General features: G+C 40.4%; 3 protein-coding genes across 3 annotated transcripts; 1 reads left to right on the forward strand and 2 right to left on the reverse strand.

The window, feature by feature from the left end:
- The first annotated feature begins 1,540 nt into the window (after positions 1-1,540).
- adam22 (ADAM metallopeptidase domain 22) lies at positions 1,541-108,424 on the forward strand. Its single transcript, XM_049582812.1, has 31 exons — positions 1,541-1,939; positions 2,230-2,390; positions 7,081-7,157; positions 31,649-31,715; positions 40,808-40,890; positions 49,890-49,953; positions 71,101-71,167; positions 71,265-71,341; positions 71,949-72,023; positions 72,279-72,350; positions 75,501-75,667; positions 75,748-75,832; positions 78,340-78,430; positions 78,523-78,574; positions 85,530-85,629; positions 86,943-87,014; positions 87,342-87,434; positions 89,236-89,316; positions 89,444-89,494; positions 89,579-89,642; positions 89,764-89,869; positions 89,965-90,084; positions 90,568-90,736; positions 91,632-91,743; positions 92,509-92,599; positions 94,223-94,276; positions 94,773-94,880; positions 97,604-97,704; positions 97,988-98,054; positions 104,465-104,588; positions 105,754-108,424. Exons 1-31 carry the CDS (start codon positions 1,843-1,845, stop codon positions 105,772-105,774), a joined length of 2,769 nt encoding a protein of 922 aa, XP_049438769.1. The 5' UTR covers positions 1,541-1,842; the 3' UTR covers positions 105,775-108,424.
- Positions 63,364-68,802, reverse strand: cldn12 (claudin 12). Its single transcript, XM_049582814.1, has 3 exons — positions 68,636-68,802; positions 66,411-66,667; positions 63,364-66,317 (listed from the first exon to the last, which is right to left on the reverse strand). The coding sequence occupies exons 2-3, from the start codon at positions 66,627-66,629 to the stop codon at positions 65,511-65,513; spliced, it is 1,026 nt and encodes a 341-aa protein (XP_049438771.1). The 5' UTR covers positions 66,630-66,667; positions 68,636-68,802; the 3' UTR covers positions 63,364-65,510.
- A 1,560-nt stretch (positions 108,425-109,984) lies between the features above and the next one.
- On the reverse strand, positions 109,985-118,859 carry gtpbp10 (GTP-binding protein 10 (putative)). Its single transcript, XM_049582813.1, has 10 exons — positions 118,748-118,859; positions 117,135-117,328; positions 116,848-116,939; positions 116,399-116,543; positions 115,700-115,773; positions 115,529-115,581; positions 115,317-115,424; positions 115,140-115,217; positions 114,897-115,020; positions 109,985-111,684 (listed from the first exon to the last, which is right to left on the reverse strand). Exons 1-10 carry the CDS (start codon positions 118,778-118,780, stop codon positions 111,473-111,475), a joined length of 1,113 nt encoding a protein of 370 aa, XP_049438770.1. The 5' UTR covers positions 118,781-118,859; the 3' UTR covers positions 109,985-111,472.
- Positions 118,860-123,898: the final 5,039 nt, after the last annotated feature.

Genomic DNA, 123,898 nt, shown 5'->3' on the forward strand with positions numbered 1-123,898 from the left:
ACGGATAGGCTCTTTCAAAATAAACACAGTATGTCAGTACAACAACGCCAATGGATGTTTTTTTTTTCCTCCAACAATTTATGCATATGGTTTGGTTTAGGAAAAAAGAACAAAGTTTGGCTTCAGAATCTTACGGACGTGAACACCACTCTACGGGGTGGAAGTCTGTGTTTGTTCATTCTTGGAACCCATCGGCTGTATTCAGTATCTGACTTCCGGCAGACGGCGATACAGCCTCTGGGGGCAGACTCCCGATTTTTTGGCATTCCGGTTTGATATGAGTGGAGGAGGCGAATTTCCGTTTCCGACTTCCGTTTATATATAAGTAATTATGCTGAACCATTACGATGAATTCAGAGTTTGCAGTGACGGCAATTATGTTCCGCCTCCTTAGTTCACTGTATGGACCGTTTAACCTGACAACAACTGCAGCCGGCTCAAACGTGATTGGTCAATATCACACGGACTACAAACAGCCTACAACTGGAAACCAGGGCTCTTCCGCTCTTCTTCCGGAGGCAAGATCTCCGGGGTTTGCCTACAGACTCTACATTCACTGATTGTAAAGTCTGTATATAGAGACTAGTGTTTGTTGGACTCCTCCACTATCACGCCCACCCGCTGCAGTCAGACTTTGGCCACCTTAACTTCCATTCTTCTCCTGTCACTTTTCCCCCTGATGCAGCTGAGCGTCGTGAAACTATAACGCCAACTGGCTGCATATCATGCCAACATTAAAGAACGGCTTTTTTTTGTCAGTGTCTGACGCTGCAAGTCACTAGCCAAGTGCTGGATTTTGTTGACTTCGGATTAAGACCGGTTGTTTTGACTGTTTAAGCACCACAAGCCGAGCGCCATCTTCTTCCATTATATTGGAGAGAAAGCAGACATCTCTTCAGCCAGTATCTCCAACACTCTGCAACTCACACCAAAATAATCTAGATTGATAAACAGCACTGCAGATTAGAGAAAAATGTGTGTTTTTAATTTTAGGGCGAACTGTCCCTTTAAGCATCTTACATAAACACTGGTGAAGGTCCAGTGTTAAAGATACATAAGAGATTTTGTTGATGCTGCCACGTGTCCACAGTTTAAAGCGTTTGTGGACCCTTGAAAAAATATAAAATAACCCAGATATTTGACGTGTTGTAATTTTTTTTTAAAACGTTGAAAATATATCAGGAATTGAAAGATAAATATTTTGTTATTGCAGTCCTAATAAGGGATAATTAATAATAAAACATGCACAAAAACAACATCACTGCACACACACACGCACACACACAGAGGCATTTATTGATATTCCCGTTCTTGTAACTTGGCTTTGGGAGCACTGGCAGATGATGGAGTGACTCATGATGATAATAACAGGCAGATTTGGGCAGGAATGGCGCTCCTGCAGCAATTGAACATGGAGGAAGGTGGAGGAGGCGGGCGTTGATATGATCCCAGCCGGTGAAGGCCGGGCCCGCAGCTTTTCTCCATCCTGTCTCCACTGCTCGCTCATATTTATGCATTAGACGTTTCTGCAGTGAGCCGCTGGATATTGATGTGTTTTAAGGAGGTGTCCCCAGTCCTCCCCTCCCCTACATCCCTCCCTCCCCTCCCTTCCTCTCTCTCTCCTCCTCGCCTCCTCCGTGCTGCTGATCCGCGGGGTCTCGGTGCGCTCAGACGCGCTCGGCGTTCAGACTCGTAAGGACCCCGATGGCCCCCAACCACAGGGACTGCGCTAACCAGACGACCATCCCCGGCTTCCAGCTCCCCTAGCGAAGGCAGGACCCCGAGAGCCTGCTCCTGGAATACCGCATTGTTTTATAATTTCCAACAAGAGAGTGGAAGGTGATGATGCTGATGATGCGCCCGCGATGGTGGATTTCCCTTTTGTGCGTCTGTGGATTGATGCACGTCGGTCATCAGAGCAGCCCTAATGCCCAAAATGGTAACTGATGCTATTTTAGATATTATAGAAATTATTATGGCGCAAACAAATCGTTAAATCGCCATTAATGTGCCTGTGTCTGTTTGTTATTTGTATCACAGCTTTGGCTACTTCACAGTCTCCATCTAAAATATGCATGTAGCCTGTAGCTGTTCCGTGTTATCAAAGGAAATAGGACCAATCGACATTTCAGATGGCGGTGTTTGTGATAAATGCTTCTCTGCATCACCTCTGTTTCCCGCACGGAGGGACAGGCGGGTATTGAAATCTGTGTTTTCCTCTCTGTGCAGGAGACGCCTTGTCGAGCTTGAAGGCTCTTCGTGATGCGGGCAGGTTTGTCGGGAAGGAGGACACGGTGCCTCTCCGCCTGCTCTACAGCAGACACAACCACAGCCAGATCACAGAGGATGAGCTCAGCACCAGGGTGAAAGCCAGCGCCGGCTCCACACAGGTACACAGTGTTTTGTGCTGTTGTCAGGATGGAGAGAGGAGTGTCTGCATGTAGGGCTGCTGCTGCTGCTGCTGCTGCTGCTGCTCTCTGTTTCCTGCGTGTTTATGTTTGCATTGATTCATCCCCTCCTCTGCCCTTGCCCTCGGAGGGGAAATTAATAATTAGTTAATTACAAGCAAAACAGAAGAAGCTTGAAACATTTAGGCAGGAACAGGCCGTGCTAATTAGACTGTCTGCAGGTGCTATATGGGTCATCACTGCATTCATATGCAAAAAGCAGACCACCCTGTCTTTAAACTGATCACCTCTTCAATTGTTACTCTGTCCACGCTGCACATTTACTGTAGGAAATCAGCTGTAGTCATCCGGCCAACCAGGACCATTAATAATTTAGTGATAACTTGCATCTTGCATGTCCAGCTGGGCTGCTGCCTCAACTATGCCAGACCATGTCCCATGCATCAAGCAGCATTTTTTCACTTTAGTCATAAATAAAAGACTTAAAGGTTAACTGTTAGAGCGCGACTGATATATCTGAGTGGGCGATATCAGCAGACTTCATCTTATCACAGATTTATTGGTAACATAGGTGTAGATTTAAAGGGGGACTCAGGGGATATGTCCTCCTCAATATAATTTACAATAAAAAACAATAAAGCACCAGAGGACTTTTATTCTGATTGAATTTAAGACATCTCTACCTGAAATTGGTGCGTAAAAACTCATCATAATGCAGGAAATTAAGTGTTAACCCTCCAGTGTTGAAATAAAATATATGCCCTTAATTGGTAACATCAGCATAGCCTATATGATAACCAGTATGCACCAAGAAGTTGCAGATCAATGCTAAAGATACTGTCAACCACTGTCACTTTTTCACTATTACATAGTCTGTCCACCAGAGGAGCACTAAATTTAATTTAAATGTCCTGCTTTGGTACATCTGGTCACAATTCTTTCATAATCAAATTTATTTAATCCTCATAAAAATGTGGTTTTATGTAATGTTTTTAAGTTAAAGAACTATTATTATTATTATTATTATTATTATTATTATTACTTGTCTGAAAAAAAACAGCATCTTTTTGGCTGCACGATCTGAATATCTCAATATTTAGTGTGATAATTTGCAGGAAATTTGTTCTAAAGAGAGATAATTTGTTGATTTAAAGGTCCAGTGTGTAGGATTTATTGGCAGCTTGTGGTGAGGTTGCAGAACTGAAACTTCTCCCGTGCAGTGTTGGGAAGATTGTTTTTAAAATGTAATAGGTTACAGATTACTAGTTACTCCTTTAAAAATGCAATATGCAATGTAACTATTTTAATTACTTCAAAGTAATGTAGCTTATTACATTTGATTATTTTTGATTACCTTTCTAACAAATGTTTTGAACTGGGCAATAAATATATAATGTTGTGAAATAGGCTCTGTCAAAAGAAGGAATTACTGCACGGCGAAAGATGCAAAGCAGCAGAATTACTGTTGTACTCTGCATGTAAGCTTTTCACTGAACACAGTATATTCAGATGTAAATCATTTGTTAACACCACCATTTTGATTAGTAACTGTAATTTAGTTACATCTTTTTTCTCAGTAACTTGTATCGGTTGCTGGCAGTTATGCCAAAATGCCGGTCAGAGTCACAGTCTGATGAAATTCAGTTTGTAGTTTCAACCAGTAAAACCCTACAAAGGAACAAGAACAGGTACCATCTCCTTAAACTAGCAATACACACAAGACACATCAGCAAACAAGAAACACATGACATGGCAAAAGTCAGTATTTCCCACAGTGTATTATACGATCAGTGACAGTGCAGAAATCCAACGTACAGTAAAAAATTATTTGTATTCTGTTTCCCCAACCTGAGTTGATTTCTCAGTCAGTCTGTGTCACTGTTTACAAAAGTTATCTGTTCAGTCCACTCTTATTGTCACTGATTACAATTACATTTATTTTGTAATTTAATTAAGTGTCCCCAACACTGCCTCCATGTGCCAAGCTTGTAGGAGAACTGTGGTGTCTGACATTAAAATGGAATGACCCTATCTAGAGCAGGTGTTTGGTTTGTCCATTCTGGGCTGCAGTAAAACAACATGGCGACCTCCATATGAGAGGTCCTGCTTCGTATGTAGATATAAACAGCTCATTCTAAGTTGAAGAAAACACAACAATTCTTATTTTAAGGTGATTTTACACTAATTGAAACACAGTTTTGAGTATTATGTTCCATGTCTGCCAATATATCCCTCTAAATCCGACACACTGGACCTTTAAAAAACATGTACATGTATGTTCACAGTTATTTAACATTATTTTCTACTGTAGCTGGTGTTTAAGCAGAACACTGCAGACTTGTTGGTAAAATAGGTTATGCATGGGTTAAACTGTTTTGCAGTAAATGTGGACATGACCGCCCACTGAATCTACCATGTTGCAAAGTTATGCAGAAAGCTGCTGCTGATTATCTAAACCCAACAGGCACAACAACATTGTTTGGAAAAAAAAAGCCTAGCAGAGCCGTTTGGCCTCGTCTGTAATAACCGATACAGTGCAGTAATAACCATAATCACTGTAACTGTGTTCACCGAGTCAGTTCAGTGAAGCAGCATGTCTGCTGGGTTCATTTCAAGAGATGAGTCAATTAGCATTGTGCAAACCTGTCATGCGTTTTTAATTTGTGCGGCTTAGGTTTGTGTAGGCTAGCCTATTCAGGGCTCAGAGAGTGGAGAGGGCTACAGATGGTAGCAGGCAGGGAGGTGTTAACCCTTTGTCTCTCTCACACCTCAGACGGGTAAACAAGCTAACAGGAACCATCTGCCATCAGATATTATTTTAATATTTTCCTTTTGAAGCTGATACTAATGTCCGTCACAGGTTTCGTCGCAAAACCATCTTTCTGTGAACTGGAGTTTAAAGCAAGGAGACTAATATCTGCAGAGCAAAGGATGATAACTCATATTTGAACAAGGCAGTTACCTTCTCTGGAGACAGTTAAGATAAGCCTGCAGTTCCTGAGTTAACAGCTCAGGAGATGTGTTTATTTTGCTATAAAAAATGGATTGTGTCAGATCATGGTTATTAAAATACTGGGCGATCAGTAACAGCCTCAAAGTTCTTATGAGGTTATAAAATATACATTGCAAGTGAGAAACAGACTGAGGGAAGGAGGAGGAGGAGATGGGTGCGTCTTTGATTTGATTTCTGATGTTTTTTGATTTGATTTCTGATGTTCTGAGGCTTTTATTCTCCAGAGAGTTGAATCTGCGCTGCAATCGGCCGTGATGTCACTCGCACAAAGTTTGATCAGTTATTTGGCTGTTTTTAGATCAGCAGCCTAAAAACAAATCTGTCAAACCGTTCTGACACAAAGGAAGTTATTTATAGACCTCTGTTGCATTGCCTATTTTCGGTCTCAGACACAAACACCTTCACTACTGAATGAGCAGCGGTGGGGTTCAGCAAAGTGTTCGTGTTGTTTTGGTGGGGAAAAAAAACCAAACGCCTTAAATGGAATCAGTTCGTGTTGGGTTTGCATGTTTGCCTTCCTGCCTCTCTGTCTGTGTGCAGTGCATTGATAGCACTTACATTCATACTTCCACAGTTGTGAGTGGAAAGTCAGGCCTGCTATAACTCAGAAATCAATGTAAGAAGAGTCAGTGGTGGCCTCAGAATATTGGCCCGACTCAGTCAAGCTGGGATGTGCTTTCATTAAACACAATTACTGGTACCTCCTCCCATCATGGATCCAATCTGCCAGATTAGATTTCTTCAAAAGTGTGCCATGGAAAGGGATTGCCCTTTGTACGTGCTCGCACACACACCCACCCACACACCCTCTTACCCGCTCATATATGCATTGACCACGCGCAGACACACGCCTACAAACAATAGAGTCTGTGGTCAATGGGGACCTCACGGGCTAAGGTCATCCTTGGGTAAGCACATGGGCACCCCCTCAACTGGAAACAAAAGAAACCCCACACACCCCTCCTCCCCAGGTTGTCATGCGATGTCCGGTCTGTAATGAAGGTAGCCTGGGGGAGGCTGAGCAGTGTCTCAGCTCAGCTCTGGGACTCCCCTGGACCTGCACAGGAATGATTGTAGGGAGTCCTCATTGACCCAAGGGTGTGTCATGAAGCCTGTACCATATGTGCCCAGAGCTGGAAATGAATCAGACCCTCCTCCAACCAAATCAATCACACACAGCACATGCAGTTAGAGATGAGTCTCCATTTCTATATTTGTTTACATTCATATTGCTGCCAGACAGAAATATGGTTCAGTGTGGGTTTAAGAATTTCAATGAATCCTTGGCTTTGTGAAACTGTTACAAACCCAGTCTGGTAAACATGAAAATCAATGGTCAAATAATATGTGTATGTTCACTTAAGTGTGTGTGTATATGTGTGTGTGAGTGTGCATTACATAAACTGTATTAAATTGGAGCATTGAAGTGTAACGTGAGATTACGTGAGCAGAAATTAAAATTCAGAGTATGAGGACAGACCGTGATGGCTCAATGAAACCAATGATATTCTTAGTGCTGATTGGTGCTGAAAAAGACAATACAGCCATCCATCAATGTAGATGAGAATTGATCCTTGCATATGATAATGAATTGAACCATGAATATGATAATGGCTGCAGTTGGCTAACATGAATAACTTGTCTTTTCTGCCTTTTTAGGTGAACCATGTGGCCCAAGCAAGCTTTCAAGTCGATGCTTTTGGCAGAAAATTCATCTTGGATGTGGAACTGAATCAGTGAGTTTTACATTATTACATCTGTCTGTCTGGATATTTATCTATCAGTCTAGGCCAGTAATTCCCAACCTATTTCCTTAAGGAACCCCCTTTTTTTTTTACCATTCAGTAAACTGACAACCCCTGACTATGTGACAAATTTTATGGATATTTCACATTATATTCAATGCATAACAATAAAAACTGATGAACTGTATAATTAACCCAAAACAGTACTCAATAATATATTTTTTTTTAAACAATCATACTTAATAGTCCTATTTTTTTGGGAAATTTAATGTTTTTTTCTCTCTGACGCTTGGCCATTGTTCTATTAGCTCTTTGGTTGTTTTAAATGCATACTTCTCTAAATGCAGAACAAGGCTGTTTAGCAGAGGGTGACGACCCTTTAGTATAACTTTTTTTCAGGTCTTCACAGTGCCCTTCTACTGTGAGATTTTTTAAAAATTATACCTTGAATAATAATCCATGGCCAACTGTAAAAAGTTGTCTTACACCTGTTAAAATCAAGAAGGCCTTGTGACCCTCTAGAAGCTTTAGCAACCTCTAGTGGCCGGGACCTCCAGGTTCGGAACCAGTGGTCTAGGACAAGTTATCGTCATACAATGACCCATATAATATTTTACAAATATGCACACACAATGGTTGGTATAATATGTAATTAATTTGTGTCCTGCAAATGACGAGATAACATTACGTACTTAACATAAAGTTACATATTTAACGTCAAGTTATGTAGGTTAGATTGAGGAAAGTTAGGGCTCGGAAAAGAAACATGTTTGGGCTTTTTTTTTTTACCCACATACTTGATGTAAAATTACATATGTATTGCTAAATTGTTCTTGTTCTGGTGTCTGTTTCTTTGTCTTTCTTTTTATGTCTGTACCATGCTGCAGCACAAATTGCCCACTCAGGGACAATAAAGTTTAACTTGAACTTGAACTAAATAACTGTTGTGAGATTTAGGAAAGTTAAGTTATGTCGATTAGGTTTAGACGAGTAAGGCTACGTAGGTTAGGTTCAGGCAAGTGAAGTCATGGAGGTTAGGGTTAGAAAAAGAAATATGGGAATGACGTATCCTTAAATGACTCGACTTCACTTTGTTTCACACGGTTCTGAACACCAGTCTCCTGGAGAAAGTCCTGTGTTTGTTTGACCCAACGACCACCCCAACCTTTCTCCTTTCACTTTTCTTACTACTTCCTTCCATACTCCCATCAGCTCATTAATCATATAATCACAGCCTTCCTGATATACATGGGTTATACATGAATTCTGGTGCGTTACTTTTCGTAGATATATGTCCAAACAGTGCATAAAAACAGCCTGTCTGGGTATCCATCAACCAATCCACAGGCTAGGATAATTATTGCGAACCCCTCCCATGTCCTGTTTTCAAAATTTTAACGGCTTCCATCAGGTTAACTCTATAGGGTTCCAATTAAACACAGGAGATTGCCAAAGAAGGTATAAAACTTTTTCATCCCTATGTCAATGAGTAAGCAAGGTGTGAAATAAGGGGCTGTGTTGCACGTATTTGACTGGACTTTATGTCTGCTACCTGTATTTTTATGAGGCAGCCTTTATGTCCAACACAAATTTCCCTGGGGACGAGTAAAAATTTATTTTTTTTTTTAAGTCTTGAATCATCCTTTCAGGCCTGAACACTTGTTCTTGTTTAGTGTAAATCCCTAGGCTCATATTGCGCATTAATCGAGCGCTGACTGCAGTATTTTAACTGAAGTTGGTCATTGTGGTTCTGCTGGACTGAGGTCATATTTTCCTGCTCTTTTAGTGCTGTTTATTGCCTGTTTTGGAGGAACTGCACTCTAAGGACATAAATATCTAATGCTGGTGTGTGCTGAAATGGGCCATTGTGTAAATGAACGTATATTTATCTACATGTGTGCGTGTGTTTGCAGCAGGCCGGTTATTGTGTGTGTGTGTGTCTGTGTGATTTAGAGGTTCCATCATAATAGGAAGTGATTTACGGTAAAGGCTGGAGCACTGCCCTGTCAGACACTGATATTGATCACAGCACTGCTGATGGAAAGCGAGCAACTCTCTCTCCCCTTATTTTCTCCCGCTCTCACTCTGCCTCTCGCTCCCTTTTGCCTCGACCTCTTACACTTTTTTAAAATCACCCTTGTTGGCATCCTTCTCTCTAAACCTTTCTGTGTTTGTTTTGCTTCTGTTTCCCTCTTTCACTCCTTGAGACCATGGCTTGTTTGTCTCATTTAGCCCCAAACAGAAAGCCTGTGAACACACATACCATGATTCTGCCTGCTCACCACAGCGGAAGTCACTCTCCTACTGAGTGAAACGTTACATCACAGGAATTCCCACGTTTAGAGGGTATGTTTCTGTGAAACCTGCAGCTCGCTGCGTGACGCATCAGCTAGTCACGGATAGAAATGTGTCGTCCACAAATACACACACACACACACACACACACACACACACACACTCTAATTCACATAGACTTTCATCAGCATTTGGTTTGATGCCGAGTCATTATTCATGCGTGTGACACAGTGTGCTTGCAGCGTCCTTTTTCTATAATCTCTTAACGGGCTGTGGTGGAGAAAGTCCATCAGAATGTCGACTGAAAGGAAACACTTGAGTGAAATCCTGTTTTTAGCTTTCCGAGTGAGTGGAGTAGCCTCCAACCAGACAGCTCTGGGCAACAGTTTGACATGTGTGGCTCTGAATAAGAATGAGAGAGTGAGAAGAGTGCAGTGGAGCATTGTACTGTGACATTCATCTGTTTTCTCTCAGAAAATTGTGGTACTTTTTTTGTAGAGCTGAAAAGATAAATCAATACAAAGAAAAATAATGTGTATTGTTTGTCATTTTTCAAACAAAAATATCAGATAATTCTAGCTTCACATTCACATTCACGTAATAATTAGCTGATAAGTCTATCTCTAGTCCTGGCATTGCAGTTCATCTTAATGTATCAATTAGTGGGTGATCATCACAATCAGAACATTGATGGGTATGGTAGAGTAGTGTATGTGGAGAGTATTATGTCCTGTTAACATGTATACAAATATTTTTGAAAACAGATATTTTTCCCCTCCTTTTTAAAAAATAGTTCTGTTCACACTAGGCTGCGAAAACGACACCAAACACTCGCTACTGTTAGCTGTCTTTAGAAGTCTCCCCACATCACAAAGGTAGTAAAGTGTTACCTTTTTGAAATACCTACTGGAGGTCTCATCACCACTGATTCCTGTTCAATATAAGGATGAAGGAGCTCATCAGCAACAATCCCACTTTGGAAAGTGTCCCACCATCTGCTGGTTTGACTGAGACTGATCCAAAACCGTCATTTTCCGCAGACTTTGAACTGTGGACGGTGAGGTGGAGCAAAAACATTTGATGCAGCAGCTCCATTTGTCTGTGAAGTAGTGCAGCAATACTAACTTTAAGTGTAAAGTAGCAGTGCTAATAAAATGTTAGCAAACCGGTAGTCCGCCATTGTTGTTGTGGTTTCTAGCATATGCTAATTACACAAAGCAGCAATGGGCATTCACGAATTGAGGAAATGATGTCATTGTTTCCCAAACGTCCACACAGATATACAGAAAGCAGTGCTCTGATATTAAAATATCTAGAATTTTTTTTTAGTTTTAAGGCAGGCGGCATGGTAAGCTTGGCTAGTTGGAGTCCTGTGTATGTGGTGATTGGCATTGTTTAAATTATAGGAATGTTTGTTTTGGTTCAGTTTTCCATCGGCCTCTGGGGCAGATCTCCAGTTTCTCCATGTGTCTGAATGACTACACCCCATATTCTTCTGCCTCTCTCCTCTCTCATCATCATCGTCCTCTACCACACTCCTCCGTGAACTGATCCCCCGCTTGACAGCCACACTGATTTTGTTTACAGATAGCTTTCATGCCAGACAGATTAAACCCAGTTGATGTGTGTGTGGGTGCAGGAGTGGGAGGTATTTTAGCTGAATGGGCCAACATTTGTTTTTTGGCCTCCAGTAACAAAACCTAGTTCTCTCATTTCGATCAATGACTGACTCTGCCGCTGTGCATTTTTCTGTGTTTAATTGTTGCCATGGGCAAACAAGAAAGATGTGTTTTTCAGCTTTCGCTGTCGGCTATGTCTCTAGTGCTACGGTACATATTATCTCTATTATCATCATCTCTGAGGAGCCTTTTCAGAGTCTTCAGTTAATGTTCGGCCATTATCTGTGAATAATAGGAGTGTAGGTGTTTTGTTATGAAGTCATATGTCTTGTAAATATAAAAAGCATGCTGTATTTGGATATCTTATTTGTTATATATACTTATTCAGTCTAGTGCTCTTAATTTCAGATATGAACTCTTTACCTTGTTTTTGTTGTCCACACACATTTTTTGCAATGCTAGCAGCACTATGGGTGGCAGTGTTTGTCAGACGGTCAGTTCACTACTTTGGTCCAGACTGAAAATCTCAATAACTATGTAATAATTCGGAATTTTGTACAGATATTTATGGTCCCTTCAGGTTGACGCGTACTGACTTTGGTGATCCCCTAACCCTAACCCTAGCCCACAGGTTAGCAACCTTCACTATTAAAAGAGTCATTTTTGGCCCAACCAAAAAAGTCTGGAGCCACAATATATATTTGAGCCGTGTAATGACGGTAACACAGCCTTTTAAGTCTAAATTAGCCTTTCAACATTACACCAGTAGTTCTAAATAGGCATTCATTAATTTGTTTACCACAAGGCAGCTACCCTTCAGTGGGCTATTTATCAGTATTTGGTGCTTTAACTTTACAGCGATTAGCAAACTAATCTGTCCATGCACTATTAAATTTTCAATTTTCCTCCAGCACTTTTCCTTTTTTGGATTTGGAATCCATAGTTAGCTTAGCGAGGGAGAATCAAGACTAGCCAGGTTTGGCAAAATATAGGGGAAAGGCGCCAGGCTGTGGACGAATGACGCACATTTTAGTCGACATTTTAGCTCGGGTTCAGCCCACTTGACATGCTGCGCTGCTGTGTTGTGCTATGGCCTATTCAAGTGCTGGAATCTGTTATTCACGTGACAACATCTGAACGCAACATAGGCTTCACTCCATTAAATGTGTACAGTGCTGTGCTGCAAGTTCGGGCCGGGCTCGGTTATAATTGTCTCGGACTCGGGTCAGGTTCGGTCAGGAAAATGTGGCCCCCCAATGTAATGCTTATAATTGAAAATGAAAATGTAAAAAAAAAAAACAACAAAAAAAATGTATCCATACTATTTCCGTATAATATTTTGTCAAAGCTACAGGAAGCCACTGGAGAGGGTCAGGCTTCAGAGCGTAGGTTGCCTACCTCTGCTTTAGCATCATCGTTAGGTGAACCTTTTTTTTTTAATAATACTACATACTGTCCTAGGAAAAAATACCTGGAAAAACTGGTGACATTTTCATCAGCCTCAGCTGCACTTTGTGTTTAGCTCTAATTAGCAATTGTTAGCATGCTAACATGCTAAACTAAGATGGTGAACATGGTAAACATTATACCAGCCTGGAATGAGCATGTTATTGTGCTGATGTTCACATTTACAACCTCACAAAGCTACTGGTTGCTGAAGACCTTGAAAACATTAGTGTTGCTTTATATTCACCTGCTATTATATTTCAGTACTCACTCACAAAAAAATATTTTCACACACTTTACCACTGGCCAAAAAACCCACTAACACCCACTTACATCTTGCTTTTGTATTTAATTGGAAAGTTTCTAGTCGGCATTCACTCCTGTGACAAATGACTCTGCAGTAGTTACAGGTATTTAATGGCTCCCGCTCCAATAAGCTTGTGATTGAAATGCAAGAGTCGCTAATTTTTCCCCCTTTGCTGGTGCAATGCAATGATTGCTCGCCACTAAATACCATCTATCTCCGTGCTTGAATTGTTGCAGATTAGTTTGTAAATTTGAGAGAGAGACTGGGTACGTAACAGATATAAAAAAGGAGTAACCACCGTAACATTTTCACTGGCCTCAATGCTGCTTTCTACTTTTAGTAACATGTTTAATGGCTTCTCCATGACGTTGAACGTGACACACCTGAAACAAAAAACAGGAAGGCGTACGACTGCACAGCTGTGGTCTACTGACAGTGGGAAAGCAGTCCATCACCTATTTTTAACAGGTTTTCACACGTTAAAAACCTGCGTACATGTGCTAATTTTGGTGGAAAAGGGTCAGGACATTGCGTTTTCAAAAGTGTACTTCCCCAATTTTTGACAACTCTGCATCAAAACAATGTAGGAAGTATGTGTAAATGAATTGTGGTAAAATTCCCTCTGTCTAACCAGTGCAGAGATATCCCTCCTCACCCACTGGTGAAACCCTGCTGGATGACGTAATTTATGTTATCGGTAAAACTAGGCAGTGCTGATCGAATATATATCAAGATTATGTTAATGCATTGCCTATTCTCCCCTACAGTGTTTTTAAAAAACTTTTAAGTGACGTTTTTAGCTGTAATAGCAAGAATTTGTGAACAGGAAGTGGGCAGCATACTGTTTCCTGCACAGTGAAAATGGAAGTTGAAAAAACTGAGATCAAATGGTACAACGAGGCTGTGCTGGTCAAATATAAACCAAGATTCTGTCAGTGAGTTGCCTGTAAGAGATCGACATTGTTTCTTGCCAGCCGCCAACATTGTTTCAAACGGAGTGTTTGCATTACGTCATCAACCAACGAGAGCGTTTATTAGTCAGGTGCACCCATGAGAGGTTGCTATATCACAGAACTTGCACTGAGACATTTTGTTGAAATAAGAAATGAGTTTGCCATATGGTGAGAATACTAAAATATTTCAATGTGTAGTTGTTAACTCTTTCAGTAGCAAAGTGCCGTATTGACACGAGTCATCCATCTGAAGTGTGGCGGTCTATAGAGAGGAAGTCACTCAGGAGGGGGTTGGTGGGTCATGGGGTCTTTATTCTCCACCTGTCTTTGTCTTCCTCTTACTCCTCCATCTCAGCAGCCGGTTACAATTTACCATTCATGGGACTGGGGTGAGCTGAAATGTGCAGGGGATGGGGGGTTGCCGCTTTTTTTAATCATCCTCAACCCCAACACACACTCACACTCTCACTCACGTTTCCACCCTTGATTGCTCCCACCCTCCACACCCACTCTCCATTCAGCCAAGCCCCTACTACCCCTTTACCCCGCCCCTCCCACCTGCTCTCGCTGAATAATAGATGGTGCTTTAAGATTAAAGCGGAGCGTGTGTATACATGTGTGTGTGTGTAATGGTTTCCGGCTTGTCCATCATGAGTTGAAGGGGAAACATTGGGATGATGTTTGTTTGTGTACTGTGTTACATATAACTGCCCTTTCCAGTGCTATAGTACTGTTACAGAAAAGATGATCGGTGCATTTGACAGGCTGTGATAGACTGTGCGTTGTCTATGTGAGTAAAGTTTGTTGTTTACTCATTCAGCAGAAGTCATATCAATAAGTCTAGGTGGTGCGATACAGTCAATATCACAATATCAGCAATTTATCTTCTTTATATTTATATATTATACAGTTTATAAAGAGATTAAAAGACAATTTATTGGACACCTTTTTAATAACTGATTAATCGTTTAAGTGGGTTTTCGAGCAAAGTTGCCCTTAAAGTTTCCGGTTTCCTGAGATTTTTGCATTTTTTGATTTTTTACTGAGACTGTTTGACCCATGCAATGAGCCCTTCACCTGAGGAATAAGTGCAAAATACCTGAAATATCCAAAGAGCACCTGTATTGTGACCAACAGAAGGACCCAGCAGCGCTTCCACATCTGTTGTCTTCATTTTTTTTGTTGCTTTTGTTTTCTATGATAGTAAACTGAATATCTCCGGGTTTTGGACTGTTGTTTGGACAAAATAAGCAAACTGAATACGTCAACTTGGGGAATTTTTTTCACAATTTTTTGATATGTTGTAGACTAGATTTTATACATAGTTCATTTAAGAAATATAAAGCAGATTCTTTAGTGATAAAAGTGAGCGTTATTTGCAACTTTTCTTTAAAATATGGCAATTTCATGCAGTCTTCTGTATGACTTGATGATGTCCCACAAAAAGAGACTTGGAAATGTGTTGCTGTCGAAATCATTTGATTTATAATAATATTGATCACACTTAGGAACTTTGGTTCATGCTGTTGGTATAACAATTACTCTAAACTGTAAACTTATATAGTGAAAATTTTCTGAATTCCAGTATTTAAAATGTATTGACACTTTTGAATGTTGAATTTTTCCACGTCTGGGTATGGTGTTCATCTGAGCCACTGGAATATGTATACCTATTGGTTATTATTTGCTCCACAGACAGAGCAGCAGAAGGTTAAGCGCAGTGAAAGTGAACTTAACTATTTGTTGCGCTGGGTATAAAGTTTGCTTTCAGTTAAAAACAGCTGCTGCAGTTATCCATCGATCCGCTGATCAGCTCTGATCGACTGATCAGTTATCAACCCCATTACTCAAAACTCCACAAACTGCTGCTGAGGTAAAAAGAATAGCGTCTGCGCTGCTTTCAGGGACCTGCAAAAGTCTCCAAATTTAGAAAGAGGACACAGACTGATACAAGAATACACAGGCAAGAAAAACAAAACAAACTGAAAGATAGCCAAAGTTAGAAATTACAGTATCGTGACACACTATGTTCACGTCGTGATGATACAGTTCCACAGAAATTTCATTAAATGATAATATTGAATTATTGACCAGCCCAAACTCATAGTGTTGTTGAAACAAAAAAGTTATTCTTCTATCACATGTATGGACAAAGTGTATTCAATAAACTGCATAGTTTCTGATAACAAATGATAAAAAACTGAACGGTATTAGCTTGACTGTGTTAAGGAAAGAGTGAGCAGAGTATCTGATTTTGTATTCATACAGTAGGTTATGTATGTACGACAGTGTGAGAGCAGACAGAGAGAAGAACAGGTGGACACGTCCAGCTGGGACTCATAACCTCTTCAGTGTTAGAAACAATCCGCTGCAGCAGCAGTATGAGGAGAAGAGGGCTTCTCCGTCTCCTCATGTGCGATGCTGACACTGACAGACACTCAGTGTATTATTATTTCTACTACTGTGTCATGTCAGCTTTCCCTGCATGCACACAAATACTTTATGCAAATGCTGAGGGTCAATTCCAGGCAATGCTGAATGCATTATTCATCTGTGTGAAGGGGTGTGTGAATATGTGTGTGCACCAGTGAATGACAACGTCATTGAGGAGGGGGCTGGGGGAAGATAGAGCGCTGATATAACCATTGGATCCCTCTAACTGCCTCTGTTAGGTAGGAAGCTAACCAAACATCCCATGGCTCAGTGGTTTGATCAATGTGCGCATATGTGTTGGTGCGTCTGTGCACGGGCAGAAATGTGTGTGTGAGGAAGGTTGCTCCCCCCCATTGCAGTCGTCAATATAAAGCTGCTGCAGAGTCTTTGTGTGTATCGTCTCGTTGGGCCTCAGGTGCAGGAGAGGCATGTAAAGTGTTGTCTTAATTAGAGCTAACAAGACTAGATCAAATGAGATGAGGCTCAGATGGAAAAGGGGAGGATCAATACTTAAGAGGAGGAAAATAAAGAGAATTGGGCAAATTACTTATCTCGGTTTCTTTAATGTTACTCACTCTTGTTGGTGATTTTAAATTGGTTAAATAAGTTTTGGATCAAGTGAAAAAACTTGCACCTTTTTGCCGTAATTATTTACATTTTCATTCCCATCTTGGTAACTGTGGGTGTATCTTCAGTGACAGTGACCACATGGGTAATCTGTCTATAAGAATCAATAAGAATTTTTGCCTTCATTTGAGAGATGACGGTGACAAGGCAGACTGGGAATGGGGGTATGGGAATATGGGAATGGGTCGTAAGGCTGGAATTAAACCCTGAATGTTATAGTTATTTGGTGTGCACTGTATCTACCAGCTACCAGAGCTCCAAAGCTTTGAAAATATCTTTAAACCAAGGATGTTGCATCCATGTTTGCTCGCTAGCAGTCCTTTTCTTTTTTGATGGCAGGACTGTGTTTTGCATCACTGGCACTCTTGCATGTGTACATGTCGATGCACGTCCAGGATACAAACACAATGGGGACCCACTCATAAAAACAAGATCAACTCCATGTGCTACTCGTGGTCAAAATCTCCACAGGACCATGTATTGACCTTATGCGACCTGCTATTTTTTGTTTTTAGCTTGTTACATTTCTGGTTTGGTTTTAACTTTTGGTGGCAACTGCTGGCTGTAGGAAACTCAAGCCAAAAGTCTCAGCACTGACCACAGACTGTGTAAAGTAATGGATGTAGCTATCATGATGTCACCCACTGCTTTGTTGACTCACGTTTTGAAGCCTTGAGTCTCTTTTGTTTGGAGCCAGACGTAACCATATTTGGTTGAGAGGCCGTAGCTGTGGAGGACCGAGTGGTGGATCTGACCCATAGACCGCGGTGACACCTTGCAGACAGCCTGTCACTCAAAGTGGCCCCGCCCTGCCCTGAAATAAGTTGAGCATTTTAATATGGGTGTGTATGGGGATTGACTTTCCTTTGGAGACAGCCTCAAGTGGACATTCAAGGAACTGCAGTTTTTCACACACGATATTGGCTTCACTTTTTATCCCCGGAGATTGCCACTTCGTCCATACAAACACAATAGGGACCCACTCATAAAACAGAAACAACTCCATGTTGCTATTAGTGGTCAAAATCTGGACAGGGTACATTTGATAAGACATCCTACTTGAGGTACAAATTGCCAAACATAATATCAATGTTGCTCTTTCTGCAGGTTTGTCATCCTTGTTTTGACCTTATTTGACCTGCCGGGTTTGTCTTAACTTACAGTGGCGATCGTTAGCTGTAGTGAACTACACTCACTGGCTGTGACTGGTTCACACAGTCTACTAAAAATTTCTCAAAGCTGGGAATAAACATCCACATTTTAAAGAGGCCACATGACCTCATGACCTGACGCCACCACATACATCACAGATATCAGATTAAAAAAGACCTGATGCAGTGTTACCCACAGGGGTGGCTCTTAACCTTTTTCGGACCTCTAAATTAGTACACATTAGGTTGCGGACTAGTGTTTGATAAGATTTCGCTTCCATTGAAAAAGATTTTGGTTGTTCGATGTGATTAAGACCAGAAGTCTGTTGTTGAGATAACTGTGGAGGAAGTGAAACTTGTAATCAGAATAGTTGCTCTTGTGACTCTTACTCTCCAGCTGTGACTGCGCCACCATAATCAAGGGGTTTTTGTGCCAAACCTACCCACAGGTTCACCATAGCATCGTTGATACATAAAGTAATTAGGTTTCAACGTATCTATGTTCTGCCATTATTTCTCTACCAGAGTTTCTCGCACATCGTAGCCTTCGAAGTGCTCTTTAACAAGAGTCTTTGTATAAAATGAGGAGGATATTTCCTTCTGAAACCCTGGACCACCACGGCAACTCCTACTATGTTTTTTTTAGCCACACAGTGAGAGGAGTTGCTTGATTGAAATGTTTTTTTTTCACCGACAGTGTTTTCATGTTTACTTGCAGGACAAATAAGTGCATCAAAATTCCATTCAAGCTGATTTCTTGTTGGTGTTAACTTCGCGACTTTGTCTGACTTTGAGTGGGCTTTGGCCATTTGGTCCCTAAAATATGTGTAGGTGTCCGGCTGCCCTGGACTGTGAAAGATGCTGATGCTGTGGTGTTACTGGTACGTGTCCCTGCGCTGTGTGTGCGTGCATGTGTGTATTTATGCCTGTGTTGCTTGTACGTACATGTGCATACAGCCTTATATCTCCACATGTATGATTTAACTCCCCCTCATGCCCCATTCCAAAATCATTTATCATCCGCCAGTGCCTTGCTCCTTGCATCCTGACGTTGCTACACCCCAACTCCGCTCTTCTCCTCCTTTTCCACCTCCATCTCTGTCTCTCTTCCTCCGTCCCCAGGTCTGTAATTTATTGCAGAGAGGCGTGATCTGATTTACTGCGGACTTAATGAGAAAAACACAGAGAGGAGAGTGTGTGTGTGTGTGTGTGTGTGTGTGTGTGAGAGAGCGAGAGAAAGAGGGAGAGAAAAAATAGTTAAGGATGAAGAGAAAGAAGAGGACGGAGAGAGAAAGAGAGATGTGGATGTCCTTCATGCACCCTTGAGTCTTGGTGGGTGGGTTGAGTAAGTACAGAAGATCGGGAGAGATAGAGTGGAGTGTGTGTGTGTTAGTGTGTGTGCTCGAGGGAGGTAGGTACTTGAAAGGAGTACCCTAAAAAGAAAATAGTCCCCACTTCCTCTCCTCTTCTCCTCTCCTCCCTCCATCCCTATCTCCTACTTTCTTCTTCTTCTCTCCCCTCAGGCAGGGCTTCTCTCTCTCTGATCTGCATGTCGTCTGATCACACACACACACGCACACACACACTTTAGCACATAGCTTTAGCTATCACATTGGGAATTATATTTGTGAGTGTGAGAAAATGCAGTGCTCACAAACAGTATATTACAGGCTGTGTTTGCTAAGTGGCTCAGCGTCACATCCATATACACAGTATGTCCTGGTAATGTGCAGCAGTCAGAGCATACACGTGTGTGTCTGAGTGGGTTTTGCAGAGTTTGTGGTGTGTATCAGGAAGGTAGATACAAATTAATTATATGAGGGGGAGCAGGGTTAATTTAGAAGAACAAATAGCAGCATGGATATTTGCAGTAACAGCGTGTAGAAGTACATTTGTGTTATTTAAGGATGTGCTAGTAAAGTCGATTCACACCTCAGAGACCCTGCTGGATTTCTTCAGGATGTTTTGATAACAGATAAACAGTATTAAATTTAGATTAAAGGACAGGTGTACAATTTAAAAATCTGTCTTAAATCAAAACTCACATACTCACACTGTATACTGAAGCAGCTTTTGGTCGCTGCATAATTCCTTTTCTTCATAGTGCCCATTGAGAGACCAGCCAAAGTTCATATGAGGCCTCAGCAGTCCGATACAGACAAATCATGTGGATGTCTTCCAAAGTGGCAGTCCATTTGAGTAAGGAATGTCCTCTTAGTGTTATGATCCCTCCAGTCCAACTCAGCCAAAAAAAAGACTGCTTAAGTCTCATATTAGCTGTTTGTCCCTCATCATTTACATTTGGAATTAGGTTTGCTGGGGTAGTCTGTGTTACCGATGTTACACACAGTTCAGACATACATGATTAGAGATCAATTAGACTACCTGCCCACTGCCCCACCATCATTTTGCTTTCTTTATACAAGTAAAACCCATTTATTATATTTTCATGTGAGAAGAGTTGACCGACACGTCAAAGACAAATTTGGTGTCAAAGCAAAAAGCAACTTTGTCACTGCATTGTTTTATTGTTGTTGTGATTTCGTTAAGAAATAATAATAAGACAACCCTCTAAGCCTCCTTTTCGTTCAAAGTAAGAGGAAGATCTAAATATCTAATGTTAAAGATTGAATGCCGTGTTTACACCTGATATTAAAATGTGTCCTGGGTGATCAGATTACAAGTAGACAGCTCAAAGTACAGGTGTGAACGCACCAGAGTCCTGCACTGGGACGGGGACCCGCAAAAACAGCTGATTTGTGGGTGGTTTTTAAAAAAACTTTTTTTCCCGTGTACGGATCTGGGTGGAAAAAATAACATGCGGGTCAGATCGCGGGTTTTAGATAAACACATCAGTCATTCGTTCGGTAAACTACAGATAACTATCTTGGTCATTATTTACTCTCTGAGGATCGCCTCCGCTATTTCGCAACGGTCATTGGTTCAGCTGTTTACACGTGTTTTACCATCTAATAACACAATTTGTGATTGAACAATAGTATCAACATGGCTGCCACCGTCTAACAAGCGCCCCTTCCAAAACAGTAAATAATTATTTAGGTATTTGAAAAATAAGTGGATAAAATGTACAACTATCACTTTATAATGTTTCTGAAGTGTTTCCCTGATGGATTACTTCTCTTCTCGATGGATTCTAAAAACACGTGACAGCTCGTAACTGCTGAACGTCGCTCTGGACAGAAAGTAAGTCTATTACACGTGTAAAGTTCCTTTACATAGATTAAAAGTTTGAAAGCATTTACTTACTGGCACCTTAACTGTGGCAATATGCTGTTCAATATTCAGCCAATATGACCCAAAATGATTACTTTAAATCCGGGTTATGGGTCGGGCTGCGGGTTGTGTTTCAATGGGTCGGACCGGGTTGCGGTAGTAATTGGCCTGATGTGCGGGTTTGCGGTTCGGGTGCGGGTTTGTATGTTGCCGGGTCGGGTGGGGGCGGATCTTGAAAACTTGAAAGCAGGACTCTGGAACGCACCCGATGCATCCTCAGTGCCTTTTTAGATCGCTCAGACCACATTCAGAGGTGGTCTAAGCTGCATATGGCCACGAGCTTTCGTCAGTGTGTGCTAATTTGTCCCAGGCCACACTGAAGAGTCACCTCCTCAGCTGCCATCCCCTACAGGCAAGCAAACTTTCTGTTGCTGCAGTTACACAGGTTAGACGCAGCACAGAGGGATCGACTCTGGACTCTGTTCTCCCAGTGGATGGTCATTTCAAGCTAACACAGCTAAACATATCCCAACAAACTCACATGGAATCAGCTTAACTCTGTTGTTAAACCTGTTAACAACCATTAGGTCACATTAGTTATGTGATGCTAACGGTTAGCGCTGTCACTGTGTGTGTGTGTGTGGGGGGGGGTTGACTCTCACCAACTCCCTCAGCAGTTGTCTCCTATGATGCCGAATGAGCTATAATGTTAATACCCCGTGTAAAAAGGCACAAAGTATAGACATAGACAAATATCCGTTGTCTTGTAAAATGTCCGGTGTGATCAGTAATACTAGTGTTGGCACAAGATTATCACCTGGTGGGGAAATTTCCTCACGGTGGCATCCCTACTGTGAATGTGTCAGGAAAGGATCTCTTTAGGAAGGAAAGAAAAACACTAGCAATCCATCCAAATAATTGTAGAGATATATTTGGGTTTGGACCAAAGTGGTGGACATCACCATCTTTAGAGCCACCCTTAAAAACGTGAAAGTGTCTTTTAGGGGCAGGGTTTGTGTTTGTAGACTGCAGGATGTCAAGCGTTGAATTATGGACCTCCCCTTTGATGCTTCTTTATACTCTCACTCCATCACCTCATATTCCTTTATTTCCTCCCCCTCATCTCTACCCCCTCTCTTTTGTCGAGCCGTCTCGACTCCGTTTGGAGGATTAGTGGAGACAAAGACAGATCCAGGAGCCGGCTCTCGCTGAAGACAGGGACAGAAGGAAAGACTATTGTTCTCTCAGCAGGAAAAGATACTAATGCCTCTCTAAAGACTATTGTCTCTTATAGATTACTCCTTTTCCTCTGTCGTGCTGAATAAAAATCAATCGAAATTATGGTTTACTGTCAGGAGATTAACTATTTAACCACTGCACAGAGTCTGATGGAGAGCAAATGTACCCACAAACACACATGTAATGATGTTAGAGCATAAAATAGAATAATCTCATCAGCTGAACATAGAAAAAAATAAACAAGTCGTGATTACTTGGTCCCAAGTGCACAGGGCTCCAAAAGTCTGTCTCTGCTGACGCTCTTTGCATGGCGTGGAACAGTCCACATGTTGTCACAGATCTGCATCACCTTCATTCTCCTTCATGCCCACAACATCCCCGGCCACTGCATAATTCAGGAGTCAACTCTATTTGGCTTGTATGTTGCGTGCTATAGACCCGACTGCATAATGGACCCGAGATTACAGAGAGCGGGAATACAAACTTGATTCTTTCCTTTCTTTTTTGTTCTATTAGTGTCAATATTTCTTGTTTGTGAGCATCAGTATTCCCTGTGCAGTAAGAGCAAGGATCCCAGTGAGTGTGCCGGTGGAATTGCATGTCTGATAAGTGATTGGAGAGTGAATGAATTATAGCCTGGAGACCTTTAATGAGGCCTCAGTGGGAGGGTGGGTGAGGCTAGAGAAGAGAAGGGGGTGGTGGGCAGGTGAAAGCAGCTGCAGCTCTCCCCAAAGACAAACCTCCACCCCCCTCTCCTCCTCTCCATCATTCCTTTTCACATCTTTATTTCTGCTATCCACCTTTCCATCTTTGCTGCACCCCCCCCCAACCCCCTTCATGTTTCTCTGGTGCACTTATCCTGTCTCTTTCCTCCCCCATCCTCATTACAGACGCCTGACACAGCACATGTTCAGTCCTTTGTGTGGCAGTGCCCTTTTATTACTGGGTTAAATGGCAAAAAATCCATATATGGAGCAGAAGTCCATTTGATGACTGCAGGGATTGTGTGCAGATGTGTGTGGACGTATGAATGCATCTTATTAAATTAGCTTAATTTTTTAAGGTGTGCTTATGTTTGTGTGTTTTGGGCTGATTGGTGTATTAAGAAGTCTTTGAGAGTTGCTAGATTGGCCTGTGTGAAAGCAATGAAAAGCCTGCTACCCCAACACTTGTGCCAATCCGCTCCCCACTCCCTCTCTCTCACACACATGCACACACTCATACACACACATATAAACATTAGTCCTGCCAATCGGTTCTTTTTGTGCCGTTCTTCATCCCAGTGTGATGGCGCTGCCTGGCGACACAGATCGTGACAGGAATTTTAGACCACACGGAAACTTGGTATGTGTTTGTGTGCATGATTCACCTCAGGAGATCGAACTGCGTTGCCACAGCAGATGTCTTCACCCAGAGCAACTCAAAACAAAATGCTTTAAAGGAAAGATGGAGTTTGATGTGACTGACAGCCAGGCGGACTCAGTGCACTCGCAGCTTGAGTCAGTTTTTACCTCCTGAAGACCCACTTAATAAAGTTGAATAAGTCTTTTCAGAGCAACTTTTTTTTCAGCTGAAAAGCGTCATTGCTCTTAGGTTTCTGTGTGTGTGTGTGTGTGTGTGTGTGTGTGTGTGGGCTGACTGACATTAAAGTGGAGAGAAAGCGAGAGAGGGAAGTGATTACTATGTAAATAGCTGTTCTAGGTTGGCTATGAAATGTTGTAAGCTGAAAGTGGAGCGTCTGTGGATCCACCTCTAAAATCTCCTCCAGGCCTGATTGACAGCTGGAACACCAGCTCTCAAACAGATGTTGCTGCGGCGACGGAGCCAAGAAAAAACTCTCCTCCGGTACAGTGGAGGATGAGCAGACTATTTAAAAAAGCAATGAGCCGGGAGAATGAGAGTAACAGACAGTGAATGAGACACATAATGAGCAGGAGATGTGGGCGCTCTTCTCTCCGTCTTTGTTGCAGCCACGCATCTGGTCTGCATTGATACCTTTAGGTGCCAGATGCCATGCAAATATATCTGACATGTGATAGACCACTTGCGCCACCATTAATCTGTTACTGTAAAGGTCCAGTGTGTAGGATTTAGGGGGATATATTGGCAGAAATGGAATATAGTATAAGCAGTATGTTTCCTTTAGTGTATAATTACCTGAAAATAAGACTCAGTATGTTTTTGTTACCTTAGAATGAGCTGTTTGTATCTACATAGGGAGCGGGTCCTCGCCTGTGGAGATCACCATGTTACACCGCCATGTTTCTACAGTAGCCGAGAACAGACAAACCAAACACTGGCTCTAGATAGGGCCACTCTGTGTTCGTGTTTTCACAGTGGCCACCATTCAGATTTAAGTTTAAGTTTATTCACTTTATTAATCCCCCTGAGGGGAAATGCTTGCTTGTCAATTACACATAGGTCTGAAAGACACACACATGCACAAACAGGACCTATACATGCACAAAGTGGAGAGATCTCAGAGTGAGGTGGCTGCCCTTTGGTCAGGCGCCCCGAGCGGTTGGGGGATTCGGTGCCTTGCTCAGGAGGTGAACTGGCACCTCTCCACCCACCAGTCCACGCTCCATATTTTGGTTTGGACGGGGACTCGAACAGGCGACCCTCCAGTTCCCAACCCAAGTCCCTATGGACTGAGCTACTGCCGCCCCATGAAACATGAAAACATGAAACTGCTTTATTAAGTGTTTTTACAGGTTTTAATCACCTGGTCTGTTTGTTGTGGATAAGAAGAGACCCCTGCGGGTAATTTGACTCCCAGTATAAACCTCCTGAACATCTGGATTGTGAGTTATCAGAGGAAAAAGCACAGATAAGCAGGTGCTAGGCTAGTGGCCCATCTCTGATGAGCCAAATGAAACTGCTTAATTCAGTGTTTTTACTGGTTTAAAGGAGCAGTGTGTAAGATTTAGGGGGATTTAGTGGCATCTAGTGGTGAGGATTGCAGATTGCAACCAGCTGAAAATTTTGATACCTGATTGAACTAACTTACTGACTAACTTCTGATTAGAATATCTTCAGTGGTCATCGTTCAGCAGGTTTTTACCGGGATGTGAATTATCCTGAGGGGTCTCCTCTGCTCCAAAACAAATTGACCCTGTGATTTAAACCTGTAAAAACACTGTATAAAGCACTTTCACGTCACAAATCAGTGTGTCTTGGAGATGGAGTGGCTCACCCACAATGTGCTATTGCGTGCTCACCCCATGTCTCGGATAACTTAATGTCTACTCACCTTTTTTCTGATCCAGACTTTCAGGAGGTTTTTATCAGGTGACAAATTATACTCAAACTTTTCCTCTCCAAATTTATCAGACCTGCTGATTCAAACCAGTGAAAAAATTGAATAAAAAAGATCCGCATTACAGATCAGTGTTTTTCCATCAGTCTCATCGCAGAGGGGCTGCTAACTACGGCGGCTGACGCAAACACGTAAGTACCTCTTTCTAGAGCCAGTGTTTGGTTCATCTGTTCTGGGCTACTGTAGAGACATGGCCGTGCAACATCCCAAACTTCATGGAAAAGGACCTGCTCCCTATATAGGTATAAAATGGCTCATTCTAAAGTAATTAAAACACAACTAGTCTTACCCTCAGGTGATTATACATTAAAGAAAACTTGTTACACTAAATTTCACTCAACATATCCCCCTATATCCTACATACTGGACCTTTAAATCACCTGTTCGGTTTTGTTTTGGAGAAGAGGAGACCTCTTTGGGTAACTCTGCTCCAGGTAAAAACCTCCTGAACATCTTGATCAGTAAAAAAGTGAGCACACATTAGTGGACGGTCACTGATGAGCCAAACTGCAAATGAGAAACACTGATTTGTAAGATAAAACTCTTTTATTCAGCCCTTTTACTGGTTTTAATCACCTAGTTTGTTCACAGTAAAAACCTCCTGAACAATGAACATTGAAGGAATCCTAACTTGGAGAAGTCTCAGCTGGTTGCAATCTGCAGTCCTCACCACTAGCTGCTATTAAATCCCCCTAAGTCTTACACACTGCTCCTTTAAGCTCTTGAACGGTGTAATGATGTGATAATTTATTACATTTATGAACATAGTTGCTCCTATTTCTGTTTTCCCTCATCCCTTCTTTTCTGTTTATTCTTGTTAATGAAGTCCTCAGCTCCTTTTTTACAGCCCGCCGCCCTCTGATCATCATTTATGTTGAAAGTTTGCAGCGTTTATGTCCACAGAGAGAGATCACATGCAAGCAGTGCTGTGTTTGTGTTTCTGTCATTCTGTCATGAAGCTACAAAGAGGCTGCTCACAGTTATACATTTATACATATATGTGCACGCATGTTAACAGGAAGAAGAGGAGGGGGAGGTGTGTGTGTGTTGCTGGAGGGGGGATCTCTTTACATTTGTGTGCGTCAGTGTGGGGGATGGGGTGGAGGCTGAGTTTGTGTCTTTGTCTGTCAAATAAATTATTTAAATCCCGCAACAATTAAAGCTGAAATCTGTTATCAGCGTCCTCCATTAGAGCCCCATGTGTCTGCCTTGCTGCCTCAGTATGCTCCTCGCTCGCTCCCCCTGCCTGGGCTCAGCGTGGAGCCGGATAAAGATCACAAGCTCTGAATCTTAAACACACATCCCAGCAGAACAAAGGCTAACAGCGCGCGCCTGTGACCCAGGGACTCTCATGCACACACCGAATGTCTTCATCACAGCAGCGTGTGAATATTTTGACAGCGATTCTTATTGATGAAAAATGGTGATAAAATGTTACTCAGGAGTCACGGCACGTTTGATTTTCACGATGTTGTTGTGATGTGAGGTTTGAGGGTGTGAAGTGTGTACAATGGGGGTTTGCCTCTTTTACACATATGGGGGGTTGCAGGAGAAAGCATCATGGTAGTGCACGATGGGATATCTGTTAGTGCCCTGATCTCTGTATTCACACCTTGTGCGCCTCTTTCCTTTCCTCTGTCTCATTACTCCTCCCTTGACAGCCATTCTCTCCCTCTTTCCATTTTACCTCACTCTCTCTTCTCTTTCCCTGCATATTTTTTTTATTGCCGTAGCAAACTGCCCATTAGTCATCTCAGAAAGCAGCCTCCTGTGTGTGCGTATGTGTGCACGCTGATGTCAGGGCTTTCATTTGAATAATATACGGCATATCATCGTTGGAAAAATTGTACTTCCTTAAAGATAAAAAGCTCAGATAATATTTGAAAAACACATGACGCGTCTGCCTTCAAATGCGGAACAATTTCCAGCCATCTGCCTTATTATGACTCATTGCAGTAACTGATTTTGCTTTGCTTTCAACAGTCTGTCCTTTTGTCAGGGATATCACAGATTTTGAAATGGTGGATATAAAGAAATAATCTATTAATACCTTCAAAAGGTCCACGACTAAAACGGTCTAAATCCGTGGTAGGGCAAACTGTACGAGCTATCGAATGTAACATATCTGGACGTGTTTTCCTACCTCGTTTGTGTGTGAGCGCCTATACATTCGAGCAGTTCGAGGCCCACCTTCAGTTCGCAACTGGTTTGGAGCAGGACCTGCAGATTCTCACAGTCAATGACCAGAAAATCGTTGTTGAACTAACTAAGTAAGCCAGTTGCTACCCACTTAACACACATCTCTCTGTGTCGCCATTTTAAACTCAAGAAAACAACATCTTTGTACAAGGCCAACACTTCATCACATTTACGGGGGACTCGGTTCGATTGGGCGGGGAATGCCAAAAAAATTTCACACCTACATTTGGTTCAGTTCACTTTCACACTGCTGGATAGTCCATTTGCATTTCCCACTGGAAGAAAACTGCACCAGGGCTCACTTGCAAGTGAACTGAGACCCCCACTTTTCAAGCAGACCAGGGTTCGCTTGTTTGGTCCGCACCAGAGTTTGAATGAGCGTTCACATCACTCCAAACGAATTGAACTATCCATGGAAGCGGACAAGGGTTTGTTTAAAATGGACCAAATTGTGCCAGTGTGAATGCGTCCTAAGTGTTCTTTCAACCCAAAGCGGCAGAGATGTTGTTGTAGTTGTTATTGCTGCTACGGTTCATCAGCACCCTTTTGGATGGTGGTGATTACCATTAGCTGTAAACATGGAGGCTACTTTGATTGTTTTGTGGTTTTCTTATCAATAATTTTGTACTTCTTCAGTGTTTTTTAAGTCTTAGGTTTTGCACTCTCAACTCCTTTATGCAGTGGTTCCCAAATTGTCCAGCTACAGGGTCCAGATTTCGCCTTAGTCATTAGTTCAAGGTCCACACAGTTTATTATATTCAGCATCATACTTGGGTTTGGCCATGCTGTCAAGCTAGTTTGCTGTCTCTGTCAAGTAGCTGTCTGTTAGTTTCTCACTCTATGGCAGGAAACAGCATTTCGAAATGAAAGCTCCGTGCTGGAAACTCACTGTACTTCAAAAGAAAGTGTGTTTTTTTACAAACCTGTCATGTTTGCGTGTCACTTGCGGTCCATTCATAATGGCCCTATGACTCCCTTTTAGATTCTGACCCACCAGTTGGAAACCACTGCCTTAATGAATCTCCACTTAAACCATGGTTGATCCTCAGCTCTAGTGGTCAAGTGGAGTGTGCACTGTGTCCACAGCTAGCTGGAAAACTGAAAAGCACACTCCATTAGCGATCCGTTTCCCATGTCAAATGGTTATGGTGATTGATAATACAGCAAACAGTCACTATTCCACTGTGTTTTCAAGCTGGATAAGATATAAACTCAACTGCATTGCCTGCTTGTACTCTGTTGTTCACTTCCACTCACGTCGTGGTTGTGTCTCATTTCCATGTACTATGTTATCAGTAGCTGTTCTTTGTTTGTTCTTCATCAAAGTGGCTCATTACCTGCTATACATTTAAACATACACTTGTTCAGCTCAAAGCACTTAAAGCTCTTTCTTTTTAACAGCTCTCCCACTAATCCCACTGTTATTGTTAACAGGATATTTACCTCTGAAAGTTACCTTAGCTTAGCAGTTAGTGATGGCTTCTCTCTCCCTTCTCTTCCTCCGCTCTCTCTTGCTTGGTGTGTCAGATTTTTAGCTGTTCCTCTCCCTCCTTTAGTGATACTGGTACATGTACTGAATGTAGCTTGTTTGTAGAGTGTGAGGAGAGGCTTTATGAGTTGGAAGTGTGGCTCCACACCATGGAAACTCCATGGAAACCCTGAGGGCTGGGCAATTTGTCATATTTTATTTCAGTTACAATTTTAGCTTCTGGCGATTAATAACATGGTAATCAACATAAAATGATTACTGTGCTTTCCATTTTGCAACGATGCTCTTGTTTTGTCTTGTGTTATAAATCCAGCGTACCCCTTTTCTTTATAGAGGTGAGCTCAGTGTTGACAACTTGGCGACTCTCTTGCCAGATTTAGCAACTTTTCAGACCTTCTTAGTGCCTTTATTTTTACTTATGTAGGGGAAAAGCAAAAAATATATTCAAATATCTTTATATTGTAATTGAGCCAGCTAAGCCCTGCCCCTTTGTGATGGTCCGACAAGCTGTCAGCTCCATTAAATTTGTGCTAAATTGATGCTCTTATGTCAATTTTGCAAGCGTCGATGGTGCTTTTTGTTGTTGGTGTTGGACGATGGTGGCGTTTGGCTGCGGGTCACTCATCGGGTTGAGAAAGTCAATTTACAAGTGTGTGAACTCTCCTCCCCTGCAACTCTGCGACCTGGCCGGTGTAAGGTTTTCAGAAGTAAACATCAGTAAACATCGAGGAAAAGATGAAGAAGAAAGACATCAGCTACAAAAACGTGTTCGGGAAGAGCGACCATGTGGACATCTTGCCAATCAGAGTCTGGAACACCTATAGAACACTACCATCGACGTCAGTGATGAATCACTAAATTCACAGTTAAATCATTTTACAACCAGAAACTATGAATTGCCAGAAGCACCCAGAAACATAGACAATTATACAGTTGCAACCTTCAGTGTAAAAAGAGGCAAAAAGGACAATATTACAATACACAAGTTCACACTTTCACCCACATTTTCCCTCCGTCACTGCACCCTCACACTGCTTATGTAACACTGAAGAAAGAGGCTGGTTTGTTTGGTGGGAGAACGAGGTGAAAATTCATTCCACCTTCTCGTCTCTTGTTGTCGATGCCTGGATGTTGATTGATGGCGCTCTGGTTCAGTGCGGCCCGTTGCCTGCTCAGATGCTGTGTACCGTCTCAGTTGCACATTTTGGTGTCGATTCCTGGCTGATAAACGCAGCAGTCCTGTCAGTGATGTAGATGTTTTGGGGAAAGTATGTGAAGGCCGCTGATTCAGCGGGTTTAATGTGGCAAAAATGAGTTTGTTATGCTGGTTGTACTCTTTGATTTATTTTTTTTGCTGCTATCCTCTGGTGCAAGGTTTGCTTTATTTGTTTTTAGCATTTGCTTTGTGCGTGTGTGTTTGTGTGTATACAAGCCTCAGATTACTGTTGACACCGCTCACTGAATGTAAATATAAAGATATAAAAGCCGACTTCTTCACAGCTGTGTGTGTGTGTGTGTGTGTGTGTGTGTGTGTGTGTGTGTTCAGGTCACCTATTTGTTAGATAAGAGGCTAAAACTTTTTATTGTATTATATTTTAAAAGAGGCTGAAAAAGGGGCAAATCCCCATTCATATGCTGCATTCCCGCGTGTGTGTGTGTGTGTGTGTGTGTGTGTACGATAGCTCATACATCTCTGTCTCAGATTGGGCCTGCAGTGTGTATCTCCATTGGGATTCTTGGGTCCAGCTCTGCTGAGAAAGCACACACAGACTGATTTCCTCTTATTTATGCCACTCTTTCTGCTCTCTCAATTTATTTCCTGCCTCCTTCCCATTCTGCTGTTGTTGCTTCTTTTACTCCTAACTAACCTTCAATTGTCTTTCATTCCTCTGAAAGACACACACACACACACACACACACACACGTACACCAGACATTTGCTACAAGGCTGGATTTGTATAATTGTGTTTGTGTGAGTTTGTGTGCTGGAAATAGCTCCGTCCCTGTACGCTGGTCATAATTAGCCAGGCTGATGCTCTGAAGCTTTGTGCTGCCAAGACTGAATACAATCATCCCATAAGATACAAGCACGCCCGCACATCTGAGTGACACTTGAATGAAAATTGCAAATTTTCTAACTTTAATTCTTTTTCTTTCCTCTCTGTTCCCAGTGATCTGCTGTCTTCGGGGTACGTGGAGAGGCATTTGTCAGAAAAAGGGAAGAGCGTCGTCACCAGCGTAAGAATCTGCAAATCATCTCTCCTCATGCTCACTCACACTCTCATTATCAGAGCAGAATGACAGTGTTTTTGTGGTGTTGTGGTCTTGACATTACGACCCCATTCACACCTGATGTTACCATGTAATCAGTATCTGGTTATGTGGATAAGGATAAAAGCACTTTAAAGCTGTAAATGGCAATGCATGCAGAACACATTTAAAATGCTATTGGATCGGTCGGACCACATCTGGAGTTGGTTTGAATTGTGATCAGATCTCAGCCAGGTTCAAACACAAGCTGTACATTCGAACACTCTTCACAAGCTGCGGTAATCAATATTTTTATATTAACAAAGTAGATTATCACACAGCTCTTCAGAGCATTCGAACATCTTTGAGCTCATTGTTTTAGTTTTACGGCTCCACAACTTTGCTGTTTTGATTCACTCTTACTACTCTTGTCTGTGTAATTTTCAACCTCAGCAGTCAGCAAAACAGCTCTGACAACTAGAATATATGGGCTGCATGACTTGCTCAGAACGAGACAGACAGACAAAATTAGCAACTAGCTGGTGAACAAACAGAGGTTGGTTTTTTTTTTTTTTAGATAGACAGAAACATAACTCTAAGTGAATGCTGAGGTTGCAGCCTTTCTGCTGGATGTATAAATACTGCTGGGCAACTGTTTGCCTAAAACAGAGACACAAAAACTGTAGCTGTAGTTTATTGCAAAGGTAAAATAAGTTTTTATTTATTTATGGTTTATTTAAAAGGGACAGATACAGCATACAGACAAACTGAAAACAGCTATCGAAATATCATACTGTTTATAGCAGGCACTAGCTTGCAACCATTTCCTGTAAGGGCTTTTATGAAACTAATGCTGAGTTGTACTGACAACGATGATTTAATCTAAGATTAGTTGTAATCAGAGTTTAGCAAAAGTAGGTTTAAAATGAGTACATTCAGATTTAAAGTTAAGCAGAGCTCTGTTGCATTATTAAAAACTGATCTTTGTTTAGTAAAGCTGTATTAAGATAATTTCTCCATAAACAGATCACACGTTAATACCAACTGTATAACGTAGCTGGGTTCAGTTAAGCTTAGCGATAGAAATGTTGACGACCATACTGCAATGGCGCATGTTTACTACCGCTGACTCCTCAAGATTTGTTCTCAGCTGTGTCGTACAGCTGCAATTTCCTGTTGACCCCACAGGTTCCTCTCCCTCCCCGAGCCTTTTATTGTTTAATCAATGTGTTACTTTGCACACACAGAGAAATCACAGCCCATGCAGCCGTCCAGTCTTTGTTCAGCTTAGACTTCAGAGCACCAGGGTGGAGCTGTAGCTGGGACCTAAACCTTCAACCAACATGAAATTAAGATTGCCGTGATAATCCTCTGAAATCTGGACTTCAGTTACAGGACACCCACTGAGGCGTCACGTTACATCACATAAATGGGGGGATTATAATGGTCAGGATTTATTCAGCTAAGCAGCAGATTAGGGAGATATTAGATACTTTACAGAGAATGATCCAAATTATTACACCACGTATTCTGTGATATAGTCACCACTAATTATGGACTTATTATAAAGCAATCTGTCTGTTAATGAATTAATTCACCTTGTAGATGAATATCCATAATGCATATTCTTGAAACGGTGGAAGGAACAACTTTATTAATGGCTGCTGTACATGAAGGTTAATGTGAGACAAGCTGCTTTTTGTTTCTCTGCTCACTGTAGAGGTCAAAAGCCACTGTAACACAGCAGCTGCTCTGATTGGTCTCTGTTCATGTCATACACAGGTAACACAAGTGCTGAACTGCTAAATGTGGCTCTGGCTTTCTGTCTACAGTTAGTTTATTGCAATGAATGCAGGACACAAATGCCTTGTTTTGGCCAATTCATCAAAAGCGGAAAAAGTCAACGTTCTTCACATTAATTTTGTGGAGGTGGGCACAAATACATCAAGAAGTATCTCATTATGAAATCACAAATACTTACTCATTAAATGTATCAAAATAAAATACAATAAACCAGTATGAGAAAATATATTTACTGTAATCAAAATACAAGTAATTTGTGCTTTCAGAAAATAAGAATATATTCTATATGAACCGATATTGTCACATTTTTGGCATTTAGTATCCTCAATATGGGTCTGACCTCAACCCCTGTACACTGAAAAGATGAGCTCTGCAAACTTCCTACATCATGCATCAAGATTTGAAGATGTCAGTCACCAAAACACTGCTAATACCCCTTAAAAGTTTGAGCACATTTAGCTGAGAGTGGCTACAGCTCTGGTTTGCTTTTACCCAGCACTTGACCTTTGTTTGTGAAGAATGTTAAATCTGTAATCAGTTTCACTTTGTAATGTGTCCCAGAGTTGACAGCCCTTTACGGAAAAAGCTGATTGTCCAAATTTAGATTTATGATATGATATTTTACAGTTGCCATTCACGCTGCTCCTTGTTACTCTATTACTGTCTTGTCTTTGGATAAATGTAGAAAGAGGGTGCAGAGCTAGACTGTTTGAAAACTAATTTCAGGAAATAAAAGTTAATGAAGGTGTCAAAGCTGAAAAGATTGTATCGCTCTGATGCCACTGGACAGGACGTGTCAGTCAGAGCAACTGTGACCAATTAAAATGCAACTGCAAGATGGCCACGGTGATGTTTTGTCAGATGATAATGAGACTGGGCATTCAGCAGATGCCTATTTTAAGAGCAATAAATGTAAGTGCACTAGAGTGCGTACATTTATAAGATCTCCAACTTTACAAGCAACCAACTGAACGAATGCTAAATACATAAAATAATAGACAAGAAAGAGAACATTATGATGACATTAATCACAACTCTAAACAAACACTATAACCAAGCAAATATAAAACAGTCTAAATAAGTTAAGATCAATCTTTATAAACACCACATAGTGTTTAAAACTTTCACTGAATTATATGACGATGGTGAAAATAATTGGGTTTGTTACAGAGTACTTCAGGTGCTTAATGGCCTTAATTTGGGAACTCCCATCAGCAGTCCTGCTCATTCGTGCTATAATTACAACTTACTTTGCAATAATATTTATATATATATTATATATTTCAATGCCATCGTGGATGAACAGTATCTGTATAAATGAAAAGTGTATACAGCGTTTAAAAGCCTAAAGTGTGACACCCTCTCACATCTAAAGACAATGTGAGTTTTTAGTCACACACTTTAAGATTTTACAAAGACTGGAGATTTTGCAGTGTCAGTATTTGAAAGACTACAACTAGATTCCTTTTGAGATTATTTCCCATCCAGCTCCACGTGGGAAATATTACGCCAAAGTCCATTTAAGAAATATGATATTTTAAGAATACCTTGCATCTCTGAAAAAACACATCACTCCAGAAACATATGATAAAAGGTGTCACATGTCGACAGTATTCTTGTCAATTCGGCATCAATATAATCCATAAAGAGAAACTGTAATTGTGTAAAAATGTACATTTTGGATTTTGACGCCTCAACTACTTACAAAAATTAAGATCCCTCACCAAAAGTGCTTGTTGGTGGATCAGATAAACACTGAATTAAAGAGACTCTTGTTCACTCCACAAGTCCACCAGTTTCTCCTCCTTTTCCTCAGTACAAAGAAAAAAAATACTACTTCATATTTTGTGCCTCCCTGAAATCCTCTCCATGTTCACTGTCTCCCTGGTTTGCTGCCTCCTCTTAGAGACAGAGCGCAGTTATTGGTTGTTGACAGTGTACATGTCATGAACTTCAGTATTTGCATGAGCCAAGACTAAACACATGATTTTATCGGGATGTCAAGATGAGAAAGAGACTCAGCTCGGACTGAGTTTTATGACCACCTTACACCAAACGATCGAGCTCACAGGAGCACATCACAACTCTAGAAAACTTTAATCATTGTATTTGAACATTGCATATTTGTTTGCAACAGTGAAATAGCTTGAAAATAAGACCGACATAAATTTGTGTGGGATTAATAAAGTTTATCTCACCTCATCTCATTTTATTAATCTTCAGCAGCAGCCCGGTACACCCTGAGATGGTACAGCAATATTGATGGAGTGTGTCAGTGCTTTTATAAATAGCCGACACTATGACAAAATCTGACAGCTGAAAAACGTTTATTGTTTCATTGTCATATCGGTCAGCCCTGTGCGGTATTTAATACATGATGGGTAAGTCAGGAGAGACTGAAGTGCTTCTTAATGTGGTACATCAAGCATGACTACTGTAGATGCACAAATAAATTCACATACACACACTTTCTATCACATTAATAGTAAGATATGATATATATATTTGGGTACTGTCATTATTCCTCTTCATTATCTAATCACCAAACTTTCCCTGACACCCAGAGGGTAGACTGTCCTACTTGTTTACCAACTGTCTGACCTCGACCTTTTCATTGTCCATTGTGCTGTCCGGAATAGATGATTAATTACTCTTACATGAGTCTAAGGAGATCACAGATCTGACCAATTTAGCAACACACACGCACACGCTCCGAGGATGTACCCATGGCGCTGGGTTTTGGGTGTTTCTTGCTTTGATGAGAAGTGGAGCAGAAGGTTCAGGGCGACAGGGGGAGGAGAGACGTTGGGATAGTAGAGCACAGCACAACTTATAAATAGCCCTCTCTGTCTCTTCATCTCACACTCGCTCTACGTCTCTTCACCCAATCTTTCTCTCTTCATCTGTAGCTCCACTTAGGTTTATCTGCCTAACTTGTATGACTCCTTTTGTTACAGCCCGTTCATTTCATATTTCATCTCTGTATCACTATATTCAATCTTTCTTCTTTTGCCGATCATGCAGTGCAGTTAACTGTGCTGGGGCCTTTTTTTTGTCAGTTCTGGTCATCTTGGATGTGAGATAGAGAAATTATAGCTGAGAGTGACATAATCAGAACTGAGAGAGAAAACTGCAACACTTAAGAAGAGGAAGGAAAACAACAAAAATCTCAGTCTGACTGATGCAACTTCAGTCCAATAATGCTAACACTTTATGCAGATGAGTTCGGCACACACACATTTTTATTATGAGACATTTATGAGGACCAACTTTTACTACATTAACTCTCTAAACATTAACTTTTAAAGGGACAATTCACCTAAAATCAAAAATACATACTTTTCCTTTACCTGTAGTGCTGTTAATCAGTCTGGATTGTTTTGGTCTGAGTTGCCGAATGTTAGAGATATCGGCTGTAGAGATGTCTGTCTTCTCTCCAATATAAAAAAAAACTAGATGGCACTCAGCTTGTGGTTCTCAAAGTGCCAAAAAATACATTTGAAAAACTTCAACGTGATGGGCTTCAATGTGAACATTTAATGGCGTCCTCCTCAGCCGGGCTGTAACGTTAGCTAGCTCAGTGGTGCTAGGTGAGCCAACAGTAAATGCACATTTCCTCTGCGCTGTGATAAGTTTTTAAAAAGAGGCTCAAGACTCATCTTTTTAATCAGGCTTTTAACTGATCTCTTTATTTATCTATTTTAAATTCCTTTTATCAGGCTTTTAACCGGTTTATCTATTTGGTTTTTTTTTTGTTTTGTTTTTTTTTTAAAAATGCTCTTACCCTTCCTCTTTTTACATTCTTATCTAATTTAACCTTTATCTTTTGTTATTTTAGTTATAGGTTTTAGTTTTGATGCATTTTATGTCTCTGTTTTAGATCATTCTTATCTAGCTATTAACTTAATTTTATGAGCTAAATAGCTTTTTGTTTATTTGGTTCATTTTATACCTTTTATCCTATCCTACTGTTTTAGTTCATTTTTAGCTCTAGTGTTTCCTCATGGGGGCCTACCACACTGAGAGTTGTTCCTGGTCTACTGATGGGGTGCCGTCCCGTGGACAGCTCTGACCTGCGTGGCTGAAGGGCACTGCACCTCGGTGTGGCGCCTCCTGTCTGCCCGGGTCGGGGTGATCACTACGGCGGCGCTCTCTGTGGCCGTGGTCCGTAGGCCCTCTCAGTGTGGATGGCCCCCAGAGGTGGCTTTTTCCTTGCCTCAGGTCTCAGTGCTCGGCCATGTCTCTTTAGTGATAGCTAGTGTGTGTGTGTGCGTGTCTGTGTGTGTGCGTGTGTGTGTGTGTGTGTGTGTGTGTGTGTGCGTGCGCGCGTATGTATACTTATGTATCTCTATGTGGGGTGGGAGGGTTGGGTTTTCTCTTTTCTTTTTTGTTTTCCGTTTTGGTTCTTTGTTGTTTTTAACCTCTGTGAGGCACTTTGTGTTACTGTAGTATGAAAAGTGCCATATAAATAAAGTTGATTTGATTTTTGATTTGATATAGCTGGTGGGTGTAGTTTGGTAGGAAGACAATAGCTCACAACAAGGTCTGTGGATTATCCTGAGTGACCAGACCATGCTTTTTTGCACAGAGACATTGCTGTTCAGTTTTTGAAATGTATTTTTTTATTTATTTTTTTTTTCTGGTGCTTTGAACATAACTAGCTGAGTGCCATCTACTTCCATTATATAGCAGAGAAGACAGACATCTCTATGGCTGTTATCTCCAACACTCAGTGACTTACAACAAAACAATCTAGATTGATAAATAGCACTACAGGTAAGAGGAAAAATATGTGTTTTTGATTTTTGGATGAACTATCCCTTTAAGTACGTGTGTAACGGTTAAGTCTTTCCACATAACTTTGGTTTGTTTTCAAGGAATATTAGAATATTAGAAAATAGTTTGGCATTTTGGAAAATACTTCCTTGCTGAGCGTTATTGGTACGGTTAATATAAAGTGGGCAAATCTGCCCACCATCATGACCAAAGCTCACTAATTAACACATTATATCTCTTTTGTTTAATCCATGCAAAAACAAAGTGTAAAAACAAAAGAGAAGAGATGACAAGACTCCCTGTAAGATGTAATGTATTCATTAAGGAGCTTTAGAGGAGTGGTTTGGCACAGTTTGTTACCTTTCGACATAACTGGCTAGCCTTTACTCCCTGTCTCCACTCTATGCTAAGCCAAGCTAACCAGCTGCTGGCTCCAGCTCCATACTTGTCACACAAACATGAAAGCTGAACCCATTTTCTCATTTAACCTGTGGTACTTCCCAAAAGTGAATTAGCATTTACTAGGATAGCAAAGGCATGACCCACCCTGCTCTGCCTTGCTTTAGCCCTTTTTAAATAGGAATTGTGCAAATTTGCAGGAAAGCCCAATCAGTCTTTTTTCAGCATTGGCAATATAAAAACAAAATCGGGGAGTGCAGCAAAATGGCACAAAGCTACTTTTGTTCATACAGAATGTGCCTTTTTCAGGGCAATGGGGGGCGTGAGCAAGTAACAAAACATGTAGCTCAGCGTGTGACATAACCAGTGACGTGGGAGGGAAGCCGCAGCTGGTTAGTCCTTCGGCGATTCTCTGGTAGGTTGGCCCGTCCTTCACCGTTCCCGTTATTTGACGGTGAATGGCCTCCTTGTTTTTTGAGGGCAAGGAGGGCGCGCAATTCCTTGTCTCCCCAGTTGCTCATCTTTACAGTGTCTGTCAGGGTTGTGTTTCCCTCTTGCTACTAGCTGCTTGCTAATTCCTGCTATCAGCTGTTTCCAGTTTATCCAATGCCAGTGGGTTGCACGTGCGGCGTCATCAATAGCTCCTCCCACAAGTCATCAACAGCCCCTCTGAGGCAGAAGGACGCCTCGTTCTTTTTAAACCAAAAAGGTTCCGCCAATATGTTTACCCTACGCAGTGGAAAATTGGGCACTTAGCCAATCCGGCTCTGTGTGTCTAAACGCTCACAGTTTGCCTGCAAAACAGGCCAACATTCGCGGAAAATCTGGCAGTGTAAAAGGGGTTTTTGACTCTGACTGGATGACCCTGACATTCGCACCCTGACTCAAACCAATCTCACTCCTCTTGCCTGAACTTAACCAACCCAACCAACGAAGGTAATGAGAAAGTATGAAAGTAGCGTGGGTCATACTGTCAATGTCCTCAAAAATGCAACTTAGCTTTCTAAAATGTCTAAAAATTCCTTTAAGAAAAGTCTTAACTCAATGCTACAGCGTATATTAATATTCAAACAATGTGTGATTCCAGCTCTGTGACAGGAGTTTGGGGAAGGCCCTTTCCTGTTTGAGCACGACAGTATCCCCATAAAAAAATCAAGTCCATAGCATAGTTTAACAAATTTATAGAGGAAAGCATTTGGCTGTCCTGCACAGAACCCTGACCTCAAACTCATCCCACACTTTTGGGATGAATGGAACCAGACCTTATTGCACAACATCAGTAATGCTCTTTAGGCTCAATGGGAGTAAATTCCTGTTCCAAAATCCTGTGTAAAGCCCTCATCCTAATGCCTGTATTTCAGGTTTTCCACATACAGTACTTTTGGCTGCATTAAGCATCCTAACACAAGCCCATAGGCGGGGCATGGATTAGGATAAAGTCCACATAGAGAGCTGGAAGCAGAAGTGGACGTAGCGCTGCGTTACTGTGCGCAGCATCAGACTGTAGAGCAGAAATTGATCCTCTGATAAAAGCTGCCTTTCCTCAGGGAGACCGGCTTCCTGCCTAATGGCTGTTAGGCAGCAAGAAATGGACCAGGAAGAGATGGCCTGCAGAGCACTTAGACACTTAGACATCATACACGTCTATAGAAAATAAATGTGTGTTTACGCTCGCAGAGAGGGAGGAAACACACACATATAGACAGACGAAGATAGAGAGTGAAGACAGAGAGTATGAGTGGTGTGACAGAGATGGAAAAACTTTTACAAGTGACTGATGCTGTGGCTTCCTATTTTGGGTTCACGTTGGGATGGAGGGCACGGAGTGGTTAACGCACAAATGGGAAGGATGTGAATGGGTTAAGCTCAAAGTGCAAAGTAACACACAAGCACAAACACACAGTACACGTACACCAGATCATACTTGCACTTGTTAGCAAATGAATTCTGTGTGATTGATCGCTCTGATCTCATTTCCTGATGGAACATGGTAATGAAATCAGCAAGCGGCATGTTTCGCTCTCTGTTTGAGTGCGTGAGACATTTTCAGAGACAACCATGTGTATGATCTTAATCTGTGAGTGTTTGTGTTTTACTCGCAGGGAGGAGAGCACTGCTACTATCAGGGGAAGGTCAGAGACATCCCTCACTCCTTCGTGGCAGTCTCAACCTGCCATGGCTTGCAGTAAGTACAAATATTATGTGACTTGTATGTGTGTGTTTGTCAGCCAACATCGCAGCCTCTGTGTGTCCGGGTCCTGGGCCGTGCTCCCATTTACCCATTAGGTCAATGTAATTAGTTTTAGCCTGGCCCTCTCTGTCTCTCTTCATTTGTTGTTACGCAGGTTATCATACACACAGACAGGTGCTGCTCAGACATCCTCTCCTCTCCTCTCTACCTAGTGTTGGTATTTTTAGAGTTTGTGCTCTAAAGCAGCGCTCTGTCAGAGACGGGTCAGAAACAAGGCCTGCTGGGAAGAATAGATGCACACTGTATATGAGTTGGTGTAAGTGCTGCGCTGTGTGTATATGCTGAGGGGAGAAGAGGCGAAAATATGTTCTGTGTTACTGAATGTCACTAGAACTGCCAGGGGTTTCTGTATACCTAAAACAGCCGACAGGTAAAATTCACCTGCTGTTGGAATGAATTGATTTTCACAGTACAAGATGAAGAATTTATCTTTCCACAACACAGAGTTGTATAATAAAATGCCATCGTTGTAGTCCCCTTATTCCACACACAAAATTACATTTTGACAATAAATGATATAATAATAAACCTTTGTTCACCGATCAGTGCAAACACACATGAAGGATAACCATGCTGCTCTATAGACCAAATCACAATGTTTGTTTACAATCAGGCTGCCCCCGACAAGGAATTTTCCCAGTCCACCAATAGTCGTCATTTAGGGCCATTAGTTGACTAGTCGCCCTCATGTTTACAACATTAATTTAATTACTAAATGATATATTGTGGGCGGGGCAACACAATGGTTTGAGTTGAAGGTGTGAGAAAGAATAGTATCAGTAACATTGTTAACACTGTGCTACATTACAGAGAAATACAAAACCGTACTAATGAACCTTCATTAATATAGGCCTATATTTTATCTACATGTGCACGTCACACACTGAGCGAGCTGCCTGTTAATGATGCTGTGGGCTAATGGGCATGTAGCTACTTCCATGTTCCAGATGATACGTCATGTTTGTAGTCGACCAATGAAGATGAGTTTACATATCACCTTGGGTTCGTCCTTCACCTTCTCAAAATGATCCCACACTTTGGATTTCCTGCCCGACATGTTATTAACTAGCCTGTGGAATAACCACAGGTACCAGCCCTGGAAATTAACCTGACTCCTGTCTGACTGCTGAGCATGGACACTTCCTGTGTCTGTCCTTTTGAAATTAAATTCCCACATGGTCCAGGCATATAGGTTTTGATTTATTGTGACAGGGTGCAGCTCCTAATAGAGTTTCACATTTTTTTGGTTTTGTTTTGTTTTTCTGCAACTAAGCGACCAATGAAATCTTCCAGACTAATGACCTTTGTGGTCGACTAACGTTGTTGACTATTATCGGGCAGCCCTAGTTTACAAAAACTTCCCGGCTGAAAACCCCTGCATCTCGTACATGAAATTAAACGGTGCTGAGCAAGCACTGCCCCAACTGGCTTGGTCTTAGCTGTAGTGGGGAGAGAACTGAAAATCTTTACTCAAGTAAAAAATTAAAATTACCATTTGATAAACCTATGTAAGTAAACGTAAAAAGTACCTGCTTAATAAATTACACAAAGTACAAGTTAGTTTCCATTTTAATATTTTTAAGTGTGTGTGGGCAGTAGAGCAGGTAGGCTAATCATTATCAAAGATTAATGTGACGCATAAAACCTTCACATAGTTAACGTTAGCTAGCTACCTACAAGTTCACCTAGAGCAGTGGTTCCCAACTGGTGGGTTGCAGTCTAACAGCGGGTCACTGGTCCATTCTGAATGAACCGCAAGTGAAACACAAACATGTCAAGTTTGTAAAAAAAACCAAAAAAAACCCACACACTTAAATATATTAAGTAAAGTGAATTTCTGGCAAAGCGTTTTTGTTTTGAAGTGCCATTTTCTGCTGTAGAGTAAGGGAATAACGGACAGCTACTTGACCGAGACATCAAACTAACTCTACAACATGGCCAAGTAGTATGGTGCTGAATGTATTAAATTGTGTGGACCTTGAACTGATGACTGAGGAGAAATCTGGCCCCCTTGGCTAGACCAGTTGGGAACCACTGACCTAGAGTATGTGCAACTTACCTTAGTGTGCTTGTGGAGGTTCGTCAAGGATTTTTTTTTAAAGCAGAGATGTAATTGTTTATAGGAAACACAGAGATTTTGGCATAAAACGTGTGGCCGGATGTGGCCATGGATTGTTTCTGGTGGCCCCCGGCACTCAATACCTGCATTTAGAACAAACTCATTGTAACAAAAGTATAAATGGCTACTCAGGTAAAAAGTAGAAGTAAACCCCCACTCCTTCAATGTGAGCTTAACTTTTCAAGTGTATGCTTTGTCTAGAATATTTTCTTGGCTTTACCTTGCCATCAGACAGCCCTTTCCAACGGGGAGCTAAAGCTATTATCTGAAATCCACCAGACTCCACTGACAAAAGCTGTCAGAATAGGGGAGTTGCTGGTCTACCGCTGTCTCGATTGATTGGATAAAGTACAGAAAATATTCTAAATATAGCATAAAGCTGATACTGATTTTTTTTCAGGTGGCTAAAATACATTTTGCAGAGGCCCACATCCACAGCTTCCGTGCTGGTAGGTTTGGTTTATCAAACATGATTGCAAAGCAACACAGTACAGTTAATGAGCACAGCTGAAACGTCAAATAGGTCTGACCACCATGTTTAACTCTTCATCTTCAAACATTACACATAAAGCTGAAAATGACAACAGAAATAAACAAGTCTGATTGTTGTTACTGCAACGTCATAATGATTTGGTTTTATACACATAGTTGTAATAACTGCTTTCTCTACAAGATAAATTTGATCTGCTCTAAAGGTATAAATGGCCTTTTTTGTTTTTAAATCTGGATTTATCTTGAACATTTAACAGCAGGGTTGTTGCATAGCATTATTTTATTGAAACAAAGCTACATACAATCAGCGAACAGCCACGGGTACATTTTACCCATTGGTAGTTCCAGTGATATGTGAAGAGAAGACAGGCGAAAATGTATTCTGTGGCACTGAGTGTCATTGTGTGCCGACAATACAGCGCTTGCATAAGAAGGCACCTATGAATAATCAGGTATAACACATGCGCATGCATTACAGTTTTCACAGTTGCTTCCACACATTCCCTGAAAGGAAAACAGTATTTTCCCAAAACTGTGAACATGAGACAAAAAAATCTTACACTACTTTGGCTGAATCTCAGACATTGAACACACTATACGATATATTTGGAAGTTGAAAAGAAAAAGAAAAAGAAAAAGAAGGAAGGCAGAATTAAATCACAATTGTTATCTGTAAACAAGTGAGGAAAACAATGCTAGAAGAAGCTCCTTGTCAGTCTGATCAGCTCATTCAGTAACAGGAGTCTCTGTATTCAGGGTGTGTGTCATTTAACCTCTTTCTTTTCTGCTTTTGGTCTGAAAAGATAAAAACAGCACATAAATAATCTAAGAAATTGGGTTAGGGTTAGAGTTTACTTTAAACTGACTCCACTAACACATAAAACATCACATGGGCTATGTTAACCTTCAGGGCTTTCTGACAGAGGGAACTTTCCGAGGAGGAAATCTTTGCATTTTAACTCAAACCACCATCTTTTTCATAAAACTTAAGGTCTATCTGGCTTAAAGCCCTGAAGGCAAACTTCTCCAAACAGCCATAAAACATGGGCAGTGTCTTGCGGCACCAGAAACTGATGTAAAAAGGCGTCATTTAATGTCGGCATGATATGCAGCTGGTTGCTGTTATATGTTAACAGCGTTTGGCAGCATCAGGCGGAAACGCGGCGGGACACGGACGAAAGTTAAGGTGGCAAAAGTCCAAGTAGGTTACAGTGGGAGCGGTGTTCACGTCCTGTAAGATTCTAAAACCAAACTCTGTTGTTTTTTTCCTAAACCTAACCATGTTTTTGTTGCCAAACCCAACCACGTGTGTTCGTTGTTGAAGGAAAAAAACGTTAATTTGCAGCGTTGTACTGACAGTGCATTCATTTTGAAAAAGACTGTATGTAAATATTTAAATTCCTGTGAAAATGGAAGTGTATTTTGAAAGGAGAGAACTTGACACGGTGTCCCAGAATGTCAACAACCAACCCAGGGTACCTTGAAAGTCCATGACCAAAACATCAATATGTGACGAGGTCGGAGTGAGAATGTGTTGTGATAAGTGTCAAGATTCACAGACAAAACAATTGCTTTTTGCTAGTCACTCATTATTAGCTTAAGCATGTTTACAGTGCATAAATTAGTCTAGCAGCTAGCGGACTTTACCTCTGCTCATAGCTTAACAAATTATATTTAACGTTATTATTTTCTTTACTCACCATTTGTTATAGTCACTGAGTCTCCCAACAGAACAGAACGGTTGAATTTCAGCCTGCGCGCATGTTTTTTCAGCCGAACATTGTTGAAACAGAGCAGCTTATGTTGCTGTAGTGAGAAGTTAACGGAGGGAAATGCCCGGCCAGGCCGGTCACCTTATGTCCTATTTTAAATTATAACACCATTGTTCACATACACTATGAGTTCTGTCTGTTGACTTGCATTTTCTCTGAAATCAAAATGATTTCCACACTGCTGATTTATTCCAGAGTAAATAATGCTGTCCTCATCGTCTTTCTCTTGGCTGCTTGCCGTCTGCCTGCCACTGTTTGCTGGTGACACAAACTTTCAAAATAAAAGCCTATCAGAAAGATCAAAGATCAGATCGATGGATCGTTACACTCCTAGTCATGACTGGACATTTTTTATACTGAATAACAGTGTCTGTCTTTGGTTGAAGATTTAAGTTTTAAGGTGTAAAGAGCAATCCAAGCTTTATGGTGTATTTTGCTGTAATAGCAGATAGTATATTACACAGTTCACATCTGCACATTAATGACAGTGTCATCCAATTATCCCCTTTCAGTTGTTTCTTAAAACATTGCTCATTTTTGATCCATTACACCTCATCAGAGCTTGACCCAGTCCAATATATCTTCCCCCAGCATAATTAAGTAAACCAAATATCCAGTGCAGAAAGGTAAATTTATCTAATTAAGGAAAGTGGGTGAAATCAGATTGATACTTGCTGAATAAGCTGAACCGAGCTCTGGCTTTTAATAACGTTTGCATATTTCATGTGACTGTGGCGACATGTTGGGAAATGTGTCACAGCAAGTTTATGTTACACCGCACAAAAAATAATGAAAAGTAGGGTGTGAATTCATCAAACCCAAACGAGGTGAATGTGTTTCACATGCAGTGCAGTCGCATGTGACATAGAGCAGGATATAATGTGACAGACAAGATTAAGAAGGGTTTCCTGAGGACGTCTGTTATTTCAGGCACGGCTAAATTTTGATGTGTGACTTCTAATTTGGCCAAATGTTAGTATAGCATGTTATAATACTGCTGGCATTATTATTTGTTGCATTAGAATTTGTCGTACGCTATTAATAGAAGTAGGATTTATTTGATTGTAGGTTTGGAGGGTACTGATTTTTTAATGTGGAAAGAAATACACAAGCTGATACAATAAAGGAGACAGAGACACACCCATAGTATTCCCTGCACACACTTATTTGTGCGTGTGTGTGTGTGTGTGAGAGAGAGAGAGAGAGAGACGGTGCAAGGGAGGGAGCTGAGGGAGTGCACAGTGGTGTCAAGGGGTTAGACATTAGAGGGAGAGTATTTCCCTTATGCTGAGTCAGGTATTTACCATAATATACTTCCTGCTTTCTCCTCTCTTTTTGTCTCTCTGTCTCTTACGCACACACAGAGAAACTGCACTGCAATGGGGCATTTACTGTATACGGGAGAGCAGTGCTCCCAGCTACATCCATCATCTGAGATGTAGACAGTTAAACATCGACACAGGCTCCTGTTTAGAGCTGCATCCATGTTCTACGTTTGTGACTGAAATGCAAAACTTCTCATTGATTAAGAAGTGATCAGCGTTAACACTCCTCGTCATCGCCCAGAAAAGTTCAAATCATAAGCACAGTTAAAATCTGATTTTAATTTGAACAGGCTCTACCTGGGACACTCTTGGTATTGCAACTTGTGAAAAACGATGTGTCTTTAAAATATGGAAGCCCTGAAAGGCAAGATGAAAAACAAAATGCAGGCAATGTTGGCCAAAACTTGAGCATATAGTGTTAGTTCAGGCAAGACATGATGTCAAGCTCAGCACATATCAGCTGATGGAGCAGCTGATTGATGGAAGGGAGTCAGCTGATCGATCACATGATTCCTTTCTATGCAGCTATTGGTGAATCTCATTCAGAGTGCCCTATTTAAACTGCTCTGGCCTGCCTACTGTTGCTGCTTCTTCTGCAAGCTGCTTTGCAACCTGCCTCCACCCCAGTTCCTCCTTTTAATGCTGTGTCTGACTTATCAATGTGATTTCTGTTTGTCACTGATGCTGCTCTGTTCTGTTCCTGGGGGTCTTTGCTGCTGCTCTCCCCACCTTAGGCTTTCCATGTAGGCGCATGGAAGGGCAGGGAGGTTTGCTCTCTCTGCCTTAAGGCTTTCCTCATTTGCACGAGGAATGGCAGAGAGGTGTGCTCTCTCTGCCTTAGGTTTTCCACATAGGTGCATGGAGAGGCTTTCTGCATAGGCCAGGAAAGGCAGAGAGGCCCCAGAACAGAGCCATACCACCAAATATAATACTGCAAATGGAAAATTGGAATGGAAAATTGAAGTTTTCTTTGACTAAAGTGGTCCTAACTGAACTTTCCTTTGTTACACTGCCTGCAAAAAATTTCTTTTTTTCCACCTTGCCTTTCGGGGCTTTAATGCCCAGACAGTCACGGTGGCAATCTTTATTTGTGTAGGAGATACCTTTTGCATAGTCAGTTGGACATAGGAGATGATATCTCATACATTGGTGATAAACAACGTTGCCAACATTGCCCACTATTTCTTCTTTTCATTTTGCCTTTTAGAGCTTCTGAACCTCTGTATCAAAGTCCCTCCAATGCATTTTTTTTTCACCTTTGCCGTTCAGGGCTTCCAAAGTCTGCATAGGAGATAATGCAGAGGAAATAATATCTCGTATTTAGGAGCTAAATTTAGGTTTTGGCCAACGATGCCCACAAATCTTTTTTTTTTTTTCACTTTACCTTTCTGTGCTTCCATATTTGTGTGTGCCTGTGTCCACATAGTGTTTTTCTTCAGCAAAAAAGCAGCACCAGGGCGCTGCAGATATGATGCACTGCATGTGGGTTTTGTTTCTGTGACACTGACATTAATGTTAGCTAGGTAGCTGATGCAATGCAACCTTAACAGAGGGTTGGCTACACAGTCAAAAACAAGCTTACATCGGTATGGTGATGAAAGCACAACACTCACCGGCAATACTCAGTGTCCACTGGTGGATGTGCTCCCTCATTTGCGCCTTTTTATTTCTGCTGAGACAGTAGCCTACAGCAGCTAAAAGAGTGGTAGTGACACACCAGCACCTTTCTTAAAAGTTCAGAGACCTCTCTCGTCATTGGAAACGATTGAAAAAAAAAATGCCAGTGCTAAAACACTATGTGGACACTGGGCCTTAAAGCCCCTCAAACATGTTTTTATTCTTAATCCTACAGTACCAGATTTTGTTTTTGCCTGCTCGGCTGCAGTAGAAATAACATAATATGAACTTCTCAGTTGTTATGTCAAATCCTTTAGCAAACACTTGCTAATTTACACATCCAGCAGTTACAGAGCAACATAATCATTTAGTTTGAGTCGTGTTACTGGTCATGTGAAAAATATAAGTCCAATACTGACACTTCATTTTTGGTCTTCACCAGCTCCTTAGAGAAATATCAGGCTCTTCAGCTGCTAAATGCTCCACTGTGTTCACCAACAACAAATGACTGAATAAAATGTGTTTAGTTTATTGACAGTTCTCAATGTCACCATGACAAAATAGTATATTGACAGGGCAGAAAACAGAAAAAGGGTTGAGAGCAATCTTCACTTCATCCTCTTTCTTTTTTTTTTTTTTTTCTTTTTTTTTTTTTTATATGTGTAATATGTTGTAAGTGCAGTGTTGGACCAGGACAAAGAGTGTGTTGAAGGTGAATACTGTGTGTTGAAGGCCGGAGAAAGGTTGAAAAAAAGGCGGAGACAGTTGGATGAGAAAGACAGATTGTGTGTTCCTGTGGTGTTTACCCTCATGACTCCACAGTTTGACCGGTCCAATCTCCTAAAAGCCTCAGATAAAGTTAATTAACGGATGACGTCCAGTTGTGTGCACATGCGCACACGCTGGCGGGCAGAGACGAGAAGACCTTCACCCAGCTGCTAAATGAGAAATTGATCTCTGACTTTTTAAAACGATTGCTTCGTCAAAATGGTGTGTGTGTGTGTGTGTGTGTGTGTGTGTGTGTGTGTGTGTGGTGGCCTCTTTCTCTCAGACCTTTATGTGATGAATGTGTTTAGAGTTTTTTGAGTGCATGTGAAGTCATTACGATTTTCAATAAATGTTAGAAAGGATCATGAGGATTTGGACCGATTTTCTGCTCAAGCCCACTCCTTTCAAAGGTATCTGAGTCATTGCACCTTGTGATCAACCAGTTCAAACCCTTAGTTATTGTTCCCGAGATAAAATCCTCGGGTAACCTTTAGGTTGTGCTGTGTGGGGGGAATCTCTGAGATGATTGGATGACCTTTTGTTTCACATTACCCTCCACCCCTCTTAAGCCATACGTATGCCCAATAGAGCAGGATGGCAGAGGATTCTGTCCAAAACTTCAGTTTGTAGGAGTGCATTACAGTTATTATTCTGACAAATGTTCCAATAATACAATGAAAACCCCTGGGCAAGCGTTGAAATGGCTAATCTATCACACTGATGACTGAGGAGGAGTTGAATTCAGATGCATTATTCCAGTTAGTGATGAATAAAACAACAGCAACTGGTGCTGATATGTGCCCTCCTCTCCCCCCTTCCCGCCTCTTTTTTCTCTTTCAGTGGGATGTTTTTCGATGGCAATCACACCTACATGATTGAACCCGGAGGACAGGGCGGCAGCGATGTGAGTACTCTACACAAAAATGTATGTACTTTGTACCTCTACATAATTTTTTCATACAAATTATAGTTGTCCTTGAGTGTCCCGGTAGCCTTTGCCACATGACAGTGTGATCCACGGCTCGCATCCGGCTAAGAGCCTGTGTTGCATGTTATGCTCCCCTCTCTCTTTTCAGCCCAGTCTCCACAAGAAAATATTGGCATTGTATGTTTCTGCAAACCAAGGACACGTTACATTTGTCTGTTTTATATGCATCACGCGGGCGGCACGGTGGTGTGGTGGTTAGCACTCTCACCTCACAGCAAGAGGGTTGCCGGTTCAATCCCGGGCGTGGGAGCCCTTCTGTGCGGAGTTTGCATGTTCTCCCCGTGTCAGCGTGGGTTCTCTCCGGGCACTCCGGCTTCCTCCCACAGTCCAAAGACATGCAGATTGGGGACTAGGTTAATTGGTCATGGTTAATAATCTAAATTGTCCATAGGTGTGAATGTGAGCGTGAATGGTTGTTTGTCTCTATGTGTCAGCTCTGCGATAGTCTGGCGACCTGTCCAGGGTGTACCCTGCCTCTCGCCCGATGTCAGCTGGGATAGGCTCCAGCCCCCCTGCGACCCTCAAGAGGATGAAGCGGTTAGAAGATGAATGAATGAATGAATGAATATGCATCACGCTGACGTTTCTAAGGTGATGAAATATGTGAGCTGAAGGGACGCCTGCAAAGCTGCAGACCACTGTTCGAGACCACCAAACAACAAAACTGGTTGCATTTTATCCAGTCATCACTGCTTTTCTAGCAGCTTTTTAGCCACCATGCGTGGGTGATTTTTAGCGACTTATCACCGTGTTTGCTTTGGGGATAGTGCCACTTAAAACTGCTGTGTTTTTTACCGAGACATTGATGGGTTCCTCCGTGTATAGTGCCACTAAAACAGTTGTTTTTTTACCAAGACATTTCTGCGTTACCTGGTGGGATAGTGCCACAGAATGAGGTTGTTTTAGTGAGACATTGCTGCATTTCCTGGTGGGATTGTACAAGAAAAGAGGTTGATTTTCACGTGGACATAGTTGTGTTTTCTGTCGAGATGGTGCCACAAAAAATGCTTGTTTTTTACCGAGACCTTTGCATTTCCTGCTGGGATAGTGCTAAGAAAAGCAATTGTTTTTTACCAAGACATTGCTGGGTTCCTCCTGGAATAGTGCCACTAAAATGGTTGTTTTTTTTTACCAAGACATTGCTTTATTTTTTATATGGACATCGTTGTATTTTCTGTCGAGATTGTACCACAAAAAACAGTTGTTTTACAGAGCTGCATTTCCTGCTGGGATTGTGCCACGAACAAAGGTTGTTTTTATACAGAGACATCACTGCATTTCCAGCCAGGACACCACACCAACAGCAGTCGTTTTTACAGAAACATTTCTGTGTTTACTGCCTGGATGGTGCCAAGAAAAGCGGTAGTATTTTACTGAGACATCGCTGTCTTTCCCAGCCTTCATAGTACCACAAGAAATGGTTGTTGTTGTTTTTTTACAGAGAAATCGGTGCATTTTCCCCTGGGATTGTGCTAAGAAAAGAGGTTGTTTTTTTACTAAGACATCGCTGTGTTCCTGCCTGGATAGTACTACAAAAATGTGGGTATTTTAAAATACCCACATTTTTAAAACCTGACCTTTTCCTTTCCATAACCAAGTGGTTTTTGTGCCTAAACCTCACCACATACTAACCATTGCACTGCTGACATACCACATAATAATGCACAAATGTAATGTATCTGTGGTTTGCAGAAACATAAAAGGCCAACATTTTTTCTGGTAATTGGGTTGCTCTTTTCTCTTGTTTCCTGTCTACATCTATTCTGTACTATCTAATCAAGGTGGAAATGACAAAAAAGAAAATATCCTTCAGTTGTTCATGTTTAAACTGGTTTTATAAGAGGTTTGTACAATTTTGCATCTATACAACGACTCTCCTATTGTGTGTTTGTTTTCCTTCCAAACACAAACTCCTGGAAATATATTCAAATCATGATTTAAAATTAGCTGAGCTACTCAACCATCTGTACCTCCCGGGGCACACGTAGCTCTGGCTGGAAATCGCTGCGCCTCATGACTGTGTGTGCGGCACATGATAAGTAAGAATAATTTTCCTGGTATTACAGGATTCATTCAGGGATCAGTTACTGTCCTGAGAGGAGGTTAAGACAAAACCGGAATCAGTTACAGATCACACACCAGTTGTCGGCCACTTTTCCTAATGAACCGTGAGTGCGGGCCGTGGGTCTCAGGGCAGAGAGATTTGCTGGGTTACAAAGCCTACAGCCAATTAGATAATAACAATTACAGGCATTATGGTCAGAACGAAAGGACAGATGTGAGATTGTCTAAAGACGCCTTGAGCACGGGAGTGGAAGAACACGCCGCTGATACTGTGTGTGCGTCTCCTCTCTGCTCTAATTAAAACGTCCAGAAGAAATGTGTGTCTGGTGTTAATCAGTGAGGGACGAAAGGAGATGAGATAGGAGAGGTCAGGGATTTGTGTCTGTGTTTGTGTCCATGCGTGTGTGTGTGTGTGTGTGTATGTGTGTGTGTTCACTTATGGGTGTTGGTGGTGGTGGCATGGCACAAAGAGCTACTTAAGATTCATTCCCATATGACAGTTTTAGTGCTAACAGTGTTGAAAGAGTGGATAGAAGAGGGAATAAAAAGGATGGATGGAGGCACAAAGTAAATGCTGGGCTATAAAGAGAAACGCTAACTAAGAAAAAAGGGATGAAGAAGAGGCAGGTACACAGAGGAAGGTGGAGGTGAGCACAAAACACAAAATTGTCAGTAAATTAATTGCATTTAGATCACTTATTGTATCTTCTGCAGAAACACTGTAAAACGAGGAACTACTGGGTTTGTGATGGCAGTTGCTTTGTCACAGTCACACATTCATGAAAAGAATTGCCAGTAAATGAAGCATTCGAATATTCTGTATATGAATAACTGTTAAAATAAGACAACAGCAGCGCCTCAGCACACTAGGTTTATTTCTCACAGGTCACAGCTCTCTCCTCCCTTTCACTTCTTCTTTTACTCCCTGCCTCTTCTTCGTCTCCTCTCTGTCTCCGTCATTCCTCTCCTGCATTTTCTGGACAGACTGAATTATTCAAGCGATGAGAGAGGGAGAGAGAGAGAGAGAGACATCTTAACTCAGAACGTTGCTGCAGCACTCGTCTTCAGAGATACAGTATCTTGGGTGCCTTTTTTGGTCATTCACACAGCAGGCACAGTGACGTAAAAATGCACATAAAAATTGGAGGAGATTCTCCACTAGTTTAGGTTTTATATTCGTGTCATGTCAAACAATTGGCCGTAACACTATTTCATATTAAAGGTCCAGATAGTGTGTCGGATGTAGGGGGGATTTAGTGGTGTCTATTGGTGAAAACTGCAGAATGTCTTTAGTGTTTATGGTTCAGGAGGTTTTTACCAGGAGCCGTATTATCCACAGAGTTCTGTTCCTCTCCAGAACAAACCGATCCGGTGATAAAAATCAGTAAAACACTTAATAAAGCAGTTTCATATTAAATAATTAGTGATATTCCAATGCTTTCACTGGCTGATGCAAACATGCTAGTGGCCCTGTCTAGAGCCAGTGTGGTTTGTCTGCTCTGGGCTACTGTAGAAACATGGCAGTGCAACATGGTGGTCTCCGTAGACGAGGCCCCGCTCCCTATGTAGATATAAATGGCTCATTCTAAGGTAACAAAAGCACGACAATTCTTATTCTGAAGTGATTATACACTTAAGAAAACATGCTTATTATATTATATTGCCAGTATATCCCCCTAAACCCTACACACTGGACCTTTAAATATAAAAAAATGTAGCAAGACACAGCACATATACAAATTCAAGGAAAGACATAATTTCAGGTGAATTCAAACAAGAACTTTTAATGCTACCAACCTAAATTTTAGCCTGATAAATTGTTCATTTTCAAATAACTGGCCAACCTAAATGTTTCGCGTGTGAATCACATATCAGTGTTTGTGCACTCTACAAAATGATTTGTGGGGTTTGTGGGTAACGCTTAAAATAAAGACTTTTTAGCATAAAAAATATGTAAAAACATTTTTGAGTAGGATGAAATTTAAAAAATAAATCAAATTAGACCATCTTAAATAAAATAATTTGACCCATGAATATCACCACAACCTGCGGATACATTTTAAGTTGGTTCAAGTTAATTAAGTTTTTCGAGGTCAAAGCAAATCACACTGGTTGTTCGGATATAATTGAGTTTGTGGTATTATATATGACTCATAGGATTCATTCGGTAAGGCCAGAGTTGAAACTACTTAAAAAGACACATGCAAATTGTTACCTTAATTTTTAAATGTTGAACCAGTGGGTTATTTTGTAGAGTTTATGTCGTCATTGTACATCATGTTTAAAAATATCTGTTTTGTGTTTTTGTCTCACTTAAAAATAAATTGGGTTTAAAAAAAAAAGACAGAAAAAAAATTTCATTGAACTGAAAAATTCCATAATGGCAGTAGTGGAAACTATTGAAACTACATTTAATCACCTATTTTACTTGAGGAAAGTGTTGAGGTACCTGTGCTTTATTTTCATTGTATGCTACTTTGTTCTTCACCCTTTACAACATTTATCTGACAGCTTTAGTTACTGTGCAGTTGCAGATTTTATATATAAAGTAGGTGTTAAAAGTAAAATATTGATATAGTGTAAATAATATACATATAATAAAGTGTAAATAATCCAGCGCCTCTTAAATCATTTCCGTTTCTTTCCGTTCTTGCTTTGCTTTTCTGCACTCATATTTTTGGTGAAATTAATTTGTCAAAAATGAGACAAAATGCACAATAAACAGAGTCAAAGATAAATTTGACTGATAGCAGTATTATTATTATTTTTCAAGTATTCTGTAGATATCATGATAATATTGCTATCGTGAACTCTTTTGGCCACAATAATGATGTCATAAATATCTGATATTGTGCCTGCCCTAATACAAAACGTGTAATCCTATCCAGTATGATACCTTATCAAACATTGAATATAATTCGGTATAGTTAAACTTCATCTATCCTGATCAGTTACAATGATAAAATGCTACTAACACATAAAAGCATCACGAATAAGAATCCAGTTATGAAGTAGACAGTTGCATAACACACATGGGCCATTATCATATTAGTACTTTTACTTCTGGTACATTTTTGGTACATTTTGCTGGTAACACCGTACAGTTTTTGAATGTAGGACTTAAACTCGTGGTGTCAGAGGTGAACAAATGAAGAGTGAAACGAGGTTGTCTTTGGTGTTATTTAATAAAGTGACAGAACAGAGAGTTAGAACAGAGTCAATCTTGTTTCAGCTCAAAGGTCAGAGCTGTAGGTCTGACAAAAAGATTCAGTCACAAAATATATTCAAACCTTGGTAGAGCAATAAAAGGAGACCTCCAGTTAACTGATAACTTCTATGAGAGCAGGAGCAAAGCAAGTCTCTCATACACAGATGAAATGTGTTCAAGGACAGTTCAGTTCAGGTCAGGTTAAAACTCACACATCAGAAGGAAGCAGAATATTCTTTAAACAGCAGGATAAAAAAAATTTGTTCCTACACTTGTAAATTAGTATTTTCACATTGTGATACAACTTTTATTCAAGTAAATGCTGCACCCCTGCCCACTGGACACATTTGCTCTTCCAGTGTGACATACCCACAGACTGTAAAAATAATGGACATACCCACCGTGACATCACCCATTGGTTGGTAGACTGCTGTTTTGAAGCCTTGAGTTCGACATTTCAGCCGTGACCATCTTGGTTTTTGCAACCAGAAGTGACCATATTTGAACACAATGGGTGGATCTGACTCATAGGGTCTTTTCACAACTGCCTTGTTTGGTTCGGTTCAATCAAACTCATGTTCATTTGCCTCTTAAGTGCGGTTCCTTTGGGCAGGTGTGAACACAGCACAACACAACTTTGGTGCGCATTAAAACAACCAGACAGAGACCTTCTTGAAGAGGTGGTCTCAGTCCGGTTACAAAGGAACTCTGGTGCAGTTCGTTTGTGGTGAGAACGTGTTCCGACCTCGATCCGAACCAACTGCAGTCACATGACATGTTGTTTGGGTTAAACATGAGCATGTTACAGTCCTGGAGGATTATTAATGTGCACCTCCTCCTGTACTGCCTTAATATGCACATTCAGCACATCCAATGCATCAAAACATTGTTTTCTAGTTGGAGCCGCACCTCGTTTTCAAACTGTATAGTTTGACTAAAATGAACAATGACAGCAATATAGTCCACGATGAGCAGTTTCACCATTTAGATGCAAAACACCAGATCTGATCTGGCCTCATACAGTCATGCTTCTTAGATACTGCAAATTATAATTGTCTGTTTTTTGGCAAATATTTGACACATAGCTCCATTACCAGTGCTGGTTTTGGCATTTAAGGTGGGGGAATCCTGTCTGCATGACAATGTGGGGGCCAGCGCTGCCCCCAAGCTGAGCAATGGCTGTCAGTTTGTCAGCACTGAGCTCTGGACGTCTACTCCCCGTGGGCGATGGTCCACACTGACTGTCCCTCTCCCTCTGCATCTCTGGGCTCCTCTCAGTGTATCTCTTTCTCTATTTCACCCTCAGTCTACGAATCTCTTTGTCTCTTTGACAGCCTGCTTAGTCTGCAAGTCGTCCTCTCATAATTGTCACACAGATGTTTACTGCAAAGTCCTAAGTGCTTCTCGTGTGTCCTCTGTATCAACACACACACAGTATCACACAAAAATAGTGAGCTTTTGAGATATCTTTTAAAAGGTTGTGCGCTCAGTCGTGTTCTTGTTCTAACCTGAAACAGCCTCATATCACTCTTTATCAGTTTGTAACTATATTGAATGCAGAGGCTTTGTGCCCCTTTATGCACCAGTAATTCGGGCTGTTATGATCCAGTTAAAGGTGACAGAAAAAAGAAACATGGCAGGATGGGGGGTATGTTGAGATAGATGGAGAGTCGGCATGGTTCCTCTCAGCCATATGGTAAATCCATCTGCCCTTCTTCTGCCAAGGCAGAAAAAAGTTATGCAGGACATTAGCTAAGTGTGTCCCAAACAAGCTGCTCATCACCTTATGCAGCTGAGCTGGTTTTAAAGTGCCTCATCGTGTTATGTAAATGGGGTTGTGAACAAGTGGGTTACACTTGTGAGCAATACAGTGCATGAAAATTAAAGTTCACAAGCCGAGGACGTGCTGTACCCGGGCGCTACGTGGCTGATAAATCTTGCACTTCTTGACTGTGTGAGCGTGAGTGTGCAGACAACTCGGGAGTGAGGATGTGTGATGCTGACTTGCATACGCGGAAAGCACCATATGTTTAGCCCTCTTGTTTTTTTGGACACCTCTCCAGCCCCACCTGCACCTCAGGGCCCCTGCGGCTACTTCCCAACAGCTCTGTCTGTTCGCTCTCAGTGAGGACACAGACAAAGCACAGTGCTGTGTTCAGTCGATGGTGCAGTGACCATGAGTTCAGTGTCACGGCACATTTTACCAGAAGACTTTAACAAAACAAGGACAAAGCAGTATTTTGATTATCTATTAATCTATCTATTGTTTATATCATTTTTCAGGCAACGAGAGTAACAGCTTTCCCCCCAAATTTATACTTCTAAGCAGGATTTGTGCATGTAGTGTTTTTTACTTTGGAAAGGCGATAATATTAAGTACACTTACATCTGATAGTTTGCATAATACATATGGCTGCTTTTTTTCTGGGGAAATAACTAATCAATCTTAATAAAGACACTTAGCTTTCTATTTGTGAAGTCTCACGCATACTGTTTAGGATGAGTGTGCAGTATGCCTTAAAGTCTACGTCTCTAAGGCTGCACTAAGGCACAGCAGTGCTCGGTGCAAAATGCCAACATTAGCATGCTAATATGCTCACAATAGTGACATTGCTAAAATGCTGATGTTAAGATGGTATAATCACCACCAGGATGTTGCTATGTTGCATTTACAACAATTAGCCTAATGCAGATTAGACCAATGCCTCGTGAATTCTGTGTGACCTTGCAATTTTGTGCAGTCACCACAACATCTCTGCAAATTTGACCGATCATCACAGTTTGCCATGAGTTTGCCAATCATAGCAGTGCCCCGTGTAAGATCACCAAACTCACTTGCTTGTTTCTGGTCATGACGATGCCGCTAAACATTGTGCAAGGCATGTACCGAGGTAAACTGTTTTGCCCAGTGTACAGCCTTGTTTTGAAACACAAACAACATTGACTGACAAATTCTTTTCTACTGCAGAAAAACACCTAAAAACATGGCAACATGCATTACAATTTTTTTCTATTTTTTATTTTTTAGAAAAGCTGCTGTGAAATCAGAGAGAACTTAGGTTGGCAAACTCAATGTCGTCCTTTAAAACACTTCTCAAAACACACTTTTACTTCCATACCACCAGTAAATCTGTTGTGTGTCTAGTTTCTATCCGTCTTTATTATTTTATTATTTATTATACTTTTTTTTATTTGGTCTTAGCCTATATTCAAAATGTTTTATTGCTGTTTTTATCCTGATGGTGTTTGCTACTTTATTTGTCCCATAAAGCCCTTAGTAACTGTGTTTTGAGAAGTGCTATAAAAATAATGTTTATTATTATTATTATTATCATCATTTATTTTAGGCCGCAACAATCCCCCCCTAAAAGCCTGCAAAATCCTGGAGGGCCTGTGTACCATGTTCACCATCTTAGTTTAGCATTCTGTCACGCTAACATTGCTAATCAGCACTAAACAGGAAATACAGCTGAGGCTGATGGGCAGGTCATTAGTTTTGTATGTGTACTGGGTTACGTGATATTTTGACTTGATGTATATTAAGGGATCACAAACATTATCAGCATCCATCCTCTGGGCACCACATAATTTATTTTAAATGTATAAAATAGTTGTTGAGATGTCTGAGTCTGATTCCAGCTTCTAAAATGTGAAAATGTTTCTGTGTTTTAAATAATTTTAAGGCAAGGCAAGTTTATTTGTGTAGCACATTTCTCTACATAGAACATCAAAAACACTGAGACAAAGTGCAAAACAAACACATTACAAAAGGAGATTTAAATACAATTAATAACAGTCATTAAAGAGCTTTAGGATGGAAAATAAAAACAAACTAAAACAGAATAAGACAGGTATAAAATACAAGGATAAAAGTTACAGTGCGGTGTGAGAAATTAATAATTATTTGACTTAATAAAAGGCAGCAGTATATAGAAAAACCTTCAGCCTTAATTTAAAAGAACTGAGAGTTGCAGCAGACCTGCAGTTTTCTGGTAGCTTGTTCCAGATGGTGAATAAAAACTGAATAGTGCCTCTCCACTTTTAGTTTCATCCCAGTCACCAGATGAAAATGTTGGCATTGTACATAAACCACAGATTTTATACATATCATATTAAAACTTTTAGTGTATGAGCTGACTTTGTCATCAGTGAGGTGGAGGGATGGATGGCGAGACACCTGCCAAGCTTCCGACCACTGTTCCAGATCAATAAGCAGTAAAACCAAATGTTTTTTTTACCAAGCTATTGTTGCATTTCCAGCGGCTTTTTAGCCACCCACATAGTTGTTTTTTTGTTGTGTTTCCTGCCGGGATACTGCCACTAAAAGCAGTTGTATATTTTTATAGCCAATCACTTCATTTCCTGAGGGGATTGTGCCATCAAACCAGTGATTTGAAGCCAAAATATAACCGTAATTGAGTGTTTTTTGTACTTAAACCTAAACATATTAACCACAGTGCATAATAATGTACAAATGTAACATATCTGTATGATGGTAGCATTTATTCTGGTGATCAGCTTTTTAGTTTTGACTCTGCTGACACAAAGCAGACCTGTCCTAGATAAACTGAGAGGTCTGAATGGTTCATAATCAGAAATATTACACATGTATTTTGGCCTTAAACCATTTAGTGCTTCATAGGCTGACAGTAGATTTAATATCTCTTGATTTTAGGCTGTTAACATCTCTGTTTTTGTGTATAATATTCCCAAACCTGGGAGGATAACTGAGGAGGAGGGGGTGGGGGAGTTCAAGGGTGAAGGACAGGGTGGGTTGATGGGGGTGGTGGCAGGTTGTAGGGTTTGGGTGGTGGGGGGTTTTCGCATTAGGTGCCAAGAGAAGGATTTTCTATATGAGCTCAAGCTGGGAGTGAAGCTCAGTGTGAGTTGGAGCTGATAGGATTTAAAAAAAAAAAAAAAAAGGGGGTCTCCCTGTGGCCTGGAGCCAACTTCATGTTACTAAACCTGGACCAGTTCATTCACACGTGCAGACAGAGCGAAAATGAAAAGCGTGTTACCCCTCCCTGCTTTATATTCATGAGCCAGTAGTCTGTGTCTGAGGCGCTGTCTCCCCTGACAACCAAGGCTCCGCCCTCGTGTCTTTGTAGCACGACATATGAAAGCCATCTGTGTTTGGACCCTTAATCTCCAACACTACACACTCCCTGCCGAGTCTATACACTGCGTTTTTATTTCTGAACTGAGATGGAAGTGATGAACAAAGGAGACGCTGGTCAAGAAAATGTTTTATTACAGCAGTTAATTCAGTGGTAGCTGCTCCGTATATGTGCTACAAGCAATACAAAATCAGCGACACACATTTTAATTATGGTCTTAATAATCATCAGCAGCTAAACTCTCAGACAACATGAAAGTTTCGCATCAAAGAAGGAGTTGCTTCCAATTATAACTGCTGCAGTTTAGGCTGGTGGCTGTTAATTCAGACACTCGGTCCATGAGGACTACATCAAAGATAAGACAAAACACTGGTGCTCACTGTTCTTAATTAGCTCTGCTTTCTCTGCAGAGCCTGTGATGTGATAACTTAAATATTTACCCAAAGAGCCGATCATAGTTCAGGGCTAATGTGAATGAGTTTATTTTCTCAGAGCTGCTTTTAAAGTGCTGTGTTTTGTTGATGGTGCAGTGACCACAAGTTTAGTTGTTCTGCATATTTCTGCCATAAAGGGCAAAATAAAATCCTGCTCCAAAGCCAAACAAAGGCGAAGCAATGTTGTTGCTAAATTGCTCTATTAGAGTGCAGAAATTCCAGACTCATGACTTTATCGCTGAATCATTATGACTGATTGGAATTTATCTTAGTGAGATAAACAAAGACAGAGAGAGACAAAAATTGTAAACCAACTCACTCATACAGCACATTATACATTAAACAACTAACCAACATCACCACTTCAGTATCTGACCAAATGTCTCCCCTCTGTTTGTCAGTTATGATGCTGTGTAATGGCTAGAAAAGTGTTTTATGCAGAACATTGTGATGTCACATTGTGATGACCTTTGGCCTTTTGGGAAAAAATATGGCATCTCTTAATGATTTTATCCTAAAAGACTTTTGGTGAAATTTTGACATAATTAGCATGCATGAATTCTTGAGTTTTAGCCAAGAAAATGCTTTGAAAGGTCACAGTGACCTTGACCTTTGACCAACAAATTCTAATCAGTTCATCCTTGAGTCCAAGTGGATGTTTGTGCCAAATGTGAAGAAGTTCCCTCAAGGTGTTCTTGAGATATCGTGTTCATGAGAATGAGACAGAAATGGCCACAGTGACCTTGGCATTTGACCTCTAAAATCTAATTAGTTCATTGCTGGGTCCAAGTGGATGTTTGTGCCAAATTTGAGGAAGTTCCCTGAAGGGTTTCTTGAGAACTCACTTTTACAAGAATAAAACAGACGCAAGGTCACAGTGACCTTGACCTTTGACCACTAAAATTTAATAAGTTCATCATTGGGTCCAACGGGACAGTCATGCCAAATTTGAAAAAATCCCTCAAGGCATTCTTGAGATATCACGTTCACAAGAAAGGGACATACAGACAGATGGACAACTCGAAAACATAATGTCTCCGGCCACGGCTGTCGCAGGCACAGAGGCATAAAAACAGATAAGTTAAATCCCTACCCACAATATAATCATAAAAGCATGAAAAATAAAATCATCATCAACATCTAAGAGCACCACAGATAAAACACTAGCACCTGAAGGGAAATTAGCAGCAATATTAAAAGATCCTAGGTGTCATTTGCTCTGGGGATGCTGGGGACATGTCCCCACCACATTTTGAAATGGCCAATTTTGTCCCCATCACTTTTTAAGAACATCATTTGTTTAAAAAAAAAAAAAAAAGTTCTGGAAAAAAAAAAAAAAACACCAGGAAATGTTGACAAAGGCTTTGTACCAAACTGAACTGTACTGTACTGCTTGGTGGAAACGGGGCTTACATTATGTCACCTGCTGCCTTATTTTGTGTTTTACTTTACATAAATAAAGACATTTCCACCATTAATTGGTGCATAAGCATTTCACCCTTAAAGGTTAAACGTTTGCCTGAGCTGTCCTCTTATTGAATTTCATTGGTGTTGATGATCTTTGGTGGGTGATCCTGACAGCTACTGCTAAAGTCCACTTCTAATTCCCTGGATATGGAAACATTTAACTCCAAGTTGTTCATGTTACACCAGCAACCTGGGATAAACCTCACTCCTGTACACACTTTCATTGTTGTTACTGGAAATTAAACCTAATGATGTCGTGTCAACAGCGAATTTGAGCATGTAATTGTAAGCAATTACATTTTACAAGTCGTCTACCAATTACACTATCCAGTTCCAGTTTATCCAACATAGTGTTTGGGGCTTTTAATTTAATATGTTTGAGTTTTGGATTGCTGATGGGACAAACAAACTCAGCAATCGGCTCTGGGCAATGTTGTTATTTTGAAATTTTAATATATATATGAACCTCAGACTACCTAGAGAGCAGTATTTATACAAGTAGATATCCTTAAGTTGAATTGTGAGGGACATTTTCTGGCATTACAGAGTAAACAATCAATTGATTTATCCAACAATTGAAACGTGTTGTACGATATTACACAACCTTATGAATCTTGTTTTAACTTTGACGTTTGTCGCCTCAGGGCGTAATCCATGATGCAGATGTAAAACAAAGCCGTGGTATCACTGGTGCAAACTAGCATGTGAAAAATTTGGGTATCCCACAGCGCATCAAGTCATCGTGAAGGAATTACAAAAGGAAGTACAACATTTGACAGTGATACATCTCTGGGAAGCCAGAAACACTCACACCACTGATCTTCTCAAACAATTTATCAATTAAACTGTAAATATGTAGACGACCAGCTGAAACCCATCAGGAGCAGATGTGAGCCGACACTCTGTTCCACTTTGTAATTTCTGCTCTTCGTCTTTTGCCGGATAAATGAGAACGAACAAATTATTCGCATGGATTCTCTCAGTATAAACAAGACTGATTGTTATTGTTACCGCAGCACATAAACACGCACACACATACAGTGTGATTCATGTTTTATTAAAAACAAAAAACAGATGACAGCGTAGAAAAACATTTGACCTCAACATTGTAGAACGACATGATGAAGACTCAAAGAAATGTTGATCAGTGCTCATTAAGCAAAACATACAAAAGGCAGGATTTAAACTGTACGTTAAAGTTGGCTTAATCACAGTTACTACCACCACTGAACAGCGTCACACTTCCAGCTAAGTTGGCAAAATAATCAGCGGACATGTTGAGTGCAGATGGACAGCACTCTTATTCCTGTTAGTGTTCTAACATTACAATTCATACTTAATATTTAATTCCACATCTGTACGTTAAATTCAACAGCTAACAAAGTTCTTAGCGCCACTGTTTTCGACAATAACACTGAAGTACATGACAGTAAAGAATTAAGTAATAATAATATGTTAAGAAATACTCAAGGCTATGACGAAGTCAGTGAACAAAGACAAAGTAAACTGGCACAGTATTCACATAATTAGTGCATTAAAAACTTCAAGATGCTCTTCACAGGGCAACGTGACATAATTAACGATTCCTCTTGCGCAAAAATATTAACAGGTGAGTCAGTTAGTTTGTGTCCATTCAGAAGCACAGAAGATAAAGCTGAATGCAGTCAGTTTTAAGTTCAGTAGTGACGACAGAAGACTTTCATAGTGTAGGCTTTACAAAGGCAAAAGTGACAAGTGATTTGCAGGGTTCCTACAGCTTAAGGCCTTTTAAGACTTTTTTATGCTAGCCAGAATTAAATCTAAGACCAATGGTACAATAACCAAAACTGAAGTTAAAAAAAAAAAAAAAGAAAGATCCAACATAAGTTACTTAGAGTAAGTGGCAAATTTGCTGAAGTATTATTGTAACATGAAACATGGCTCTTTTGTCTTGTGGCAGAGACGAGGGGAGAACTGGGAAATACCTGGTGTTTGACAGCAGGTTTTCTTGGTGATCCCAGTTTCAGCCACGCTTCAAAATCTTGGTTAAATAGCTAATTATTGCTGAATTTGCACGTCCCCATGTCATCCAGGGAACGGTGACAGCTAGCTAGCAGACAGTGGAGCCTCTGCTCTGAGCATCTCGTCGATGTAAATGTTAATGCAAAAGATAGTGGCAATTATTTTGAGATTTTACAAAGTAACATCACAAAAAACCCAAATAATAAATTCCTTCTACCCATGTCTGTGCTTTTTTAAGACTTCTGAGATATTGATTTAAGACATTTTAAAACCAATTAAGGCCTTATTTTAAGATAAATTCATTCAATGCAGAGACTTTCTAAAGATCTGCAGGAACCCTGCATTTGAGTATGAATATAACATGTCCAACATTAACAAATGTAACAGAAAAAGAGAGAAGAATTTAGCTGACTCTTGCTTTTGGCAGCCATCATCAGGGCTTCTTTAAACTTAAGTCAAGAATTTATATTTAGTCACATGACAAATGCTAGGAACTATTTGCTTGTAGCTCGTAAGTTGGTCCACTGGACACTTGAGCACATCAGGAGCTATTGTTGGGTGGCTGTGGCTCACTTTTCAGATCAGCAGTTTGATCCCTCAAGTATCCTTGAGCAAGATACTGAACCCCGAATTGCTCCTGGTGGCTGTTCCATCGGTGTGCGAGTGTGTTAAAAACTGAGTAGCAGGTGGCACCTTCTGTGGTAGCTTCAGCCACTAGTGTATGAATGTGTGTGTGAATATGACTCGTAGTGTCACATAAGACTAGTTGGAAGACTAGAAAGGCCCTATACAAGTGCAAGTCCATTTACCATTTGTTTAGTGGTCCTTCTCTGTTGGTAAAACAGTAATAAAAGGTTAGTTAGTTGTGGTGTCTTTCAGTGTTTTTGGCTGGAAAATTATTTATTTTCTTCCCTTTCTACAATACTGAGCTAAATACAGTGTTGTTTGCACCAGTGATTTCGTGATTTTCATTTTTAAGAAAACCTCATCCTTCATACAGTAACCCCAGGGTTCTTTTGATTGGGATTCACTTTCAATTATCAGCAATTTACAGACCTGAACTGACTGACTAAATCACTCTTGGGGCTGTAAATAGCTCTTAATGTTATTCATTTTTATCTATCATATTATATTAGTTTAATCAGTGGTGAACTTTAAGGAGGTTCAACGTGCTGCTTACTGTCACTGTGTCAGCACGGGAATGTCGATCTCTATGGCAGACATCCGTGAGCGGGAGGAGTAGCGGTGGCCTGTGTAGCTGGATGCGTAGCCCTGAGATGGAGCGTAGCTCTGCGACGGTGCGTAACTCTGAGAGGGTGCATAGCTGTAAGCCTGAGCTCCTCCCACCTCTGAACCATACCCATCAGGAGCGGAAACCTGAGACATGTACACCTGTGGGGCTGCAGGGGCAACCACACTTTGCGCGTAGCCTTGGGAGGTCACATAATGCTGGGGGTCGATCACTGTGGGTGGAAAGGTCTGTGGTGGGAAGGGCTGAGGACCGTAAACTGGGGAAGGAGGATATCCGTTGGCAGTGAGAGGCTGGGTGGACAGAGAGGTAGTCATGGAGGGCAGCGGCAACCAGAAGGGCGAAGGCAACTTTTTACACATGCAGTACCACATGAACATCAGCAGGGCGGCCAGCATCAGTCCTCCAGAGCAGCCTATAGCTACATACACGGCAAAACCATCTGAGAAAATTTTGTCGTATTTGATGTTCATTTCCTTGGTGCGGAACAGGAACCACACTGAGGGTGCGATGGCGATAGCTCCACCCAGGAACAGGAACATCCCGGCCACCAGGTGACAGCCTGCATTGTTGACCAAAAATCTGATAGTTTTAATGTCCGGTTCAGGCTTGTCTGAGCAGCAGCAGGTCTTACACATTCCTGCCATGCACAGCAGCAAGGCGATAGAGCCGAACAGCAGGCCTGTAGGCAGACAGAACTGCAGGAGCCGCAGATCCAGCTGGTCTACTTTTGAGTACCACTGAAAACACGAGAAGACATGATTACTGTGAGGACAATTTAGGACAGAAAGAAAAAAAAACAAAGCAGAGGAGAGCATTTTGCAAAGTAATACCTCTGAATCATAGTAGTAACATCCTGAATAGCCATCCTGTTTCACACATTTAGCCCACAGCCCGTCATACACGCTGATATTCTTGGCATTACGATTGAAGGTGATGAGTCTTGTTATACGCCACTGTGGGATTAACGTTGCCACAGCGATCCCTCCCACAGACACAAAGGCAATGATGAAGGCAAATGCGTTGGTGGCATGGATGTCCCGGCACGACATGGTGGTGCTGACAGGAACTGAGGCCAAGAGGAAAGTTCCTGTTTGAAATCAGAAGTCAGACAGAGAGAAGTGGCTGGTCAATGCAGTGGAGAGCCCTGGGGTCATAACGTGACTACAGTAAATAGTTTTCCTGTACACAGAACTCCTAATCACATAAAAAAAGCATGGTTATACAAGCATCTCCAAATGTCCCCATTACTACTGAAGTAAGCTAACTGTGCCACAGTCTGACCTAACTATGGGCAACCCCCCTGTATTCCTATTCACCACAGTGTAGTTGACCCAGTATCTACCGTCCTCGAGAAACAATGCTCTCATTTCATTTGCAAACAAAGTGGGAACGACTCGGGTGCTGGTGTTGCGGGGCAGGACTGTCTATACTGCAGTGCATTACATAGACTGTACAGCTAAACAAAGAGCAATTGAATTAGATGCTTGAGGTTTCTTTATGTGACAGCATGCACTGACTGGCTGTGTGAAAACTTCATCTTTAGAAACTTCTATGTGCCTTTATATCATCACATCTAGATATGTGCATTTTGTTGTACTTGGACTAAAGCCCAACGACTATGTATCAGCTTTGCACAAACTCAAAGAGACAAGATCATAGCAGCTATAGCTTCTCTTGACTTGTTAGTTCACTAGAGTTGATTTAAGATGTACTGATTATGTTTTAAGCACTTCATGGGCTGGCTACTTGCTCTTTTAATGAATTGCTGGTCCCATTCAAACTACAGTGAAGGCCCAGGCTGTTTATAAAATACACCCTGGTGTAAAACTAAAGGTGAGCAGGCTTTTGCAAGTAGGACTTTTCCAATCTGGAGCTCCCTGTCTGACGATCTGAGTCTGCAACATCTTTTAACTCAGTGGTTCACAACTGGTCCTGCCACAGTGTCCAGATTTCTCCTCAGTCACCGGTTCGAGGTCCACACAGTTAGATATAAACAGCGTCTTACTTGCATTTGGTTAGTTCGATGTCTCTGTCAGGTAGCTGTCCATTAGTCACTAACTCTACAGCAACAAACAGCACTTCAAACCAAAAACTCTGTGTCAGAAATGAACTGTACTTCAAATTTCAATATGTTTTTTACAAACTTGACACGATCTTGAGCCTCTTGCGGTCCATACATAATGGACCCACGACCCACTTTTGGACCACGACCACTAATTGGGAACCACAGCGTTAAATGATTATCACACTAATTTAAAAAGCCTCTTTTTGATGCTTGCCCCAACTTGTATGTGTCCAGTTTTCACACGTCTTATCTTTTTCATTGGTTTATTTCACTTCTCACTCACATTATTATTCAATTTTGTTTTATTTTTTTGTTATTCTAAGTTGTCTGATGTTATTTAATTGCAGTCCCAGGATGTTTTCATCTTAATTCACACACGTAATATACCTTGTTACTTATTACCTTTTTTAAATGCGGTCATAATGGTGAGAATAAGTGACTAAACTACATTAGTAGAGTTCAATCATGACTGCATCATCCCACTGAAACTGTCTGATGACACACTGACTGAGATCATGACAGTGTAATTATACAAACATCTGATATTGCAGTGTACTGAAAAACAATCTTGCTGTTGACTTCACACCTTAACCGAGTAATAACAGGTATTTCAGAAGCTGTTATTACATTCAGCAGCTTGCTAGATGACGCCTGTCTGAGTAGTTTCACCAGTTAGCTTAGCCAACTTGGAGTTAACTTACATTAGGCTAGCTCTTTTAGCTAACTGGAAACACATATAACCTTATTAACAGCTGCGTGTGTCGATACTTGTTTTGTTCGCTAAAATCTACCGTCAACATGTGAAATAATGAAAGCGAAATGTGTACGAGTAGGCGGACTAATTAGTATTTAACGCTAACGTCGGTTCGTTAAATTAGCCAACTAGCTAGCTGGCAGCTAACAAGTTAGCATTACAACAACCTGTTGCGTTCAGACTTCCTCACTGTGAAGCTCAAACACGTCAACTACATTAAAAACAGACCACAATACCTTGTATTTACAGCAGGTTGATCGTGTTTAGATCGAAGGCGGTGTCATTTCAGCACTCCTTTACACACTTGATCCACACCACAGCAGAGCCGTTTGACTGGAGTACAGTAAACAGGATGTGGCCTGACAATGAAGTGGGATGGTCTGCCCTCAGTGTTGTCTCACAGGTGCTTAACGTATGCCTGCAGGCTGTGCATTAAAATCACAGGGTTGTTAAAATTAAATCAAATTAGGGACTGTTTGTTACTTGCAAGGGGGCAAGGAGGTGGTGCAAAAATGGAGGCATGTCAAATCATTTTTAAGCACTGGAGAGGGACTTTTTTTTTTTTTAAATTTTGGCTTCAGGGATGGGCATACAAATTTAAGTGACTCTATTTTGTATTTATTTTAACGTCAATTTAAAAAAAAAGAAAAGAAAAATATAAAAAAAGTTATGGTCATGATTACAATGAAAGCATTTGACAAGCCAGACTTCTGGCGTCAGTTCTACTGAAGTCACACTTTAGCCCATGATATCTTTTTTTGTGTCAACCTTTACTGAAAATTCTTTCCACCAGATTAAAAAACATACAGTACGTGGTGCTTACTGACTTTTTTTTTTTTTTTTTTAAATCTTATTATGCACATTGTTGTTATTGGTCTCCAAACAGATGATGGCTCTGTCCAGCAGCTGCATCTCAGCCTTGAGTTAAAGTGTGATTTGCAGTGTCTGCCCCATTGCCTCAAACTAGAACTGGCACCAAAGTCTGGCTCCTCAAATGCTATCACTGTCGTCATGACTGGTCCTTCTTTTATGTTTTCCTTGAAAAAAAAAACAAGCATGCTTTAAAAAAGAAACTTGAAAAGCATGGTTTGGAAGGTGTGTTTTCTTTAAAAATTGCCAAAATTACACCTTTAATCATAGCCAAAAACTGTAAAAACAGAAATTTTTGATAGATTTTCACATTTCTAACGCTCCTTGGACACATCATGTGTGAGAAACACTTCTGTCAAAAAAAACAAGACCAAGTCTGAATTTAGAATAGTGATATTTCATCAGAATCACTTTTATTCTGTCTCTCATTTAAAATTCAGCATGCACGACAAGAGTGAAACTCCAAAGATTTTGTCTTCATCCTTTGACTTTAACCTTCAAACACTAAAGGGTAAATTTAAAAAAAATGTAATGATTATTTTATGGTGGAGGGAGGGTTTCCGTCAGTCACTCTGGGAGGCTCAAGGAAAAATATTTGTAGCTTCGAAGAGGGTAAAAAAAAAATATCCAAAAACACCCCAGCCACCCCTCTCCTCTGATAAATAAAGAACAGCCCCTTAAAAATAGATAAAACAATCAGGCAGACAAAAATAGCACAAGAGCATATGTAAAAAAATTCAACTGTCCAAAAATAGATTCAAAACATTAAGATAGATCCTTAAACTGTAAATTGCAAAACATATAAGTTGGTCTGCTATTGACAGACAGGTACAGTAGTGGAAAAGTATTTCTTAAGGTTGCAGAGGTCAACTAATATTTTGTCCAAACCCTCTTTAATGTTTGGTTTTCATAGCAACCACATGATCGTATGTGTTCCTGTGGTTTCTGTCCAATTAGCCTGTCCGCTTTCCTGAGTTTGACACATGTAAATATAGCTTTGTGAGCGTGGGTGCTACAAAATTGACAGTTCACCTAATCAGCATACAGGTCAGCAATATTGGACAGAATGAAATAAACAGCATCGATTTATAGTTAAGTTTAGGCAATCTGATTACAGCAGCTTGACGCCTGCCTGCATATTATCTTTGATTCCAATTTATCTTTCAACTATCATATCAGTAATGTAGTTCAGTCCTGTTTTAATCATCGTCAAGTGGTTTAAAAAATCAGAACATTTTTAATATGCTCTGATTTGGAGAAAGTTATTCATGCCTTTCTTTCCTCTAGAACTGAACACTGCAATTCACTCTTTACTTGCCTGAACAATAGAGCACACTTAACCCCTCAGACTGTACAAAACACTGCAGGGAGACTGTTAACTGGATCAAACAAAAGACATCACATTACCGCTATTTTAGTGACCCCACACTGGCTCCCTTCTGATGTCAGGATTGATTTTAAGGTTCTGCTCATTACTTTTAAAGCACTACACGGCATAGCTCACATATGTGACCTTTTATGCCCCTGTCTACCTGCATGTAATCTCACATTGTTCGAGAAAAATCTACTGACAGTCCCTCGATTTAGACGTATAACTAAAGGAGATTGTGCGTTTGCTGTCAGGGCCTCAAAACTCTGGAACAGTCTCCCTGATGAAACTCATCTTGTAACCTCACTGACACATGACACTTGCTTTTCTGTAATTTTCCTTGATACGGTTTGTGATTGTTGTATTAGTTTGTGTAATTTGTGAAGATCTTGGTAACACTTTTGTGAAAGTTGATGAAGTTATTACGATGAACTTCTGAACTCTGCGTTTTGTGTCTTGCAGGGAGATGTCGGCATTCACATGATATATAAATCTGCAGGGCACGAGGGGTTAAATGATCTCCTCAATGGTAAGATGATGATTGAAGACATGAGGAGGAATTTAATGTTTGATTAACATTCATAAAAAGTAGTAAAACATCATATGTTGAATGTCCTGTTTCCTAGGTGATCTTCCAGAGCCACCGTTTCCCAGCCCTCCATTTCCCGGGTCCAAAGTTGTTCACAGGAGAAAAAAGAGACAGGTATGACTCCTCTGTTTTTTGGAAAATCATCATCCTTCACAGAGCGACGCTAATGGACTCATGTTGGCTTCACTTTATGATGTGCACACGCTTGTCTGTGTGACCGTGAGACAGAGGGATAATTATGCACTGGATGCTTTTTGTCCAAGCCCAATGATTACGGTGTTTCTCCACTCGTATGTTTTATGTAAATTCACAGAGCCAAAGAGAGAACACTGTTTCCTCACTCTCCTCCCACACAGCAGCTCTCCACCCCTCTCTCTCCTCTTCTTATTCTTTTTCATGAAATATTTACCTTGTGAGTAGAGGCTGCGTTCTCGTCTTTTCTCAGACACAGTCAGATGTCTGCAGCTGTCGGTCCCTCAGCCCTCAGAGCAGCTCTCATCTTTATTTGGAAAACAGACAAACCTGGTCGAGCTTTGCAAAGTTCACCCTTATTGATTTGTCGTCTTTTCTTTTCTCAGTGACGCATGAGACATGAGTTGATCTTTGTGTTTGCTGTGTGTGCTTTTCTGAAATTGTCCTTGATGTTGAAAAGTTTTAGGTTTAAGGAAAGCTGAAAAAAGGTGTCTGACTGTCTGTCACAAACTGTGTTCTTTCTTCTCAGGCTCCACGTGCGTCACACAGTGTAGAGGATGAGACCAAATACATTGAATTGATGGTGATCAATGACCATTTAATGGTAGGTAGATATGTTATGATGCTGTAAAATTAATAATTACATAACTCCAAATACTACTTAGGCAGTTTTGATCCAAAATCCACTTGGCTGAAATGTTTTAGACACAATAAATGTGATATTTGGAGCAAATAAAGTGTGCAGACGCTGGTTTCTTTTAACATTCAAATGGCTTAAAATTAATCTGTTCCAGATTATGAATCCCGCGTTTATGTGTTTCCTCTCCATCCCTCTGTTTCCCTCTCTCCCTCTCTTCAGTACAAGAAGCATCGGCTTTCCGTGGGGCACACGAATAACTATGCTAAGTCAGTGGTCAATATGGCTGACATGGTAAGAATTGTATTGATCCTCTTCTTGGAAAGCTTGCCACAAGCACTCCCAGGTATTGGAGCTGAGCGAACATTGCACTGATTTCTCATTTAACCAACCTCACTCTCTACATTTAAAACCTCTCCTGCTGGCCCATAATGTGCTGCGTGTGGCCATTAACCAGCCAGTCATGAGTTTTTCAAAGGACTGAAGCAGCAGTGGCATCTCAACAGTACTGAGGCAGACATTTCAATGTTTCATTATTTGTAGCCACGTCTGTTTGCTGTGCTACTGAAATCTGACCTGCCACGGGGTCATGTCTGTCATCTGATAGGCTGGCGAAGCCGGGGAAAGGTCATGCTTTTTGTCGTGTCCTTGAAGAGGATCGTATGAAGCAGACTCTATTTGGGACGTACACATTGATTTCCGTGTGCGACTATAGTTGTCCTGTTTTCCCCCAGTGTACGCCACAGCACCACAGCACTGAGGCCACATTCACAGCACAGGGTGTCTGCAGGTCCTAAAAAAGCATAAAATATTAGGCATTAAAAGTAATTTAATAGTCCTAATTTTGAATTTGTGGTGTCTTCATTTCCACAAACCTTATATCTAATTTAATTTATCAGTCTTTTTATTTCTTTTTGTCAAAAAGATATATGGTATATGATATTCATACCTACATTTTCATGTGTTTATAATCACCTGAAAGTCAGATTCTTTGTGTTTTCGCTACCTTACAGTAAGATGTTTATATCTACAAACGGAGCGGTTCCTCCTCCACAGAGTATGCCATGTTGTTTCTACAGTAGCCCAAAAGGGACAAACCAAACAATGGCTCTAGAAAAGGCCATTCACATTTGTATCTAGACTACTGTAGTTCTCCTACATGCTTGGCGCACAGGAAGTTTCAGTTCTACAGCCTCACCACTAGATGGCACTAAGTCCTACACAGTAAACCTTTAAATTTGGTTAAAAATTACCTCGAAAAGTGTTGGAGCGCGGTAGACACCCTGACAGTGGCGTTAGACATGATAAATATTCCAGCAATTACTCATAAGTACAGTGCGCATACAGAAAATTAACATTTTATAGGTTGTAGTCAGTTAAATGTGTCCTTGTTTGGCAAGAGTTCTCACAGTTACAGTCCCTTTCCCACACTGTTGTCCAACAACTGCAGAGTATCCCGTGCAGGAAACTTCCGTCCCCATGGATACTAATAGACACAGTGCTCATTCCCAAAATTTGATGTGTGTGAAGGGGTGTGAAAAAAATCTTAACTCAAAGTCCGATTTCCAGCTTTTTCAACCACATCGCACGGATCTAATCTGCTCAGTTGTCATCTCATAACATGAGCCTTGAGTAAGAATATTTTTGTCAGACTACTATTTCAAAAATCAAAAATGAATTTAAAAATACATCTAGCTTGGGATAAAAGTAATGTTGTTGTAATAATGTTTCTCTATGTGATATCAAATCCACTGTGAGGAGATAGTGTTAGAATCATGTTGCTATAAATTTCAAATTTTAATTCAGTTTATTTCCAACTGGGATTTTTACACACAAGGAATTTGCTTTGGTGTATTGGTGCAAAACATAAACATAGCAAAAGAAAATGAAATTGCAGAACATACATATAAGAATGAAGTTATAATTAGAATATGTACAGTAAAATAATATATACAGACATTTCTATTTATATGTGTCACTGAAATAATGTATATGTAAGATGTTTTCTCCATCACTCACACTGGGATATTTCCAGCTCCAGTTTGGGCCTCTAATATATTACCTTTACTTTTAAGTCACAGAGCCAAGCATCTGATTTTCTGAAAAATGAGTACCTGGCAGTATTTGGAAAAACCCAGTAAATTGTTTAACAACCGTTACTGCTGCTCTGGAGCTATTTCCAGAATCCAAAAAGATTTTCAACCTGTTTCCTAAGTTGTGACTATATTTCCAAATCTGTGTAGCTGAGAGTGACATATATCATTGCTCTCTCTGTAAAATATAACATTTTGGAAAGAAGAATCAATATGTAACTGATAACAAACGTTACACTTTTGGTTCTCATTGTACAGACTGAGTGAGGACGTGTCATTTCTAGTAACCGTATTTGTTAAGTTAAAGAAACAGAGGATGTTAGAAGCCTCTGGAAATACCTTTAGAATTAACCTACCTTTAGTAATAGGTGTTAAAGGTACAGTGTGTACTATCAGGGGCATTTATTGGAATCTAGCAGTGAGGATTACACATTGCCCAGCTGACGTTAAGAAAATCTGTGTTTTTCTGACGCTGCTTGTCACAGAGGGGCTGCTAACTACAATAGCTGATGCGTAAACACTAATGGCCCCATCTACAGCTAGTGTTTAGTTTCTCCTTTCTGGGCTGCTGTAGAAACATTGCAGTGCAGCATGGCAATCTCCATTACCAAGGACCCGCTCCCTATGCAGATATAAACGATTCATTCTAAGGTAACAAAAACACAACAGTTCCCATTTTCAGGTGATTATACACTAAAGAAAACATACCTATCATATAATATATCATTTCTGTCAATATATCCCCGTAAATCCTACACACTGGACCTTTAAGTGACCTTTTGGTTATTTCAAAGACCATCGGTTATTCATTTTTCTAAGAACTGTGTGCTTTGTGATTCAGATGTATGGAGACACAAACCAGAGTGGCTCTTAATGTGCACAAACCGAGGTGGAGCAGACAGAAGTGTTCAGGGCCAGATATGGATTGAACCACGCATACATCACTGACCACTTCCTCTCTGCTGTCAGCTCTGTCTTGAGACTATTGGCATTCAGCTTAAACAAAGAGGCTTAGCTCTCGCCCTCTCCTCCAGTGTTTGTGCGGCCAGGTACCCCAGCAGATTTCCATCTTATGCAAGCAAACATTATTATTTGCCAGTTTGCTCCCTGTGTGTCCTTCAGACTGTCACCCTCACTGACTCCGTGTAGCCGTCTGTAATGTGCAGCTGTCTGATGTACGATTCACACTGATCACTCTGACCGCTGCTGTTTAAACAGACAGCTGGAGATGTTGATGAAAATGAAGCACGCCTGTCAGTTTTAATATCCATCAGGCCATGTCATTATGTTTCTTTTTGAGTTTATGACTTTCACAATTTTACTGATTTTAAATCTACTTTTACTTCCCCAGATTTTCAAGGAACAGCTCAATACCCGGATTGTGCTGGTCGCCATGGAAACGTGGTCAGCCGACAACAAGTTCAACATCGACGACGACCCCATGGTGACGCTGAGGGAGTTCATGAAGTACAGGAAAGACTTCATCAAGGAGAAATGTGACTCCGTTCACCTGTTCTCGTAAGTCAGAACATTTAAAAGGATTTTATTGTGCACTCGTCGTCTTTTTTATTTAACACATAACTTTTTTTTCCTTTCAGAGGGAATCGTTTCCACAGCAGCTGGGGAGGAGCGTCCTATATGGGAGGAGTTTGCTCCTTGACTAAAGGAGGGGGAGTCAATGAGGTGAGTCTCAAAACACAAATTACAGGGTCCCAAAAACTCAAAAATAGTTCAGTTCACTTTTCATTGGACAGAGGATTTAGACAACAGGGAGTACAGTCATGTTGCTAGTGAATCTTCAACTCTACACTGAACACCACCAGCTATTATATGAGGCATATTGACATTTTCTACAAGTTACTATTGTGCATTTATTCCTGTTATGTAGGCCCTACTGCAGTTTCAGTTTTACAGCCATTTGGGCACAGGGTTCCTACACAGGAAAGACAAGTATGGAGTTTAGTTTTAGTTATTTCCAGGTCTGGGTAAGTTTGGAAAAAGGAAAAGAGAGTATAAAAAAAATAATACTGTCTTTCCAAACTAATTGCCCATGTTCTGTTTTCTAAAATACAAAATTTCTCAAGGCCGCAAGTGCCTTATTACAGAACCAAATCTGGGCATCCGTGACCAGATTAGTTCGGATGAAAATGCTGCAGTATCTTTAATTTGCATCAATATATAGCATCACAAATAACCAAATATTAAACTTGTCTGAACATGTATGAGTCAGGCAGTGATGTCCTTATCAGAAGGTAACGTTTATGGCTCTGTTCATCTTGTTTCCATGGACACAGTGAAAAAACAAGGCTGCACAGATGCTGAGAAAATAAAATCACTGAACTTTCTTTTTCACTTTTTTCAACAAATTTTTGGTTCTTATTCATAGGACACTAAAAATATGCAGGGAATAATGATGTAATAGTATTTATTCAATCTGTGAAAGGAAAATATTACAAGTATAAGTAGCACTGGTTAGTTTACTTCCTCTTTGGGCGGGGACGTCTGACAGTCCAGTCTTTGACATCGTCAAAGTTTCTGTGCAGGAGTATGGACTGAATGACCACAATGTGTAAATGCTGAGGGCTGGCGGTTTGTTCTCTGTTAAATATGGTCTGAAAAGCCTATAGAGAGGTCTGGAAGTTTGAAATGGAAAATCAGTGGGAACCCTGCAGGAAAAGCAGGGTAGTTTTATTCATAAAGCATGTTTTTGGGCAATATATCGACATTATATCGATATTGTCATATGAGACTAGATATTGTGTTACATTTCAGATATGGTAAGTGTTGTCTTTTCCTGGTTTTAAAGGCTGCATTACAGTAAAGTGATGTAATTTTCTGAACTTTCCAGGCTGTTACAGCTGTTTTATTGTTTGCCTTTACCCACTTAGGGCCGTTTCATAGTCAACACACGCAACGTGAGCAAGCGATGCAAGCGACACACTTCCTTTCATAGTTAATCCATTGAACGCAAGCGACGCAGGCGACACTTATAATGCAATACATCACTCGTACAATAGGGGGAAGCAGAGTCACTGGTACGTTCCAGCTAGCTAGTACTGCTATTTTATCAGAGTGCACTAGAACTGTCATATAAATGGGGGTGTGCCCGTACGAGTTTGCAAAGTTTTTCCTCCTCGCCCACCATACTTCATACCTGCTTCTTCTGTGAATAACAAAAAGTATGTCGTAAATACTCAGAGTATTTCAAGTACGTCGCTTGCATTATCACCCCGCTGGCAATTCATGGTATTACATGCATCGCTGCATCACGAATCAAAAAAAAATGGACAACGCATTTTGAGACGTAAGCATGCGTCATGGCGGCCAACGCGTCTTGATGTGTCCCAATGCGTTCGCGTCTGCGTGCCTTTGCGTCGACTATGAAACTGCCCTTAGAACTACTCAATTCAAAGTTAAAACAACATAATCCAAAAGAACAGTCAAAACAATACAATTTAAGGAGCAAAATAAAAGATAAATGTTAATAAACTTAAAGATTTATAATGATAATACAATGATAATAAGACCTTGGGTTTAAAAACATTTAGTTAAAGGTATACTATGCAGGATTGTCAGTTACTCTTTGTTAACATCGCCATATCTGCATATTTTTTCTTTGATGCCTGCTGCTTATAGTCTGGCACCTGGTTTCTACCTTTTTGTAAAGCCTGACGTCACGTGAGCACTTAGGGACTACATACCCATTAATGTCCTGAGCACCGAGAATATAAAGAAAGTAAGGTAATACAGGCAGAGTACAGAGTCTCTGCAGAAAAATTCACTGTCACACACCTCTAGTGGGTTGTAAGTGATAATTAAGAGGGGTTACTTCTGTATGAGTCTATATATTGTGTTTTTAGAAAAATCCCACACAGCATACCTTTGTATACCTCAGTGCTGGAGAACAATAAGGTTTCAGTCTGGATTTAAAAACTGCAGTGGACGAGGGCATTCCTGACCGACTGTATCCATGGCTGTGCTGCCTAATGACTAAAAGCTCCTTCTCCTTTCAGTTTCTGTTCCACTTTATAAATTAATCAAGTTATGTTTTTCCTTTTGAGGGGGAAACCTTTGTAAGCTCCTTTGTAACACAACTTATTTTTTATAGACGTATCTGATATTCTATTTATTGTCTCCTGCTGTTTTTTTTTTTTCTCCCGGCTCTCTGTGCGTCTCTGTCTCCTCATCAGTACGGGAAAACAGATGAGATGGCCATAACCCTCGCTCAGTCTCTTGGACAGAACATTGGTATCTTCTCTGACAAGAAGAGGATCCTCAATGGTACAAAGTTAAACCTTAATGTATTTCCGTCCATTTTATAAACCTCCTGTGTGTGCCATGGGAACATTTTTATGTGTGTGGGTTTTTTCTAGGCGAGTGCAAGTGTGACGATCGTTGGTCGGGCTGTATCATGGATGATGTTGGGTAAGTTACTGAAACACAACATTCCCTCTTCATGTCATAACCTTAAAGCCACAACAGAGACAGGCAACAGTTTCCACCCCAGAAAAAAACATTTATGATCGAAACATAGATGGATAAATCTGTGTTTTATCAGTCTTTCCAGACAAATTTTAATCACAACATCAGAGCTGGATACAACACTGCACTGTGGCTTTAATGCTAACATCACACTTAGCTAAGAAATATGCACATTTCTTTACTCAAGAATTTGTTTCCCATTTTAAATGGATGGGTATTCTCACCAAAGAGTTAAATGAAATATAACATATTAGTAGTTAAAGTTCACGGGCTCATCTTGCCATGGACAAATTCTGATTGATTGTGGACACTTTTGTTTAGAATTTGAACTTGAATACATTCTCCTATTTATGTCAAAGCAATTAAAAGTTAATTACACTTTATAATCTTTATTGTACATCCAAGGGTCCATGTACGATATTAAATATAAATGTTGAGCTACCATCTACCAGAGTTAGCTAGAGCATATTTTCATCCTAAGTCCAGAGGCCTGGACTACAAAGCAGGATTTTGGGTTAGCGAGGTAGCCTTAGAGTTAACCTGGGTTTTCAGTACAATGAAGCTGGTTTACTTTTTACCGGTATAAATCACAAGTCACAATCACAATCACAAGTGACATAAGTCACTTAAGCTGACAGAGGATCGGATCACATCCTGTCAATACTCTGACCACTGACCAATCAGATCACTGGAAAAAATGATCCCGACACGGACAAAAGTCCTGAGTGACAGCTAAAAAGAGTGCTTATTTTTATAGGATCATTTAATTGTTTCAGGCTCTCTGTTTCCACCCTGGTTTTAAAACAAAGCTTCTAACAAACAGAGAGATCGTTCACGACACTGAGCACATTTTAGATACATTATATATATATATATATATATATATATATATATATATATATATATATATATATATGTGTGTGTGTGTGTGTGTGTTAAAGATATTTTTTAGGGGGTTTTGCCCTTGATCGATGGGGCAATTGTTGGCATTGGGGGGCGGCTTGCAGCGTGGGGCCCCAGGCTGGGGTCAAGCCCGCAAGGACAGGGCCTTTTTTGTACATGGAGTGCCTGCTCTACCAGGTGAGCTAATGGGTACCCCATTGTAGCTGCATTTTAAATTGTGCAGAGTTTATTTATTCCTGAACTGATATCTGACAGCCTTGTGATAATAAATACAACATTTCAGTTAGATAGACCTCATCAGTCATTGACTACTTTTCCACTCTTTACTTCAGTAACAGAAACAGTCTGGAATTACTTTGACTTTTTGTTTTTATGTAACATATTCAGAGTAGTTTCTTCATCATCTAACTAAACAGCAAAAAATACTCACTCGATGCTTTAGTAATTTATAATAATACTGACATGTATTTTAAGCCTCTGCCTTATTTTAACATTTGGAAATGATTTCTACATCTTCTCTGTCTGTTATAAAGGTTATCGTTTACAGTTCACTCTGATGAATGTGACATTTTGCTGTCCCATAATCACAGCAGCCAATCAGTATCACTTTTTCATCGCATAGAAGTATTTCAGTCATGGTTCTGATGATGTTGCTCGTAATTAAGAACCCCGCCACTGTCACATGAACACGCTCATGGCTGGATAAGAAAACCTAAAGTTAACTGATAACCAGCTTCGTGTTACCGGTTAACCAGGTGGCCAGTGTTAGAGATTATTTTGGGGGTTTCTATGCCTTTATTGGACAGCACAGATTAAGCACGAAGGGGGGAGAGAGGGGGGGATGGCATGCAACAAAAGGCTGTTAGGAATGGAATCCTGGAATCGAGCCTGCAGCCGCTGCGGCAAGGACTTTGCCTTTGTACATGGATGCCAGCTCTATCCACTGAGCCACTGGGTGTCCCCAAACCAAAAGATATTCTGGGTATGTTGAACTTGCTTTGTAGTACAGACCTCTGGCCACAACATACACACAGTGACAGAGCAGCACTTAACAAACTAACATGACACATAATACAAAGTTACACACAGTAATACATTAAAGACACACATTTGGGTCTCTAAAATTTAATCAAAATATTAATTTATCAGTGTAATTATGCAGATGTCACCATTTCCACCCACTGCAGTGTTATTGTAGTTTGATAAGTCACCACTAGGTGTCAGCCTGTGTGTATTTTCCATATGGCTTGTTTATATAACTTCACTGGGCTCCTCTCAGCAGTAGTGTTATATAATCTGTTGCTTGCTAAGATTAGAACGTAGGTGATGAATCAGTCTGTGTATGTCTTGTGTTTCCAGTTTCATGCAAAAATCATGACAGTGTTTGTCTTAAAATGCGTTTGTGCACATGTGCAGTGTGTATACTGTACAGGCCTGCTGTGAGCACACGGATGAGATTGTGTTGTGTCTGTAAAAGCCTCTGCTATGTGTGTGTGTGTATGTGTGTGTATATATACTCCTCTTCTTAAATACTTCTCGCGTTCCCCCTCTATCCCGAATGGGACAGCAGGTGAGCAGAAGCTTGGCTAGAACGTTGCCTGTGCTGTTTTGAACCAACCGGCTGCCTCGGAGGGGTTGTCAGTCACCACAACCTTTCCCATCTCATCCGACAGCACTACAGCCGCTGTGGCCCCAGCTTCTCTTTTTTATTCAAATGATATGAACAAATACAGTTGGATGTCCTTTTATCACACACTAACTGTATTTTTCATCATCATTTTGTACAATGTCACATGTACCTCATGTGTATTCTTCAGTTTCTGGATGTCACCGGCTGATCAGCCAAGAAAATTTTATTGATTTGATTATTCAAATTACTGATAGGCTCCTCCTCCCTCCTGCCCTTTGAAAGTCTGAAAGGACTTTTCATCTGTTCTTTTTGTCCATTTCTAACCGATTGATACAGTCTGCAATGTCATTCTCATCTTAGGCCAATATTTGACTCCCTCATTTCCCTGTAACAGCAGTGCACTGCCCTAACACTCCCCGCCCAGGTTCTGCTCTATTGACTTACCATGATAAACTTGCTATAATGTCACATGACAGAGGACAGGTGACTCTGTGCTCTTATAAGCTTGTCACCTATCAATGGACCTGGCCCATTTCTGTATTCTCTAAAATAAAGTCAATGGTATTTCAGACGCTTGTATTCAATGAGCAACCTCAGTCATGTCCATTGACGGACCTTTCTTTTTATTCCTCAGCACCTGCATGTCTGATCAACCTAACTTGACTACTACTAACTGCTCTCACGTTTCTCACAGGGTTTAGCTACCGTGTGTGTTCGTATGTGTGTGAGAGCTGATTTCTGTGTTCACATATATGTATGTACATATGAACAGAAGTGTAATGCATTCACTTGAGAGAGAGAGGATATCAATGAGGTTACTATTGTATTATATTGTGAAACATCCAGTGTGTAGGATTCAGTGACATCTAGTGGTAAGGTTGCAGACTGCAGCCAACTGAAACTTCTCCTGTGTGCCAAGCGTGCAGCATTCAGGCCCTGGTAGCTTGAGGACCACATACAGCCTGCCAAAGCTTCCCCTCAGACCCACAGAATATAATTAAATTCATAACATTTGAGGAGGAAAACATATGTTAAGGTAATTTATATTACCATTTTTTTTCTTCTTACGTTGCAGCAACCCAAAAAACAATTGAGATGGAGATAATTTTATTAGAAATGATATACCAACCCACAATTTGCGTTTTACCCATGGGTACTTTATAAATCCATTTGTTTGCTTGATATTAGCTTATCATTGACCCACAGCCTGCTAGAAGGATTCCAGTAAGATTACTAGAAAATATTACTAGTTATTAACCTTTAATAACTTAAAGAAACATTGAATGCAACAGTCCACCTTCCACCTTCCCCCCCACCCCCCACACCTCAATTTTGTTTAATATACTTTTCTCATTAAAATAAGTTTATTATATTATGTAAGAATTATCAATTAAAGCCGCAAGCAGCGATGAACAAGCCCTCACACCTCTGCGCAACTCTGGGTTGCTGTCATTTGACATCTTGCCAGGGTCACACGGTTCGACAAAAACTAAAGCTTTAAGCAACTTTTAATGTCCAAGGTCTTAAGATGGTATAGACAAAATTTCAGTTGGATCAAATCTGTAGAAGGAGTGCGTTGAAGTACGACCCCTGGAAATGGCCAAAAAATGCACAAAATGAGACAGACAAAGACAAGACAAAACTCGAGGCAAAGCGAGGGTCTATATAGGAGATGCTTTTGAACGGTGGAGATGGTTGAAAGTGGAGAAGAATTTGAAATCGGATGTCGAAGTGGCTACTCTTCTCCTCGACAGGTAAGCTTGAGCCAAAGTTGGCTAACTAGCATCATAGCTAGTTTTTACTCATTTTTGATCATACATTGTAGCCCATGCGCAGGTGGGTCATCAACCCGACTGATTTTTTGAGAAACAAACGTTAGCAGCACGGCAAGCAGCACTAGAAGTGTCCCGGTACATAGCATTAGCAGCTGGCTCCTCCTCTGCTGTATCCCGGCAGCAGCGTTAGCAGCAGAGAAGCCGGACTTGCTCAAACGGTCCACTGGAAAACCGAAGATCAAGGATGCGGTGACGTGGCCCTGCCACGACAGCCACCTGTGGGCAAAAAAATCAGCCTCCAGCGTGCCGCTGTCCAGCAACCTCGAATCTGTAGGGGAGGACGGGCGGACACGACTCGCGGCAGTATTTAGAATTTGAGTGCAGTTACCGTTTTGGCCACATTCTTACATACGGCGCCTTTAAAAAAAATCAAGCATCCTTTGCCCCTGAAAAACAACTTCTTCTTTCATGGCAAATAATGTGACACCATGGCCACCGCCACCGCATTTGATCACACTTCATTTCTAAGTATCATCAAAGTCTTAGGACTTTTTTTTAGGGCTGAACGAATTTGAGGTAGGTCTGATTAACCAGCTAGACGGACATTAGAATATAAAAATTGTCATTTCCTGTTGCCAGTAGGTGGCGCTATGAGTGTTATTCAAAATTCCTCTGTAGATGTCTTCGGGCCCCGTCTGTCATCATATGTGTGAAATTATGATAAGGTATGACTTTGTGGAGTGAAGCTCGTGGAAGAGGACCCGCTCTGTCTTTACATGTAGATGTAAGTGGCTCATGCTAAGGCAACGATTCTTATTTTCCAGCGATTATACAGTAAAGAAAACACATTTAGGAATATTATATTAAATCTCTGCCAACATATCTCGCTAAATCGTATGCAATGAACCTTTAATTCTGAAAAACAGAGCAGATTTTTTTTTCTCAAGTGAATGCATTCCACTTCTGTACATATGCACATATTATTTGAATATGCATTATTGTCTTGTTGCAGAATTGTTTTCTATCTGTTTTGCAGCTTATAAGTTACTGATATTTCCTTTGTTATCTTCTCGTGAAAGAATTGATTTTACCAGGAACAAACCAGGGTAAAATATGACTTATAAAGGGTGTCACAAAAAGTAGATATCCTCGTATTTAATTATTAAAAAAGGACATTATTCACTCTGAAATATACTGTAACAATGACATACTGTACAGACAAGTGAATGATTGTGGTTCAGACACCGCCATACCTCCTAACAGCCACTAGGGGGATACACTGACTGTGAATGACTGAGGATGTTAGTGAATCCTTTTCTGGATACATGAAATATAGACACTACAGGCCAATAATACAGTAGTATCTGTGTTTTATGTGCTGTGAAATGAAAAGTCTGTATATGGCTGAATAATAATGTTAGTCCACATGGTAAAAACTGCACTCCTCCTAATGACCGGTGACTCATTAAAGCACGTCTCATCTTCGTTTCACTGTTGAAAAGGTGATAAACACTACAAGATTTTGACAAGATTAAGCACTGGTGCAAATTTAGAAATCAAAGATGCAAAACTCTGCGATAGCTGGAACATCTTTAAACCTGATTAGTTCAGGAAGCCTACCTGAAATATTGTAGTGTGCTTCATCCATCATCAAAGCGTCATTACTGGCTCCTTATACAGCCATTCTCACTGTGGGTGGCTTCGTTTAGCCACATTTCATATCAAATAACGACAACCTCTCACAGCCCCAGACTGTCTGTTATTGCATTGTCTCCTGTGCTGGTCCTGATGAGCAGTAGAGGCACTCTAGTTAAACATATGCCAGCAGCATAATCAGCATTAAGTGCAGCAGAAGATGTTAGTATTTAAGTGCTACTCAGGTTTGGGTCGATGTACTTAAAAGCATCAGGATGAACACGGGACATTTGATTGTAATAGATTTACTCATGTACTTTAGATGTTGATTGGGCTTCAGGTCACTGTGTCCTCAAGATGCATATATTTATATTTTTACTGTAAGTGAATTAAATCACACAAAGTATTTCAGAGCTGACGAGCTTGCTTCCTGTTCTGAATATCTCACGAAAATTTGATGTGATCATTTTAGTATCTCATGATGATGCAATAACTGCTCAAAAGTGAATCATCCAAATTATTCAAATCCATTTCCAGGGCAATTTCATAAACGCATCTTAGAATCCATTTACATCCTACACATACTGTCTCTCCATATGATCCTCACACTCTTAGCTCTACTGTATGTCTACCTCCATGTTGTAGTAAGGATCTCCTCCGAACTGTGAGTATGGTAAACCTGTGGTAAAACCTGAAATATTCTTGGTACAATATAAGAAATACGAACTTCATTAAATATGACAAACCTGCTATGGCATTGTGTGTTGAAGTGAAATTAAATGTGAGGTATGAAAAGTTTGTTTGGGTAGAAAATTAAGTGTTTTGTCCTGTAATGTGTGTTTCTGGGGAGCAAGCCCCTCTTCTCTCCCAGTATTATCTGAGGATGCTGTGCTGTATGCTATGTCTGTACTGTATCCACGGTAACAGCGTACTATGCTGCGGTTGTGTTGAACAGTTTCTACCTGCCCAAGAGGTTCTCCGACTGCAACATGGAGGAGTACCATAACTTTCTGAACAGCGGAGGAGGAGCCTGTCTGTTCAACAAACCTCTGAAGGTATGTCACACTGACACACACAGTATATGCATGCTCATATACACCAGAACATTAAAACCACTGACAGGTGAAGTGAATGGATCATCGCAGTCCTGGAAATCATGTGGATGCCACTTGACGCACTCCATCTATGCGCCCTCATGGCAACGCCACTCCCAACCACCTCAGCAGGACAATGCACCATGCCTCTCTACAAAAACTGCTCAGGAATGGCCTGAGGAACATAAAAAGAGCTCCAGGCATCAACCTGGCCTCCAAATTCCATCCATCCATTTTCATCTGCTTATCCAATCCTGGGCCAGCAGGTCAAACAAAGCATTCCAGACGTCCCTCTCCCCAGCAACACTTTCCAGCTCCTCCTGGGGGACCCCAAGGCATTCCCAGACCAGATGAAATATGTAATCCTTCCAGTGTGTTCTGGGTCTGCCCGGGGCCTCCTACCAGTGGGACGTGCCCAGGAGGCATCTGAATCAGATGCCCGATCTACCTCAACTGACCCCTTTCGATGCTAAGGAGCAAGGGCTCTACTCCGAGCTCCCTCCAGATGTCCAAGCTCCTCCCCCATCTCTAAGGCTGAGCCCAGCCACCCCACGGAGGAAACTGATTGCTGTCGCTTGTATCCGTGACCTCATTCTTTCGGTCACTACCCAGAGCTCATGACCAAAGGTGAGGGTTGGGACGTAGATGGACCTGTGAATCAAATGCTTTGCCTTCTGGCTTAGCTCCCTCTTCAACATGACAGACTGGCGCAGCGCCTGCATCACTGCAGAAGCGGCACCAAATTCCCCAGATCCAAATTTGATCAAGCATCTGTGGGATGTGCCAGTACCCCAGAGCCAAGTCCAGTCCAGGGTGTGGCGTCCTTGGATTGGACTTGGCTCTGACCTGTCAAGGCATGGACACAGGACCTCTGGGGGTGTCCTGTGGTTTCTGGCACCAGAGTGCTGGCAGCAGATCCTTTGAGTCCTGTGGGTTGTCAGGCAGGGTGCTGGCTCCTGTAAATGCTTGATCGGCTTTGGATCTGGGGAATTTGAAGGCCAGGTTGCTGCTTTGAGATCTTCGTCCGGTTCCTCCAGCCATTCCTAAGCAGTTTTTGCATTGTGGCATGGTGCATTGTCCTTCTGAGGGGGCTACTGCCATCAAGAAATGCCATTGCTAGAACCCAAGGTTTCCCAGCAGATCATTGCATTATAATGAAATGATCGATGTTATTCACTTCATCTGACAGTGGTTTTAATGTTGTGGCTGATCAGTCTATATATGTTTGTCTCCTCAGTAGTTTGAATACTCATTCTGCCCTTTTCTCCCCTCAGCTGTTGGACCCTCCGGTGTGTGGAAATGGGTTTGTGGAGCCAGGAGAGGAGTGTGACTGTGGCAGCCCAGCGGTAAGACTCAGTACTGTAGATGGATGCTAATTCAGAGATGTACATTCATAAAGGGTTAATCATCCAAGGTCAAAGTAGTGGGCTAATTACCTGACAACAAAACCATCCGCTGTGTCGGACTAATAAGCGGTAATTTAAACTAATGAAGTAACACCATTGGAGAAAACAAAGTGCTGCATAATGCATGATCACAGTCTGTCCTGAGAGAGACCTCGGTTTAAACAGATTATGCAGCATGATTGGATGATGTAATACATGAAACGACTTGCATCAAATCGAAGGATGACAACTGAGAGCAGTTTCTGTTTTTGTCCATCTGTCCTTTAGGAGTGTGCCAAAGAGGGGGAGGCCTGCTGTAACAAGTGCACCCTGACCCAAGGCTCCAAGTGTAGCAACGGACTCTGCTGCAAGAGCTGCCAGGTACACAACGGGACACTCCTTTGATCTTCTGCGTGGGTGTTGTTGTTCTGGGTAAAACGGTACCACACTGAGCAGAAACATATATGAAACACGTTTATTTTTGCTCCCATTTTTTGTGAGTTGAAACAACAGATCAAAGACTTTTTTTTGCACACAAAAGCCTGTTTGTCTCACATTTTGTGTACAAATTTGTTAAAATATGTGAACATGAGTACTTCACCTTTGCCAAGATAATTTTTCCTTTGTAGATGGATAGATCCTTTACTGTCAGTCACTGTATGCTATACAACAAAACTTTGTTGGAGCGATCCAGTCAGGAGCATATAAATGTTTACACATGCACCAACGCACACTCGCTCATCACATCATTCTCATGATCTCATCGTAGTACACTATAGTCTCTGAAGTCTGTTCACAGCTCTGGGGAAAAAGCTGTTACATAGCATGTTTGTGTGTGTGATGGGGTTTTCAGTCTGCCCAAGGGAAGGGTGATGAAGAGGGGGTGTGCAGGGTGCGAGGGGTCCTTATGTTTGTTCCCTGTGTGAGAAGATGGCCTGAGTGGATGTCACAAAGGTCTGAGGCACTCACCACTGATCATGACTAGGGCTACACATATACATTTGTTAAGACAGCACTTCTCTTCAGTACTAGAAACCATCAAAGATTAGCATGGACGATGGACTGCTGTCAGGTCAAGACCCTGGTGAGGACGACGAGCATACAGATGAGCTTCCCTGAGATGGTTTCTGACAGTTTGTGAAAAATTCCTCAGTTGTGCAAACCAATTATTGCATCAGCTGTTCAGGTGGCTGGATTCAGACGATCTCACGGGTGAAGACACTGGATGTGGAGGTCCTGGGCTGGTGTGGTTGCACGTGGTCTGTGGTTGTTGGTCATAAGGTTGGTTGGATGTACTGCCAAGTTCTCTGGAAATAGCATTAGAGATGGCTTATGGTATTAAAATGAATATTCAGTTCTTCTCTGTTGGACATTCCTGTAGTCAGCTAGCGAAATCTATGTGTCATGTGACAAAACAGCATGTTTCAGAGTGGCCTTTTATTGTGACCATCCCAAGGCACACTTGTGTATAATGATGCAGCATCACATGCCACAATGGCAAGGTGGATGGATTATCTTGGCAAAATACTCATTAACATGGATTTTAACTCTTTCTTTTTTTTTTACCAAATATGAGAGCAATAGGTCTTTTGTGTGCACAGAAAAAGTTTAAGTTATTTTATCTCATGTAAAGACTGTACTTGTAAAGAACTGGAGCAAAAACAAAAGTGTTGCAATTATATTTTTGTTCACTGTAACCACTCATGGCATGAAGCTGAAGGAGTGCCTACTGTAAAGATGATGTATGTTTTGGTCTTTAAAATCCAGTTCCACTTGGATTTACTTTAATTGTATATGTCTCTGGTTCTGAAGCCTTGCTCACAGTTACAGTAGAGATGCTGCTGTAAAATCTGAGACCAACTAGAACAAGTGACAATATGTTTCAGCTTCTTTTTCTTGAACGTACTAAACCAAAAATGTCCTCTATGATCTTTCTGTTCACCAGGCTACTAATGAGAGGTCACGACGGCCTTTTAAACCTCCCAAAATGAATGAATAAATGAATATTGTTAAGGTGTTGACAAGGTGTTCAGCCTTGTCATAGTTGGACTAATGGTAGAGAGAGGGTGCCTGGAGACACAGACTGTGCAGAGGTTTGATAATTCCCGATTAAGCCCCCGTTCCTCTGACGCTCAGCCTAATTACAACCACTCCGTGTGATCTTTATCGTATGCTGCTACAGATGGAGTTCATGGGAGTTGTGTGCAGAGATGCAGTGAACGACTGCGACATCCCAGAAAACTGCACAGGCAACTCCAGCCAGGTGAGCCTCAGCTTCCATCAGTTTTCTGCAACCAAAACTATAAGCTTAAAAAGAGCATCACAGGATGTGCACGACTCATAAAGAGCATCACTGTATCTCTGAGGTTTTCTTTTTGTTTTTTTTGCAGTGTCCACCAAATGTGCACAAGATGGACGGCTACACATGTGAAAAGGACCAGGTGAGATATTGAGGTATTTTACTTTTCCTGAAAGACTTAACTGCTGCCGGGCAACGTTTTTTGACTCCGTATGTCTCTCTACAGGGTCGCTGCTTTAATGGAAGATGCAAAACCAAAGACAGACAGTGCAAGTACATTTGGGGAGAGAGTAAGTGTGCAAATCACGTTTGTATTGACAAATCTGCAGAAGACCACATGCACCTCTAAACAAAACCTTTGCTAGAGATAAGCTGCAGATCCTAATGTTCAACGTGTTGTGTCTTAATCAGAGGCAACAGCGGCCGACAAGTTCTGTTACGAGAAGTTAAACATCGAAGGGACAGAGAAAGGCAACTGTGGGAAGGACAAGGACACCTGGATCCAGTGTAACAAACAGTGAGCGAGTCCTTTCTGACACTGAACCCTGTGCAGTTCTGTTACTGTCTCATTTTTTACTCCTCATGATGTTTGGTTTCATCTTTGTATTTCAGGGATGTTCACTGTGGGTACCTGCTGTGCTCCAACATCTCACCTGCCCCGCGACTGGGAGAGCTGCAGGGAGGGCTGACCTCCTTCTCAGTGGCCCGACACAGTGCTTCTCTTGACTGCAGGTACACATCATTGAGGAAAAAAAAAAACACTTCCTAAAATACTCAACACCCAAACCAACAGCCCAAAAAAGACTGTTGGTGATGTGTCTTTTATCTCTGGCCTAGTTTTGTTCCCTGGTTTGGTATCTCCAGCTGTTAAACATACTGTGCACAGCTGTGTGAAGGCAATATTTACTATTCAACCAAAAGCAGTGGGGTAATTTACAGAGGGGGACGCACTTTTTCAGAAGGCAGTATTGGGCAGGCTGTGATTTAGCCAACCAGTGTTTCCAGCAGCTTTTTAGCGACCTGTCACTGTTTCTCCCAGCAGAGAAAAGCAGTTGTTCCTTACTGAGAGAAAGCTGCTTTTCCTGTCTGAACTTTGCCAACAAAATCACATATTTTAAGCCAAAATATGATTTTCTCCTACCCATAAGGTGAGGAGAAGATCCTGGACGTAACATTAAGTGCTGTGTGAGTGACTCAAGTATATTTGTTGTTCAGCGGCGCTCATGTGCTGATTGACGGAGACACTGACCTGGGATACGTCGAGGATGGGACGGCCTGCGGGACAGACCGCATCTGTTTCAATCACAAATGTCTCCCCGTCCAACAGTTCAACTTCAGCACCTGCCCCGGGACCACTGACAAGAGTGTCTGCTCTGGACATGGGGTACACACACACACACACACACACACACACACACAGTGAACACACACACATTCAGATACAAGTGTATGATTATTCAAGCCATTCAGCCCCAGACTCTCTTCATGTGAATGCAAGTCATGTGTGCTTTTGTACTTTATTATTAAAAGTATTCGTATTAGGAAGCTCCAAATGGTTTATGAGGTTCTTTTATTTGTTTTTTTGACAAACAAACCTGTCTTAGAGATATGCAATGAAACTGTCTGACTATGAAGTTGAAAAATATTGTTGCTTTATAGGCTACACAGTTCAAAACATCAGCATTACTCCCTAAAACCTCCAGCTAGGTCTCTTGATGAATATATAATAGGTTATCCCATTAACCAATTTTGCATCCGTCTTAACCTGACTTGCGTCTTTTCCTTCTGTCTCAGCCCCTCCCATTGGGGATGCAGGGAGAGACACAAGGAAACCGTGTGAGGAGATAGGAAAGTAGGAAATGTGTTTTTAGAAAAATGGGACGTTACTCTGAAGTGTCACATGAAGTTACGTCTGTTTCTGATGTCAGCGGCGGTGGATCACAGCTGGATCAGCTTTGCATCTGTATTTATCTGTATTCATTCATATTCTGATTGTAAATTCCTTATTTAATAAACCAAAATATGATTCTAGTGTCTTTGAGACACTGGAAATTATTTATTCGGCTAAATTATTCAGAGAGAATTGAAATTATGTAACTGAAATCAAACACAACACCCAGAATACTGAGTGTTGTTGAGAATACATTGATACTGGACTTATCTTTGCTATTTAGAACAACAGCAGAGGTTCAGTGTTTTAGTTTGTGATTAAAAACAAAAAAAAAAACAGTGATGCGTCAGGGCTAAAATAATTTTGTAATTCTGTGTTTGTGCTGTAGGTGTGCAGTAGTGAGCTCAAGTGTGTGTGTTACCTGGGCTGGGCAGGAGAGGACTGTAACTCCACGAATCCTCTCAGTTATCTCGTGGTCGGACCCACTGCCTCAGTTTCAGGTGAGAGGTGTTAACGCTCTCGCTATTTGCTGCCTCGATCCATAACCTCTCCTCATCTCACATTGTCTGAACCTTTTCTCTGTGCATACTTCTCTGCTTTACGTACATCTCAACTCTTTCCACCCCACTTCATCTCTTTCTTTTTAACCCCTCCACCTTCACAGATCCCATACACAAAAATTATGTTGAAGCTTTTCTTTGCTTTTTTATTTTTTATTTTTAGCTTCTGTGTTGGTTTCATGTCTGCTCATTAAAACCAGCTGCATTTGTATTCACTGAACCATGCATGTCATTCTTTTTGTTTGTCATTATTTTCACACTCATTCTTTGTCGACAGGCTGATGTCTTTGACGGAGTGACTTGAGGTCAGATTTGAGTTCCTTTTCATTGTGTTTGTCCCGTCTTTGTCATTTCCTGGTCCTCCTCTTCCTCTCTCAACCCACCTCCAGCTTCACCTCGGTTGGTTCATTCTGACCATTACTGAGTTAAGAAACAGTTTGTAATGTTGTCCTAAATGGGAACTGACTGCACATGTACATTCCCATCAGAGTAGTGCTGAGGGGTGACAGCAGTTTGTTGTTCTCAGTTTTGTCCCCCGTGTTCTCCTTTTACACTCCTCCTGCTAAGTGTACTGTGTTTTTGTGTTCTGCTGCAGTGTTTTGTGGTTTGTGTATCCCCCTGTGTCCACATGATCCAGGAAACAAGAGACACACATTCAATTAACGCACATTGGGCTCCCCACTCTCCTCTCTCCCTCTGTCTCAGGTATCACCAGTACCAACATCATCATCGGGGCCATCACAGGCTCCATCCTCTTCCTCGCCCTCATACTGGCTGTTACAGCCTGGTGTTACAAGTGAGTGTCCCTGCAGCCCGCATGTGTGATGTTTTATACCAGTGGTTCCCAATCTGGAGGTCGGGTCCCCAACTAGGGGTTGCTGGGAGAAATTCTTACAGGATAGGAAATAAAAACAAGGGTATTTCTGCCACACACAAGTTTGTTCAGTTTTTCAGCCTTTCCTCATCTTTTTTTTTTGTGTATTACGTAAGAATTTAAATTTAAAATTTAATTTTTTCTAAAAATCATTCAAACAAAACAAGAAAACAAGGACGGGGTCACAAGTACTGTAGCAATGTTTCATTTTGAGAGGCCGCTTTCCCACGCTCAATGAATTTATGAAAATGTTATGAAATTAAAAAAAAAATGGAAATAGTTTGGACTTAACAGAATGTTTGGGAAAACTTTTGAATATGCATTGTTTTGGCTATTGTTTAAACTATGTTCATAGAAATAGTAACGTTAAGTGAAATTATTGTAAGGCAGCAATACTTGTGCAGCTCGAGTCCAAGACAAATTTCCCTACGGGGACAATAAAGTATATTGTATTGAATTGAATTGTATCGCACCGTATCGTATCATAGTTTATCTTATCAAGTGGTGTCGTATCATATCATGATGCATCATTCCAATAATATCGTATCGCATCATATTGTGTTGTATCGTACTGATCTTATTGCATTGTATCATGTCGTATTGTATTGTCATATCATGTTGCATCATACCTATAATATTGTATCATATTGTATTGCATCGTATCGCACCATATCGCATTGTATGGTATGGTATCGTGTCATGTGGTGTCGTATCATATCATCATGCATCATTCCAATCATATTGTATCGTATCATGTCATATTGAATCCCACCGTATCACATCATATCGTATTGCATCGTGTCATATCATGTCTCATCATAACGATAATATTGTTTCGTATTGTATTGCATCGTATCGTACCATGTAGTATCGTATCATTAATCCATTTTATTTTCTTTTGTTACTAATTTAATATGTAGGTCTGTGCTGCATAACCATTGAAATGTCACTAGTGTCACGTATCACATGACTGGCTTCTCCAGCTAATTGGCAGCAGGAATGTCCAACAAACAAGTAAAGTTAGCAAGTGCTAGCACTTTGCTTATCTGCAAATGCCTGTGAAGTGCATGTTTAATAATGTATGACAATTATAACACATGACTCAAGAGAGAGGCAGATCCTAACTGCGCTGGATGTAGGCTCTGCACCAAAATGTTTAACGTTATTGGCAACATGGGGGAAGCGGCTTTGGTCAGCCATGCTAAAGGGAAAAAGCACTAAGACAACCGAAAGGCCAATAAACAGACTGCCAGCATCGGCACGTAATGCTGTCAGTCTGTGTACTCTCTAATGCTGTCTTAAGGCATAACACACTGGAGTAAGAGCTTAATTTTGGCGCCCTGTGATCACTATATAGGCTACCTATTTTAAAGTACTTATATAGATTCATGCAAATGAGGAAAAATATGAAAATTCATTGTTAAAAATATGGGGGAGCCCTGGTGGGGTCACAAGTCCACAAGGCTGGGAATCACTGCTCCATATTATGAAATACATTTAATGAAAGTTATATTATTGTGGGACTGAGGATTCTTCTCTTCACAGGAGCTACAAGCAGAGACGCTATGTTGAGTCTGAAGTTCATCGAAGATTCTGCCGGTTTGCTCACTTCAACTTTATTTTTAATGTTCTGCATTGTGTTACATGACATTTATGTTTTTTGATGGTTTTAACATATGTGAAAAACCCTCAGTAATGTCATATTTATTTGCCACAGTGGTTTTAACTTTTGCATTAAACAAAGTCTGATGGTTGATAATGTAAATATATATAAAGTTTATGATCGCAACAGACCTGTTCCTCTTAGATTATCCTAAATCCAGTGCAAAAACTACGTTACAAATCAGCTGCAGGAAGAATTTATCCTTGTTTTTCCTGCAAAAAGACCAGTGGTTGACGAAATACTCAAATCCTTTATTTAAGTAAAAGTATAAAAACCACAGTGTTAATTTACTTTGTTTCAGTTGTACTTAAGTAAAAGTACATAAATATTATTGTCAACATGTACTTAAAGTATCAAAGTGAAAGAATAAATTATGTAAACAGTCCTTATTCCTGTGATTTTGTATGTGTAATAATTGTTCTGTATTTCCAGGCAAATGCCCCCAGGTGACTATGTAACAAAGCCTGGGGATGCAGACTCATTTTACAGTGACATGCCTCCAGGTGTCAGCACAAACTCAGGCTGCAGCTCCAAGAAGAGGTCAGCCTGCCTGTCGCACCTGCAGATTTGCACTCTGTCCTTCACTCCTTCCATCCCATCCATTTCTCAGAACATCTCACTGTTTGGCTTCAGGTGTGCCATCTCATCATCACTCATTCGCTGGCAAATGTGTGTGTGTGTGTGTGTGTGTGTGTGTGTGTTGTGTTCTCTAAATCACTGCTGTGTTCATGTCATGCTTTGTTAGTATCATGGCTTTCATTGTGTTTCTCTTCCTGCAAACTTTACGGCCTTTAACCAAAATGTTTTCAGAACTATGAACATTTTGCCGATGGGAGCTGAGAGGAAAATATCTCATCACTGCATTTCTCATATCATAGGGATGCGTATGAGTTCTCAAGTCCTCCATTCAGACGTTATTATTTGTCACTTTTAAATGGATGGTACGCCATGATGTAACCTATATCTATAAATGTCTGCACAGATCTATAGAGCAAAACATCCTCCCCAATATACTGATGAAAACTCAGCTACAAAAGGCAACCAGGCACCACCACACAAAATAATCTTTAGCGAATATAATCATAATCATAAATAATCTAAACACCTTGCAAATATTATTTTTTCTTCTGGTTATAGTATGACTCTGTGCCGCAGTTCTGTGTGTGGTTTGTCCAAGTGGCATTGCCGTACCCCAGCAGGAGGCATTGCTTGACTGCTGTCAGTGTCAGACACTGTACTGTCTCTCTTTAATCACTTTTTCATTACTGTGTAATGTATTAAAAAGTGAAGAACTAGAATGTAATAGTAAGTCATAAAAATAGTAATAAAAAAGTCATACTATATGTATGTATGTATATGTCATTAAAAAAATCATTAAAAATAAAAATGCCATTAAAAAGTCACAGTATAGAATGTCATAAAAAATCACTTAAAATAAAAATGTCATTAAAAGGTCATAATATATTAGGTCATAAAAATCATTCATAGTCATTAAAAAGTCATTGTAAAGTATGTCATAAAAATAGTGATTAAAAATTTAAAGGGCCAGTGTGTAATATTTGGCATGGTTAACTGTCAATCTGAATCTGAATCTGAATCTGAATATTCTACCCATTAATATGTTTATACAAGTGTATAATCGCTATAAAATAAAATTCGTTTGGTTTTATATATATATATACAGTGCAGGCCAAAAGTTTGAACACACCTTCTCATTCAATGCATTTTCTTTATTTTCATGACTATTTACATTGTAGATTCTCACTGAAGGCATCAAAACTATGACTGAACACATGTGGAGTTATGTACTTAACAAAAAAAGGTGAAATAACTGAAAACATGTTTTATATTCTAGTTTCTTCAAAATAGCCACCCTTTGCTCTGATTACTGCTTTGCACACTCTTGGCATTCTCTCCATGAGCTTCAAGAGGTAGTCACCTGAAATGGTTTTCCAACAGTCTTGAAGGAGTTCCCAGAGGTGTTTAGCACTTGTTGGCCCCTTTGCCTTCACTCTGCGGTCCAGCTCACCCCAAACCATCTCAATTGGGTTCAGGTCCAGTGACTGTGGAGGCCAGGTCATGAATGTATTGAATGTCATTAAAAATAAAATGTCATTAAAAGGTGATAATATATTACGTCATTAAAAATCATTAAAAATAAAAGTCATTAAAAAATTCATAGTATAGTATGTCATAAAAAGTCACTAAAATAAAAGTTATAGTATAGTATGTCATAAAAATAGTGATTAAAAATTAAAAAAGTCATAGTATTATATGTTATTAAAAGTCATTAAAATGAAAGAGTCATTTTATAGTATGTCATAAAAATAGTAATAAAAAAGTCATACTATAGAAGGTCATAAAAAATCATTTAAAATAAAAATGTCATTAAACAGTCACAGTAGTATGTCAATAAAGAGTCACTAAAATAAAAAAGTCATTGTAAAATAAGTCATAAAATAGCGAATAAAAATTAAAAAAAAATCATACTATAGTATGTCATTAAAAAAGTCATTGAAAATTAATTACATTAAAAAAGTCATAGTATGGTATGTCATAAAAAGTAATTAAAATAAAAGACTCATTAAAAAAGTCATAGTATAGTATTTAATAAAAAAGTAATTAAAAAGTATAATGATATAGTTTGTCATGAAAAAGTCATTGTGTGTGCACTTTTCCTGGGCAGATCCTCAATGATATGCTGGCATCTAAAAACTTTGAGAACCCCCGTTTTAAGACTTTTGTTTCAAAATGCTCTAAAATGGTCAGTTTAGCTGTTTAATTTATAAAAAGTTCTCCTGGGGGGAATTTCCCTCACAGCCCCCTGGAGTGTTGGGTTGGAGAAGGTGCAGATTGAAAATGGTCTCCACCAGTGATAAAAAAAATAGGTCATTACGGCCCTGATTGACCGGGCGTAAAAGTGATGTTTATAAGTATTGCAACAATAAACAAAATGAATGTGTAATGTTGGCTAATCTCTATCTCTCCATTTTGGACTCCATTTATTAGAGCACTGTAATATGTAAATTTATTAAAGTGCCCATCCCTAATCATGTCACATTCAGCTGCCATGATATTGTTTCACAGCTCATAATGTTGCCATCTGCTGCGATGGTGTCTTCATATTCCGCCTTTCCCTCGTCTCCACTAACGCAACAGGAGCAGAACAGCGTGTAGTGATTTGTTGCAGCTTGGGGAGAACGATGTTGTGCTGATGATTATCTGTCCATGCTGTGTGTGTGTGTGTGTGTGTGTGTGTGTAGATCTAATGGCCTATCCCACTCATGGAGCGAGAGAATCCCAGATGCCAAACACATCTCTGACATCTGTGAAAATGGGCGACCGAGGAGCAACTCGTGGCAAGGTGATGCACAAACCCGCACCCGTACACACAGGAAGAGGAAACAGTGGTGCTGCTGCGGCACTGAATTTACCAGTGTCTCACAAATAAATGCAGGAGAAAGTCTTGATCGTTATCATGAATTTATCTACAACTTTTTTTAACCGCTGGAGTGTTGCCTTTTTCTTGAATTTGGGGAAACAAACGCATCACAGTTCAACTCAAAACAGCACCACCAGTAAATATTCTCCATGTCACAGTATACTCTTGTATTTAAAGTGTGTTTTCATGTTCTGTTTCTGTCCAGGAAATCTGAGCGGTAATCGTAAGAAACTGAAAGGAAAGAAGTTCCGCGCTCGCTCCAACTCCACAGAGTAAGTTCTCTTCTGGCTACTTGGTCATGTCGTGAGGTTAATGAACAGTGTACATGGGATGTGCAGATAAGGAGATGCTCTAGTGGACATAGACTGGAGGAGGGAAGGAAGGGAGGAGTTATGCTTTATTTTGTACCTTTTATGTCGACAAATGCCATGAAAAGACCAAAACAAACCTCCTACCTCCTAATCATCAATAATAAACAAAGGCAAAGTGTCTCATAAAACAGCTGGGCACTGTAGTTTTTGGCAAGTGTTCCTCAAACAGGGCAAACAGTGTATTTGTTGGCAACTATTTTCACCCATGGATTAACACACGTTGGGTGCACTCAAGAGCATTCACAGCATTGACAGGAATAAACTACAGTGTAAGGGTTGACAAAATTATTGATACTTAGATGCTTTTTATGATACCTCGTGTTTAAAACGATATGATCTCCATAGATTATGCATTCAATCGTGTGGATAGCACTAAAGCTATAAAAAAAATCAGATTTTATGGCATTCTCTCCATCAATGAACCCACCACATGGCCGGAGGTGTGGGTTCAGTGACCTTCTCTGCACCAGCACTGTGTGTGTGTTGTTAATAAAAAATAAAAATTTAAAAATCTTGTTTTTTTGCATCGATTTGTACAGATTTGTATTGACAGTATTTAGTTGTTTTTTTTTATGTTAGTATTGCATTGAATTTTGGTATCATGGCAACCCCATTACAGTGCCTGTGTTTGCCCAGTGCAGCAATGAGGCACATTTATACATTTTTTAAAAAGAACAGTTCATACATGTTTTTCCTCTTACCTGTAGTGATGTTTATCAGTCTAGATTGTTTTGGCTTGAGTTGCTGAGTGTTAGAGATATCAGCTGTAGAGATGTCTGCCTTATCTCCAATATAATGGAACTAGATGACACTCGGCTTGTGGTGCTCAAAGCACCAAAAACATACACTTGAAAAACTCAACAGCAATGTCTCTTTCCAGAAATCATGACCTGGTTACTCAAGATCATCCACAGACCTTGTTGTGAGCATGGAGGAGCTATTTTATTTAAACTGAAGTAACCCTGCCAACAGTGTCACAGCGCAGAAGGAAGCGTGCATCTACTCATGTATTAGAGGCTCGTGCTTTCTATAGCGCAAGATATAAATAGTGATGGGGTCCTCCTTGGCTGAGCTGTAACGTTAGCTCGCTCAGTGCTAGGTGAGCTAGCAGTAGATGCACGCTTCCTTCTGCGCTGTGATACGGTTCGCAGGTGTAGATTGGTAGAAAGAAAATAATTCCTACATAAAACTTCTCTCAACAAGGTCTGTGGATTATCTTGAGTTACCGAGTCATGATTTCTGGAAAGAGACATTGCTGTTGAGTTTTTCACATTTATTTTTTTGGCGCTTTGAGGACCACAAACCGAGTACCATCTAGTTCCATTATATTTGAGAGAAAGCAGACATCGCCAGGGCCGATATCTGCAACTCACACCAAATCAACCTAGACTGATAAATGGCACTACATGTAAGAGGGAAAATATGTATTTTTAATTTTGGGGTGGACTGTCCTTTTAAAAGTATCTGAACACCAGTGAAGGTCAATAGTACAAAGAAACAAGTGATATCAGGACACACAAACAGTTTATTCTAGTGGGATCAATTTATATTTGGTTTTGGTCTTTTCATTAGATTTGTTGATGATAAGAAATTAGTATCCTTCTGTTAAAGCTTTAGTGTAGCTATTAAAACAATTCACACAACTCTGGAAAGAAAGCTCTCCTCAAATTTTGCATCAGAGATAAAAGAGGTACAAAGAGCCTCACAAGCCAGTCAAGTCACAGACCATGCAGTCAAGTTATCTCAGTGTGAACTCGCTGCTCTTGTCTGGCTTGTGAGGCTGCATTAAACCTCTGAGTCCTTTAAACTTAACTCACCTCTTACCTGTGAATAAAGTGTTTGCATATATGCTCGTTGACTGTGAATGAACAGTGTGCATCGGCTGCCTCCCAGCCTGGCGTGTTGGTCTGTTTGTCTGTGGGTTTGAAGGTCTTGGCATTAAACTGTCTGCAGTGCACCTGTTCTCATAGCGAGCATGAGACTGACTGCTAACTGCTTGGAATGACGTGACATGTAACCAATATGCAACTGAGCCTGTAACACACGACACAGTTGTTTGTGATTTCCATGGTGCCGTTTTCATCTGAAACCACACACAGGTCTGTCCGCCATCTTCTCACCATTTTCTCAATTGCATCTTGGTGTTTGTTCAGGATATCTTTGCTCTGCTCTGCTTTCCTAAAAATATTTCCTCTTCCTCTCTCTCCCCCCCAACACTCGCTTATTTCTGGGAATTTTTCTGTCCTTTTTCAATTTCTTTTCCCTCCTTCCTTTTTCTCTCTTCTCCCCCTCCTTGTGTTGTGTCCATCACCCCCTCCTCCCCCTCCCACAGGTATTTAACCCCTCGCTTCAAAACAGAGTTTTATGATGTAACTAAATGGGTAGAAGATGTGAATAGAAACACTCAAGGACCTTACCTTAGGTATTACCTCAGACCATGTCCTGTACCCCACACGCTTGTCTAAAATCCCCCTCACTTTTGGTTTGATTTGTGGCTTGGTCAAGGGAAGTAGCAACTAGCTCCAATCTGGACGTTTAAAAGTAATATCTCAGAGAGAGTGTTATCTACAGCTGGCATGTTGTGTAGTTTCTCAAAGGGGTTGCTGCTGAGTATTAAAAAAAGTTTTTCTGCTTTACATTATAATATATCCTATTTTATGTCATCCTTCCTTTTAGTTTGAGTGAAGACATTTGTTTCTTTTTGATCAGCTGCTCTTTACTTTGCAGATTTTTTATTTTCATTCTGCAAAAAGAATAATGGCTCTTACTGCCTGTGCTAGTGTGACAGTTCTAACACAGTCATGTTATTCCTAATTTCTCCTTATTCCCTTCTTTGCTTCTCCCCCTCAGTCTCTTGTTCCCTCTGCATGTTGCGTGTTGTTCTGTCAGTAAGTGTCTGTGTGTCCGCGCTGCCTCTCCCCCAGTGACCTCACGTGCCTTCGCATCAGTGTGATGTCAGTGCAGAGCCAAACATTTCGGGCGCTGCGCTGACATCATCACTGTGCTGCTGTGATGAACTGTAGGCCACCACTCTGATCCAAGTGTCCAAGGTCTATAGATAATCACAAGCCACAAGGTTTCCCTGACAAGGAAGCTCATGGGCGCCCTGGCTCTGTAGAGCGCCGGTCCCATGTCATCGACAGTTTCTTCCCTTCTATGAGATAAACGCCACCAAATAGTCAACGAGCACTGTAATCTATAGACCTTCACTGTGTCCAGGAGCACAGTCCTGCCCTTCTCCCTGTTAGTACATCTGCTGGAGGACAAAGGAGTGGAGACATGTGGAGGGTTACATCAGGGAGCTCTGGTTCCAGAAGTAAAACTAAAGACTAATTTTTCGCACAGACTTAGTGACATAACTGACTAATTACCATCAAGTAAATCAGCACAAAGACCTTCTGATGAAATCATCTGCTTAGAATATATATATATATATATATATATATATATATATATATATATATATATACATATATTAACTCTTTAAAACCTGGAGTGATATAACTTTTCTTGTGCTGCTGTCAGAGGCCTTTCGCAGGTATTTAAACCTTTGAACCTGAGCAAATTGGTGTGATTTCTTTCAAAAACATGGGAGAAATAAGCAGCTTGGTAAGAAATGTCATAAAAATTGCAAAACATGAACAAAAAATTTAGAAAATTATTTTAAAAATTATTTAAAAAAAAGATTTAGAAAATTATTTTTAAAAAAGAAAAAAGCTAGTAAAAACTATATTTCTGATTATTATTTTATTATTACATTTTAAAATTACGTTGCAGAATTATTATAATTTTTAACTTTTCATTTTTTTCTCTCTTAATTTTCTCTTTTAACTAATTTCTCAGTATTTTGGGTGTGGGGGCCATTTCTTCTGTTATACCTCATTGCCTTCTTTCCATGTTTCTAAAATAAATCAAGCCAATCTGCTCAGGTTTCAAAGGGTTAATCTAAAAAAAAGTCACAGGTAGAGCACAAGACTGGGCACAAATCTCTTCACAAGAATACTGCATTAAGTAAACAGCCAATCAGCAATCTTAAAATCCTGCTGCTAATGGCAGCAGTTGCAGTAGGGATTGAGCCTTGTAGAATTCAGCAGTATGATCAGTTCAGACTTCTTTGTTGCTGTTTTTATGTTGATAGTTACAGCAGTAACAGCATTTTATTATTATACTTTTAACTTTATTTAAAGATATACTTTGCAGGATTTTCTTAAAAAGCAGTGTATAGACTCATACTGACATAATCCTTCTCAATTATCACTTATGACCCACTAGAAGTGTGTAGCGGTGTGTTTTTCTTCAGAGACTCTGCCCTCTGCCTGTATTTTCTTATTTTCTTTTTATTGTCTGTGCTCTGGATGTTTATGGGTGTGTAACCCTACAGCGCTCATGCGAGGTTGGGGATTTATACAAAGGTAGCGACCAGGTGCCAGACCATAAGCAGGACACATCCAAGAAACAGAGTGCTTAAAAAAGGACATAGAGCTGGGGAACTGCCAGACGAGAGCTCATCTGGTGCTGGCTTTTACTTTCTCTGGTGTGCATGTTTACAAGCAGTAACCGATGATCCTGGTTAGTATACATTTAAGATTTTAACCTAACCTTTAACCTTTTAACTTTCTTGGTTCATTGCACTGATTCACCAGGTCAGATTCCTGTTCATTGTACATTTAGGGAATAAAGCAACTCTAATTCTGAGTCCAATATAACGTGCAACACACGTAAAAACCTTCCATTAAAGGTTTATTTTCGCAGAGTTTTCTTATTTGAAAAAAAAAGGAACTAGAAAGAGGGAAAGCTGTTTGTTGTAAAGATTGTATTTTCCTATGTATAACAGGGGTGGAATGTAACTAAGTACATTGACTCAACTCAGGTACTACACTTTAATACAGGTCTAAGGAGCTTGTGCTTTACTTGAGTATTTCCATTTTTTTCAGCTTTGTACCTCTACTCCTCTACTGTATGTCTCAAAGAAAAATATTGTACTTTTTACTCCTCTGCATCTATGAAACATAGTTGCTAGTTACTTTACTGATTCAGATTATTAATACAAAATATAAACCCATCAATAGATGATGAGATATTGCTATGGATTAAACTACCCCGCACTATATAAAGTCATTTAAATAAATATAATTAAATAATATAAACATATTATTCTGAAATGGGCCATTCTGCACAATAAGAACTTATGCTTCTGGTATATTAAGTATAATCTGATGCTAATACTTTCATATTTTTACTTAAATAAGATTTTGAATGAATGACTTTCTTATTTCTACACTGTCGTGTTGTTACTACTTTTACTTAAGTAAAATATCTGAGGACTTCTTCCACTGCTGATGTGTAGCAAATTAAGGATTGTTTGTGATTGATCAAGTCAGGTGTAAAAAATTACTTGAGTTTACTAATAGAGACATGCTAATCTAATAACAAGACCAACAGTCTGCAGCCTCACCAGTGGCAATATGAAACTATACTTTGACACGGCGATGCTTTGAGCTAGATGCTAAAGTCAGCATGCTTGCAATGGCTGCAGTTTTAGAAATAGTTATCAAATATGAGATTTCATTAGAAAAGTACATCTGGAGCCAGCGGCCCACCCACTCCCTCCACTACTTTGACCAGTCCAGGTATTTCTGACCACCAATCACAGTGATATAAACAAGCTACTGTACTGTACATGGGGCAGGCTCTCTGTGGCTGTTTCACTGGACAGGAGTTCTTCCTCTGACTTTCTCAGTCTGTTCTCACCCAGCTCCGGTCTGGTCTGCTGTCCCAGTCACCTCACCACACTCACTGCCCCCAGCATTCCTCATTTAAACACACACACTGATCTAACTGTTCAGGACTACACACTGGCTCCGCAGAAGTTACCTTTAGCAGCATGTGTTTCTTAACAGTGGCTAAAGGTGACTTCCTGCAGACGGTTTGTGTGTCTGATGATGAAGAGAAAGTAATGCTGTGGCAGAATGAGTTGCAGGAAACTATGACTATGCCCACACCGCAGCTGGGACCCGTGTACTGCTGTGTGCAGAGGTTGCCCCTAAAAGCTTATGTATGTTTTTTAAGAGATTACATGACCTGCCTGTCGCTGTGCTTTTGGTGAACGGCAACAAGAGCTTTTAAGATCAACCTCTCTCTGTAGGAGGGTGAATCATTAGAGCAGCTCAAGATGACTGTTGCCCAAAGTCACAGATCTAACATTAGCTCCTGAATCTCGCCTCAGTTACCCATCTGTGTCTTTGGCCAACTTAATCCTAAACCAACGTAAGAGGCAATATTTTAATAATGTCACTTCCTCTTTTCCTCAGGACACTATCCCCTGCCAAGTCTCCCACTTCCTCTACTGGATCTATTGCATCCAGCAGGAGATACCCGTACCCCATGCCCCCGCTCCCCGATGACCAGAGGAAAGCAAACAGGCAGAGCGCCAGGGCAAGTATCAGGAACACATTACATCATGTATAGGTCCAGTGTGTAGGGTTTAGGGGGATATATTGGCAGAAATTGAATATAAGAAGTATTTTTTCTCTAGTGTATAATCACCTGAAATAGGGATTGCTTTGTTTTATGTTACCTCAGAATAAGCCGTACATCTACAAAGGGAGCGGGTGCTCATCTATAAAGTCCACCGTGTTGCACCAACCTGTTTCTACAGTAGCCTAGAATGGACAAACCAAACACTAACTCGAGATAGGACCATTCGTGTTTTGTGCCGGCCACTGTAATTAGCAGCCCCTCCACACAAGCCAAACAGCTTTGGAAAAAAAAGATTTTTGATATGAAACTGCTTTATTTATTATTTTTATCGGTTTAAATCTCTGGGTCCATTTATTGCAACGAGGGGGAGACCTCTGCAGACAATTTGGCTCCTGGCAAAAAAATCCTGAATGTCTAGATCATTAGTTATCAGAGAAAAAAGGTGAGCACACATTATTAGGTGCTAGGCTAGCAGCTCATCCGAGCCAAAAAGCATCGGAGTAACACTGATTTGTAACACGAAATTTAAATTTCCCAGTTTAAATCACCTGGGGTCTCATTTATAAACATTTCATATGCACAAAACGAGGCCTGAAAGAGGCGTACGCCACTTCCCAAGCGAAAGTTGTGATCTTAAAAACCATGCATACGAACATTTTGGAGACAGGAAATTGGCGACGCAGATGGTGAGGTTGAAGCCTGATTGTAGAAATTGTCGAATATTTCTTTGTGCATGAAATTTTTTCTCCGTACATACATTTTTAGTACAGCTCCTACATACCTTTTAATAAATGAGACGCCTGGTCCATTTGTTTTGGAGGTGAAGAGGCCTCTGCAGATAATTCTGCTCCTGGTAAAAACCTCCTTAATGATGAATAATGTAGGAATTCTAACCAGGAGAACCTGACTGCAATGACGGCATTGCTCCATCTTTTGTTTCTGCGTTTATTGTTTTGATTGAGAGACCCCATGGTGGTAGAAAATTACATGCTGTATGTTGAAGACAGAACCAATATAATGTAAATAGGAGGTGATGCGACTGACAAACAGTGAACTCATGTTAAAATGTCTTTCCTTTAATCATCTCTTCCCTTGTTCTCTCCTCTTTTCTTCTCCTCAGCTGTGGGAGACTTCAATATAACAGCCTCCTTACCCACTCTGTGAAAGACCTCGAGGAACTACACTTGTCTCTCCTTTTCTATGAATGAAAAACACAAAAATGAAACAAAATTGACTCTAAGCGATTTAAGAGAAACAGAGAGAGAGCCCCCCCCCCACTGGAGTGGAAATAGGCAAAGGCGTGTGTGAGTAAGTGTGTACAAGCATCTCCGAGGCCGTCTCTCCAGGCGGCGTCATTCAGTGGATCTCTACAAGACGATGCGGATCGCCAGCGGAGAAACCAGCTCCACATCCACTCCAGACCAGCTGGAGCTCAGACTGAGCTGTTCCTGTCTGCTCAGGCCGCATCTATGGGACTGGGACCCCCCCCACCCCCACCCCACCCCACCCCACTCCGACCCCTCCTTACCTGTCCCAAACCCTTAAACCTCAACACATCCTCCTTTAGCTCGGCTCTTGTCACTTCAATGCCACTGCCCCCCCAAAGAGTTGTTTGGAGCTCCTCTGTTAATGGAGCAGCAGAGCCAGGAGCAGGTCATCGCATCACACTGCATCTCTGGACTTGCTGGATCATTTTGACGCACGTGAATCACTGTATGCATGAGACAACCCTGTTTATCATCAACCTCCTCCTACAGAAAAGACGAGAAGAACAGCGGTCTGATGTGAGAGGAAAGCATGCGAGGGGGGCAGTGATTTTATACCTTCTGTAGGCTTAAAACGCTTCCTCTCCACTATAGGTAACCCATATTGTATCACCAGTTATAGCCCATAACCCATGACATGGACCCCACCTGACCCCGCCCTGCTCTTCCTCGCCTCGGTTTGTTTGTGCGTGTGTAAATATGTACAGTAAAAAATACACACAGAGTATGTTTTTGCTTTTATTTTGAAAGAGACTGAGATGTCTCTTCCTGCTGTGTTGTGTTGTAGACAGAAGCGGATCTCTGTAGATAAGAGGGCCCCGCACTGGTTCTTCTGTCTGTGTTTCTATTTTTCGTCCTCTCCTTTTTTTTTCTTCCTCCCTCTGGCTTTTTCCTGTGTGACTGTGACCTCTATAGCTTTCTCCATCCACAGCAGAATGTAAAAGTGTTTTTATATTATCTTGGCACTGGTTTTCATCCATCTCTGGGAGAAACACACAGACATCCAGTAATGACTGAGGAAGTATTGATGAAGTTGTTGATGGTGGCACATTAGGAGTGTTGTTGGAAGTGGCTGTTGATGAGTATTACTTAGGAACATTTAATTAGTTTTATGTGCCATTTCCTGAGTGAAATGGATGCGACGTGTTTGGTGTAGTTATAGCCACTTTTCACTCCTGGGGTTTTTCTTTCTTTGAAATTTCCTGTCGATGACGTTATGATGTTTTTCCCCTGATTCTACATTTGAGCCAAGTGTGCTCGTGTTTTCACGATGTGGCAGCACATGAAGTCGCTCAGATGAATGCGAGAATAAGACGTGCAGTTGACGGCCTGACTTGGGCGAGGAATCTGGAAGCTGTGATTGAAATGTGCATTTTGGGTTTAGCTGTGATGATTGAGATATTTAGCCTTGTAAATGATTAACTATGCTGTACAGTGCTTGCTGTTTGAGCTTGTGGAGACCAACAGCATGACAGTTCTATAATCAAATTAAGTTATTTCTCTGGTAGGCTGTTTGTGAGACCATCATGGGAAACGAGCATGTCACTGAAAAACTTTTTGCCTCATTGCCTATTTGCTGTTGTCTAAATGGGTTTGTGTACCACAGACTGTCAGCAGAGTCGAGACAATTCATGGCAGGAAGTCGCAGGGTTTAAAAACGACTGAGAACAGATTTTCTTTTGTGCTGATGTCATGCCAGTGTAGCTATTTAAAGGGACAGTTCACCCCCAAATCAAAAACAAATTTTTCCTCTCACATGTACTGCTGTTGATCAGTCTAGATTGTTTTGGTGTGAGTTGTCGAGTGTTGAAGATATCAACCTTCTTCCCAATATAATGGAACCAGATGACACTTGGCTTGTGGTGCTCAAAGCGCCAAAAAATACATTTGAAAAACTCAACAGCAATGTCTCGTCCCAGAAATCATGACCTGGTTACTCAAGATAATCCACAGACCTTTCAGTTTCATGTAGGAACTATTGTCTTATCACCGCATAGAAGGAGGTGTGCATCTACTCATGAATGAGAGGCTCGTTCTCGTGACAGCATGAGATGCAAACAATGCTATCCTCCTAAGCTGAGCTGTTATGTTTGCTAGCTCATTGGTGCTATGTGAGCTAGCAGTAGATGCACGCTTCCTTCTGTGTAGTGATACAGTTGGGAGGTGTAGCTCGGTAGTAAGAAAATAGTTCCCACATGAAACTGCTCACAACAATGTCTGATTTCTGGAGAGAGACATTGCTGTTGAGAAGGGCTGCCCCCCTTAAAGTTGGAGATTCGAAACATCTGTCAGAGACCCCTCATTCAACAGAGATTAATTTAAGTCCAGCATATTTTCACACTGTGTCTGGCTTTTGTTTGGTATCTAGTTTGGGCAAAAATATCACACATTTCTGATCCAATGTTAGTGTAGTTGTTTACTATATTACGTGAATATCACTGTCACACTGTCACCCTGAACATCCCGCTGAACCCTGTTTCAACTCTCAAACTCTATATGTAAAAAAAAAAAAAAAAAAAAAAAGAACAAATTGTCGAATATTTGTATTGAACGGCAAGAGTTTAAAAAAAAAATATTGGCACACCACAAGCTGAGTTCCATTATATTCAAGAGAAGGCAGATATGGGGCACCCATTAGCTCAAAGAGTGGCGCGGACACCCCATGTGCAGGGACTCTGTCCTTCCGACGGCGGCCATGGGTTTGGTTTCAGCCCATGGGCCTTAGCTGCGTTTCGTCCCCCTTTCTCTCCCCCCTTCACTCTGGATCTGTCCTGTCTAATAAAAGCAGATATCTCCAACACTCAACAACCCACACCAAAACAATCTAGTCTGATAAAGAGCACGACAGGAAAGAGGAAAAATATGTATTTTTGATTTTGGGGTGAACTGTCCCTTTAAGTTCGATTTTTTTTTTTTTTTTTTTGTTGGAGACTAATTCCATATCGTTCCCCCAAAGCAAGTTCTTTGTACAGTTACAACTCATTGTTCTACCTTGTGTAGACGTTGTTGTCCTACAGCCTCCTGTCTGTCATTTTACCGTTGTTTAGTTTTGTTGCGGTGTGGGCACTCGTTCATTTGTAATTCATGTATGCATTAGGACTGTATAGGTAATACGATCTTCACAATATTGGACTAATATTGCTACTAGTATCTTTTTTATTAAGTACCTTTGTAATGTTCACTTTTTTCTCAGCGTTATGTACAGCAACGACTCAAACAGTAATTAAGTGCATTATTGTAATTATGTGTGTTGATGAGTTTGAATGGAGACAATTTTTTGAAACACATTTGTCCCGGGGCCAATAGAAGTGGTCGTTCCTCTGGCATGTGCTCATCTGTATCATATAAGGTTTGGACACACATAATGTTGTAAATGAGATCTGTATGGGCTCATGATTTGCCTTCTAACCAGAGCTTTCTTCTCTGCTCTGGTCTTCTTTAAGTATTGGTCAGTGTCCAGTGGCCCAGTCTACTTCCTGGGCTACTTAAGGCTGCGGAGAGCTACGCCTCAGAGCTCTTGATTTTTAACATCAGAATACTGTGCTAAGACTTTTGTCCTAGTGTCATGGACGTTGCACTGTACTACATTCTGAGGACTCTCCGCTGAGGATGGGACCACGCAGGCTGCAGCGATTTTTTTTTTTTCCCAATCCTCCAAACATATCTGCTGCGTCTGCCTGACGGCTGGACTGACAGATCCTTAACAGGACGACTCTGGCAGAAACGTCCCCACAGATGAGCTGTCTGTCTCTGTCTGGCCAGAGACTTGAATGTATCCGTGTACCACCCAGTCTCAATCATGTGGTCCCATCCTGCCAGACACATCAGCACTCTGCTGCAGGGACCTTGAACCCCCCCCCCACATGTACTAGTTCAAATCTAAATACTGAAGTTGCTGTCATTTTTTTTATTTTTATTTTTTAATTTTGCCTGTATGCTGTACAGACTGATGATGCAAAAATCAATCCCCATATTTTTTTCCCCTTAATCATTCAGTATTGTAATATATTTAATATAAAATAAAACTTTCATCAACACATCTGTCTATGCTGACATTTCTAACTAACTCTAATAACACTACAGGTGTAATGGAAAACTGACTTTATTCATTCTTTGTGTTACAACATGGTAAATAAACAACACGATCGGGATGCACAGATCTAACTAGTAGTTCATTCAGGAAGACTTAATGTTATTCACAATTCTCTCGATCCCACTCCCACCACTTCCAACCATATGTCTGTCTGCTCAGCTGTCATTTTAGGCAGAATCATCGCGCCCTCCTCCACCCCATTCACCTCCAGTCACCTTAGCGAGAGCCCAGGACCAGCTCATCAAAAGCCCACTCCTCTTCACATCCAGATCCTCAGCTCCCTCATCTCATCTCATCGCCACCACCATTACCACCACCAGCGTCTAGACTCCACAGGGGTGGGGGATCCCTAATCTCCTACGTCTTTACATCACGATGGGGTCTAATCACAAAAGACAGTTAACTTCTATATGTGCCTTCTCTCAGAGCAAGTCTCTCCTGATTGAACTATTAGTGATCTGCATGCAGTCACGGCTGACTAGGTCTTAGGTACCACAGTAATATCCCTGGCTTCGTGTTACCTTACAGAAAAATGAGTTCAACAATTTCAAACTTGGAAAAAAAAGAGTGTATTGGCAAATATCCAGAAGTGAAGTATCAGAATTGGCGACTGAGGAGAAAAGGCTGGATCAGATCATCCCAACAAGACATGCCAATAAAAAAATAAATACAATCTTAATCTCTGTGAGCAATTGGATGAAATAGAAAAGAAACCAGTTGATAAACACATCCTAGGGTTCAGTGGGTGTAAAAATGTTCAAACCAGTTTGTTACTAAGCAAAACACTGGACCAAGATACTGAATTTTACACACTTGATGCAGCAGCCGCCCCCGATTGGAACACGACACCATGTCCCAACAACAAGCGAGTGTCCTACTATCACATCGCATCATGTAACATCAGAGCTGAACAAACATAATGTTTAATCATGTCGTCACTGTTTAATACTGATGCAAAAAAAGTTGGATTTAGTGCTGTGATGCCACTGGCACAGGTTGCTGATGTAGGCTGCTTTTTAACTAATAAATGCTGGTTCAGCTGGTTTGCATACTGGATAATCAAATTCGTTTCAGGTTGCACATTGGACTGGACAAAACAAAAATCAACCCAACTCTACATTCTGTATTATTTAATTTATCTGGCATTGGATAGAACTTAGACTGCCTAACCAACATCCTTTCATGGTGGGCATATTAATCCATTACAGTGTATTTTTTCTGAATTAAGATGTACCGTGTTAACTGTGGCGTAGATACTGAAAACGTTTGACCAAACAAGACTCAAACACAGATGAAACTGTGCTGAACCCCAGAAGCCCCAAAACACTGGATGTTTTGGCTGAGACGGTCAATGAGAAAGTCATCCCGTCACTTCTGTGGACAGTTCTTCACTGTATGTCACAGGTGTTTCTCAGAGGCTGCTGTTCATCTGCCCCATTTTACACTGTAGGTCCATTTGAATGCTATGTTGTACATGTTCATCACAAGTGCTCTTGCGAGTGGTGCCGCAGTGCCTGCAGTCTGTCATGATGGATGGCTTTTATTGCCAGTGCTGCATCCTCATCGAGTGATTCCCGGATGCAACTTTTCAAGCGGTCGATGCCAAACCCAGTGGAGGCAGAGACAGGAACCACGTGTCTGAAGGTCATGTAGTTCTTGGGTATCATTTCATCAGGCAACAGATCAGAGAACTCTGCAGGAAGTAAAAACAACACAAAGAAAATTTAACACATAAAAGCCCAAGATGTATTTCTTTTCCTGTCAACATGTCAAAGCTGTACAAATGCTTGTTATTCTTTGTGTCTTGGTTGTCATCATTCAATATGCATGTTTAATGCTGCAATTTTTGGAAAATTGTGCAGTACAGTATCTAGTGACCTTGTGATAATAGCAACTGATCCCAATTTTAACTCTTTTTCCTCATCTTGACATAGTATAGTGTGTCATCAAAAACCATGGAAAAAGTCACAGAAAAGCATGTCTTCCAAAATCCTGAAAAAATGTCATAGTATAGTATGTTGTCCAAAATCATGAAAAAAAAATCAAAGTATAGTATGTTGTTCAAAATCATGAAAAAATAGTCATAGTATAGTATGTCGTCCAAAATCAAGAAAAAAGTCATACCTGCCAGTAGCATATGCTTGTCTCAAAGATTAAGCCATGCAAGTCTAAGTACACACGGCCGGTACAGTGAAACTGCGAATGGCTCATTAAATCAGTATGTGGTCCAAAATCATGAAAAAAAGACAAAGTATAGTATGTCGTCCAAAATCATGAAAAAAAAGTCCTAGTATAGTATGTGGTCCAAAATCATGAAAAAAGTCACAGTATAGTATGTTGTCCAAAATCATGAAAAAAAGTCATAGTATAGTATGTTGTAAAAAAAAAAAGGAAAAAAGTCATAGTATAGTATGTCGTCCAAAATCATGAAAAAACAGTCATAGTATAGTATGTCGTCCAAAATCATGAAAAAAAGTCATAGTATAGTATGTTGTAAAAAAAAAAAAAGGAAAAAAGTCATAGTATAGTATGTCGTCCAAAATCATGAAAAAACAGTCATAGTATAGTATGTCGTCCAAAATCATGAAAAAAAGTCATAGTGTAGTATGTTGTAAAAAAAAAAGGAATAAAGTCATAGTATAGTATGTCGTCCAAAATCATGAAAAAAAGTCAAAGTATACTATGTCGTCCAAAATCATGAAAAAAAGTCACAGTATAGTATGTTGTCAAAAATCATGAAAAAAGTCATAGTATAGTATGTTGTCCAAAATCATGAAAAAAAGTCACAGTATAGTATGTTGTCAAAAATCATGAAAAAAGTCATAGTATAGTATGTCGTCCAAAATCATGAAAAAACAGTCATAGTATAGTATGTCGTCCAAAATCATGAAAAAAAGTCCTAGTATAGTATGTCGTCCAAAATCATGAAAAAAAGTGAAAGTATACTATGTCGTCCAAAATCATGAAAAAAAGTCACAGTATAGTATGTGGTCCAAAATCATGAAAAAACAGTCATAGTATAGTATGTCGTCCAAAATCATGAAAAAAAGTCAAAGTATACTATGTTGTCCAAAATCATGAAAAAAAGTCAAAGTATACTATGTCGTCCAAAATCATGAAAAAAAGTCACAGTATAGTATGTTGTCAAAAATCATGAAAAAAGTCATAGTATAGTATGTTGTCAAAAATCATGAAAAAAGTCATAGTATAGTATGTTGTCCAAAATCATGAAAAAAAGTCAAAGTATAGTATGTTGTCCAAAATCATGAAAAAAGTCACAGTATAGTATGTTGTCCAAAATCATGAAAAAAAGTCACAGTATAGTATGTTGTCAAAAATCATGAAAAAAGTCATAGTATAGTATGTTGTCAAAAATCATGAAAAAAGTCATAGTATAGTATGTCGTCCAAAATCATGAAAAAAAGTCAAAGTATACTATGTTGTCCAAAATCATGAAAAAAAGTCAAAGTATACTATGTCGTCCAAAATCATGAAAAAAAGTCACAGTATAGTATGTTGTCAAAAATCATGAAAAAAGTCACAGTATAGTATGTTGTCAAAAATCATGAAAAAAGTCATAGTATAGTATGTTGTCCAAAATCATGAAAAAAGTCACAGTATAGTATGTTGTCCAAAATCATGAAAAAAAGTCACAGTATAGTATGTTGTCAAAAATCATGAAAAAAGTCATAGTATAGTATGTCGTCCAAAATCATGAAAAAACAGTCATAGTATAGTATGTCGTCCAAAATCATGAAAAAAAGTCCTAGTATAGTATGTGGTCCAAAATCATGAAAAAAAGTGAAAGTATAGTATGTCGTCCAAAATCATGAAAAAAAGTCACAGTATATTATGTTGTCCAAAATCATGAAAAAAAGTCAAAGTATACTATGTTGTCCAAAATCATGAAAAAAAGTCAAAGTATACTATGTCGTCCAAAATCATGAAAAAAAGTCACAGTATAGTATGTTGTCAAAAATCATGAAAAAACAGTCATAGTATAGTATGTCGTCGAAAATCATGAAAAAAGTCATAGAACAGTATGTCGTCCAAAACCATGAAAAAGTCATAGTAAAGTATGTCATCCAAAATGGTATAAAAACATCATAGTATAGTATAGCCTTTAAAATGGCATAGAAAAGACATAGTTTGGTATGTCGTCCAAATTGGCATTAAAAAAAGTCATAGTACAGTATGTCGTCCAAATTGGCATAAAAAAGTCATAGTACAGTATGTTGTCCAAATAGGCATAAAAAAAGTCATAGTACAGTATGTCGTCCAAATTGGTATAAAAAAGTCATAGTACAGTATGTCGTCCAAAACCATGAAAAAGTCATAGTAAAGTATGTCATCCAAAATGGTATAAAAACATCATAGTATAGTATAGCCTTTAAAATGGCATAGAAAAGACATAGTTTGGTATGTCGTCCAAATTGGCATAAAAAAGTCATAGTACAGTATGTCGTCCAAATAGGCATAAAAAAAGTCATAGTACAGTATGTCGTCCAAATTGGCATAAAAAAGTCATAGTATGGTATGGCGTCCAAAACTGCATAAAAATGTCATTGTATAGTATGGCATACAAAATGGCATAAAAACGTCTTAATATTAATATGGCAACCAAAAGGGCATAAAAACAATAAAGTACAATATGGAGTTCACAATGGCATAAAAACGTCACAGTATAGTATGGCGTCCAAAAGGGCATAAAAAAAGTCACCAATTCAGTATCTGACCAAATGTTGGAAATTTGTGCCAAATGTGGACTCCCTTGAGGTGTTCTTGAGATGGCATTTACAAGGATGGGACATATGGACAGATGAACAACCCACAAACATAATGCCTCTGACCACAGCTATCCCCAGTGCAGAGACATAAAAACAAAAAACAAAGCATCAAATTTACCATCTGGGTTTTGTAGTTGCTCCTCCAGCTCTGCTAGTTTGTCCTCAGCATCTGGTAGGTCCATCTTATTCACCACCAATAAAGCCGGCTTTGACACAAGCTCTTCTTTGTACAACTCCAATTCCTGGAGGCCATGGTGAGAGAGGAGGAGGAGGAGGATGAAGAAGATGGTGGATGAGTCAAAGATGGGACACTTTACAACTAAAACTTAATTATGAAGATCTTTCAAGACATCAGTCTCACCTTGGTGAGGAGTTGAACAGCTTCAAAGGCCGACCTAAACGGTGTCTGACTTGCCAGTTGGAAACCACAAACATCCACCTGCAGCCAGACAGATCACAACTAAATCAAACCTCATTATCATTAGCTGGTTTTTCTGACCACATTCATACATACATGATGAAGATGTTAGCTACACACCACAAACAGAAGCTGCCTGGTCCTCTCCACATGCTTCAGGAACTTGTGGCCCATGCCTTTGTTCATGTGAGCTCCCTCGATCAGGCCTGGGAGATCAGCAACAGAAATCTACCAGAAATAACAAGAACACCACTAAATGAGGGGAAACAAATAAAAAGGAAACCGGTTCAACAGACAGTTAAAGGACATTACACCAACATGCATTCTCATACCTGCTTGTAATCTGTATACATCAGTTTGCCGATCTCAGGCCTTAAAGTTGTGACTGTGAAATAATAAAGATTTTAGAAATGGCACTAAAAAAAGCACAGAATATTGACTTGAAGAAAGATTCAACTCAAGACAGAACACCTCTGTACGTGTGTGCAGTATGATGTACTTACAAGCATAGTTAGCAATCTGAGGTGTGGCATTAGACATGGCGGTCAGGAGAGAGGACTTTCCAGCATTTGGGAACCTGATGAAGAGTCAACACCACATATTTAAAGGGTGGGATCGTGTACATTCTTTTCCACGTTTTTGAAATGCAAACTCCCACTCAGCCGTTGGCAAAAAGCGGAGATGTAGGTTACAAACCTCCCTCAACACACACAAGCACGCAGCTCTCTGACAGTGAAAGCATAGTTATATTGCCCTCTTCAAAGCCACCAGACTCCACTGACAGAAACACTAGTTTTACCTCACAGCACACAGGAGCTGCTGGTCTCCCGCTGCCTCGATCGTTTAGTTTGTGTTATGTTGTGACTTTTATTTACAAACTATTGTAGTGTTCACAGAAGTACATGAGTTTAAATTGGTTTATAATATGTAGCAGAAAACTACATCAGATCATGTTGCAAAATGGTTTCAGAAGGGCTTTGGAAAATAGTATTTTGATGCTAAATCATACATACTTAGAGTATTAGTTTTCTCATTTGAAAACTTAAGTGCTGCTACTAACACTACTGGGAGGCTACAAAATGAAATGAAAACTAATAAATAAATAAAACAAATTATGGAATCACCCTTTAAAAGAAATATTTGTTACAATTTAAGTCTCAGCTAAAATGAACCAAACTGTTCATGTGTGTGTCTGCTCTCACCCTACAAGGCCCAGGTCAGCGATAAGTTTGAGGTCCAGCCTTATATGTTTGTTCTCGCCCTTTCTGGGCTCAAACCCAGAGTGGAAGGAGCCGCCAGCTCCTCCTTTCGCCACCATCAGACGATCACCCTCAGTGTTCAGGTCACCTTGAGTGAAGGAGTGTTGAAAAAATATTTTCAGATTTGGGTGTGCTACTCAGATTTGATTTTACTGATATATTGTAGCTGCTACAAGAGATTGCTGCCAAACGAAATTTTGTTGTATATTTTTGTACAATGACAGTAAAGCTTCTTCTTCTTCTTCTGTTTTATCCCACACATGATGTACATAACCTGATGAACATACAACCTCGCAGCAAAGTAAGAGCTCTATTAAAAAACTGTAGCACAGACTACTTTGACCATGCATTGTGCAAAATGAGGGAGGTATTAACAAAGATGTTTGACATACCAATTACTTTGCCATCATCAGTGGTGACTGTGATACCAACTGGAACCAAGATCTCCTTATCATTCCCCTTGTCTCCTTTCAGCGCTCGGACACTGTCAAAAAATAAAATTCACACACACTAAATACAAAACAGCTCTTAGCATCTCTTACACAGCATATTTGAGGATCTCTAAGAAACATAACTCATCAGCTTATGTCAGTGATTGATGAATGATAGCCAAAAATATGCGTAATAATAACCAATAATAATGACAGATAGTCTTAAGGTTGTATTTGTAGGAACAAACCTGCTGTTGACTCCTGTTCCACCGACAAAACGCTTCTCAGGGTACTTATCCTTGATCCTCTTCAAGTTCATGTTCTTTGAAGCCACCACCCAAACATCTCCCCCGCTTCCTCCCCGACCCCCTAAACGGGGTAGACCCATGCCCCCGCTGCCTCCACGGACATACAGACGGAGGTTGTCCACAAAGTTTCCATACTGCAGGACAAAGACAAGAGACATAACAGTGATGAGATTCAAATGTATGCAAGTGCCTCTGGATATAAACAGGTGAGTCTAGTCTGGAGCTGCTGGTAATCTAAACTAATAAAGTGTTTGATTTACAATCATTTATTGACATGTGGCAGCAGCATTAGAGCGAGATGGCTGGGAGAAAAAGATGACATTTGACAATGGTTAAGTTGTCTTTTGGGAAACTTAGAGTTCTTATACTAGCACTCATTTTATCTATTTTATTTTTATTTGATAAGGACAATGCAGTCTAACATAGCTCCAAGCTGACTGTCCAAATTTAGATTTATGATATTTTACAGTTGCCATTCATGCTGCTCCTTGTTCCTCTATTACTGTCTTGTCCTTGGATAAATCTGGAAAGAGGCTCTGGAGCGAGACTGTTGATACATTCGAAAACCAATTTCAGGAAACAAAAGTTAATGAAGCTGCCAAAGCTGAAAAGATTGCATGTCTTTTTTTTAAATATAATATGCAGCATTCAGTTATTCTATTGACAATAATTAAAGTATTTACTGTATTGGTTTGATAGCAAAAAATATCTGGTCACCTGTCCTGGACCCTTGCAATTTTACTCTCTTTACATGTATGTCATCCTTGATAGTTTGTAAATGAGTGATTCAAGGCCCTCCCTCTCATTATGTCAAATAAACTTTATGTTGCTTGACTATATAAGCGTTTACTGGAGCTTTCAATTGTATCTTGGTATCAACATTTGCTGCTGCTTGTAGATTTGTTAGTTGTACTGTACAGTTTTTATATATTTAAAATGGCATTCATTTTGTACTTATATTGGTTAGAGGTTTTGTTTTTGTTCAATATTTATTATTCCGTCAAATGTGTGTTAAGTTATAATGGTATGCAGCATGTGAGGATGACACATTTACAACTTTGTTATGCTTACATAATAAGAAAAGAGGTTTTCTTGAATCTTATATTTAGGTTGAAAGCTCAGGGAAAAGCTTATGAATGGACCTTGAGTTGGGATTGTTTTGTCGAACAAATGGGATGTCAAGGATGACAAAGATTAGTTTTCATGCTCAAAAAATCCTTGTTATCAAAGCATCTTTACATTTAATGCTACATAAAGATTTTGACACATCCTTAAACTAAAGTGTAATTCAATAGTTATCCGACATTAACACCGGTTTACTCTTATACTATTCAGTCACAGGCGGCTATAATCATATTAACATCATATATTAAAAGCAGGCAAACACACCAAGACATCACACACACACCAAGTTAGTCAATGCTTATGTTTTGATAGCAGTTAGCATGTCACACAGCTAGCTTGCCGACCAATGTCAACATCACAGTTCTTAGTAAACAAAAACTGTTAACTTGTTTCCAGGACATTAAAATCATGTCTGCTACAGTTCTTACCTTCCGGAAGCAGATTCTGCTGAAGTGGACCATCCTCAGTGGCGTTTATTGCCACTTCTGTGTTGATGACAGAGCTAACGGCTAGTTGACATGTGTATGTAGGAAGGACCGGAAGCGGTGGGTTCCTCTCAGCTGATTGGATCAAGAGACAAAGAGGCGGGACTCCGAGGGGTTGAGTGACAGCTCAGTTTACCTATGATCTTACGATGCTGAACTGAATCCAACGGTAACACCTTCCCTCCCTGTGTACTGGGGGTACACACTGTCACATTGTGATGAAACTTGTGATTTACACTGCTGCAAAATATTTAAAAAGTCACTTTCAGGTATATGAGAGTGAGCAGCAGTGAGCGATGGTGTGTCAATGTAATTATCATGTTGCTTTGTTTAAGACTCGTGACACCAAATTGAAATCCAGACCACTCAGCAAAAGGTCCACACTAACATTACAATAGGACACTGTGTAAAATATTGAAAAATCAGCACTTTGTATTTTCCTAATGCAGAGACAATAAGCTGTAAAAGATATCAAAATTGTGTAACTCTTTGCAAATTGTGTGTAGAAATAAAATGGGTATTGGAGGAAAGACCCTGACTCACAAGGAGTGGGAAAGTCATAACATCAGGAAATTGGGACAAATTGTAAAGCAGGAGAGAATAATGACACTCAGTGAAATTAAAGCTAATTTTAATCTTAATTAAGAAAGTTGTCACAGTATTTACAATTGAAATCCATATTGCAGAAATTCATCTCAAGGTTCTACACTGGCCTCAGATAAAGATCAATGAAGAGAGATTGTAACAAACAGAGGCACAGTATCCAATCTTTATAGACTTATTTCACTCTGTAGTAATACAGTACGGATAAACTAAACAACAGTGTGAATGTGATCTGGGTGAACACCTGCCACTTGAACAATGGGACACTGTAATACCACATACAAACTATGACTGTCAAAATATTCAGTCTTTTTGAGTTAGTTATACAGGGGTGATTTACATTATGTATGTTATGGAGGCTACAGGCACATATTGTGTGCCATTCAAATGTTGTCAGTCAAATGAGACATTGACTGATGTTCTAATTAACAGTGACTGTAAAACTGGAATGTCTATGTGTAATTTATTCTGACTTAAGATAAAAAAAAAAGTTACTAGTACTCAAAAAAATTAAGGTAACAATTTGCATGGACATTTCTGAGTAGAATGAAAATAAAAAAAATTAAGTTAGAATTACTTAAATGGAGTACTTTTTACACAGTTTAAATTAAGTTAGTTTAACTTAATTAAGCTTGTAGATGACAAAAAAAAATCATGTTGTTTGAACTAAAGTAATTGAGTTTGCCTAATTAGAGATGTCTTGTGGCATTTACTGAATAGTGGCTAAGTTGTGATAACTTTTTAATAATAAAAAGATCCATGCAAATTATTACCTCAATTTTTTTAAGTTGAGCCAGCATATAATTTTTTTAGAGTGTACTTATCAAAATCCATTAGATATAAACTTATGCAGATGAAGATTTTGCACCGCACAAATATAACTCCACATAAGTTGAATAAAATGGTAAATGGACCTGCATTTGTATAGTGCCTTTCTAGTCATCTGACCACTCAAAGCACTTTTTACGCTACAAGTCACATTCACCCAGAAATAAGAAAATTGTGGGAAGGAGTCCAGAATATGTTACGTTCAGTGCTAAATGTGGCTGTACCACCATGCCCAGAAGTGCGTTTGTTTGGGATTAAAGTGGATGGTGTAAAATCTGGAGTAATACAAAGTCTGTTAACACTGGCATTCCTTTCTGTAAAAAGGATCATTTTGATGAACTGGAAACTAAATTGTTTTTGTTTAAATAACTGGCTGAAGGATTTCCTAAATTTTATAATAATGGAGTGTGCAGCCTCAGCCCTACAGAGGCTTTATAGAGACCACTGACATTCATCAAAGAATATATAAACAAGAGGCACATAATTTTGTTTAAGAACTGTTATAAATGCTAAAGATAAGCAGGCAGAAACCCTGAAGATGGAGTGGTGATAAAATGATCTCCAAATCAAATATATTCTTTTTAATTGATGAATTTTAGTCTGTAATCTCTGGCGAACTGTCTTTGTGTTGTGTTTTTGTACAGTATTGTGTTGTGTTGTGTGGTGCCTGTGTTAAATCTTCATAGTGTCATTAAAATACTAAAAAAAAAGGTCCACAATGTGTGTGTTTCTCCATAGCCTGTATTTAAAGCAACATAAGATAAATCAGGACATACAGTAGTTTCAGCAAACAACAGGCATTTTAACATTTTAAAGGACATTAAGACAGTTGAAAAAACAGAGGGCGACTGGATGAAAGATTAGACTTGTACATTTTTCTACAGGTCACAAGCTGAAAACACTCAAAGCACTTCGCAAATTAAAAAAATTTAAATAGGTCATTCAGTTCAAGTCAGACAAGCTGTTAACCTCATTATGGGAAACTGCATCATGGTGCAATAACATTGCAGCCACTATAAATAATTCAAGCTGAGTGACACAGTTTTTCTGTAAAAGACAAATCACATTTTTTGATCAATTTTACACTTTTCACTCACCTCTGAATTTCAGCATTGGCAGGTAATATGCTCACTTCAGTTAGTCTTTGCCCTTATTATTACCTGGCTAACACAGAAGGTGGGCTTATATACAAATGTACTGTAAGATATTCCTGTCATTTTTTTACATCCATCTATATCAGTTGCACATTCAGTTGGTGTTAAGACAAAAAGGCGCAAACATTTTATGTTCATTAACACATTAAAACTAAAAATTTCAACACAGTATAATTTGTCAGCACAATCACCAGGAAACAATGCTGATGTACTTTTTTGTAAACCACAAAAACATTACATTTGCATGTTTCATATATATCATATGTTTTTAAAGTGATGTATTATGAGCTGACTGGAGGGAAGGTGGATGGCGTGTCACCTTAGTGCAACATCTGCCAAGCTGCAGACCACTGTTCAAGACCAACAGACGACAAAACCTGTTTATTGAGACATTGCTGTTCTCACCAGCTTTTAAGTCATCAGATGTTTTGTCGCTGTTTTCTCAGTGGCTCTCGAGACACGAGACAACACTGGTTTTTCTGTCGCGATAGTGCCCCCCAAACCAGGTAGTTAAAGCCAGTGGTTCCCAACTGGTCCAGCCACAGGGTCCACATTTCTCCTTAGTCATTAGTTCAAAGTCTACACAGTTAAATACATTTAGTGTTATACTTGTGTTTGGCCATGTCGTAGAGCTAGTTTGCTGTCTCTGTCAAGTAGCTGTCTGTTAGTTTCTTACTCTGCAGCAGGACATGGCACTTCTAAATAAAAGTTCTGTGCCAGAGATTCCCTGTACTTGACACATTTGCGTGTCACTTGTGATCCATTCAGAATGGACCAATGACCCACTTTTGGACCGTGACCCATCAGTTGTGAACCACTGGTTTAAGCCAGAACATAACTGTTTTTTAACCATAACCTTGTGGTTTTTGTGCCTAAACCTAGCCACATGTTAACACAACACATTCTCACTCTGATCTGTCATGGACCCTCCACGTCCAGATATGATGTGCAAGATACCCTGGGTGTGTTGATTCTTGATATTCTGGGACACCATGTCAAGTTCTGCCCGATACATGCATTGTCTTCTTTCAAAATACACTTCTGTTTTCACAGGAAATTTAACGTGTAGGCCTACATACAGTCTCTTTCAAAAATAAATGCACTACGTCAGTACAACACCGCAAACTGACATTTTTTTCCTCCAAAAACTAAAGCAGGTGGTTAGGTTTAAGCAACAGAAGCACGTGGTCAGGTTTCGAAAGAAAGAACAGGGTTTGTCCATTCACCCTACTCAGACTTTTGCCACCTTTATTTTCGTTCTTTCCCTGCTGCATTTCCCCCTGATGCTGCCACACGCCATTAAATGGTTGACAGTAGCTCAGTCCATAGGAACTTGGCTTGGGAACGGGAGAGTCGTCTGTTCAAGTCCCCATCAGGACCAAATATGGAGCGTGGACTGGTGGCTGGAGAGGTGCCACTTCAACTCCTGGGCACTGCTGAGGTGACCTTGAGCAAGGCACCCAACCGCTCGGGGCGCCTGTCCATGGCAGCCCCCTCACTCTGACATCTCTCCACTTTTTGCATGTATAGGTCCTGTTTGTGGATGCATGTGTATTTCGGACCTGTGTGTTTATGACAACGGAGTGAAAAAATTGAATTTCCCCCAAATTGAATTGCCACCTATCATGTCGACGTTAAAGGATGGCTTTTTTTTGTTGGTTCCTGATGCCGCGAGTCACTGCCCAAGCACCAAATTTCGATGATTTCAAGGTGAGACTGGGTTGGCTTTAACAATTCTGCTAAATCCGTAATACTTAACTTGTGACCCATGGGCCACATCTGGCCCACGACAGGATGCCATGTGGCCCTGACCTTTTTATTATATTTAATGAAAAAAAAAAAAAACAGATTCACAATGGAATTTTTTATTGTACTTAAAATGTAAATAAGGTGCCAGAGTGCATAGATAGATAGATAGATAGATAGATAGATAGATAGATAGATAGATAGATATGTTTGTTTATGAATTGCCCCTCTGGCCTCCTATAATTTTGCAGAAGTGCCCCCTGAACAAAGCATGTTGAAAAGGTGTCCTTTAACATCAGCATGATACGCTGCCAGTTGCGGTTATGGTTTAATGGCCCCCGTAGGCATCAGGGGTAAACAAGCCGGGACAAGGACGAAAGTTAAGGCGGCGAAACTCCGACCTTCACCCAAGAGAGCGGTATTCGCATCCCATAAGATTCTAAAGCCAAACCCTGTTCCTCTTTCCTAAACCTAACCATGTGCTTCTGTTGCCAAAACCCAACCACATGTGTTTGTTGTTCAAGGAAAATAAAGGTCAATTTGCGGTGTTGTACCAACGTTTATTTTGAAAGCGACTGTATGTAACTGTTAAATGTCCTGTTAAAATGAAAGTGTATCTTGAAAGAAGATAATGCATGAAGGAGGCAGAACTTGACATGGTGTCCCAGAACATCAACAACCAACACACCCAGAGTACCTTGCATGTTGTATGTGGAAGAAGAAAGTCCATGACCAAATGTTGATATGTAACGAGGTCGGATTG

This window comes from Epinephelus fuscoguttatus, linkage group LG8 (genome assembly GCF_011397635.1).
Source record: "Epinephelus fuscoguttatus linkage group LG8, E.fuscoguttatus.final_Chr_v1".
Classification (NCBI taxonomy): Eukaryota; Metazoa; Chordata; class Actinopteri; order Perciformes; family Serranidae; genus Epinephelus; species Epinephelus fuscoguttatus.

Bases quoted from the DNA above. Each gene is read 5' to 3' on its own strand.
- adam22 (XM_049582812.1), top strand. From the start codon at position 1,843: ATGATGCTGATGATGCGCCCGCGATGGTGGATTTCCCTTTTGTGCGTC. The intron at 87,015-87,341 runs GTAAGACTCAGT...TCTGTCCTTTAG, and splicing joins GTGACTGTGGCAGCCCAGCG to GAGTGTGCCAAAGAGGGGGA. The intron at 89,643-89,763 runs GTAAGTGTGCAA...TGTCTTAATCAG, and splicing joins CAAGTACATTTGGGGAGAGA to AGGCAACAGCGGCCGACAAG.
- cldn12 (XM_049582814.1), bottom strand. From the start codon at position 66,629: ATGTCGTGCCGGGACATCCATGCCACCAACGCATTTGCCTTCATCATT. The intron at 66,318-66,410 runs GTATTACTTTGC...TCGTGTTTTCAG, and splicing joins GTTACTACTATGATTCAGAG to TGGTACTCAAAAGTAGACCA.
- gtpbp10 (XM_049582813.1), bottom strand. From the start codon at position 118,780: ATGGTCCACTTCAGCAGAATCTGCTTCCGGAAG. The intron at 117,329-118,747 runs GTAAGAACTGTA...TTTGTCCTGCAG, and splicing joins GCAGAATCTGCTTCCGGAAG to TATGGAAACTTTGTGGACAA. The intron at 116,940-117,134 runs GTTTGTTCCTAC...ATTTTTTGACAG, and splicing joins GGAACAGGAGTCAACAGCAG to TGTCCGAGCGCTGAAAGGAG.